Genomic DNA, 130,779 nt, shown 5'->3' with positions numbered 1-130,779 from the left:
ATTTATTCGAAAATGAAGATTCGTTGTGATACTCCTCTGAAAAACCTTGTAGGCCTATATAATTTCACAAAGAGTACAATTCCAAAAGTCGTTCATCCGGCGTATCCTAACTTTAATAAAATTTGATCACAATACTAGAATTAATTCGGTTTCCGCAAACAATAGAAGATCGACCAAAGAACATTTTTACATTCACGAAAACGTAATTCTATATCAGCCAAAACATAATAAAGGTGTAGATACGTATAATAGCGTAAGAATAGTAGACGGACAAGAAGCAATACGTTTCACTAATACGACTACGTTGTATATTGGCATCATCCCGTCAAAAATGATACCAGAAAAATGGCCAGTGAAGGCAAGTAATTACAAACGGTTTTGATTCAACAAAAATTAAGCAAAAGGTATGAGAGAATAAGAAGAACAAAGCTAGAATTGTATTTATTTTTTAGCATAGCTTCCATGAAAGCAATTCAAATCAGTAGTTTTTCTTATTATATATAGGTTGTTCAATTATTGGTGTATTATATTATTTTAAACCTGGAAATGGAAGTAAAACGGTGCTATTGATATTTATCTCAAATAAAATTTGCGATGCCTATACCAGACTGTTAGTTACAATGAGTGTTATTGCTTGACAGATTAGAAATTACTGAGCCCTGTTGCAGCGACAGAGTTCATTTATCTCTGTGTTATATAGTTTTATTACAAATTTTGGTATGATTAATTAAGTGTAATTAGATTTTTCTAATTCCGTTTCAAGTAGGTATGTAATTCCCTAGCATGCAAGAATGTGGAGTAGATATCATTATAACATATTATTTATTATATAAAACATAATATCATATAGCAATGAGTGGCGAACAGAGGGCTCTTGACATATTAGGCCATATCCAGCATGTCAGTAACGTTATTTTACCAAAAGGAAATGCATCAAGTCAAGCACTTACTTGGCGCAAGATTATTATCTTATATAATTTAGGTTAGTTTGAAATAAAACCGTTTTGAACATACACTGTAACACCATGCTCTTCCACAAATTTATATATAATATATATATCAAATGTTCAATGATTTAAACCAGTGTCATACCATCATATTTAGATTTTGAAAATAGTGAAACGACGCTTGATGCAAAACTTGTTTATGACTTGTTGGTAGGGTTTTGGTCAAAAATAGAGAGTGTAATCAAAGGCAACTCCTATGCATTCTTCCGTAGTCACTATAGGCTGCCATATCAAACTCAAATTCATTGCCAGACTCCGCTGCTTCCTTGACTTGTTTGAAAGTCTTTGATCCGAAAGGCAACGGTGTTTGGTTTATTTACCAGATGTTGTATAAACAAGTTGAATATTGTTGTATTCGCACAGTTTACTAGACTTTGCGTAAATAAAATCTTTTGAACGCATCGGTGGTCGGCAATGCTTCAAATTCAGAAATATATTTACTTTATACAACATAGTCGATCATTGATAATTGATTTTTGTAACGTTATCATGTTAATTAACTGTAAAAGTTTGGTTATATTCCATAAGTTTAACTACAGCGTGATGTTGCTTTACCCACACGCACTTTAATTGTGTCAACACCATCGTAATAAGAGTGTTTCAGTTCATAAATTTACTTTATCATTTTCAATATTGGAATATTTGTGTACTAACTTGATTTGATTGTGGGCTTCATAATGCTTGGTCAACCTTTTCGGTAGTATCTAGATAGCTTGTGATAAGGCAGTAAAAATGTTTTTTTTTTTTGTAAAATATGTCAGTATGATATATACGGTATTTTCAAAAAATAAACATATTTATCACTGGTATAAATATGATCACTGATTTTAAAAGCAAAGTATTAAATAATAAGGACAGCATATAGCTTTTCAGGTCAGTTACAAGGTTGTAACGAAAAATCGTAGCATAGATTGTATCAATCTTATAATGCAACTCCAGGTATGCCTAATATAGGAATATTTTAATGCAAGGTTGATCTGAGCATCGGGGCTTCATATTATCGAGCACCGGCTAGCGTAGCCTGATATATATACTACAAAATACCGATAGATATAGCTTTTCATCGTATTCGTTTAAACTGTTTTATATCAAATACAGTTTTCCTGATATTATATATGAAGTAGTTATCGAGCACACTGGTGGCGAGTGTACAGTTATTTGTAAATGACCATTTAAATAATTGAATGATTTCAAGGGGATGCAACACAAAAGGTTTAAAAAATCTGCGAACATACCAACCACTGATGTGTTAATTCGGTACAAACTTTATTCTGTAATAAAATCATTCTGTGTTGACCAAATGCTCCGATTATTGTGATGAACCAGATGGACACCCAAAGCAATTTATATCAAGAAGACGGAGAGAATTCTATGTTGGTGAGTATTCTCGTTATTTTCAAATAGAAAATGCTCAACGACAAGCTGGCTCATATAAAAACGTGTTATTACCAGAGGTTTCAAAAATTACGACTTTTGCCTTTTCACAGGAGCACTTTGTAATTCGCGCCCTCAAAATATGTTCAGTGAAAATTCGGGAAACCCACGAATGAATCCAAATTTTCGCTGCGCTGTAATTTGAAAGTCTGGGTGATAATATTGTCTATTCTAAGAGAAATTAGCAATCTTGTAATTGTTTGTTTGAAAACAACATTGAATGCGTCTACATTCTCATAAATTCCAGGGATCAGAATTCAAAAGAAACAAAATGACAACAAAGGAGGTGACACATGAAAACAGCGATATAGATCTTCGACTTCAAGCACAAGAGCACATGTACCGTCACACACTTACCAGAGAAAAAACAAAAGTTAGTCTGCATGCACTAGAAGAAGTTGGACGTTCAATAACTGCTATATCTCAGCGAAGAAGACAGTATTTCCTAGATTATAAAACTTGTGACAGTATTCGTCAAATCAGGCAATGGTTTGCCTGGGAAACCAAGGTAGGATAACAAATTGTGCTCTCTCCTTACATTTGTATCCTACGGTGGCACTTTAAATAATTATGCTACGTATAGGAATTATCACCATTCTCAACGCAGATTTTACGGTGTGGTGTACAGAAACTGGAAAATAGGGCACCTAACGCTAGGTTCATGTTCGCTAATATCAGTCTTGACGTAACGAAATATGGATGTGACTTCAGAGTTAAGAAGACTTTTTCGGGTACAGAAAGATTCGCCACTTGTTGCCCAGAAAGAAATCTAATATCTGTTAATCCAACGACTAACATACCAGTGATATCATCCTTTTATAAGACGTTTTACCGAGATATTAGAATGTTAACCAACGGCAGAAGTGTAGAACTTCTGTGTTTCGCGTATACGACTTACTGGTTAAATTTCAGTGGAAAATGTTTGTAAATGGCCTCAAGGAAGCCTTACATGACTTGGCTATATAATACCTACTGCGACGCGGGTGTCTAAAAATGTCGTGTCTCACGTGTCCAACTTGTTCTACGTGTCCCACTTGTCCAAAGGTTGTGAAAATTGACGTAGGCTATAGATGAACTATACCTGATTAAATTAAAGTAGTGTAATAACTATTCAAACATTTGATACATGCATTAAGCTATACCGATATCGCTTTTATCGTCGATATCTGTACTGATATCGACACGCCGATATTTCAAAAAGCCGATATTGCCGGTATTTTGATACTGATATTCCGATAATATTTAGCCAAATTATCATCTGGATCGTAAGTAACTGACGGGATAAAATAGTTGTCTGCGAACTATTTTTACTTGGGACGCAAGTGGGACATTTGGACACGACATTTTCGAGACACCGTGCTGCGACACCAAGAGTGATGCATTTTTCGAAATCCCACTGCGTTATTTGAAGTTTATGTCTAAACTCCCAAGCTGTTAGAATGTTCCAATCCACTTGTGCTTACAATTTTACTTCAATATACTATTTTCATGGTATGATATCATCATCATAGAGAAATATCGACACAAACCATGCACCGGAAGCAAAACCGGAGAATGCTGCGACAAGAGGATTGAAAACTTTTCTGAACAAGGTCGACTTTTATGGGACGTTGCTTGCGAGATTTGGAGAATATATCATATATTTTCTATTGGAAAATTACGACATTGAACACGATGAAGTCAATAAAACAAAAGACAAAATGTTAGAGCTTCAGGTATGCTACAAAACTAAAACAAAGGAAACGATGGTTATCAAACGTTATATGATGATGAACGCATACGTTTCTAGATTAATCCAATATACCGTATATACCGCCAATTTCATGTATTCAGGATTTGTGTGCAAGACTGCTAAGTGATAATAACGAGGTTGTACTGGACAGTCCTAACCATACGGAGGTGGAAAATAAATTTCCCGTGATATCGATTTTGCGACAAGTGCACGACACACTTTGCCAGATGACAGATTTGTCCACAGTATGGAGAATGCATGCCAGGTATGTCGGCGATGGTGTCCTTTGTAGCTTATTCAGTTGCATTAAATCAATTATTTTTTATGAATTTTCTTAATTTTTAATCTGTGTCAATGTTGAGTCATATATACACGTCATTATACATTCATATGGACAATATTATTTAATCACTTAATTAGGTTCGCTGGTAAATTCTCGAGTGTTGAGGAACGTCGTTCTCAACTACCATCCGTTCTACAACTCGATGAGAAAAAGGAAACGATTAAGAATTTGGAAAGTCGTATCAGGTAAATGTTCATATTTGTTAATATGAGCTACTGACAAAATACTACTATATGGTAGTTAATTTCTATTCATTACGGCTTCCTCCACCATCAAGCCCGTGCATCTGAAAACACATACCTGGCTAACCAATACCATCCCCGACATAGACTGATAACCGGACGAGAGACCGTGGTTCGCCATATAATTAGGTCGTATTATCGGCTTTCCCAGGAATAAATATGTAAATCCTATCCTAAACAGAAATATTATCCCATTGCTCCCAGCGTAAATCCTATTGAACTAACTTTTTCAATAGATGGCTGTATTATGCTACTTTCGAAGATTCTATAAAACAGTTTGTGAGGAAATATTAGAAATCTATTTCATTTTACCAGAGAGATACAAACGAATAGAAAGTAATTGAGTACTACACAAAAAGTAGCTCAAAACGTAATTGATTTAATTCATACATTTACTTGCAGAATCTCACAATTTTCTGATATTGTTCAATCAATATGCAATAATGTGTTTTTCCTTAAAATACAGAATCAGCAAATACGATATAACTGAAGTAGAACGCGAACTCAGAGAAAGAGAAATTTCATTAGCTTCAACAGAATTTCGGGAAGTTTATAACACATGTACCGACAAGATAGAAGAATTATCCGATGGCGCCGACGAGAAGAAATTAGAGATCAAATCACTGGACACGACAATCAAATAGTAAGGATACAAAAGTTTTATTCTGCCTCAGTATTTTGAAATGAAATATTGATATGTTTATATATATATCTGATATCATACCATTTTTATACGTTACATTGGTATGTGACAAACTTATTAATTAACAAAATAGAAAACATGTTTTCGATCATCATAGGAAAATGACGAATGGAACAAAATAATGCTGTTTTGTTGCGTCATATATTAGTTTTAAAAGAGATAAGTTTTATTTTTAAAAGTACACAACAGATAAAGTTTAAAAAATTTTTTCCAATCATACCCTTTTTTCGAAAACAGTCTTCATGAAAAAACTGATACATACAAGAAGATGGTTCAGCATAAACGCAAAGAAAAGCTTGAGTTCAATATGAGGAAGAGAGAAGAAAAATTGAGGGAACTAAACACTATATTAGCAGAAGTTGCCAGGCTAGAAGTGAGGGTTTTCCTATTTTAACTGTATTGTGAAATTTAGACAATCGCTGCGGCTCATTGTAACATATATATGAATGAAATCTTTGTGCAAATATATCGAAAGTGTGAAACTTATTTCTTGATAATAACAGGAACACAAAAAACGACTTGACTTAAAAGAAGAAATGTGGTTACGAGGAGGTTTTGAGCAGGAACTTGGAGTGATACAAGATTTGAAAAACAAGTTGATAAAGTTTCGAAAGGCTGCGTTGGATTTAGAGAAACAGAAAGAGGATGAAAAAGATTCCTATTATAATGCAAGAAAACTGGTAACCTCCATTGAAGATTTTTCTCCATTGCATTCTTTTATATATACTTTATTTCAACATAAAATCTCAAATTACATTACATAGGTGATGCAACTGGATCATGAATTTGAACGACTGAATCGAGAGTACGAATATGTGAAAAGATTGTCGACGACTTTATTGCCAAGCCAGTGGCGAATAAACATTTTCGACCAACTTTCGACAAATGCTGTAAAGCCAAATAGGGTAAGTCTTGCGTTAGTTGTTACTTAATGCTTGTGCCGCTGTTAGTAGTATGACTAACTCTTTGAGTAGAAATCTTTGGATGTATGCCGAGCAAATATACTGAATCTACCTGTACACATGATTGTTAAAAACGACGTGCAACATCCCAAAGAGGCAAATTGCGTTACAAATAGTCTGAGACATTGCTATTATTCTGACTGACAAAGCCAAACGTCACCATTATCATTATAATGAGGCTGCCTATCCAATCCATATTGCAATTGACTCAATAATTTAATTCCGCAACAGAAGTGCGTATTTAGTATTTCTAGTCAGTACGTACAAGTGAATCAAAACAATTTTAGCCTCCATGATTATTCCAATCAAATTGTTTTTGCGAATCTTTACAGGTTTCTGCCGATAAAGCTTTAACCGAAGATGCATACCAGATGTCCCAACCGAAGGGGGTAGCAATGATCATCAATAATGATGATGAAAAATACTCACCTGTTTCGCCCAGATCAATTACTCTCGCGCAAGACTTTTCTCCCTTGTCTTCTACCAGACCTGTCGATCAACTTGAAGCAACGTCAGAACGGGCGAATACTGTGGTAAAATGCTTGACGTCTCTTTATGCCCAACTCGGGTTTTACATTATGTCACGTTTCCAATTGAGTAACGATGCCATGCATCGCAATATGGCGGCTATGTCTGATCAGTATCACACATTCGCTTGCAACCTCAATTCGTTATTCGTGCTCGTATCTTCTCAATCCGATGAATATGGTCGATTACTCGGTACGGAAGACACAAAAGCAAGAATTTCGACTACATCTTACTTGAAATATTTCAGTCATTCCGGATGCCCGGCACTGGTGGAAAAGCCGAAGGTATTTATTTTCATGCTTCGCGTAACTGAGCACGATCCCAGTCCGCCAATAATAGACCAACATACACAAAAGAATAAAAGGAAGACAAACAATCGTTTCTCCTCTTTCAATTCGGAAGATTCGTCTCAAGATTCATTCCAGCCCGAGCCGATTGATGTGTCCGAATACGGCGATGATATACTGTTAGTCCGTATAATGCATCAGCATGGTGGAGGAGCGAAGGCGGCTCCAACGTTCGGAGGAACTGCAACACCAAATCGGGATAAGTTACCCTGGCATGTTCAAGTTTTAATTAGCACGATTATGGAACAGGCAAGTTACAAAGATTTTCTCAGTGTTCTGGAATATGTGAAAGAAGAGGTTGCTATGGCACCCAAAACAAGAATGTCACCGACACAAGCAAAACCAGAGGTAGAGGAAACAGAAGTTGATATATTTATTGATCACTCTCTGAAGAAAAAAGTGTATCTGATGCCCGGATTATAATTGTATATGATTCTGCTAATGTGGACAAATTTTTCCTTACCACTCTGTATAGCATAGCTTCTATGTTTAACGTTTAAACTAGATTTATGTGTATATAGCTCTCTATAAAAAGATATATATATATATATATACTCGTATAGATTACAGCTAGAGTTTTAGTTTCATCAATAAAACTGTATTTTTTAAAATGTTTTGTCTCTATGTTGATTCTACATCAAAATAAGAGTTACAAAACAAACGACGTTCAAATATACCCAGCTTTCGTTCATTGTCATATTTGCTTATGTTGAAATATCGCGCGTCGTGAGACACCACCATAAAATGAGGGGCTTGTCGCTGGTGCCTTCTTTCTGAGCTCTCGCTGCCACTTTACCTGTTTCACTATCTTTCGAGTATTTTCCAAGACTGGCTTGTTTCGCGGTATCATGGGGTTCTCTAGTTCAGTGCATGCTCTTCAACCGGGTATACGGTATACCCAAATGTATACCAGACCATGAGTTGGGTATACAACTGATAAAGGGTATACGAAGGAATTATAAAATATTCAAGCGGAAACAACAATGCAAACGCGGCGCACATGAAATATAAAATGCCATTTACGCAAAGAACCGACATGAGCACATTGTTACATCACAAATTTTATAGATAGTGCGGTCACGTGTCTGGGTTGGTCATTTCGGCTGCCATGCACTTCGTTTGATTTACGTTGAACAGTATTCCCGTTGACGTCAAGGCCGTCAGTCAAATTTTTAACTTGCGGACCTTAGCCTATTAGATTGCATGATGATATTGCAGTACGATATGTGCTTAAAATTTAATCTTTATTTAAGCCTTAAATAAACATTGGTATTTGTAAGGTATACAAAATTCTTGAAATATTGTAAAAGGTATACCGCGATAAAAGAGGTTGAAGAACACTGCAGTGAGTCTAGTTATCGGTTTAACGTTTCACCAGTTCAGATCTTTAGTTTTATTATTTTATTTTGCTGTGTGTACGACAGCAGCCAAGCCGCTTCGGGTGGGTTTATTTCACCGATGTCAGTAATCATCATGGACGAGGAACAAGAGGAAGTAGCAAACATAAGCATATTAATTATAAGTCGAACCAGAGTTTGAAGGCTCGGCGGTGTGGCGCATCCATGGGGATAATTAAGGAGGCGCAATTCTCACCACTCCATGGCAGCTCCTGCCACGAACGAAGCGCGGCAGCTCTTGCCATGGTTTTATTCCGCCATTCAGTAATCAGTATTAACGATATATTCACAAATTATTGTACCAGATTTAATTTGATCATGCGGAATTATATCTACTTAAACCCTAACCCCAAATCAACCAAAACTGTATCCATAAGAAAAACGTTCCAACTTACCCAATATTTGTCACCATAAGGGACAGCCCTGTCTTTACGACCCACCTGCCGCGGTAACGGCAGCAAAATTTCACCTGCCATTGGTATTCAATTTGCTGCCGCGGTAACGGCAGCTCGTCATTGGTTTGCGGCAGCTAAAAAGTCAGTCGCCATAGGTTTGGCCGTAGCGGCCATGGTATGGAAATACCGCCATGATTTTGCGGCAGCTGCAGACGCCACAGAATACTTAAAACTGCACTTGTAATTAGGTGCGAGAGGGTTGCTGGTCCCGACGCCGTAGAGTGGTTTTACGTAGCGCTGGTCGGTTACGGCTTCCCCCACTATTTAGTCTATGCATCTGAAACAAAAACAGACTAAATAATTGCATACCCGACATGGACTGGTATCCGGACGAGAAGCCATGGTTCGCCATAAGTTGTCTTATCGACTTTTGTCTCTCCCGGATCAATATGTAAATTCTACCTCCTACCTGAAATTTATCAAATATTAATAACTAATATGCAAAATGAATATAACGTTACAATAAATGCGGACCTCACAAAAATTAATTTGGGTTCAAAATTAATGCCGCATATAGTATTATACAATTATCTGTTATGTAACAATCATTTATTAGACAGATGTACCAAATATTCCTCCTACTTTTCATTAATGATGACGTGACCAACATGTGGCGGCATTCGCGTAACTTTGAAATTACCTATTGTTACATAAGTCAGTGAAAAATATAACTCCTAACTAAGAAGTAATATGATAACAGTAGCGGTGCACAACTTGTGGCCTTCGGAGATGAATTGTGCGGTCGCGATTATTTTAGACGCAATCGAAAAATATATACAAGTAGGAAGTAAATAACTATTTCATTTGTCTGAATAAACTTTGCAAGATTCAATACCATGCGCGAGCTAGTGATGATCTTCGGAAAGATAACTCATTCCAAATAACACGCAGAGAAAACCACGCAGCGCTGTTAACAACTTTTTCGGTACTGTGAATATTTCCAGCGAGAGGGAGATATTGACCCTCAGTGGAATGGTCTTGCTTCCGACTGAAGATTAAAACTATTTGAATATATGGCAGTCGTTGTAATTATCCGATTATCATAAAATATTCGACTGTCCCTAGAATTTTTTTAATTTGCTCAATTTTCATCATTTCATAAAATTTTTAGACGCAAGTCAATGAAATATATAGACTATAGAACATAAGAACTTTTCTACAGTGCCTAGTAGATTTTTGGTAAATAAGGAATATAATTCAATAAATGAATGTGATATGAAAATCGTTTTGGCAGGAGCATGGGTAAAGATTTCTAATCGAATGGTTCAAGAATCTAATAATATATAGATTTCCAAATAATCTTTTCTCTTGTATTAGAAGTGTTAAAAGTAAGGACTAATGAATATAGTCAAGTTGCAAAATTGCGTATGTCCCCAATTCATAGGCACATTTCTGCGTAAGTCACAGTGTGTCATTATGACGTCACATGTCGACGTCATACAATTTAATTTAAATCCAGCTACGACTAAAATACTGAACCATGGGAAATTATTGACTCTCAATGTCATAAAAATATCATTTTTTCTGTTTTTCTCAAAACCGTCAAAATTGACTTGCGCAATTTGGTTATTAGCGTGACGATGTGACGCGGCAGCTCTTGCCATGGTTTTATTGCGCCATTCAGTAATCAGTATTAACGATATATTCACAATTAATGTACCAGATTTTATTTGATCATGCGGAATTATATCTACTTAAACCCTAACCCCAAATCCACCAAAACTGTATCCATAAGAAAATCGTTCCAACTTACCCAATATTTGTCACCATAAGAGACAGCCCTGTCTTTACGACCCACCTGCCGCGGTAACGGCAGCAAAATTTCACCTGCCATTGGTTTTCAATTTACTGCCGCGGTAACGGCAGCTCGTCATTGGTTTGCGGCAGCTAAAAAGTCAGTCGCCATAGGTTTGGCCGTAGCGGCCATGGTATGGAAATAACGCCATGGTTTTGCGGCAGCTGCAGACGCCACAGAATACTTAAAACTGCACTTGTAATTAGGTGCGAGAGGATTGCTGGTCCCGACGCCGTAGAGTGGTTTTACGTAAGCGCTGGTCGGTTACGGCTTCCCCCACTAATTATGTCTATGCATCTGAAACAATAACAGACTAAACAATCGCATACCCGATATGAACTGGTATCCGGACGAGAAGCCGTGGTTCGCCATAAGCCGTCTTATCGACTTTTGTCACTCCCGGATCAATATGTAAATTCTACCTCCTACCTGAAATTTATCAAATATTAATAACTAATATGCAAAATGAATATAACGTTACAATAAATGCGGACCTCACAAAAATTAATTTTGGTTCAAAATTAATGCCGCATATAGTATTATACAATTATCTGTTATGTAACAATCATTTATTACACAGATGTACCAAATATTCCTCCTACTTTCATTAATGATGACGTGACCAACATGTGGCGGCATTCGCGTAACTTTGAAATTACCTCTTGTTACATAAATCAGTGAAAAATATAACTCCTAACTAAGAAGTAATATGATAACAGTAGCGGTGCACAACTTGTGGCCTTCGGAGATGAATTGTGCGGTCGCGATTATTTTAGACGCAATCGAAAAATATATACAAGTAGGAAGTAAATAACTATTTCATTTGTCTGAATAAACTTTGCAAGATTCAATACCATGCGCAAGCTAGTGATGATCTTCGGAAAGATAACTCATTCCAAATAACACGCAGAGAAAACCACGCAGCGCTGTTAACAACTTTTTCGGTACTGTGAATATTTCCAGCGAGAGGGAGATATTGACCCTCAGTGGAATGGTCTTGCTTCCGACTGAAGATTAAAACTATTTGAATATATGGCAGTCGTTGTAATTATCCGATTATCATAAAATATTCGACTGTCCCTAGAATTTTTTTAATTTGCTCAATTTTCATCATTTCATAAAATTTTTAGACGCAAGTCAATGAAATATATAGACTATAGAACATAAGAACTTTTCTACAGTGCCTAGTATATTTTTGGTAAATAAGGAATATAATTCAATAAATGAATGTGATATGAGAATCGTTTTGGCAGGAGCATGGGTAAAGATTTCTAATCGAATGGTTCAAGAATCTAATAATATATAGATTTCCAAATAATCTTTTCTCTTGTATTAGAAGTGTTAAAAGTAAGGACTAATGAATATAGTCAAGTTGCAAAATTGCGTATGTCCCCAATTCATAGGCACATTTCTGCGTAAGTCACAGTGTGTCATTATGACGTCACATGTCGACGTCATACAATTTAATTTAAATCCAGCTACGACTAAAATACTGAACCATGGGAAATTATTGACTCTCAATGTCATAAAAATATCATTTTTTCTGTTTTTCTCAAAACCGTCAAAATTGACTTGCGCAATTTGGTTATTAGCGTGACGATGTGACGCGGCAGCTCTTGCCATGGTTTTATTGCGCCATTCAGTAATCAGTATTAACGATATATTCACAATTAATGTACCAGATTTTATTTGATCATGCGGAATTATATCTACTTAAACCCTAACCCCAAATCCACCAAAACTGTATCCATAAGAAAATCGTTCCAACTTACCCAATATTTGTCACCATAAGAGACAGCCCTGTCTTTACGACCCACCTGCCTCGGTAACGGCAGCAAAATTTCACCTGCCATTGGTTTTCAATTTACTGCCGCGGTAACGGCAGCTCGTCATTGGTTTGCGGCAGCTAAAAAGTCAGTCGCCATAGGTTTGGCCGTAGCGGCCATGGTATGGAAATAACGCCATGGTTTTGCGGCAGCTGCAGACGCCACAGAATACTTAAAACTGCACTTGTAATTAGGTGCGAGAGGATTGCTGGTCCCGACGCCGTAGAGTGGTTTTACGTAAGCGCTGGTCGGTTACGGCTTCCCCCACTAATTATGTCTATGCATCTGAAACAATAACAGACTAAACAATCGCATACCCGATATGAACTGGTATCCGGACGAGAAGCCGTGGTTCGCCATAAGCCGTCTTATCGACTTTTGTCACTCCCGGATCAATATGTAAATTCTACCTCCTACCTGAAATTTATCAAATATTAATAACTAATATGCAAAATGAATATAACGTTACAATAAATGCGGACCTCACAAAAATTAATTTTGGTTCAAAATTAATGCCGCATATAGTATTATACAATTATCTGTTATGTAACAATCATTTATTACACAGATGTACCAAATATTCCTCCTACTTTCATTAATGATGACGTGACCAACATGTGGCGGCATTCGCGTAACTTTGAAATTACCTCTTGTTACATAAATCAGTGAAAAATATAACTCCTAACTAAGAAGTAATATGATAACAGTAGCGGTGCACAACTTGTGGCCTTCGGAGATGAATTGTGCGGTCGCGATTATTTTAGACGCAATCGAAAAATATATACAAGTAGGAAGTAAATAACTATTTCATTTGTCTGAATAAACTTTGCAAGATTCAATACCATGCGCAAGCTAGTGATGATCTTCGGAAAGATAACTCATTCCAAATAACACGCAGAGAAAACCACGCAGCGCTGTTAACAACTTTTTCGGTACTGTGAATATTTCCAGCGAGAGGGAGATATTGACCCTCAGTGGAATGGTCTTGCTTCCGACTGAAGATTAAAACTATTTGAATATATGGCAGTCGTTGTAATTATCCGATTATCATAAAATATTCGACTGTCCCTAGAATTTTTTTAATTTGCTCAATTTTCATCATTTCATAAAATTTTTAGACGCAAGTCAATGAAATATATAGACTATAGAACATAAGAACTTTTCTACAGTGCCTAGTATATTTTTGGTAAATAAGGAATATAATTCAATAAATGAATGTGATATGAGAATCGTTTTGGCAGGAGCATGGGTAAAGATTTCTAATCGAGTGGTTCAAGAATCTAATAATATATAGATTTCCAAATAATCTTTTCTCTTGTATTAGAAGTGTTAAAAGTAAGGACTAATGAATATAGTCAAGTTGCAAAATTGCGTATGTCCCCAAGTCATAGGCACATTTCTGCGTAAGTCACAGTGTGTCATTATGACGTCACATGTCGACGTTATACAATTTAATTGAAATCCGGCTACGACTAAAATACTGAACCATGGGAAATTATTGACTCTCAATGGCATAAAAATATCATTTTTTTCTGTTTTTCTCAAAACCGTCAAAATTGACTTGCGCAATTTGGTTATTAGCGTGACGATGTGACGCGGCAGCTCTTGCCATGGTTTTATTGCGCCATTCAGTAATCAGTATTAACGATATATTCACAATTAATGTACCAGATTTTATTTGATCATGCGGAATTATATCTACTTAAACCCTAACCCCAAATCCACCAAAACTGTATCCATAAGAAAATCGTTCCAACTTACCCAATATTTGTCACCATAAGAGACAGCCCTGTCTTTACGACCCACCTGCCGCGGTAACGGCAGCAAAATTTCACCTGCCATTGGTTTTCAATTTACTGCCGCGGTAACGGCAGCTCGTCATTGGTTTGCGGCAGCTAAAAAGTCAGTCGCCATAGGTTTGGCCGTAGCGGCCATGGTATGGAAATAACGCCATGGTTTTGCGGCAGCTGCAGACGCCACAGAATACTTAAAACTGCACTTGTAATTAGGTGCGAGAGGATTGCTGGTCCCGACGCCGTAGAGTGGTTTTACGTAAGCGCTGGTCGGTTACGGCTTCCCCCACTAATTATGTCTATGCATCTGAAACAATAACAGACTAAACAATCGCATACCCGATATGAACTGGTATCCGGACGAGAAGCCGTGGTTCGCCATAAGCCGTCTTATCGACTTTTGTCACTCCCGGATCAATATGTAAATTCTACCTCCTACCTGAAATTTATCAAATATTAATAACTAATATGCAAAATGAATATAACGTTACAATAAATGCGGACCTCACAAAAATTAATTTTGGTTCAAAATTAATGCCGCATATAGTATTATACAATTATCTGTTATGTAACAATCATTTATTACACAGATGTACCAAATATTCCTCCTACTTTCATTAATGATGACGTGACCAACATGTGGCGGCATTCGCGTAACTTTGAAATTACCTCTTGTTACATAAATCAGTGAAAAATATAACTCCTAACTAAGAAGTAATATGATAACAGTAGCGGTGCACAACTTGTGGCCTTCGGAGATGAATTGTGCGGTCGCGATTATTTTAGACGCAATCGAAAAATATATACAAGTAGGAAGTAAATAACTATTTCATTTGTCTGAATAAACTTTGCAAGATTCAATACCATGCGCAAGCTAGTGATGATCTTCGGAAAGATAACTCATTCCAAATAACACGCAGAGAAAACCACGCAGCGCTGTTAACAACTTTTTCGGTACTGTGAATATTTCCAGCGAGAGGGAGATATTGACCCTCAGTGGAATGGTCTTGCTTCCGACTGAAGATTAAAACTATTTGAATATATGGCAGTCGTTGTAATTATCCGATTATCATAAAATATTCGACTGTCCCTAGAATTTTTTTAATTTGCTCAATTTTCATCATTTCATAAAATTTTTAGACGCAAGTCAATGAAATATATAGACTATAGAACATAAGAACTTTTCTACAGTGCCTAGTATATTTTTGGTAAATAAGGAATATAATTCAATAAATGAATGTGATATGAGAATCGTTTTGGCAGGAGCATGGGTAAAGATTTCTAATCGAATGGTTCAAGAATCTAATAATATATAGATTTCCAAATAATCTTTTCTCTTGTATTAGAAGTGTTAAAAGTAAGGACTAATGAATATAGTCAAGTTGCAAAATTGCGTATGTCCCCAATTCATAGGCACATTTCTGCGTAAGTCACAGTGTGTCATTATGACGTCACATGTCGACGTCATACAATTTAATTTAAATCCAGCTACGACTAAAATACTGAACCATGGGAAATTATTGACTCTCAATGTCATAAAAATATCATTTTTTCTGTTTTTCTCAAAACCGTCAAAATTGACTTGCGCAATTTGGTTATTAGCGTGACGATGTGACGCGGCAGCTCTTGCCATGGTTTTATTGCGCCATTCAGTAATCAGTATTAACGATATATTCACAATTAATGTACCAGATTTTATTTGATCATGCGGAATTATATCTACTTAAACCCTAACCCCAAATCCACCAAAACTGTATCCATAAGAAAATCGTTCCAACTTACCCAATATTTGTCACCATAAGAGACAGCCCTGTCTTTACGACCCACCTGCCGCGGTAACGGCAGCAAAATTTCACCTGCCATTGGTTTTCAATTTACTGCCGCGGTAACGGCAGCTCGTCATTGGTTTGCGGCAGCTAAAAAGTCAGTCGCCATAGGTTTGGCCGTAGCGGCCATGGTATGGAAATAACGCCATGGTTTTGCGGCAGCTGCAGACGCCACAGAATACTTAAAACTGCACTTGTAATTAGGTGCGAGAGGATTGCTGGTCCCGACGCCGTAGAGTGGTTTTACGTAAGCGCTGGTCGGTTACGGCTTCCCCCACTAATTATGTCTATGCATCTGAAACAATAACAGACTAAACAATCGCATACCCGATATGAACTGGTATCCGGACGAGAAGCCGTGGTTCGCCATAAGCCGTCTTATCGACTTTTGTCACTCCCGGATCAATATGTAAATTCTACCTCCTACCTGAAATTTATCAAATATTAATAACTAATATGCAAAATGAATATAACGTTACAATAAATGCGGACCTCACAAAAATTAATTTTGGTTCAAAATTAATGCCGCATATAGTATTATACAATTATCTGTTATGTAACAATCATTTATTACACAGATGTACCAAATATTCCTCCTACTTTCATTAATGATGACGTGACCAACATGTGGCGGCATTCGCGTAACTTTGAAATTACCTCTTGTTACATAAATCAGTGAAAAATATAACTCCTAACTAAGAAGTAATATGATAACAGTAGCGGTGCACAACTTGTGGCCTTCGGAGATGAATTGTGCGGTCGCGATTATTTTAGACGCAATCGAAAAATATATACAAGTAGGAAGTAAATAACTATTTCATTTGTCTGAATAAACTTTGCAAGATTCAATACCATGCGCAAGCTAGTGATGATCTTCGGAAAGATAACTCATTCCAAATAACACGCAGAGAAAACCACGCAGCGCTGTTAACAACTTTTTCGGTACTGTGAATATTTCCAGCGAGAGGGAGATATTGACCCTCAGTGGAATGGTCTTGCTTCCGACTGAAGATTAAAACTATTTGAATATATGGCAGTCGTTGTAATTATCCGATTATCATAAAATATTCGACTGTCCCTAGAATTTTTTTAATTTGCTCAATTTTCATCATTTCATAAAATTTTTAGACGCAAGTCAATGAAATATATAGACTATAGAACATAAGAACTTTTCTACAGTGCCTAGTATATTTTTGGTAAATAAGGAATATAATTCAATAAATGAATGTGATATGAGAATCGTTTTGGCAGGAGCATGGGTAAAGATTTCTAATCGAGTGGTTCAAGAATCTAATAATATATAGATTTCCAAATAATCTTTTCTCTTGTATTAGAAGTGTTAAAAGTAAGGACTAATGAATATAGTCAAGTTGCAAAATTGCGTATGTCCCCAAGTCATAGGCACATTTCTGCGTAAGTCACAGTGTGTCATTATGACGTCACATGTCGACGTTATACAATTTAATTGAAATCCGGCTACGACTAAAATACTGAACCATGGGAAATTATTGACTCTCAATGGCATAAAAATATCATTTTTTTCTGTTTTTCTCAAAACCGTCAAAATTGACTTGCGCAATTTGGTTATTAGCGTGACGATGTGACGCGGCAGCTCTTGCCATGGTTTTATTGCGCCATTCAGTAATCAGTATTAACGATATATTCACAATTAATGTACCAGATTTTATTTGATCATGCGGAATTATATCTACTTAAACCCTAACCCCAAATCCACCAAAACTGTATCCATAAGAAAATCGTTCCAACTTACCCAATATTTGTCACCATAAGAGACAGCCCTGTCTTTACGACCCACCTGCCGCGGTAACGGCAGCAAAATTTCACCTGCCATTGGTTTTCAATTTACTGCCGCGGTAACGGCAGCTCGTCATTGGTTTGCGGCAGCTAAAAAGTCAGTCGCCATAGGTTTGGCCGTAGCGGCCATGGTATGGAAATAACGCCATGGTTTTGCGGCAGCTGCAGACGCCACAGAATACTTAAAACTGCACTTGTAATTAGGTGCGAGAGGATTGCTGGTCCCGACGCCGTAGAGTGGTTTTACGTAAGCGCTGGTCGGTTACGGCTTCCCCCACTAATTATGTCTATGCATCTGAAACAATAACAGACTAAATAATCGCATACCCGACATGGACTGGTATCCGGACGAGAAGCCGTGGTTCGCCATAAGCCGTCTTATCGACTTTTGTCTCTCCCGGATCAATATGTAAATTCTACCTCCTACCTGAAATTTATCAAATATTAATAACTAATATGCAAAATGAATATAACGTTACAATAAATGCGGACCTCACAAAAATTAATTTTGGTTCAAAATTAATGCCGCATATAGTATTATACAATTATCTGGTATGTAACAATCATTTATTACACAGATGTACCAAATATTCCTCCTACTTTTCATTAATGATGACGTGACCAACATGTGGCGGCATTCGCGTAACTTTGAAATTACCTATTGTTACATAAATCAGTGAAAAATATAACTCCTAACTAAGAAGTAATATGATAACAGTAGCGGTGCACAACTTGTGGCCTTCGGAGATGAATTGTGCGGTCGCGATTATTTTAGACGCAATCGAAAAATATATACAAGTAGGAAGTAAATAACTATTTCATTTGTCTGAATAAACTTTGCAAGATTCAATACCATGCGCGAGATAGTGATGATCTTCGGAAAGATAACTCATTCCAAATAACACGCAGCGCTGTTAACAACTTTTTCGGTACTGTGAATATTTCCAGCGAGAGGGAGATATTGACCCTCAGTGGAATGGTCTTGCTTCCGACTGAAGATTAAAACTATTTGAATATATGGCAGTCGTTGTGATTATCCGATTATCATAAAATATTCGACTGTCCCTAGAATTTTTTTAATTTGCTCAATTTTCATCATTTCATAAAATTTTTAGACGCAAGTCAATGAAATATATAGACTATAGAACATAAGAACTTTTCTACAGTGCCTAGTAGATTTTTGGTAAATAATGAATATAATTCAATAAATGAATGTGATATGAGAATCGTTTTGGCAGGAGCATGGGTAAAGATTTCTAATGGAGTGGTTCAAGAATCTAATAATATATAGATTTCCAAATAATCTTTTCTCTTGTATTAGAAGTGTTAAAAGTAAGGACTAATGAATATAGTCAAGTTGCAAAATTGCGTATGTCCCCAAGTCATAGGCACATTTCTGCGTAAGTCACAGTGTGTCATTATGACGTCACATGTCGACGTCATACAATTTAATTGAAATCCGGCTACGACTAAAATACTGAACCATGGGAAATTATTGACTCTCAATGGCATAAAAATATCATTTTTTTCTGTTTTTCTCAAAACCGTCAAAATTGACTTGCGCAATTTGGTTATTAGCGTGACGATGTGACGCGGCAGCTCTTGCCATGGTTTTATTGCGCCATTCAGTAATCAGTATTAACGATATATTCACAATTAATGTACCAGATTTTATTTGATCATGCGGAATTATATCTACTTAAACCCTAACCCCAAATCCACCAAAACTGTATCCATAAGAAAATCGTTCCAACTTACCCAATATTTGTCACCATAAGAGACAGCCCTGTCTTTACGACCCACCTGCCGCGGTAACGGCAGCAAAATTTCACCTGCCATTGGTTTTCAATTTACTGCCGCGGTAACGGCAGCTCGTCATTGGTTTGCGGTAGCTAAAAAGTCAGTCGCCATAGGTTTGGCCGTGGCGGCCATGGTATGGAAATAACGCCATGGTTTTGCGGCAGCTGCAGACGCCACAGAATACTTAAAACTGCACTTGTAATTAGGTGCGAGAGGATTGCTGGTCCCGACGCCGTAGAGTGGTTTTACGTAAGCGCTGGTCGGTTACGGCTTCCCCCAGTAATTATGTCTATGCATCTGAAACAATAACAGACTAAATAATCGCATACCCGACATGGACTGGTATCCGGACGAGAAGCCGTGGTTCGCCATAAGCAGTCTTATCGACTTTTGTCTCTCCCGGATCAATATGTAAATTCTACCTCCTACCTGAAATTTATCAAATATTAATAACTAATATGCAAAATGAATATAACGTTACAATAAATGCGGACCTCACAAAAATTAATTTTGGTTCAAAATTAATGCCGCATATAGTATTATACAATTATCAGTTATGTAACAATCATTTATTAGACAGATGTACCAAATATTCCTCCTACTTTTCATTAATGATGACGTGACCAACATGTGGCGGCATTCGCGTAACTTTGAAATTACCTATTGTTACATAAATCAGTGAAAAATATAACTCCTAACTAAGAAGTAATATGATAACAGTAGCGGTGCACAACTTGTGGCCTTCGGAGATGAATTGTGCGGTCGCGATTATTTTAGACGCTATCGAAAAATATATACAAGTAGGAAGTAAAAAACTATTTCATTTGTCTGAATAAACTTCGCAAGATTCAATACCATGCGCGAGATAGTGATGATCTTCGGAAAGATAACTCATTCCAAATAACACACAGAGAAAACCACGCAGCGCTGTTAACAACTTTTTCGGTACTGTGAATATTTCCAGCGAGAGGGAGATATTGACCCTCAGTGGAATGGTCTTGCTTCCGACTGAAGATTAAAACTATTTGAATATATGCCAGTCGTTGTAGTTATCCGATTATCATAAAATATTCGACTGTCCCTAGAATTTTTTTAATTTGCTCAATTTTCATCATTTCATAAAATTTTTAGACGCAAGTCAATGAAATATATAGACTATAGAACATAAGAACTTTTCTACAGTGCCTATAGTAGATTTTTGGTAAATAAGGAATATAATTCAATAGATGAATTCCGCAATAATAATGAATGTTATATGAGAATCGTTTTGGCAGGACAGGAGCATGGGTAAAGATTTCTAATCGAGTGGTTCAAGAATCTAATAATATATAGATTTCCAAATAATCTTTTCTCTTGTATTAGAAGTGTTGAAAGTAAGGACTAATGAATATAGTCAAGTTGCAAAATTGCGTATGTCCCCAAGTCATAGGCACATTTCTGCGTAAGTCACAGCGTGTCATTATGACGTCACATGTCGACGTCATACAATTTAATTTAAATCCGGCTACGACTAAAATACTGAACCATGGGAAATTATTGACTCTCAATGGCATAAAAATATCATTTTTTTCTGTTTTTCTCAAAACCGTCAAAATTGACTTGCGCAATTTGGTTATTAGCGTGACGATATGACAATTGTGTGAGGTTATATAAAATTTGCGAAAACGTCAAAAAATGTTACATAATTTCTATTTTAAAGAGACAGACTCAGTTGCATAATTTAATCAGCAGACTCCATGCTGGTGCTTGAAATTAATTGTTTGAGGCATAAATTATGTGGTCCAAAAATTCTATATTAAGGAAGTTTTCAGCACAATTGTTACACGATTGGAAGTTGAAGACAACATGATGTTCAAATATCAAGCTATTTGGAATGAAATTTGCGATAAATTTACTATAGAGATCAGCGTTGACACGCATTACAGGTTTATGAAAACGTATCACAAAACATTTACCGGATCATCAGCAATTGGTGCCATGCTTCGAGTCTTACGATCTATGTCACATTTCGAGAACGTAACGGCGAAACAGTCTAAGTTGATTCTCAACAAATTATTACAAAGTAAGGTTATCGAAAATGTTAAACAACAGGGTAAAGTTAAAGAATTTTCAACAAAACATTTATACAGGTTTGTAAGAAAATTTTGTACAATAAACTATGTTACATTCCATTATCTACTAGTCAATATGAGGAAAACGCCTATTGTTCACAAAAATCAGTAAGTAAATAATTAATAACGTAGCTAAAACTATGGAAAATGGACTTCAGTGGTACCCAACTGATAATTCCGGAATTCAAAAAAAAAGATCGCACGCCACTATCTTCAAAACCTAATTAATTATTCATTTTACGTGAATTGTGTACTTCGTGAAACTTTAGAATTATTGTTTGGCATGGTGTTCAACGAGGATTCGAAATTTTTACTGTGAATGTCGATATTATATCGGGATACAGTGTTAATTGTTTGCTAATTGTCAGGTCAACGTTCCGTTCATTAAAGCCAATATTATAATACTTAAATGTATGGAAATATAAGACACGTATTTTTTCAGATTCTGCAATATAAAATTCAGCGATCAACCAGAAATTATGAATTTATTAAACACGGTCGTGAAGGTTGGCACTATGATTGATATTATCGATGGGGAAAATAGCAGCCATGAATAAAATAATGAGTTAAATCGGTGTTAGCTAATATTTTTTTTATGCCTTTCTGTTATTTATCGACATTTAATTTACTTTTTTTGAATGTTCATTGTGATGTTGCTATGTAGTTAGAATTTAGATAACACTTTTCTAAGTATTGTTTGATCGCAACGGTGATGTTTAATTGATGAAATATGATTTTTGATAAATCATATTTCCTGTTGTTGTATTTCATATGGGGTAATTATGGTGATGGTAGTGTAGTGCAGTGGTTCCCAAACTGTGGGTCGCGACCCCGAATGTCGCGTGACGATTTTCCGGGGTCGCTTAATTTATGTCAAACATGCGCACACGAGTGAATAGCATTTGAAAGTCGGAATAATAAATTTGTGTTGGTCGGCATGTATCGTAAAAGTGCTTAACATCGGATTTTTCAGCAATAATTCGACCATTTATTGTCCGAACGGCCCAAAATTGCTCGAGAAAACTTTCATGTGGTACTCAACCTTTCGAACTGGTCGAAAGGTACCGGTATTAGAAAATGTAATTGGATGATAGTGTTACAAGCGCCAATAATATTTCTTTTTTCATAGCTATTTTGATCATGTTACATCCGAATGAGTAATTGTTCCGCTGGTACGCGAATCGGATTTTTTGCCAGGATGCGAGAAATTAAGTTGGGTATTATTTTGTATCATGGTAGCCGATTGGTGGTTATCGAATATACCAAGCAACGATTGGCCCTCAAATTAGGCGTTTGATAAGTACTGTATTGATTGCCTGGCGGCGGCTTAGCCGAGTAACTATACTTTAAGTAGCGCTTTGTTCGCGCACGTGTCTAAAATGGGCTACGTGTTTTGTCCACACCGCCCCCGCATGAAAGTAAATATTTTCGTGTTGCAATATTACGTAACTAGATGTTTATACATAATTTCGAAGCGTTCCGAACAGTCAAACATAATAAGTTATAGCATAATAAAACGCCTCTAAAACATGTGATTCCGTACACGTTGTTCCCCCATTTTACTTTCATGCTCTGTTTTACTTTCGAATTAATAATGGAGCAATCTGTAATATGTGAACATTAAACTAAAAATAAAAAGGACACTTTAGGAATATACTACCGCTAAATAATGTTTTAACTTTACATATATTCAGAAGCAATCTTACAATATTTCCGAATTATCGTACGCTTCCATACAATCTACCAAATTTTATCGAGTCCGTCTATGTTTCGCCAAAGAACCATTATACTTCGGATCTAAGAGATTCAACGTCCACTTGCAGTCGATATACAGTTGGTAAATTGTTTACATTGAGGTAATTAAACTGATATACAGTACTATTATTTGTATGTTCTCAACGTTACTAGTTGTGGGGTCGCGAGTATCTGTGGGCTTTGATTTTATGAAAATTTGAGTCGCGAAAAAAAAATTTGGGAACCACTGGTGTAGTGTATGCTCTGTACTTGCATTACGCGATGAGAAATTGGAACGACAGAACTTTAACACTCAGTGCTGTGAAGATATATGTTTGTTTGTTTGATTCCAACACGTGCCCTATTGCCATGAGAAATCAGTTATGATAACCATTAAACTTTAACGGTATACTGAAGTTTTATGAAATACGTGGTATATTCTGAGATACATGCGAACATTCTGAAGAAAGTAAAGTAGCAACAAACAGACAAAAACTATTCAGCCAAGAATTAATCAAAAAATCATGTGCAACACGGAAAACGAAATCTATTTGATGGGTTGCAACAAATGTGTGCCATGCAATACACTGGAAAAACAGGAAGGCATCTAAAATATCAGATCAATCGAAAGACAAAGACCTGGTCGTCGGTGCTGACTTCAACCAACCTGGGCATTCACCCAAAGACTTTAGTGTAATTACTAGGGCTGGGAATGATTAATCGGTTAACCGATTTTAGATGGTTAACGGTTACGATTTATTTTAACCGTTAACTGACATGCCAGGCATGAATCATCTTTATAATGTACAATTTCTTCAAAAATGATTAGTTCATCGCAAATTTATCTCCCGTGGCGTGTAATTGAAAAAACGATAAATTCAGAATCAGTTTTTGGTCAAAATATATTGCTCACGATATTATTGCAAAAGGGTTAATGTCACCCCGTCAATGTCATTCTGTTGTAATTTGAAAATAAGCTAAAATTGTTCAGCGACTTTTGCTTTCTATTTTGGCAGTAGAACGATTAAATAATGTAGATTATGGCTGCCCCACTTAAGCCTAGTTTAATGATATTTTATGAGCAATAGATTGCCTTTGTGATTGTTTTTACAGTTATAGTTTGTTTAATTGATTTGTTCGGATTTCATTGACAAATGATTTCATGTTCAACTTATGATAATTTAAGCCTGGAATAGCAGATAAATTCGGTATGTTATAATTGTAACTCTTTCTGATTTGAAGGCTGCAAGTTATTTAATAGTAATTTGGTTGGACTTGTTAATTAACCATGTTTGATAAATGTGTTCATAAATTTGAGTAGGCTTTCTAAAGGCCGAATTGTGTATGATTATTTATTTATTGCAAATATTTTGTATTGATTTGTTTTTACGTTTGTATTAAGATAACCGTGTCAACTGTATACTTCGAGTTGTGTGATTTTCTGGATTAAAGATACAAACTTGGGGCTTGAAAGACCGCGTTATTACTTATCGATTTTAATAAGATTCGTATGGCGAAGGGATTGGAAATACTCACACGTATCAAACAAATCCCGGGCCGCACATCATTCAAAATTGGCACTTTTCCGCGTGCCGCCTCTGGTTTAGCTTATGAAGCATCATTATTACATTGGGCCACCCAAGCAGGGGTGGGCCTGAAAGAGGGTCATACGGATAGCACGTTGTAGAGGATGACAGATCTAAGCTGTAGAGTTCGCGTTAGTTCTACTGGCTACTCGATCTCTTCATTTAGGTAAAAGCTGACATTATGTGTATATACCAACAAAAAACATTTGGACCTCCTGAAGTATGCGCACCAAGATGGCGCACAACCTGAACTCAGGTTGTGTACTAGGTTATGGTTCAGGTTGTGCAACATCTTGGTGAGCATACTTAAGGAGTACCAAACCCTTTATTCAACAAAATATAACTAATAAAAGACATTGATCTCATTGGCGGCCCGAGTCCTTCTACAAAAACCCGGTCCGACCGCTAAGTGACAGTAGCTGTAATCCCCCGGATTAGAACAACTTAAGCAGGGGTCGGCAACCTACGGCCCGCGGGGCAATATAATCCGGCCCGCGACGCTTCACTGAATTATAGTAGGGATGGGCCGAGATTCGGATCCGGATTCGAGTCGAATCCACGTATTTTTCGGACTCGGATTCGATTTCGAGTCCACGTCATTTTTACCGAGTCTGTAGCCAATTGGTTGTTATGTAACTACAAAACTACACCAAATTGGCCCAATTCGTGAGAAACTCATAAAAACCAAAATTAATTATTCCCGTTATAGCAATTATCAATTTCTCAAAATCCAATTTCAAGATTTAATAGCATTTCGGTGCCATCCCATGTAAAAATAAAATTTATTTCCAGTAATATTCCAATAAGGTAAATTCGAAATATCTTGTTAAAACCAAATTATCCACTTGAGAACAACTTTTTACATCTCATAATTGGAGTAAGTACGTGACCAGGAACACGGTGACTTGGCAATAACAAGTTAATTGCTAGTAATGAACTTCAAGAAAACACTTTTAATAATGTTTGATTATAGTGAACCGAAAGCTAACCAGAAACCGGAATGACGCGTGATTCTTTAATCGTTAATGTAAAAATCTGTTTCTTTATTCTATTTTAATTGCTTGGTAGAAAGCTATATATTCAGCAACGTGTTTTGTTTTAATCAGACTAGATTTTATCAAATTGTGTGTACATTGTATTTCTGTATATATTGTCGGAATTGCAATAAACTCATAAGGTGTTTTCAAACGTCTCCTTTCTACAGCCGAAGGCTATCGACAGATAGACAGTTCGAGTTAACGAGCGCAAGACAAAACTATTGTCAGTCAATGCTGGGGTTATAATACATAAACCAGACCAATCTACAAACAATCTATGTGTAGTGATAACAAATCACTATATTTGGTGACCCCGACGTGATGTGAACACGCAATCTTCTGATTTTAAGCTGTATAAAGATAGATTAAATATAGTTATTCCTGAGATAGTTATACATGAGGTATATTTTTGTTACAGGTATTGATGTAAATGCACGAAGTATTTAATTCTTCGTAAAACACATGTTAGAAAGAAATCATGTTAAAGTATAATATATATGTACAATATGAGCATTGCTATTCGACTAGTCTGCCAGACTAGGGTATAAGTTCGAATTGGATCTATTATTGGGATTTGGTCTGGATTGATAGATTTGAACCCCCTGATCTTGTCTATTGTTTTGCACAAGAGGTTGAGGTGGTTCAACAGGGTTCACTTGTTCCCTGCGAGCAGCCAAGTATTGCCGAAGCCGTTGTATTCTAGGAAGTCCTTCATCTCTCAGTTTTGGGCAAAGTTTCTTGATAAAACAAACGGTCCAAATAGTGGCCCAAATGAGAGATAAATGGAATAAGAGCATATAAATACCTGATAAAATTGACGTCTTAATGAAGGAGAGGGCATGAACAAAAGTGTCTTGCACTTCATGTGAGATAGCATCAGTATCAGATGTGCTATCTGCATTAGGTAGGGTTTGCTCACTTAATATTCGTTCTCGAATAAGGGGAATGTGGCTGATTGATAATAACATATAATTAATATCATCATAACCCTGGTGTCCCCTTGGTAATTCGTTATATGCTTCGTTGTAATCGATAGGATCAAAATTGTCGACAAAAGGCTTGAATGTCGGTCTCAGAAATTTTACATGCATATCCGCATGATTTAAAGTATAATTGACGTAGTTATAGAACCGACCGTCAATTTGAAACGTAAATATACGACCAGGCGTATAATTTTCAAAAAAATGAATACCCACATAAGCGTTAGAATCAGGGAATATTTGTGCAATGATCGTTTCATTGCTATTATTAATAAAGTGCACTAAAGGTCGGGTAGCATATTTACCCTGTAAAAAGAGGTTCCTAAGAACGGTAACGTTAATACTCGTACGTTGGCATTCAATTTCGGTCAATATATCACCCACGGTGATAGCTGCTCTGTTCCCACCTAGTAACTGACTTAGGATCTTACCGGGGTATTGTTTAGACAGGAGTTTAATATTAGTGGTTAGAATGCTTTCAATTTGGCATTCCAAATAATTAATATCTGCTGTCAATTTGTTTATTACCTCGGAAACCCTATCAGTGCTTTCTTGAATGAACCCAATTAGAGGAGAAGATTCTGAAAAATTCTTTACAGTATAATCGTAATTAAAGGCGGGATATTTAAGAGTAAAAAGGGATGAACCATCAAGTGCAATGCATTGTTGCGTTTTGAATAACAAACCATTATTGGTACAAAAAGTATCAGACTTAAAACATCTTTTAACTGACTTGCCACATGAACCCCAGTTATGGATTGATTGCCCAAGTTTTGGAAAATCTAAGCGGTAAATCTGATTAGAAGAATTATAATGTAAAATAAGTTCAGTAACAGTTGTTTGGTATTGAGGGCAATCAATTAAAGGGTGGTGTTTCCAAATTAAAGTTTGACTTCCTAACGTGCATGACCCAGTTAATATGTTGCAGGTGGAAATTGAAGGGAAAGCACCTAACATTACCCCATGAAAAGGATCATACGAAATTTGAATACGAGACAAATGAGCATTGATCACTTGTCCGTGTCTAGAGGATGGCCAACTATAAGTAACTTTTGCCTTGTTTTGAGTGGACCAAGTATCTGGGGAAGTGGGTTCTAAATCTCCAATATTATCAGCTTTTAACGTGTGTACCCAATCTTCACAATATAAAGGGGTGGGTGGTTCTATCATGGTAGAAGTCAGTTTACTCGAATGTGCACCAAAGAAAAAATAATGACTAGACCATTTAGTAGCAGATTTCTGACATACATATAAAGTAATATTTGTATAGCTAGAAGATAATTCATGTACCGTAACAGAGCATTGCTTAATGGTTTGGGGTGTCTCCTTAGTACAATTATTGGGCTTCTGAATAAAGTATTCAGCTTTGGGTCTATTGGGGTGGCATAGGTTTACTGTAACTGTTGGAGTTGGTAAAGCAGATTTAAATGGCAGACTAGACGAATAAACAAAAAGATACATACAGATTGCGAGGCACTTAATAGTAAACATAATCGTCTCTCTGTGGCGGTCTAGTTGTCCTTCCGTGTCGAGTCCTTGATTGTATTGATCCTGAACCTTGTTGATTGCTATTAGTTTCCTCGTTCTGCGTAATAAGTAAAGAGTCGTCAATATCGGTTGATATTGGTACGTTATATCTGTGTATTAGTACGTCAGATTCAAGAGTTGGGGTATTTGAATTAGAAATGTCCTGAGTATCGGGAGTGAAAATTTCTTCATGAGCCGGCTTAACTCTATCAATAGAAACAGTGGTAGGTTTGCCTTTAAAATCAATCTTAAAAAACTTGTCGTATTTTTGTATAACACGAAAAGGTCCTTGATAAGGTGGTACCAGTGGTCTTCTAACTGCGTCAACACGTAGAAAGATGTGACTGCAAGTATTCAATTCTGGTGATAAGAATGTCTTTCTATTTAGAGGTGTTCTCGGTTGGATTGGTTTCAACTTATTGATGAAATTGCTCAAGCGTTTCATAAACGCCTGAGGGTTAGTGTTGATACCCGGTTGGTTGGTCGAGAAAATTTCTCCAGGCAATTTCAATGGTGTTCCATAAAGTAGTTCGGCGCTACTGAATCCTAAGTCCTGTTTAATGGCAGTTCGCATGCCAAGTAGAACTAAACCAAAGTTTTGATACCAATCTGCAGTATTCCGGCAGTGAGTCATCAGTGATGCTTTTAATTGTCGTATTTGTCTTTCAACAGCTGCGTTTGAGGCTGGGTGATAGCTAGTAGTTGAAATGTGTTGAGAACCGAGAAATTGCATTGCTTCTTGCCATAGAACACTTTGAAAGCAACCTCCACGGTCACTGGTGATGATTGCAGGTACGCCATATTTAGAAATCCAGAACAGAAAAAATGTTTTAACTACCGTTTCAGATGTTATGTCTTTGATAGGAATAGCTTCCACCCATCTCGAAAATTTGTCCACAATGAGAAGTATATAATTATATCCGTTAGATGGTGGTAAAGGTCCAGCAATGTCAATGTTGATATGGTAGAATCTTTCGTCTGGAGTTACGATAGTTTGCAAAGGTGAGATCGTGTGCCTTTGAATTTTACATGATTGGCATGGAATACACGCTCGGCACATTTTCCTGATGTCAATGTTCATGTTTGGCCAAATATATCTTGCTTGAATAAGATCTTGAGTTGCTCGAATTCCAGGGTGACTTAATTGATGATTCGTATCGAATATACGTTTTCGAAATTTCTTCGGAATAACTGGGCGTAGTGTTGATAGTTTTGAATCGCATAGTAGATGTAAATCGTCACTAAGTTTCACAAATCGTAATTCCATGCTTTTAGGATCATTGTACAGGTTTTGAATGTCCGGATCCTTACGTTGTTCCAAAGCGATGTCAGACAAGGTTAGAGTTGTAGGCAAGTGTGAGAATGCGGCAATTGTCGCTCTAGACAAAGCATCGGCTACCACATTACTGCTCCCAGCAATATATCTCATGTCATTTGTGTATTGACTTATAAAATCGAGATGACGAACTTGTCGTGGAGATGATCTTTCAGCACTTTTGTGTAGGGCATACGTCAATGGTTTATGGTCAGAGAGGATGAAAAACGAACGTCCTTCCAAATCATATCGAAAATGTTTGACACTCAGATAAGCAGCCAGTAGTTCCCGATCAAAAGTAGAATATTTCCGTTGGGCTGGGTTTAACGATTTTGAGAAAAATCCTAATGGCTCCCATTGATTATTTCTCTTTTGTTGTAATACACTTCCAATCGAATCTCCTGAAGCGTCCACCGCAAGAGATATTTCTGCTTCTGGGTCTGGGTGGTTTAATAATGCAAAATCACTCAATGCATTTTTCGATTTTTCAAAAGCTTCGTCATGTTCTTTGGTCCAAGTAATTTTCTGATACTTGTTCGAGTAATGAGAGCACATTTTATGAAGTGGAGCCAATATGTTAGCACAATGCAGAGGCGTAGCTTAGGGGGGGCAGTGGGGTACATATGCCCCCGGGCGCCAAGGTACAGGGGCGCCAAAATGGGGCTGGCAAAAATTTCACAACAAAGGTAAAAAACGGTCACAAGCAAGATCGCACCGGCGGCAGACATCTAATCTTAGTACATGGCAAACTGCACACTTGGTCAGACCACTTACGACTGCCGACGTCATCACGCACATAGCACGGTCAGATTTCCATCGTAATCACATGGCCACAAAAAAAAATGGCCGGAAAACAAAGCAAAATTTGATTTGGTAACGTTAGGTAACAAAATGCACCGGGTTAATTACGTGGTTCATGTATCGTTAAGTTCTTGCCTGCGCACTCGGATGTAAGTTGATATTAGTTCTGTGCTGGAGACAAATGGAAACGGAATTTGGTTGAATGATGTTAATACATGTTTTGAGTAATACGTGGTTTTGTATTTTGTTGTCAAAGTACCGTACTTTGCGGCAGAGTTACATAAAATATATTATACTTTGCTAAAAGACCTCAATGCCGTTTTCGACAATTCGTCGAGATTGCACAGATTTTGCAAATCTCTACCACACGGACATCAATGGCCACGAATGGCCTTTGGCTCTTCTTGGTTCTATTGTGTCTTTTGGAGACGACGTTTTATTCAATCTGCGAATTTCTCTACAAATTTTGTTAACAATATCAGTTTCAATTGCAAGCTGTGAACGGTCTTTCAGCAGATTGAAACTTATTTTGTCGTATTCGCGTGCATCAACGGGACAGGATCGTCTCCGTGATCTTGCACTTCTAAGTGTTGAAAGAGAAACATTGGAAAAAAACAGATTTTGATGACGTGTTAACCAGTTTACGACAGTGAAATTGAAAAAATGAATTTATTTTAGACTATGTAGATCATCTTTGACAGTAACTGAGTGGGACATATGCTCTATTTTGTATAGCTTTGCTTCTTCTTTAAATAAAATGTTCCATTAAAATTTGAATTTACAAATACATATATTTTTGAATAAATAATAAAATATATAAATACATATAAATTTGAATTCACATATCGTCACGCTAATAACCGAATTGCGTAAGTCATTTTGGGCGGTTTTGAATTTTTCATAAAATAGGTATTTATGTAATGCTGCGCACCTGTCTGTTAACACAGATTTTATTTTAAGAATTCCGAAACCCATAAAAATAGAAATTTTGTATGATATGCAAATTTGTTCAATTGTTCCGTCATAATGAATTATCATTGTTAACGCAGGACTATTGTGACGTCACAAAGGCAAAATAACCTAGGCGAAGGATTTTCGAGTTTTTGCATCTCAGATTCTAGCTTAGCGCTAATAATTTTCAATTTATACTACTGTATAGGAAGGCGTGCACTTGAGATATTTACTGTCTCCAATTCACCTTGGTTGACTTTTATATAAGAGTACATTACTGTTTTATTCTTTGTATTTAACTTTAGTCTTATTTCGGTGATGTGCAGAGCGTGTTATATTGATGAAATATATTTTTTTAAACATAAAAAATAATGTAATTGAAACAGATTAGCTATTTTGGGGATTTGGGATTGTTTGGTTTTCAGGACTGGTACATATAGACAAGTTGCAAAATTGCGTATGTCCTCTAGCCATAGACACATTTTGCCTAAATCACAGTGTGCCATTATGACGTCACATGACTGCGTCATACAAATTAACCTAAATCCGGCTACGATCAAAAAGTTGAACTATGGCAAATTAAAGACTCTCAATGGCATAGCAATATCATTAGGAAGTTTTTTTACGTTTCTCTCAAAACAGCTAAAAATGACTTACGCAATTCGGTTATTAGCGTGACGAAATATAATTTTTTTTTACATATACAATTAAATGCAATAGAAAACATGATTAAACGTGGGGGCCGGGGCGCCAATTTTATATTTTGCCCCGGGCGCAAAATATGCTGGCTACGCCTCTGGCACAATGAGGTAAACATTTTTGGTAGAAAGTGTACATTCCCAAGTAAGCACGTAGCTGTCGTTTGGTTTTCGGACGAGGGTAGTTCCGTAAAGCATTTACCTTCGATTTGATAGGCCGTATTCCTTTATTATTCACATGATATCCAAGAAATGTTAATTCAGGTACTCCAAACAGACATTTGTCGAAATTAATTATTAGACCGTAGTCGTGTAATCTTTGAAAAAGTTGTCTGAGATGCTCTTCGTGTTCTTCCGGTGATTTGGAAAATACCAAAATATCATCGACATAAGCAAAAACATTCGGAATATTGCGGATTACCATGTCGATGAGTCTTTGAAATGTTGAACCTGAATTTTTAGTGCCATATGGAGTCACGTGATATCGAAAGTCTATGATCAATTCTGTTTTCACTAATTTACGACTATGTTTTTACTTTTGCCTCTATAAATCCCACTACATACCTTAACTAGTTAAAATTTAGGATTAGATCTGTAACAATATCCCTCGTGTGCATTACAGGGAGTCCTCGGGTTACGACGGTCGCGACTTACGATGTTTCGAGGTTACAAACGCGCAATCCATAACGCTGTTTCGAGGTTACGAACGCACTCTACGAACATATACAGATATAAAAGATAATACTGTACTGTAATATCTAAGCCTATAAACTGGATCATTGTGATCAAGAAAATCAGTGCTCTGGGCTCATTGGTTTTCGTTATTCACATCATAAATGACGTGACCAATTGCGAACTATTACGATTATGAACGAATAATCACTAAGCTTCAGCCACATGGTACAAGTACAGTACTGTACACAGTTTCAGTGATACTGTACGTCATTTTGCTTGTTTAAGCCGGTTTTTTCGTAATTTGTTTGATCGTTTTTTTACTTTTGCCCTTTGTTATGGACTCAAAGCAAAAAAAGATGTTAAGATACTGTACAGTGTTTGCTTTTATTCACAATTGTTTTCTGTTTTTCTAATAAAGTTCTTATTTGCATAATAAAATATGTGTTATTGCAATATTTTTAGGTTTTTGATTCGCGTAAAAATGAAACATGCTCTGGATCAACCCAATGGGAAATCTCATCAATACCTCTTTTAAATCGAGTTTATTGCTTGCAATCCGTTCGCTAAAAAGGCAATGGAAATCATGGAGAGTTTTTTAACGTTTACTTGAACCACTAAATTGCAAGCAGATGTACCACATTGTATTGACGACGAGTGGCATTTCTCTACCATATGCGCACATGGCATAGTAAATTTACGGCTAGAAATATCTGGAATTATGGGAAAGCATTGTATTCAAGGGCTTTTTATTTTTCATATTGACATGTAAGAATTTCTGAATAGCCGCCCAGAATTGACGCAAGGTGGGCTGGAAATCTAGTTCACAGCCAAGGCGCACATTTACCCACGTTTACGTTTGTATTATGATGGAAAATATATATTTAAAATGATTCAATAGCTATCTGCGGAACCATTAGGCAAAAAAATATGAGCTACGACGTATGTTTGTAGCGCACGATGCTGTAGCATGGTCAAAAACATGTTTTTCTGCTTTTCCATTATGACATCACGGACTCGGCAGATTCGATTCGAGTCCTTGACCTATTACTCGGATTCGTCGAAAATCTGTAATGCCGGACTCGTCACATCCCTAAATTATAGTAACAAATTATAGCTGTGTTGTCGATTATATTCTTTACGCAAAAGAATTTACGTGTAGACTAAATTATATTATAACGTAAGTATATAATTGACAATTACTCGTTTAATGAGCCTATAATTTGAATTATATTTAGACAAATGACAACAAAACGCAGAAAAGTTGATGCTAATTGCAAATGGTTTAATGGCGCAAAAAATATTCAAATGGTCAGTCTGCGCACGCTGCTTAAAATTTAACTTCTGATCTGTGTGATAAAATGTGATTCATCGATCATCAATTCGATTTTTAACATTCTAAAAATATGTGCGCCCGCTAATGACTTGCAATCTTTAATTTTGGCCCGCGAGCGACAAAAGGTTGCCCACCCGTGAACTAAAGCTTCAAGATGAGCATTGAGACTAAAAAAAACACTGCAGGCATTTATACAAAAATATGCACAAAATATATTCATCATGTATTATCAGGTCCTTGACCAATTGTTTTTAAACATTCATCAGCAAATTCAACAAATATAGGTTCCTGCATTAAGTTTGACAAATGTTCCTCTTTGCACCCGCTTTTGTCCATTTCACACAAAATAGTTCTCAAGTGGGGATTTTTCAGCAAATCTTTCAATGCAATTGATGATTTCAAGTTATTTAAATCTTCAATCGATATCTTATCACAGTCATTATCATCATCCAATGAGGTTTTTTGATGTATTTCGGGAGTTTTTGGATATGGATTTTGTTTTGGTTTATTACCTTCACAATTGTTATCTTCCTTGTGTGACTTATAACAATTGACAGAGCAATATTCAGTGTCACATTTTGGACACTTGTATTTCGACACTGCAGCTTGGCATACCTTGCACAGACCTTGTATTTTCATATTGTTATTTAATTTTATTTGTTAGGTTAAGCAACTGAAAAAGAAGCAGATACGATTAAAATGGCAGCACAAACATTATCCATGAAAAATTCGATAACCCAATAGGTGTACAGTTTTCAATGAAAAAAAATATTTTTATACATGATTTGTTAGTGAATTGAACTAAAATATCTGCTTGTAGCACGTGATGCTAATAGGTGTGTTCGATAATAAGGTGTGGGGAGCATAAAGGGAAATTGCCCTCATGGATCAGGGCCTCATCAAATTCCTCATAATATTGGTTTTGTTTCGAATTAAAACCATCATATCGCACACGATTATCCATAGTGACATAAACAGTATATGTTAACTCACTATTCTTGAAAATATGCATGGGCACATTCATTATTTTGCAAAATACATTTCAAGTTGAGCATAATATTAAGTATCAAGTCAGAAAATATGAATGCAAATTATTATTACCAGAAAATCTGTGAGGATTAAGTTTGACATATGCTGCTGCCATTCTATGTAATGGTGTCAATTTTGAGTTATTGGTTGATGGTGATGAAACATTGCGATTGTTTTGCCCATCTTAACCCCATGCCTAATCTTAAGGTTGTAAACTTCGCTGCAATATAGTCTTGGATGAAACAAAATCTGACAGCAAAGAGTTGGAAGAAAAAAAAAAGGCATTAACTACATAAAACATATTAATAAATTAATATGATTTATAGTGGCCCAGCCTGAACAACTGTGCTCTACCTTTGTGATTTCCCACCATGAAGTATCCACTATTAGGAGAAAAATCAATTTCCCGTGGCAATTTTAAATTATTCTTTTTACCAGGGAAATTTGAAAACACTGTATGTGATGGTAGATGTATCAGTTTTAAAGCATTTTCAGCTTCACTAGATGCCATTGCAAGTATTTCAGATGTGGGATTATATTTCAACAAGTCGACAGGATATCTCAAGTTTTTAATGGTTCCAATAGGCTTTGGATTTTCTGTACTGAAGCAAAGTTCATCATACACATTCACAAACCCGCTTCTTGAACCACAGGCAACATACTTTCCATTCGGAGAAGTTGCTAGTGACGTGCCGTTTGTACAACCTTCATCATAGAAGGAATGAAAGCATGAGTGAGACCGTATATCCCACATAGTAACTATTCCTTCATCTCCAAATGCGAAAATGTTCTGGCCTTCTTTAGAAAAAGTCACGTCATTCACATTACCATTAACTTTAATCGTCCTTATCAATTCCTTAGTTGAAGAAGAAACTATGTGCATGTGACCGTATTTTGATATAAAAACTAAATGCTTTCCATCTGGAGATACTAGAAATCTTGTTAATGATCTATCTTCTGTTCCTTTAATGTTTGGTATTTTGATAATTTTACCAGAAATCATGTCATAACTATAAAACCAATGGCAACTTGAAGTCATCAAAATTTCTTCACCTGACGTGAGAAAGTGGGCACATTTAATTGGAAACTGTTCAACAAAAAAACTGTGAATTTTTTGATTGCATTTCCCGTCTACCTGGAACAAATTGAGCCTGCAATCAGATGCTGCAGTCAGAGCTAGCTGGGCACTTTTATGGAACTCACAAGCTTCCAAGGCTTTTTGTGATGGTTGCTGTTTGTTTACATCTGCACATCGGTTTATTTCTAAAACACTTTTGGATAGATGTTGGGATGCCGTGACATAATCATATCTAATAGTCAATAAATCTTCTTCATCTTTCTCCAATTTGCTATTGACAGAATCTAATTTTGACCATTCAGGAGCTTCACCGACAGTTTTTTCATATTCAGTTTTCCGATCACTTTTCAAAAGAGGTCGAAATCGCATATTACCGAGTCCAGGTCTTTTCGACTTTTTATTTTTTGTCTCTGGTTCTTCAGTAAAGTCATCATCATCATTCCATGCAGCAGTTTGGCTTGTTTCACCAGAAGAGCTCTTCAATTTGTCAATATAAAAACCACAAGTGGTTTCTTTTTCATCAGAACCTTCTACAGTTCCACCAAACACAACTTCTTCAAGATAGGCTTCATCGCCATCATCACTATCATCTGAGAAACTGATAATCTTTGTCTCTCCATCTACCATAGTTTTCTTATTAGAATCAAATTGTATATCATCTGTATATTGCCGTTTTAACGACATTTCAAATTGCACACAACCTGGTATTGAACAACAACAATGATATTAAATTCAGTAAAAAGAAACATAAAATGGCCCACGCAAACCTTGAATTGATGAAATAGAGTTTATGATAATCCAAATTGCATAACTGAGTAGCGTATACGACACAAAGCATGATGGTTTCATAACAGCTACGGTACCATATGCAGGTACGGCCTCGTATGGTTATACGAGTACCATATGCTGCTGGTTCATTTTCAATTAACAAATTTGTGATTCTGATTGAGACAATGATCAAATATTTTTGCCTTGCTCACAAATCTGCAAAGGCTAAACTGATAGTTTATTTTGAAAACTCCATAATACAGTAATAAACACAAATTAAAAATGAAGAATTCTGGAGAGCGGACAAAACATTTAAAAAAGTTTTAAACATGAGAAATGTCACGTGCCCGCCCACCAACAGACACACAAAAAAAATTAGACTACAAAAAACAAAGATATGTAACTGTATTAAACTTTTGGGCTGTTATCCTTTAAAACTCTTGAGCTAAAACAGTAATAATGACTACTTCAATCTGATACAGTTTATTCAGTTATCTGTATATGACTTAATTTAAATGTCTTGAAAGTATGGAAATATAAATTCAATTTTCAATCACATGAAACTTAGACTGATATAGCAATATACAGATATATGTTGTTAATTAAAGTAATGTTTATTTTGCTCCATGTCTCAATTATATCTGTATATTGCGATAAACCGAAATCCGAACCTGGTGTCAAATGTAAATCGTGATCAACGAATAATATTATTTCCAACTTTCAGAAGAATTTTACAGTATGATCTATTGATCATCATCTGTAGCCAAACATAGTACCGGTAACGTTACCTACACATATTAATTCTGTAAACTTCCGTTCGTCATTTTTTTGGCCTCCAATACCGGTAATCTTTTTCCGACCATGCAGACATGCACAAGCACGTCACACGTGGTTATATCGAGAGACAAGGTACGGTACCGGTACTAAGAACGGCACAGGAATAGCCTAGTCTTCTACAAAATGATGCCAAGTAAACTCCATTTAAATTCAACTCTGACTTGCAAATTACAGCCTTCTGGCCTTTGGCAGCCTAGCGCAGCAGCGTCTAGTGCCGTAACGGACAACACTAAAAGGCTGAAGGAAGAAACGGATGAAGTGGAGAGAAAACGGAAGTTGAAGTGTTCCCAAAGGTGAAAAATTAAAAAACACTAAAAGGCTGAACACTAAAAGGAAGAAGTGGATGAAATTTCTTCCGACGGGTAGTTAGGTGGCTGAAGTCACTAAAAAGCTGAACACTAAAAAGAAGAGGTGGATGAAATTTCTTCCGACGAATAATGAGGTGGTCGAAGTCACTAAAAAGCTGAACTCTAAAAGGAAGAAGTGGATGAAATTTTTTCCGACGAATAATGAGGTGGTCGAAGTCACTAAAAAGCTGAACTCTAAAAGGAAGAAGTGGATGAAATTTTTTCCGATGAATAATGAGGTGGTTGAAGTCACTAAAAAGCTGAACACTAAAAGGAAGAAGTGGATGAAATTTCTTTCGACGAATAATGAGGTGGTCGAAGTCATTAAAAAGCTGAACACTAAATGGAAGAAGTGGATGAAATTTTTTCCGACGAATAATGAGGTGGTCGAAGTCACTAAAAAGCTGAACACTAAACGGAAGAAGTGGATGAAATTTCTTCCGACGAATAATGAGGTGGTTGAAGTCACTAAAAAGCTGAACACTAAAAGGAAGAAGTGGATGAAATTTTTTCCGACGAATAATGAGGTGGTCGAAGTCACTAAAAAGCTGAACACTAAACGGAAGAAGTGGATGAAATTTCTTCCGACGAATAATGAGGTGGTTGAAGTCACTAAAAAGCTGAACACTAAAAGGAAGAAGTGGATGAAATTTCTTCCGACGAATAATGAGGTGGTTGAAGTCACTAAAAAGCTGAACACTAAAAAGAAGAAGTGAATGAAATTTTTTCCGACGAATAATAAGGTGATTGACGTCACTAAAAAGCTGAACACTAAAAGGAAGAAGTGGATGAAATTTTTTCCGACGAATAATGAGGTGGTCGAAGTCACTAAAAAGCTGAACACTAAAAGGAAGAAGTGGATGAAATTTCTTCCGACGAATAATGAGGTGGTTGAAGTCACTAAAAAGCTGAACACTAAAAAGAAGAAGTGAATGAAATTTCTTCCGACGAATAATGAGGTGGTTGAAGTCACTAAAAAGCTGAACACTAAAAGGAAGAAGTGGACGAAATTTCTTCCGACGAATAATGAGGTGGTTGAAGTCACTGAAAAGATGAACAGTAAAAGAAAGAAGTGAATGAAATTTCTTCCGGCGAATAATAAGGTGGTTAAAGTCACTAAAAAGATGAACACTAAAAGGAAGAAGTGGATGAAATTTCTTCCGACGGATAGTGAGGAATACTTGAAAATTTAATATATTAGGAATTGGGTAATTTAATGTTTGTTCTGTTCGTATTTATAAGACAATGTCCTCGTGGATTCGTTTTTTGTTAATTTTTTATATGTTATGCTCAGTTCGAGCCTGGCGAATTGAAGGCCATGACATTCTCGTTATATTCTTTTTAATTTTGATGTAATGTGCAAACAAATTAATATATATATATATTCATATCTAGCTGTTCTAGATCAACAAATCTTGTAATTTATAATATGTTTGTGGCCCAACTCAAAATGCCTCTGAGGCTTACCAGTGGCCCATGGCCCATTGGTTGAGAACCAGTGGTCTAACAGGACTTCGATTTGACTAATACATCATTATTCAAAGTCTTCGTGCGTGAACTGCTTGCAAAATTTATAAAAACAGATATTAAGTTCAAGGAATGAAATACGGAATCAAAAATAAATTATATTCAATTAAATTATACACAATATCACGGCAATCTATGTACATAGATGTGTGGTCAACTGCGCGATTATTATTAATTTTTGATTCCTATTTTCGTATTTACAAAATACAACGGCGATCCATGGACTTAAAATGTGTGGTAAACTGCCCGATTATAATTAATTCTTGATACATATTTTCGTATTTATAAAATAATAAAATATATATATGCGGACATTGAAGTGCCCGAATATAAAAAAAATCCATTCGTATTTACGTACTCACGAAAAAATTGTCGCAGGTCAGAAATATAATTCATACTTTATCCCGCTTTTTGCAAATAATTTGGATAATGGTTGGTATTTAAAAGTATGGACTTTTACTAGGATGATTTTGTGTTGCGCAAAATGTTCAAATCTATGACCGATAGCACTATTTTAAATGCTTGCCGTATTAATTTAATTCTGATAACGTAACTCATGGTATATAAAAATATATCGCAGTAATCTGCAAATATGAAATGCATGGTAATATAGTCATGTTGTAGATAACAGTTATTCCATTGTTTATTGTATGCAAATTCCTTCATATACTATAGATCAGTAGTCGGCAACCACCGGGCCGCGGCCCATCGCCGGTCCGCGGAAAGGTCACTACCGGTCCGCAGAAAGGTGACATGGAAACGTACAATGCCATTGTTATCTTCATGTGAGGTTGGGTTTTTAAAATGGCAATTACAAAAACGAAAGATCGAAGTGGGTTTAACGTAAGAAATACGTTACGTGAATAGTATCACCTTCGTTTTTGAATGTATTGTCAACATACATTTTCTAACGCATATTATTTATTAGATTAGTTCGTTTGTATAAAGGTGGTCCGCCAAAATTTTGGTCAGGCTTTACCGGTCCGTTACTGAAAAAAGGTTGCCGGCCACTGCTATAGATCATTGATTTTCAACCGGCGAGAGACCTCCGGGTGTTCCGCGGAAAATTGCTTTTTTTTTTTTTTTTTTTTTTTTTTTTTTGCAGTATTATGACGTCATAACTGATATTTAACCGTCCGATGGATTTATATAAATTTCACAAAGCGCGGTTCACAACCGCTTCCAATCTTGCTATCATTTTCTACTACCTATCTTTGCGAAATGAGTTTTTTAAGCATGGCCGGTCTAGGGCTGTGCAAAATATTCGAATAGCGAATACAATATTAAAATATTCGAATGCCATTTTACTATTCGTATGTACAATACCACATAATCTGTACCGCTTTGCTTGGGCACGGAATTCACGCCGGTATATCGATCGCTTGGATTACGCGAGAATTCACCCACGGAATTCACTGTTATTTTGCAAAAAGCGTGCCGACACTAGTCCGTAAATGTAGAAACGTCAACCCAAATAAGATATCTAAAATAAAGTTACCAGCCTCCGCATGCATGACCCGAATAGAAAATCATTTTCGGAAATTAAGAGTTACAAAGACGTTTTCGATACATGGTGAAAACGGCAATTTTTGGTCGTCAGAAAATTCGAGTTGTATAATTGGTACTCCTGTAATATGCGAACCAAGACGTTGGACACCAGAACGTAGTATGTGTACCAGGTTAGGCCAAAATTTTGTTCAAATTTTCCTCATTTTAGTTCTATTACGAGTTCGGGGACTAGCCAGGTGACTCCTATAGTATTCGTACCTGAAGTTATGGCCTGACCCTAACTTGGTACACATACTACGTTCGTGTGTCCGCCATCTTGGTTCACATACCACGGGAGTACCATATAAATAGCATAGATTTGAAAATGGCGAGTCAGAGTTTTGAAAAGCCGGTATAAAAACTTATAACCAGATAAGAAATGACAGGCCATACTTTCTTGTAATGGACTTTCTAATAGCTCGGCGTGTATTTTTAGTGATCCATTTCATCCTTGACCAAATAATGTTTCAAAAATGTGAACATTATACTCGACCATGGATGGAGTCATCATCGGAATTGACTACATTTGTTGCATTTTGAAGCTTTTCTTGCAGTATTAATTAGGGGGTGGCATCATCAAAATCGTCAAGTGGAGGGTTGAATTTGCAAATTCCGTAAATAAAATTATGAATTTCCCGGTAACGATATTAGCTATGATATTGGTCGGGGTATTGATTTGTTGTAAAATAAATGGTGACTTGAGGTGATTAATTATAATTAGCGTCTTCCCTTCTACTAGGTACGAAAAGCACTTGGGCACAAAATTGTTTACAATTTTTTGGTATCAGGTCGCGTATGTAAAATATCGTTCAAGAGTGCTGCCAAACGACAACGTAGAAATGCCTTTATTTCAGATTTTAAATCAACATTCTTTATTCACGCAATCACAGCTTCACAGATTTATCTAATCACAGTATCAAATTGATTTATTTCGAAAATAACACTGAGCCTAAGAAAGTCAATTGTCGTCTTAATAATAAATGTGTGCATCCCGTTGACGATAATGATAATATTATTTGCTTAAAACTGGGACGTTTAATTTGCAAACGGCGATAAGTTAGATCAGAGTCGGCGCAAAAGATAAATATCAGAATACAATTAATTTGGCTTTGAAATCACTCCTTAATGTCATTAAAATCTGTCGCTGATGTGAACTCATAGTTATATCAATAATATGAAATCTCGATCTCCGCCGACCCACGGGAATTAATAGTTGCGCAAAAGAACAAATGGCGGGAATTTAAAAACGTTCAGGGGGACAAAATATCAGCGCATATGACGAAATTAACCAGTAAAAATCGCTTTGTTGCCGATTTTCAACGTTTCTATTAATTTCCAAATCTACCTCCGACGTTCTGGACCCTGCTGCGTATAAAAAATATTCGGTATTGGACTATTCGGTATTTGTTAAGAATATTCGAATTATTTGATTCGAAAAAAATATTCGATTTTGCCCACCCTTTTCTTGGCCGCCATAAGAGTATAAAAACACAAAAAATTGAGAGTCGTCGAGAAAGAGCTGCGTGTTTGTCTCTCTCAATTAAATTCCAGCCAGAATAAAAAATTGAAACTCTTCGAAACAGGCCCAGATATTACATTAAAATACCATTTCTGTTCCTAGCTCATCGGTAGCTCTGAATCGGAATATGTGTAACGTCTTTTCCAGCTGAAGTTGACAAGCTAATATTAATCTCGTTAATTTATTTTTTTCCGAAATGATCGATGTCAGTTAATTGCATAATATAGTTTATTTCCAAAAATCTCATTTGGAGTTCCGTCACAATTTTAGAATAAAAAAATGTGTTCCGCGATACAAAAAAGGTTGAAAATCACTGGTGTACGAGGTTAGGGATCAGGTTGTGCGACATCTTGGTGCGCATACTTCAGTAGTACCAATATTTCAATTTCAACGAAGTTTAAATTAAATTTCAATCAAAATTAAATGTTTTCTAGAAGTCGGTATCTGATCGTTTATCAATTCATGTCAAGGCGTACCATAACTTAGTCGCAGAGAAGGTGTGCTGTTGCATATTTTTAACAAAATTGCAACGAACTTTCGGGTATACGATCCATTTAAATTTGCGTGTGATAGAAACTTAGGTCATTCAGTGGAATACTCAACTGACAGATTGAAGGAAATTAATTACCCACACAGCACGTCAGCATCTCGAGTGATGATCAGGGTGTGTTGCGCTGAACATGAAAATGAATGAAGGCAGATCAATAAAAGTAAATAACGAAAAATTCATTTACATTCCCGTCTGGCAATTGGTGTTATTTGGAGTGTTTGTTTTTATTCGCTAAATGGCTCTCTTTCTTTCGAATCGCGTAAATCAGATTCGAAAAAAATTGCGATTTGAATCGATTCAATTCATAAATCTAAAAGGGGCATGCCTACTCATCAGTCCGCTTTCAGGGTCTTCATCCAATCTCACTTCCGTCGGGATATGTTTTGGCTATTTAACTCTCCCAATGTTCGGTATTTTAGTGACTTCAACCGCCTCAAAATTGATAAGACAAAATATCATCTAACCCTAACGTACTTCTTTCTTATAGTGTTTAGATTTTTAGTGACTTCAGCCACCTCACCACCCGTCGGAAGAAATTCCATCCACTTCTTTCTGTTAGTGTTCAGCTTTTCAGTGACCTCCGCCACCTCATTATCCGTCGGAAGAAATTTCATCCATTTCTTCCTTTTAGTGTTCAGCTTTTTAGTGACTTCAACCACCTCATTAATCGCCGGAAGAAATTTCATCAACTTCTTCCTTTTACTGTTCAGCTTTTTAGTGACTTCAACCACCTCATTATTCGTCGGAAGAAATTTCATCAACTTCTTCCTTTTAGTGTTCAGCTTTTTAGTGACTTCAACCACCTCATTATTCGTCGGAAGAAATTTCATCCACTGCTTCCTTTTAGTGTTCAGCTTTTTAGTGACTTCAACCACCTCATTATTCGCCGGAAGAAATTTCATCAACTTCTTCCTTTTACTGTTCAGCTTTTCAGTGACTTCAACCACCTCATTATTCGTCGGAAGAAATTTCATCAACTTCTTCCTTTTAGTGTTCAGCTTTTTAGTGACTTCAACCACCTCATTATTCGTCGGAAGAAATTTCATCCACTGCTTCCTTTTAGTGTTCAGCTTTTTAGTGACTTCAACCACCTCATTATTCGTCGGAAGAAATTTCATCCACTTCTTCCTTTTAGTGTTCAGCTTTTTAGTGACTTCAACCAGTGACTTCGACCACCTCATTATTCGTCGGAAAAAATTTCATCCACTTCTTCCTTTTAGTGTTCAGCTTTTTAGTGACGTCAATCACCTTATTATTCGTCGGAAAAAATTTCATCCACTTCTTCCTTTTAGTGTTCAGCTTTTTAGTGACTTCAACCACCTCATTATTCGTCGGAAGAAATTTCATCCACTTCTTCTTTTTAGAGTTCAGCTTTTCAGTGACTTCAACCACCTCATTATTCGTCGGAAAAAATTTCATCCACTTCTTCCTTTTAGTGTTCATCTTTTTAGTGACTTCAGCCACCTAACTACCCGTCGGAAGAAATTTCATCCACTTCTTCCTTTTAGTGTTCAGCCTTTTAGTGTTTTTTAATTTTTCACCTTTGGGAACACTTCAACTTCCGTTTTCCCTCCACTTCATCCGTTTCTTCCTTCAGCCTTTTAGTGTTGTCCTGCCGTAACAGACATGCGTGGTTTTCTGGAAGGCAGACTGGCCATATTTTGCAGTAACAAGCTGATAGAACTGATAAGTATGGAGTGGAGTCTCAATATGTGACCGGGTTTTTCCCAACTCATAAAAATCTTGCTCATTCAAATTTCTTTTTGTGGCTTTATAACCCCCCCCCCCTTTCACTCATTCTTTTATTCATGCTTCATTTATTGATGTTACCGTTATTAGTCGATATAAAACTAAATACGGAAACATTCAACTACTGAAAATAATTATGAATACGGGTATAATATAAATTTATACTTCTTGAAAATCAAGTCCATGCTTCCGAAAACAAATAACTAAGGGCCAGTTCACATATGTTCACACTATTGCGTTGACGCATCTTAAAACCTTGTTTATTTAACTTAATCGTGCGTTGCTGCGTTAACGCATTACTGACCTTTATTAACTAGGCGTAAAATGGCCTGATCGATATCCAAGATGGAAGAAGACTCTTCCAGCTCCTCTTGCACTTGGCTATGATCTTGGATGTCACCCTCGTTTTCATATACTACGAGGGTGAGATCTTCTGGCACACTGCTAGATGTTCTAAAATTAAGCAGGGGCCATATGTTACCTCATACTCATTACTTAGTGAGGCATCTTTGTTTTTTACAGGTCAATGATGATTACAGGATGGGAAAAGCAAGTTTTCAGTTTATTGTTGTTTCAAATAAAGGAGTTTTGTTTCTATGAAAGTGTCATTTCATTTTATTGACATATCAGTATGCTTAGTGGGGCTGACGGACAACTCGACTACACGGACAACTCGACTACCTAGAGGCCTGGTGAGTTGTCCGTCTTTTGGCATTTTCTACGGTGGTGTTTTAGGTCTATAGAAATGCGTATTTGATGCCAAAAGACGGACAACTCACCAGGCCTCTAGGTAGTCGAGTTGTCTCTGGTGAGTTGTCCGTGTAGTCGAGTTGTCCGCCTCCCCTTAGTGGAGTGTATGACATGGAATATTTTATGAAGTTTTATTCAGTCTTTGTAAAAATTAAAATAGGGCTTTTGTGGTAAAAAAATACGGTATAGGTGGAGTAAAAATGTTTTCCCTACCTCCTGCTTTCGCAGTACGAGTTTAAAAACTCTAAACTACCCATAAACTCCCATTTTTTTTACATCCAGCCCCTGCCCCACTCCTACTCTCAAACGCCTCTCTTTTCTCTCTCCTGAACCTATCTTTCAACGACCTCCACCTTGTCTTGCATTCTTTCACTGTTGAAACAAGAATACCGGTACTGTTATTTTCGGTTGCATTTGACTTAAAGTGACTGTCCTCTCCAGTCTCCGAAGTGCGAGATAAACTTACCCCCCATTCTGCCATTCCCATTTCCTCGCCAACCTCTATCCACGCTTTTTCCTTCAAAATTTTGTTCCAGTAATCTACCGCCCCAACCGCCCACAAACAATCCTTCTCCCTAACCAACTCTATTAATTTCGCAACTTCCATTTTTCGGTTTTGGGTAATTAATAATTGGTTAGGTTTTCGATAGTTAAATTTATTTCGCAGATGACACGAAATTTCCCCGCCATTGTTACGTAACAAGTGAACCGTAGCACGCTGCGTTAACGCATTCGAAGTATGAACACCCTCAACGCAATTGCGTTGGATTCAGGGTGGCCATATTGGCTTTTTTAACGCCAAATTTGCCATTTTTGGCTTTTTTCAAACACGTTTGGCGTCAGAATTTCTGTTTGGCTTTTTGGCGTTTTTTGGCTTTTTTAAGCCTATTCTAGTGTCTATACAATAGCCTATTACCAGTACCGGTACTAGGCGACTTAACATTTGGATTTTCCCGAGCATCGATTTCCTTGTTTATTACCTTAACGCTTACCCATACCCAATAAGAAATAATTGCAGTTTCTGCAGCCTCTCAGGCCGATAATCAAGCAGGGTTGTAAACATTGCCTTGTTTTTATAGTTTTGCGTATTATTTGTCAGTTTTTAGTTCTGTTTCCAAAAAAAATTTGGATAACTTAATTGTCATTATGCTTTCCGAGGAGCTTCAGTTTAGTTGCAGTAATCAAAATTTAGTCTCACGAACGATGTGATTAACTACGCTAAAATTACTGAATTAGCTATCACCTGCAGGCGGCAAGTGGTTAGATAATTTTTTAATAAAATTGATGGATTCAAAATTTAAAAAATTTGCAATAGTAAAGTACGATATAGGGAGATTTTTTAAGGCATATCACAAGTTTAAGTAAAAACATGTAGATATATCACATACTGAAGCGGCACCCTGTATTATTGAATGGTAATATATTGCTGACCGCTTGATGAATACAGTAATATAATGCTGCCCGCTTGATATTTCTTTTTATTTAGTTCTTTAACTTTTTGACTGTTCCATATAGATGTCAGCTTGACTGTATTGTGTCGAATGTAGATTCTGGTGCTGCCATTCAATTAATCCTTTTTACTTTTAAACCCTTCACCCCGCTGAAGTGGAAATTGCCATGATAGCAACCGGAAATACAATTTTCAATGGAAAAAGACATTTGTGTGGCTCACTAAATTAACTGATAGCTCTACATCAGCATCAGTATTGTGCCAAAGACTTAAAATATGACAAATCATGGGGCTTTTGTACTTAGTAAAATTGTTGGCTTTTTCTGGCTTTTTTTATGTCTCGATTTGGCTTTTTTTGATCGCTGGGATCTGGCAACCCTGGTCGGATTCCGTTCCCAACGCAACGCAAACCTATGCGTCAGTGTGAACGGGCCCTAACTAATCCCATTTCCGACATGGAATGGTAACCGGACGAGAGGCCGTGGTTTGCCATATCGTTAGGCCGTCTTGTCGGCTTTCCATTCCCCAGAATAAATATGTAAACCCTTTCCTATCCTGGGTTATCCTATCTTGCAAATAAAGTGTCTAAGTCTAAGAGCTGAAATTCAATTGTTACATCACCGTTGACTTACTCGCGATTAGCCATTGTTACGGATATAAACAAGGAAGTCGATGCTTGGAATGAATATACACTGGTTGGTAAGGCCTGGGATGACTTGTTTAAAACTATTTTGCTGCCTCTTTCCATTTATTTTAACACTTGTATCTGCGGTGTCAGACAAATCGGATAACGTTACAATAATCGTTCTTCACGATTTTCGTGACATCAACTTTCGAAAGCTATTAGACGCGACTGAGAGTTTAGTCAATGTGAAGTTTTCCACCAAACTCAACCTGCACTGTGAAGACATTTTCTTAGACAACCATAATGACGTAACCGGTCGGCATTTGTTCAACGTGGGGGAATGGCTACGTAAGAATAGAAAAGTGGAGGCGGTTGTAGGACCGACAGATTCAGATGGAGTTCTATTATTTCACCCACATGCCGTTCTGCTTCGAGCCCCACATTTCGCCCCAGTGGCAACCGATCCAATATTTGAATCAACTGACAGATTTCCATTCTTAATCAGGATGCAGCATGATTATCGACATCAGGTAAGTTCTTTGGTTTGCTATTTATATATCCATTATATTCCCCTTTTCTTCTTCTCAGGGTTTCCATTGGACAAGCATAGGCATAAGAGATTAGGGCTTGGCGAAAGCTTGTTAAGTTGCATTTACCTAACTGAATAATATCCATTTGATGCGATGTCTCGACCAGGATACATCTGCAAAAATTATGTGGTAATTTTTTACGCGCAAATAATATACTAATGCCTTTATTGTTTTACCATTCCTAATGCCATCCACTGTATGGCGGCTGGCAACGGTCTTTTTTCATCTGCATGACAACTAGATTTGAGGTACCATTTTGTAAAAGAAATATATTACTACTTATGGATTTTTCTAACTTACCTGAAAACTGCTTGTCTGCCTGGCAAGTGTATGCAAAAAAAACCACACCGCGCAATTTTTTATTTCATTCATATTCTAAAATATCTCAACCTCTGAGATGATGAACGTAAAACTAAGATTGCACAACGCGCGGCATCGAGCTGTGGTACATTTGACCAAAATTCCCGTAAAAGTCAAACATTAAATACTTCGTACTCGCTTGCAAACAGTTCGTCAACAATAACGGCCTGCATAGGTGAATCAGAAATGTTGGTCGATGAATATCGGTTAGTTTATTTTCTTTTGGCGCGAAAGTATATATCACCAGAAGAGAGAAATACAAGAAAAAATATAATTTCTATGCTTGGTTAAATGGACGGATTGGCCAGTAAATCGCCGACGATCAAAATGAAATGTAAATTACCGAAGCATAGAAGGCACGCAGCTTACAGCGATTTTCGTTGACAGAGGCCATCGTTCAAATTGATTAACAGCTCATCTCCGAGAAAGAAAGTTGGCAAATTAATCCCGGTGCTTTCGTAAGGTTCTCTGAAAGCACTTGACATGGCGATCGAAAGCAATGAAATTTCTGTCTTAATTTATAATTTCATATTTAGATAATCCATACTGATAGTTTGATCACAGCGTAAATAAGATGGTCAGGAGCCTCGGTGACCTGTAAATATTCACTCTACTGTATTTCTATAAAAATCTATATATTGTTATTTTTTAACATTGTTTTGTGGAAATAAAATCTCTCTCTCCCTCTCTCTTAGTAAATATACCAATTGACGCAAGACTTGAAGCAGTTCGCATGATTAGGATACATAATAAATTCACAGCTCCAGGCGGATGGACAGATATATGAGAAGCCGCAATCCAATAAAATATAATACTCCTTAATGTCACGTCTTTTGATAGCCCGGAATCTATATCGACGAGACACAATGAAAACGTATCGAACGCGCCACTCTCAGCCCCTTTGTCCACAAACAAGACACGTGCATAAATCACTTCTTTATATTCTTGGCAAAGAACGGCGGTTTTCTTAAATAAATAAAACAAAATTGATTAACATAAGTCAAAGCATATAACAACAACAAAAGGCATATTTCTCACCAAACGTTTTCCGATCCGGGAGGCTAATAGAATTACAATATATACCAGATAAATAAACAGTCCACAATACAGACAAATATCTGCGACTTTACACGACGAATACGTGATGCAAATGACCGAAAGGAAAACGCTAGACCAGACAATAGATAATAATACTAATTTACGCTACAAATAAAGGGTAATAATGAGTCTACAATGATTGGATGCAAGGCAGAGCACGATGCACTGCATACAGTGGCAAAATATACGACAAACGTACGTTTACAACGTAACATACCCCCACCCGAATATATGACCCAGGGAATATATTCTAAAAAATTAAACGTTGTAAATGAAACAATAATTCGATCGACTATTTTTGGTCTTCTAGAAATCGACATAGTTTAGTAATGGGTCGTCTGACAACATTTGTGCCGGTTCTCACCAACACTGAGCGGACGAGTCCATGTTTGTCTGGGAAGGTATTTATAACCCTTCCAACAGTCCATCGACCGCGAGGAATCGATTCATCAACTAGCAGAACCATATCGTCGACTTTGAAGTTATCACGTCCTTTCGTCCATTTCGACCTTTGTGTTATTGTTGGCAGGTACTCTTTTATCCATCGACGCCAGAATTCATCAGCCAGATATTGTACCTGGCGCCATCGCTGTCGAACGTAGCAATCACGCTTCGTGAATACACCTGGTGATACATTTGGTGACGAACCAACAAGTAGTAGATGGTTGGGCGTCAACGGTTCATCAGCTGAGTGGTCCATTATCACTGGAGTTATCGGTCTGGAATTCAGTATCGATTCCACTTCAACTAGTAGTGTCTCCAACTTCTCATGAGTAATCGATTGACCTGTCAACAATACAGATAGAATTCGTTTAGTTGATTTAATCATTCTTTCAAAAACGCCACCCATATGACTGGCGTATGGAGGATTAAAGTTAAATTCTACGTCACGTTGACGCAGATAGTTTGCAATACTTTGCTCGTTCCATTTGCTAATTGATTCTTTCAATTCGCGACAAGCACCTACAAAATTGCTTCCATTGTCGCAATATATGTGAACAGGACGACCTCTGCGCCCAGTAAAGCGTCTCAATGCGTCAATAAAGTCGTCAGTTGATAAACTACTAGCTAGTTCGATATACACGGCCCGAATCGATAGACAAGTGAAGAGACAACCATACACTTTAACTTGACTCCGTCCTTGCTTAACAGTCATTGGGCCAAAGAAGTCAACTCCAACATACGAAAATGCACGGACGTTATCATATAACCGAGCAGCGGGTAGGTCAGACATTATCTGCTCGCCAACATGGGCGTTCCGCTTTCGACAAAATATGCATTTTCCTATGACTTTACGAACTGCAGCGCCACCCTTCAATACCCAATATGTTTGTCTCAACGTCGTCCAAGTGTGACTCATTCCAGAATGTCCAACTTCAATATGACACTTGATTATCAGCAACGAAGTTAAATGATGTTCATTCGGTAGAATGGCAGGATGTTTCGATTCGTACGGTATTGACGCATTGTCTAAACGACCTCCCACACGCATTACGCCGTAGCTGTCCATAACGGGAGAAAGTTTACGAAGTGCGCGGGAGCAGTTAGACTTGTTCCAAATCACAATCCCGCAACCCAGCATCTCCATAACCTTCGGAAACATCTGCCACTGCACGTATTTCACAAGTTGCGTCTCCGAAAACCTGAGCTTAACGTCAAAGAGCCAACATTGGGGTTGTTTGCCGTCTTAGATACCCGCATGAGCAGAAACAACTTGTATCGCATAAGCCAAGCTGTGGCTCTGCGCAAGCGAGTCCAACTAGAGTATCTTTGAATTAAACGATCGGTAGCCGAAACAGTTTCAGAATTTTCGTTTAAGCAGTCAGTTAAGTTAATTTGCACGGGAATATGCTCGGAAGGTTGAAATTCCAGTGGCGGATCCGGCATACTAACAGGGTCAATAGGCCAATCCCTTTCATCCAACCATAAAAAATCCGGACCACGCAGCCAGCGATCCCGATTAAGAAATTTATCTACAGAAACTCCTCTCGAACCATCATCGGCTGGATTTAATTTAGTTGGAACGTAGCGCCAATTTGAAATATCACAATTCTGCTCGATCGTAGTTAGTCGGTTAGCAACAAACGTTGTAAACCGTTTCGAAGAGTTACGAATACTCTGTAGTATGGCAGTTGAATCCGCCCAAAAGACGCACTGTCTTAGTGAAAGGTCTAGCTCTTTTCTGATTATTGCTCCCAATCTCACGGCTAAAACCGCCGCAGTTAACTCCAAACGAGGCACTGATACGGGTTTAATTGGAGCTAGTCTAGATTTACCCATCAGGAAAGCGCAATGAACTCTAGAATGTTCGTCAATCAGACGCAGATATGCAACGGCGCTGTATCCGTTATTCGATGCGTCTGCAAAAATATGTACGTCACTTCGACTGACGCGTCCAAAGTCAAGCGGTTCAAGACAGCGACAAATTTTCAGGTTTTCCAATAGATGAATTTGGTTCAACCAATTGGCCCAGCTATTTGCATCACGTTCACATACAGGGTCGTCCCAGCCGATCTTCTTACGGCATAGATCCTGTAGCAGCAACTTAGCAGTCAACGTGACAGGAGCCCAAAATCCAAGGGGATCAAATAACGAGCTTAACGCGGACAAAATACCTCGCCGAGTAAACTCTCGATCGGGAATATCAATCTTGCACCCGAATTCATCGCTCAATGCGTTCCAATACACGCCTAGAATGCGATTAGACACACCGTCGTCCAAGACACGACTTCGCAGTTGCTTACAACGCTCGCTTTCCGGCAAACTATTCAAGACAACCTTACTATTGGACATCCATTTCGTAAGTTTAAACCCTCCTTTACTCAACAAAGAACGTAGCTGCATCACCGTCGAAACAGCATCGTTATCATTTTTGCAACTGGACAAACAGTCATCAACATAGAAGTCTCGTTTAACAATTTCTAAAATCTTGGAATCGTATTCCGCGCCGAAGTCTTTCGCTGTTTGCAACAGACAAAATGCAGCACAACTAGGTGATGACGAAGCACCAAACAAATGCACAGTCATTTCATGTTCGACTGGCTGTGTAGATAAATCTCCATCGACCCACCACAAAAATCTTAGAAAGGCCCGATCCTCCGGTTTCACTCTAATCTGATGGAACATTGATTCAATATCAGCGATAATCGCGATGTTTTTCCTTCGAAATCGGGTTAGTACACCAACCAAACTATTAACAAGGTCTGGGCCACTCATAAGCGCATCATTCAACGACAAACCCTCGGACTTGGACGCGCAATCAAAGACGATTCTAAGTTTGTCTGGTTTCTTTGGGTTTATCACAGGATGATGTGGCAATAACCATTTTGTTGGATAGATGTTCGGCGACCTAGGACTGTCAGCTATACGAGCGTATCCTTTATCAACATATTCATTCATTGTCTGAATATATTTTTGGCGCAATGGGTCATCTTTTAAAAGACGTCGCTTTAACTGACGAAGGCGATTCTCCGCCACTTTCTGATTACATGGTAACTCGCGATGATTGATTTTCCACAATAAAGGTAGTTCGTAATGTCCATCAACAAATTTGAGTTTGTCTTCCATGCAACTACGCGCTATTCTATCTTCGCGGGAAGTTTTAGTGTCACAAATACTGGGGACGTCAGCAAAATCCGTACGCCAAAGTCGCTCAATCTGCGACGCCAAAGGATTTGTATCAACAAAATTAATGGAAGTGTTTTCATAGACGGTCAGAGACGGACCCATAAGAGACCAACCCAGAGGGGTTTTCACCGCAATCGGCTGTTGACTCCGACCCTTTCTAAATTCCTCCCACACAAACACTTCGGGAACATCCGCTCCTATCAGCAAAGTCACTTCACCGTCGTGTATTCGAGGAAAGTCGATATCAGACAAATAGGATAGCTTACGCAAAGAACTGCGCGAGGGTAGCTTATTGGGCTTTATGGGCAAGTTTGATGGAACGGATACTTACAATCGTGAATGGGGCAACTTTCATTCTGGGTGCACTGTCTAAACATATGCCCTCGTCTTAAGCATTTGAAGCACAACTGATTCCGTCTAGCCACGTTATATCGTTCGTACCATGAAAGGACTTTAAATTTCTTACAGTTGAATAATTCGTGAGAGAAATTATGGCAGATTGATCGACAACTAGTTTCCGGCATATGTGAGGTACGGCAGGGTAATACCGAAACCTTAATAAATTTTCTGACATACGTTCACCAATTTTTGTGTTGCTGTTTCAGCTGATTACAAAACGGCAATGCGGCAGGGAGTAAATTGCTAGGCCGGGTGGGTCTTCGTGCTAAGCGTTAGGTATACGCTCGCCACCGCACCTATGATTACTCTGGGTGGGTTCGCATCACATGCGGGGATGGTTATGTGCGAGAGGATTGCTGGACTCCTCGCCGCTGTAGGCTTCCTCTACCATCAAGTCCATGCATCCGAAAAACAAAAAACCAACTGAATCCATACCAGACATGGGATGGTACCGTAACCATACGAGAGGCCGTGAGCCGTCTTATCGGCTTTCCTCTCCCCCAGAGATAAAAATGTAAATCCTATCCTATTTTAGTTGTCTACGAAGCTTAATAAGATATTGTTAGCGGATATCCCCGAAGAAAAAAAATAAAATCAATTTGAGTAAGTTTATAGTCATTCAAGGCTGTCAAAATTGAATGAATGACCTCAGCTTAGATTGGGCTAGCCAAGAACACTATTCAACAACCCTACTAACAACATTTACTTATGTCTACCGACCATCTCAGCTAGCCATGCTATTTTTGGTTATCACCAATTGTTACCTATACAAGCAATAGTGACGCGGGCCACAGACTATGATGTAGCGGGCCCATGTGTCCTACAGGCCTGGATTTGGACCACCCTGCTCCGAAATATGTTATGTATCGGATTGAATTCATTAAGTGATAATATCATAATTATGTAATTAGGTGTTTATGACCATGTTATGATTTTTGTTGTTAATATGCCAAGCCAACTAACTTTAGGCGCGGCGGTGTGGCTCAACGGGCTAAGCGTTAGAAATACGCTCGCCACCGCACCTCTAATTACTCTGCGTGGGTTCGCAGGTTCGAATCCCATGCAGGGATGGTTATGTGCGAGAGGATTGCTGGACTCCTCGCCGTCGTTGGGTGGTTCACGTAACCGCTGGTCGGTTACGGCTTCCTCCACCACCAAGTCCATGCTTCCGAAAAACAAACAATACAGTAAAAACTAATCCCATACCCGACTTGGAATGGTAACCGGACGAGAGGCCGTGGTTCGCCATATGGATAAGCCGTCTTATCGGCTTTCCTCTCCCCCGGGATAAATATGTAAATCCTATCCTAATCCTATCCTAGTACCAGCAATGAAGACACCAGCTAGCATTGATTATACCACTATCAAATAATAGAGTTTACAATATTTATCTTTGTGAACTGATAATGTGATATTTGAAAAAATTGACTCCCCATGTCAACAGACGTAGGTAAATTCTGTGAAAAACGATTCATAGTCTTGCAGAAACTTTAAAATTACAAAGTAATATATTTGGTATCAGTATACGATTTTCAAGCACAAGTGCACAAGCATACAGCAGATGTTTCTATTTCTTCAAAGTCCCAAGTTAACTGAACTTCTAGCATTTTGACAGATAAATGACAAGCATTGTTCTGGTATGGACTCTTCTGGTGTTGCTCTTTCATTCACTAACAAAGGTTCTCCATTTCCATTGCTATCAAGAATAGATGCTGTCGCTGAGTACAAATTAGATGGAGTTAAATGCAGATCAGTGAAACCAGAGTGCATGCCACTATTGTCTGTATGAGTGTCTGATAAGTTGTTTCTTTTACATCTATCGTTATCATCAGTTTGCCTCCACACAGAATCATTATTTAGAAGGTGAGATTTGTATGATTTCCATGACTGTTGTTGCTGTGGCATTTTCGAGGAACTCTGTTCTGGTTGCAATGTTGAGTAATTTTGTCTACTCTCATATGCTTTCAATATTTGTTTGCGGCCAAGTGGATATCGGGAATAACTGCCAGTGGTATTTTTTACTGGTGAACTTTCCCATGCAGATATGTTTGCATGGTGGGGCATATTTGAGTCAATCTGTGAAGCGGTTACAGAAGAATGACTGTAGAAATCTTGTACCTGATTGCAATATGTTGGTGATAATTCATTAGGTAGTGAGTTTGAGAAATTATTTGATTGACCATAATTTTGGGGGACAGGTACAGAAGAAAATGGCACACTACCTATTTCATAGAGCTGTGATTGTGGTCTTTCAACAGAACCATGACTTGGCATAGCAGTACTGTTACCATGTGATTCATAGTTAATTAAAACGGAGTTCTCTACTATTTGGGCAATGGGGGGAACAACATTGCAATCCGAAGTATTCTGCATTGCTTGTGATACCTCATCCTTGTCATGTTTGTCAGAGATATGCTTTTTCAACTTGTTTTTGGATGAATATTGCCTATTACAGTGAGGACAACAATTGGGCTCTGCAGAAATTCTTTCTTTCAAAGTAATTGTAGTATTTTGCATATTTCCAAGATTTTGACAACTTTTTGTTTGCTTAATACTCACAGGAAGTTCACTCCCAGGATGCTGTCTTTGAATGTGTAATTTTCTTTTTGTGCTGGACTTATATACTTTATCACAATATGGACATTTGAATTCTAGCACTGATTTGAGTATCGGATATGATAACTCTTTGATTGAATTTGTATTTATGTCCGGATGTTTTTTAATCATGTGATTGATGAACATTCCTCGTCGTTGGAAGCCAATAGAGCATTTCAAACATTTAAAAACATATTTATCAAGGTTAATTTGGTCCACTGGTTTCCTTCTTTCTGATGTGCTGTGGAAGGTTATCATGTGATCATGCAGTTTGTCTTTACGCTTGAATGTGCTTCCACAATAATGGCATAAAAAGTTTCGAGCAGAGGAATGTACAACTTGGTGGACATTCAACTTTTCTCTATTTTTGAATACTTTACCACAAATTAAACAAGAGTGGATTTCAGGAATTTTAACAACTGTTTTACGAACTATTCGTTTGGAGAGTGAACGATTTGGGAAACTGGAAAAGTTGACAACATCTCGTCTTCTATCTCTAGCTTTCCTCCAAGCTCTTTTTTTGGGAGGAACGGACCTGACATCTCTTTCAGAATTCAAATAAACTTGCATTCGAACAGAAGTTTTTGTTTTCCTCATGGTTGATGAAGATGTAGAGGCTGCTTTTGAAGAATTAATGCAGCCGGATGTTGATGTCAACAAAGGTACTGACAGAAATTTTGCATATGTTGGAGAATACCAAACTTTCAATTCTTCATCTGGTAAAACTTGACGAGTCGTGGTAAAGTATATAAAGTCTTCCTCTTGATGAGCACATAAATTCTGCTCAGTGTATGATTTTGCAGGTTGAACGAACATCATCCAATTGCACATGTTTTCATCTGACATATCATAGTAAATGTAAGAAGCATCAACATTCTCCAATCTCTTACATTTGTTAATGTCTAATTTTATGATGAAACCAGAACCATCCATTTCATTTCTGGTAACAAGGGGTGCTTCCAACGGCCCAAATTGGGAAAGTAGTGATAACGAACATTTCGCAAATACACTACAGTGTTCGCCAACTTTTTTGATTGCCAATATATCTGGTAAAGATGATCTAGCCTTGCTCTTACTAGTTTTATTGTAGATTCTTATAACTTTTTGCCCGGACATCTCAGGGTCAAAGAGCTGATCTTTTTCCACCATCCTTATGATACAGTGTACGAAATATATTTTATAACTGCATAACAAAACAATTCCCAGTCAAAAAGCTTACTCACAAAATAACTATATCCAGATATCTGTGGTCACAGTTCGGTTTACATATAAAAATACATACAATACAAAAATGCTTTCTAGAGAATATTTACGTATTTTTCTCGACATTTGAACCCTGAAAATTTCAAAAACACATTTCTATAGACCAAAAATGCGAAAAGACGGACAACTCACCAGGCCTCTCTGTAGTCGAGTTGTCCGCCTCCCTCGTACCGGTACGGTACAGAGACATTTTGCTGCACACCGCTGTTCGCTAGCTTTCGGTCCACTGGACTCCAAGCGACGGACGAGACGAGGCTGCGTTCGTCTGCAGTACGGACATAATAGTCCTAACAGGATGCTGCATATTCTGATATAAGGTACCGCATTGCTTTTCAGAATAATAGAGCAATGCTCAAATATAGGGACACGGAAGCAACAACGAAACATTTTACCCACAACCAGAAAGGATGTATACCTAAAATAGGAACCGACAAACGTTCTCACCCTCGGGCCAAAATCTACATATATGTTCAGCGGAGTTTACAGCATTTTTGCTCACAATTACATTGTTAAGTCGGGATATCGTTTAAAAAGTTTTCGACAGTACGGTATTCGGGCAAAACTTTCCCGGATTGGCGGGCTTTGATTCCGACAACCACAGTCGTCGATCGTATCGCATATTGATGCGCCTGTGGTCGCATACAGTGGTGGGATTCAGCCGGTTCGCACCGGTTCTATAACACCGTCTCACGGAATTTTATGAGATCAGCAAACCGGTTAGCATCTCTGGTTACTCTCAATGTTCTGTTTGTAACAGAACCGGCTGAGCAATATGACTTTTGTAAAAGAACCAGCTGACAAAAATTTGAATTCCACCACTGGTCGCATACTACAATTATCAAAAAGTGTCGATTACAAATAAAACACGAACAGATTTGGCGGATTCCTGCTTTGAGGGTCCAGTGGCTTCCAGTCGTCGTTGGCAGTGGTTTTCCGTAAACTCTTATGCAGTGGTGGGTTTCAAGGGGTTCGTGCGGGTTCTCATCATGATAATCAGCAAACCCGATCTTGCTTTTTAGAGCTATAAATTTGTTTTGTGAAATGAAGGAATATGTTGTTAGTGAATTTAATACAAAATTTTAAGTTCAGTCACGGACTGCTTTTATCCTTTGAGGATGGAAAGCCACGATTCGTAGTTTACCGGTTACAGAAAAATTGATATGCTTAACTTGGAATGAACAATCTGGGTAGGTTCGGGTTAATTAATAACAATATGGATATAGGATTTATTCATCCCTGATAAGGGACAGCTTAGTCATATTGCGAACCTCTCTTCTCGTGTAGTTACGACGACAGGGAATTCCAGAAATCCAGTCTTACATAATTATCCCCCAATGATTTCAAACTTGCGAACCCATACATGATAACCAAAGATGCGATGACAAGCGTGTATTTCACAGTCAGGTCGATGCGTCGTCCTGAGCCCAATCATACGCTCGTGGTGATTTGTATCAAGAACAAACGGTGTATATTTCATTTAGATATTTGCCTTGCTCGGTGTTATGAAAAAACTTAATTGGCGAACCACTGCTATCATATCGAGTGATGGAGATTATGAGAGACGTGCAGCGGAACGGTTCAGCGAAACAGCAGAGAAATCCGGAATGAATGTGAGTTGTGACTAAAACTTTTGACAGGTTCTTATAATATACCTATATATATATATACAGTATATATATTGTTCAGAGTACGTAGGAAAAATACGGATCTCAAACGGTTTTTGAAAATTTTTATGTATATAATTACATCACTGCTTATGTGTCGGATCTATGAAGCTGCTTAATATTATGTGTGATAAGGCCAAGAGAGAGCATGATTACACTTTTGCATTTGAGTGCAAAGACATGTAGCCTATTATCGACTTTTGGCAAACTAAAAATCAAAAAAACCTAAAATTTTATAAACTTAAAAATATTTCAATTGACTGTTCATCATCTTGGACACTCCGTCAGAACGTTCTTTGATATATCGGTGATTTGCATGGTCCAGACTTAGAGTAAATATTTCAATATGTTCTCTCGTTTGTTACTGGCTAACCGTAGATTGTTTTATAGATATTATATAGCTGTAGTTGCATAGCATATCGACAAGTTTGCCCAGGGCCAAACTGCCACGTAAATTGATCAAGTATATAGGATAAGTTGCAACGAAGAAAAGTTTCGCAATTATGTCTGATAATTTCCGGTAGCTGCGTTGAACTGGAAGCATTGGCTGTTTATATAAAGTATCAGTACATACGAGACTAAAGATATCGATTTGTAGAATTAAATAGATCTAAACGGTATTAGTTCGTTTCCTCAAAATTTACGCTTACAAACGACGTAGCTTGAAAGTTAACAGTTAGTCAGAAGTACGCAGGTTAGAGTTTGTTAAATGCAATTGCAATTACCACTTTGTTGTGTATTTATTGTCTTCATTCAAACAATGATAATGAAACAATATTTGGAAGTTGGTATAATAAGAGCATTGAATACCATTTGTTAAATTATTGATTGGATTTTCGTGACACCGGTCATAGCTGCGACCATGGGCGGTACGATACCTAAATAGATGTGTATTAAAGAAACAACACGTTGAACAGCCAAGAAATGCTTGATTTGGAAATCAAGAATGGAATTTCACGAGAAAGATATGAACTTGTATCTCGCTCCCCTTACCCGTATTTGTTGGTGTTTAAGTAGCTTCAAATATTATTGTTTATTATATATATTATGTATTATATATTGTTTATTCATATTATCGTTTGTACTGACGCATGTTATAGATATTGGCCGGTCGGTAAAGGAATAATTTCTTTAGTATCCACACTATAGCAAAGTATCATCGCGGAGTCGTCAGGTGTATTTGCATTAACTTGTCATATATTAGTAAGAAAGCCCTCATCTATTTATAAGTGTTAAAATTTCTTGATTCATTTTTGTGAAATGCTGAGAAAGCAGATTCGTTCCTTTTATTATACTCATACGAACACGGACGTATATAGTTATTCCTTATGGAAGTCAGTTTTCTCGTGCCAACTAACAATAAGAGTTTTGTTATCCCTTATGGCGGTGATGTAAGTCAGTAGGTCATTTTTCTTATGCCAACGAAGAACCAACAATGTGAGTTTTTTGTTTTCTTTCAATATGGAAGTGATGCATGCAAGTCAGCAGGTCAGTTTTCTTATGCCAACAAACAATAAGAGTTTAGTTATCCCTTATGGCGGTAATGTAAGTCAGTAGGTCATTTTTTATGCCAGCGAGCAATATGAGTTAGGGGTGTCCGCATATAAGTACGTATAAGTGAAGGTGCAGCTTACCACTACAGTAAAAATATCAATTACTAACTTTTTAGAAAAACTGGCAAGGAAAAATCTTGCACTATTTTCGAGTGATAAAGATCCATGCGTTCATTACAAGCATACACTTTCCAATCTGTGTATGAACTTTTTCAAGCTCGGCATTAAAATTTAATGAAATTGCGCTGGGTTAAGACGTCGGACCAACTTATCTCTTCTTTAGAAAGCGTCGCCTTAGTAAAAGTTTGTTTTCAGTTTTTATCACAGAGGTTTTGGTTCGTTCGAGGAAGTACGGATAGTCTAATTTGTCACTTGAACCTTTTTCGTGGAAATTCGTAATCTTTATTATTTGGAGACTGCATGTTGGAAAGGGACAAAGGGGGATTTTACGTAAAAAGCGTGTGCTGATGACTAGTTCCATTGTTTTTGATTTTTCCGGTATTCCACTGGTGACTGATTTCACAGCGACTTAAGATCCCACAATCGCGGCCATAACAAGAAAACAACTATAGTATCGTTATCTGAGTCATAAAAAAGCACTGCAATATAGGCCATGTGAAGCTAATAAAGTACAATGTATAGCCTAGCCATAAGGTTTCGTGGACTTCCCCTCGACTGTTGCAAAGATGAACTATATAGGTTGTCGCTTTCGACTTATTTGATGGGGCTTTCATGTTATTTTTAGTCTGGGCTCGCGACGTTTCTTACAAGTTCCCGTTGACGGGTAATGCTGTAAGTTAACATTGCATAGGAATATGGTCTTATAAAATACATAGTGGAAACTAGTTTTATCATTAAGACTTATGACGAATGAGGCCGTCAAGATTGTCTTCGCAAGACGTAGTTATGTAGGGTGACCATACGTCCTCCTTTTGGAGGATTTGTCCTCTTTTTTCGTTAAAAAATTTGCGTCCTGCGAGGACGCTCTGAATTGTCAAAATGTCCTCCTTTTTCACTGGATTTAATCTTAAAAATTCTCTTATATTATCAACAGTTGTATTGTTAAGAAAATTTCAGAGTCAATAGAGGCTTGTAAGTATTATTATACATATACCAAGCAATGCATTGCGATGTGATAGCATGCACACGGGTTTACTTTAATTAAATGCTTACTTGATATGCTTACTCGTTCATGACGTAAAATCGTTTTGTTCTGCAATTAGGTTTTAGGTCATTTCACCTCGTATTTCGCAATCTATGAAAGGTACGTTTTTGGCAGAAAATTACGCCAGTAGGCCCAGTTTTACGATATTTAAATAATAACCTAGCGATGTTGACGATGAATAAAGGACTGCCAAATACTTATGGTCTAAGGACAAACAAATTGTAGTTGTTATTTTTAATAAAGACGAAAATGCATCATTTTATTGTCGTCACTTTGTCTATTGTCACTTCTATGTTCAATACTAGAAAATTTAGTAGATATATTATAATGTATATCTCATGCACAGATGAAATGTGGTTCTACCAAACAATGTGTCCTCCTTTTAGGGTCTGGAAATATGGTCACCCTATAGTTATGTATATTCGGTAGTTTTGTTCAGACGATGCCCTGTATGTCGAGCAGCAGCATGCTAGTTAGAGGAGTACGTATTCCCGGGCAAAGTTATGATTTGACCAAATTAGTCATCCTGGTGGTAGTAGCCATATCCCTTCTTAACGCCATAGACGCGACAAGCCGAGACGAGTTAAACTGAAAATAATTCGTGAATATTCCTCATTAGGCATTGATGCAAAAATATTAAACCTTGTAGGGGTATAGGGTGTAAAAATAAGACACTTCCCAATAAATTCTTTTTCAAGGGTCGAGTGGATTTTAAATGACTAGCGTCCATCGCTAAACTGTATTAATTGTCGGATTGACTTGCAATGATAGTAGATGACAGAACTGCATCTCTCCTTATCAATGATCGCATTACTTTTACAAACTTTGTGTTCCTTACGTGTGCTTCTCTGTGAACTCTTAGTGTATGAGACATTGAATATAGTAACGTATATTCAAATGTAATGATTCTAAAATGTATTGGTACTGTCCGCCCTGATAAACTATTTGATATTAATTATTGATGTCTGATATACCAAACGATTTATGAGATGTTTTTTTCCGATTGGTTAACGATGTTACCGAAGACAGTTGGATTGGAAGTTCAAATATATACCATTTTAAAATGAAATTTTAGATTCATCACTGTTTGAATAAAATTACGGGCAACGCAATCCGAGAATGTTGCATTCAACAGCTGTAATGCAACATTTAGTTTTAATTGAAGATATTTTAGTCCCGACTTTTTTTTTATAAGTTAGATTGTAATAAAGAACAAAAAATCAAATACAGTATTGAATTGCACCCAATTTCGTTGGATTGCATTTCCTTTACGCATCGATTCTGAGTTTTTTTATATAGGTTCCCTAATGCAAGGCATGATTACAAGACTAAATTAATTGAGAACGGTGACCGTACATTTGAACCCATGTGTATATCCGCGGGTTCAATCTATATGCGGGTGCTAAAACCCAGGGATTGGGGTTAGTATGGGTTTCAATATCCGTAAAACAAAAGAAAAATTTCATAGGTGCAATAGTATGCAGGTGCAATTTTTGTGGGGTCAAATGTAATGAGACCATTGAAAACACTCGCAAATCCAGAAGATGATTTATGACAATCTTTCCCTGCATAAAGGGCGATGCTTACCAGAAATCAATCGGTAGTTTACGAACTTAATGGAGTAAATCTTCATTTTCTGGTTTAGCGTATCCAACACATTCATAACTTTCAGTAACTTTTTCAGCATACATTATTATTCAAACATCAGTCTCAAGTTCAACAGCGACGATGTATCGCTTGATAAATATTTACTCTGGGGATTCGTTTTGTATTGGTTTGATGTTCCCGTACGTTCTGTGCCTCCGGGCATTACGCTGTCAATGCCCGAGGCAATATTTAGGACGATAGTTAACGTTACGCAGACCATGGTACAAGCGCCGGCATTTCCTCGAAGGACATGTCGAGACTGTAGGTTGATGTTTTAGAATAGTTCATCAGAGTGAAGTTTGTAAGATAAGGCGCAGGATATTATTAAAATGAGTGTGTGAATGAGCTTATTTATGCGGCACGTCGTATATATTTAGGTCGCATATCCTAAGGTAGAAGACTAATTTACCTATTATTGGATTGTTGTTACCAAGGAGTTCGTTGCATTTTTTTCTAGGTTTCAGGTTAGAGTCTTCGTTTAGTCTATTGTAGGGTGGGCGTTCATGATGTTCAGTTAGGTATAGACTGTCATGATAAATCATGGGTCGACATTAAGATTCCGTGAATATATCCAATATACTCATGTATTATAGTCCACAAACATGGTAATTGTTGATCGAGCTGTGCCTTGCCCACTTCAGAAACTTCCCCAATATCTTTTCCAAGAGTTAAATTTCCAAAATAAATTATTTAAAGCTTTGGAGTAACTAATTAAATTTCGTTAATAATGCCCTGCGAAGTGTGATATCCCGTTTTACAATGCTTCCTCAGAAGTGTAAGAACAACATGGCTGCAAACATGTATTGTGTAAATGGCCTACAAATAAGAATAAGTTGAAATTGGAATTGAAAATATCTCTTATCTCAATTGCCTATTCGACAGACAAATTATAATACTACTTACAGATATCTGTGAAAATATTCTGCATATATCGGGAGGATTAACTGCCGAAACCGGAAGCATTCTCTATATACCGCTTTGGAAGTATCAGGGATAATCTCATTTCTATGTGTGTTTATCCTTACGCATACGTGTTTGTGAAATTATGTCACTGCTGACGACATTGACTGGAATGGTTTGCTTTACTTCCAAACAAAGCGTATGGCTATCTATATATCGCGAAAATGTACAAATGGCTAGCAATGACCGAAAGAGAAATGTAAAGAATTGTTCAATTTAGTGATTTGCTTTCAATTCGGCATACTAAATAGCATTCCTGGTGTCTTTAAAATCAATGAAACGCACAACGAAATTTCTCAAACGAAATGTAAACAGTGGAAGTGAACAGCACAGAATTAGTTCAGGACATAAAGCACAAACGCGGGCGCGTGGCTTGTAGCGGTTCAAGTCAATATGATCTCGACGACGAATAAGTAGTAGTAGTACTAGTGAATTCTACACAACCGAAGTATCAGTCTAGAAATTTTTTTGCCCAGAGCTTAAAGCTAGAGAATACACTGGCAATAACGTAATAATTTGCGGGCGATCTGACTTATTAGGGCTTTCGTATTTTCAAATGACATCGTATCATTATTGAATATAATCTGATGCAGCCACGTAAAAATTAAATATTATTAGTAGTTTGGGACTCAGAACACGTGACTAACGTTACAACAGATATTTGATAAAATACACATCAGAGACACTTTGTTGCGTAACTGTTGCAATTTAGCCTTTTGTCGTCATAATAGCTTTTCGCCATAATCTTGATTGCAATTACGTAGGCTTTTAGGTCTCATGACAGGAATATAGGAGATCGATTGACGAGATTTGACGCGGATGCTACCAAGTGCTGAAACTAGGGTGGTAATAAATCTTTATTTACTATTTTCAGCTGTAGAATTGATTTCATTGCACCCGGAAACGTAATATGATTCTAGTTTAGTATAACTATTCACCACAAGATATGATTTCGGAACTTCTTGTTGGATCTAGTCGAATATGGGTAGCTATTTTGGCGTTATACACGTGTGCCATGGTTTATGGTCTGATGTCTCTGAATGGCGACACCAGTTCACGTGCAGAACAAGTCTCAACAGGACTAGAAAACGTCAAAATGGAATCTGTAAAGGACCGACTGCTATATGATTATGATCCTTTTCTATCGTCATCTGAGAACGTGGATCCAGAATTATCCATTAAAGCATTAGAACACTTACCTAGTGATTTTCCATTATCTGGCGGTTTAGCTAAACCCAAGCCTTTTTTAAAAGCGGGCAATGCAAAAAAGAATGCCACAGTAGTTATAGGCATTCCCAGTATCAAGAGACAAGGCAATGATTATTTAATATCAACTATCGAGTCATTATTGAGGCATTTGACTCCAGAACAAAAAAAGGAAACAGTTTTTATGATATTTCTTGGAGAAAGCGATACTTCCTATCTCGACGATAGAGTGCAAGAATTACAAAAGAGATTTCCAGATGAATCCATGAGCGGCAGTTTGGAGGTAATATTTGCTGGATTTTTTGCTTCAATAAATAAACAACAAAGCCTGTATTGCTACCTGTATTGCTGTTTTATGTAAGCTTTTGATTTACCGATGGTACCATTCCGCGTGTACATGTAGTACAATATGCGGCGACTTTGAAACCCAATTCAATTTTAACGTGAAATCTTTCACATTAGTGTTCATAGATTTTTGTAGGAATCGCCATGATGGTATTAAGTCATAGCGATTACCAGAAAGACTGTTATTAGAAAATTGACGAATTGCATAATTTTTTTTACAAGACAAGATACTGACTTCGTCTTTTGTTGGAATAGCAAAAGGGGATGGAAATTTGTTCCCATACATTGTTTTGCGTTTGTCACGTTCCTACTTTGATCCAATAATTTCAATTTTTCCAGATAATCAGCCCCCCAAAAAGTTTGTATCCAGACTGGAGTAAAACTGTACGCTCCAGTTTTGGGGACACATTAGAAAGAACAAAGTGGAGGTCAAAACAAAACTTGGATCAAATTTTTTTAATGATGTATATTTATCACTTAAATCCAAAATACTATTTAATGATGGAAGATGACGTCATGGCATCTAGAGAGTACATGACTAAGTTATTGAAAGTAAGTTTTCGATTATGTTGTCACATTGTCATATTTGCAATTTTATGAACTCGGGTTAAGAATTTTAGGAACTAAAATGCAGTGCTTGAGATATAATAGTGCATCTACCATCAATTTTATTTTTAATATCTGCAAGTGCAACAGAAGTTGTTGATTTTTATCCATAATTCAGTGGTCATCAACCTTTTTTCTTTCTTGGCCCACTTTCGTTGCACAAAAAATTTTGTGGCCCATTTTACTTTCTCATGAATGAAAACAACTATAAGAAAAACAATAATATCTTTTCGCAAAGATGTTCGTTTCCACTTTTAATAATTTTCAATGATTACCTTTTACAAATTGCCATTTAGTGGCGAACAGCATTATCATTTATTTCTTAATTAATACAATCAAATTTAACTAACTTCTAGCAATTTTTAATTTGTGGCCCACCTGAAAATGTTTCTGTGGCCCACTGGTTGAAAATGGTGACCTAGCCGGCACTTTTACAAAACAAGCCATCCCGACGCACTTAGGAACCTAGTGGATTTTGTAAGGACAAAATCCTATCGGTTCGTTCGCTAAAAATTTATGATGAATAAGTTTCTGACGGACTGGGTCTAGTACTTGAGTTTGTTGTCTGCGATATCAGCATATTATGTAATATAATTATGGAGATGCAAAAATTTTTACGTTTTTTATCATTTGCAGGCAATAGAATCTAAGAAAAACAGACCGTGGATATATCTATCATTTTGCGGGCTGGGTGCCATTGGAAAACTTTTTCGACGGAGAACATTACCACTGTACGCTTCCTTCATTCACTCTTTCTGGAACGCCAAACCTCTCGATTGGCTTCAGGTTGATTTTGCGAGGTCGCGAATATGCAGTTATGACGAAACTGAAAAAACTTGTTTTAAAAGATTGAAAAGCGTAACACCGGAGGCTCAGCCCTCCTTATTTCAACATATTGGAAAGTAAGTGTAATTATTTGTTTTATTCGTATATGTACAATCGATCGTCGTTTCGTTGAGTATGAGCTCAATTGTGAATATCCCATTCCAACAGATATTAAAGCATTGCTTTTGTATAATATTATTCTTCCTTATCTGTCTGAATTATATTTTCTTCTACATGTGAAATGACTGGTGCGGTTTTCGGACTAATTTGTATTTTTTGCAGCTGTGCAGTGTTGTACGATACGTAATATGTAATCACTATTAGCTTTCATCGTAAATTCTCCATCAATTTGGCGATTATGTATCCACTATAATGTAAGCGCAGCCACCCACAAGGTGTGAAAAAAACAGAGCCGCTTGTGTTAGATTTCATGAGTCTACACCGATTTATTATACCATTGGGCTATATCGTAGGCTCGGGTACATCTAAATTTGTCTGATCTCGGACTGAAATCTTCCAGCAACGTTCTGATCTGACTAGACTGTATCTAAGATCCTTTATTTCTCGCCCATTTTCCAGTATTTTTGTAACAGACGCATTCGCACGCTGTTCGTAAGCCAACAGCTTTTTTTCTGCTGCGACCACACACCCGTACTAAAAGCAATAGACAATAGACATAGAACGATTTAAAAACCCGCCTTGGGAGTTATTACGTGTCTAGACGGCATTTATCGCCCACATGGTGAAGACGAAATTGCACATTCTCATTTCATACAGAGCCATGGATAGGCATTGCGAATATGTGTTAGAGTTAGAGCTTAATAATTATCCATATACTGACGGCAATTTTCCAATTGCCTTCTAATCATTAGGGATGGCGGAATCGAGTCCGGATTCGATTATAGAATCGATTCTTCGCAAGATCGAGTAGGATCGATTCCGATGCATTGGAATCAATTCTCGAGGTTGAAACTGGGATTGCAAACAATGTGTAACGTTTTGTGGCAATTCCTTCACATATATGTATAAACTGCTTCACTGCTATGTTGAGTTGCTACGACGCCGAAAACTTCACTACACTATCTCGTATATATATATATTTCGCTAGAAGACTTTGTCGCCTATTTATTTTTGAAATCTCTGTGGGTTCTGAGGAATTGTTTTTTTTTGTGCGATTTTGTCTCCTGTGACAGATTGGATACCCATACTACTTAGTTTCGGCCTTTTTGTCCTTGAATTTGAATTTGAACATCGTTCTCTTGTTTGATTTCATATGGTATTTCTTAGGTGGGTATGTTTTTTTGGTAAGATATGTCGAGGAATCGAGAATCGGAATCGGAAATTTAGAAATCGGAAAAGAATCGAAAACTTGTAAGTACTCATACTTGGCATCCTTACTAATCATCCCCATTTTTTGCAGAGTTTCTTCATTACCAGGGAAAATTCAAAAACTCAGAGATGGGAGATTTCGGCAATGATGAGGCAATTTTCAGTGCCGTTTCACTACTCAATCGAAAGATGTTGACCAGAAGAGTCAGAATGCGCGTATTGCCTGAACAATACACAAACACTGTAAAACTTTTACGAATTATGCCCACCGGGTCCATTTTGTTACGAATATGTTTAAAGTCTTATATGGATGTGGCATTAAATCCAAATTGAAAAAATCACAGTCAGAATAAGAGTACATGTTTTTTGGGGGTAGGGGGGGGGGGGGTATTTTAAATGCCTTTTTCGAAACTATTTTTTTTTTATATATAGATATACACACAAGGTTATTATTTACTGCAATGTTTAATATATTTCAATGCCAAAGATGAACAAGCGTGTTCGGAATCTCATTCTCATGTGAGCCAAGCATGTTGTTTTTGTTTGACAGCATGCTAAATAATCTTACCCGTAAACTTAAATATATTCGGTAAATCTACCGCCATGTTAAAATAAATTTTGGTATTTGTAAATGTCTCTTCAATATATATGTATATATAGTCGAATTTTCCATGTGCTTTTCGTGCAGGGACTGTAGTGTCACTTCAAAGTGATTGTAGCGAAAATACAGTCACAAAACTGATTAGCACTGCATGGAATTCATGCTTTGTTCAGTAAAACCTCAGAATGAACCATCGTTGTAAAAAAGGCAATCACTCCGAAATTTTGTCAATTTGACATTGTCTTTAAAAATATCAAGATCACATCCCAACTTAAATTTTGTTAATAAGCAATTAGCAAGCAGTTAGTGTCATTTATTTGGAGGCTTTAAATTTCCGTTTGAAGCGTCACCAGACTATAAACGTGAGTTCTCGTTGGTGTCGGGCTAGCTAAGTTTCATTGCACAAATTACGATCACAACGACTTCCGCACAGAAAGTCACAAAGTTATTTTTGGCCAGCACATTGCGCTTAATGATCACGAATGTCCTTGCATGTTACATGCTAACGTTGCACCAATCGAATGATATTGTCTAGAAACACTATGCTTCAAACCAGGGCTTCCCAAACTTTTGAGCTCGCGGCCCCTTTTGATATATTAAAATTTTTCGCGGCCCTTGATTAAGTTAATAATCCCTAACAGTTCAAAATATGCATTTTTGATATTTTATTGACATAGCTAATTCCCAGTTTTTAGTAGGCCTACTCAATAACAAAAACCAGCACATATTTACTCAGATTAAGGTTACTCAATTATTCAATGTAATGAGTGTGAATGCTTTTTGCTTCATAGCAAGTCCAGCCGTGGCGCAATGTTTGTTTATGCAGGCCTAAAAGATGAATTACAATGTCTGGCCACCGATGGGCTGGTCCTTATCCGAAAGTGTTCACTCTTGTTGATCAAACTTAGCATAAGGCATCTGTGCGCTGCAAATTATCAGGGTAAAGTTCATGGCGCACCTACACAAAAAATATGCTGCTTCAAAATAAAACACAATTAGTCATCGTTAATATGTACTCTATGCCTTTTGAAGCTAATCAAGGTTAACTTTTCTTTATTACCTCTGCCTAGTTTTTCTTTAAAATGCTAAAAAAAATAACTCATGTCCGATAAACTCGGTTCAGCAAATGAATAAACTACAGCCTACGAAATTGCAGCATGTATGGTTTACTTCTTCTGTTACATTGCAATAGATCCCTAACACGGTATGAAGATGTATTAACTCGGAATCGTAAAATGTTTGTTTTACACAGTTTTTAATATTTGTGTTTCGAATCAAGAGACTGAAAAAGTACAATAAATATAGTACTTCGTGCAAATTTGGTGTTCTTTTTGCGGCCCCTAGAATTCGTTTCGCGGCCCCTAGTTTGGGAAGCCCTGCTTCAAACCATGTGCGCGCCGTTTATCCCAGTGTCCCCATTGTATATCGTCAATCTCAGCCTTGAAAGTTTATATTTCTCAATAGAGAGCGATTTCAAAATGTGTTTGGGAATTACTATGGTGTAAATTTCAACTCGCACTTTACCTACGTAAATATGGCTCTTAGACTCTGACATATAATTTCTGAAAATACCATTAATGGCCGTCTTTGATCCTACATGCTCCAGTTGCCAAGAACACAACATTTTCTACAGCAGGGGTGTGCAACCTTTTTTTTCAGGAGGGCCAAATATACATGTAACTGGGTGAAGCCGCGGGAAGCACCTATAAACTCTACCTACGAAAGTCTCTGAATACGAAAAATTTGTAATTTTCATCGTGTATTTCTTTGTTCTTTCTTCATACCATGTGTACCTTAATAAAGAATTTTCTTCTTGCGGAGGGGTTTCCGTAATAGGAACGAAATTAATCTGTTCCAAGACCCTTCGTAAGTAGAAAATTCCGTAAGTACGGACGCTCTTCACCTGAAAATGCATTAATTCGCTCCAAGCCCCCACAAAACTCGGACATAATATTTGACTGGGCTAAGATCGTGGAGAGTGGGGGTACGGCGTGCGAGTATAGTTCTATTTAGTTTTGACTGTTACGCGTATCATCGTCTTCTCAATTGAAACTGAGGGAGACTTATTGTACGTATCCACGGGAAACGCCATTATGTTCGGTCATTATCAAAATGAAAGAATGAAAACAATTAATTACAACACAATTTGCTTCTAGATTTATTGCCGAGGCCGCACAAACTATCTCGACAAAATTGAAATATTTGATAATAAATGATAAAATATTTTCAATCAAAAGCATCCACGACGTGTAATAAGCACTTCAAGTCAGCGCTAAGCAATAATTTTACAAAAATAATTCTCGTAACGTTGGATTTTTCGTATCCAGAGTCTTTCGTAGGTAGCGTTTCTACTGTATATGCAAGCACAAAAATTGATTCTTTTTGTTATTGATCTTAAGGCAGGGGTCGGCAACCTACGGCCCGCGGGCCGGATCCCGCCGGCGGAATAATATAATCCGGCCCGCGACGCATTACTGAATTATAGTAACAAAACAGCCGTTTTTGACGATTATATTCTCTACGTAACAGAATTTATTGTGTGAGACGCGTGTAGAATAAATTATATTATAATCTAACAGGTATAAAATTGACAATTACTCGTTTAATGAGCCTATAATATAATTATAATTAGACAAATGGCAACAAAACGAATGAAAGTTGATGCTGAGTGCAAAGGGATCAATTGCGCCGAAAATATTCACATGAAATTTTTTGAGATGCGCAATGAGGAAAAAAATCTATATTCTATTCTAGAAAAGTATCACTGCTTCATTTTTATAATAAAAAGTATCATTCGTTCGGTTTTCAACTATCTAACAATATATGAGCGAATTCAGTGAGAAAGACACGCTTTTATAACATTGTGTATTTTTCAACAAGATCTGTCTAGCTACTTTCACTGATATTACAGTGGGTATAGGCCTACTACTACTACTACTACCGGTAGGCCTATAGGGTTTACGACGCAAGGAGATTGAAATTGCTCGCACGTTTCAAATTAATTAAACTAAAAGCTCGTTTCTCGGGCATATCCTTCAAAATTGGCTCTTCTCCGCGAGCCGCACAATTTTTCTTTGCGGGTCGCATTTGGCCCGCGGGCCGCAGTTTGCACCCTCCTGTGCTACAGTATTACTCATCAGCAAATAACATTTGATTGGCGTATGCAATCTGATTAAATGCAGCCGTAATTATGGGTACGTCATAACTCTTGTATAGGTATGTACACTTACACAAGCTACTGAAGAAAATCATCCATCTTTTTCACGTATACAATCAGGTACTCCGTCAGATATGTGGCGAGCAAACCAGTAGAACTCAAATAATAGATTGCCTCGGTGTTGTCAAACGATCAGGTCAAAGAGTTATATCTTTGATTTGTGGCCAGAAGTTTGCTAGTCAAATGCTTGATGTCGCCGGGGAACTGAAAATGACAGGATCAGGATGGGCATGGATATTGTGGAGCGATATAATAGATGATATACCAATGCAAGATGATATACCTCCACACGAAGGTATGAAAAATTTCGCTTCATCAATGTGACGTCGTCACATCGTCGAAGCTTCCATATTAGTATATTTTTTCAAAAATTCTTGTGAAATGGATAGTACTCACTGGAATATATTGTAGAGAACCACCGATACCCTGACGGCTTGAGATTCATTGATAAAGGACGACGGTAATTCTAAACCTATATATTCAAAATTTTTACAACCGTGTGAAGTCGAATACTTCTTCCCATACGAACAGCCAATCTTTACAAAAACCTTTTTAATGAAAGTAAACTATTTGATGCTATGAAAGCATAGAAAAAAACTTTCCTTATAATTGACAATTGACATCGATTATTTCTAGAAACAAGCGTGAGATGGAAGACTAATACTCCCACATACCTCCTTGACATACCGGGATTACTCGCCATAAAAACATACTATTCGCGTGGACTTCTTTTTGATGATTTTATATCTGAGTATTTGAAACACAATTCAACGAAAGGCATTGAATTTCCAACAATAAAACGGCTAAAATACGTAGATTCAATATTGGCTGCGGTTAATGGTATCATTTCAATGGAAAATACCCCTGACGGTAAGTATTAAAGTATATGTCTGACAGCCTGTGTCGGACAAAGAATTGCCCAATTAATTAAACAAGAGCAAACTTCCGCCTTAGCTCTAAATCCGTGCGGTTTGCAAATAATTGTTGACAGGGTTCCGCGATGAGCCAGCCCATAATAGCATATCATGGGTTCCATAAGAATGAAAAGAACTGCTCTAGATGCCCTTACTTACTAAGGCTGTGAACGGAATGATGTCTAGTTGGGCATACCCACATTTTGCCATTTCTAATTGGTTCTAGTCCGATAGCTAATCCAGCTTGTATGTATAAGCTGATTTATCGTAAACACTAAACAGTATATAAATGAAGTTGTCAGACTGGTTTATTTCGTCTTCAGTAGTTTGTAACCACTGGTTGCTTGCTAAGAGATGATTACAGAGACAAATTTCTAATGAAATATTATACATAATACTTATATATGTGTATATTTAGATGATCGTATTTCATTGTTGCATCACGTCACGTCTGCAAATATAAATTCATCCGGAGTAACTGATAATATTATTTTGGATCCACAAAATCGAATTTCACGACATTCCGTTAGGTTTGACGTTATGAATTGTAAAGATAATGGAAAGTGGTTGAAAATAGGTAATTGTAGACTTTATTGATGTCTTTTTGTTGCATTTTTTGTTGTGGTTGACAATTAGAAAAACTCAACACCATACGAGTGGAAGAGAAAAAAAAATGTCCCAATTTATCCTGTTTAGGCTATTCATAATTCAAATTTAACTGAAATATTTTTGAGCTACTTGTAGAAAAAAAATTGTCGTGAATAGAGGTAAGTTAAAATTTTCGATTGTACGTTACTATATTAGTATATTTGATGGTCATTTATGACCCAGTCAAAATCTTAGTTAACATCACTCCGGACGACGTTGATTGAGAAGATCTTTTGAGCAAAAATTTCTTAAAGCGAAATATATTATGTATATTTTTCAACGTATGATAGGGGTTATTATACAAATGGCAATCGGAACTATTGTCATCCTATTTCTAGCTGTTTTCATGCATTTTTATTGTTTTTTGTGGATAATTTACAAGATTAAGAATTTTAATTTACAGTACGTTTTGTTGGCCATCGGTCATTGTCGTTTACATTAATATTATGGTTAAGCTTGCGTTAGAACTCATGGATACTACAGAATTGCTGTTTTTCTTGAATCTAGGAGAATGGACAGACAATAATGGTGCATTGGAATCGTTGAGTCGGAATTTTACACTGGATATGGATCTGGATGAATTGCTTTTACCTGGAGGCGAAATGGAGATCAGTTCATATTTAGCCCAGCTGCAGTTTCAAGTGTTTGAAGTTGTCACAATTGATTCTCCGCCTTTTGTCTATATAAACAAGACTAAGGTAACAGTAACACAAGACCAATGTTTTTTATTGTCGTTGTATAGATTGACCTAATGATTATCTCCAGGGATTTCGTATTTCACGTATTCTGGAAGGTCCGAGTGAACTTTTTGAATATTTGTGTTCATTTTTGTACGAAACATAAGAGTTGGGAGGATTTATTTCTATAAGTTGCCAGTTGGTCAGTATAAAAATGCAGTTGTCGTATACTGCATCTAGTTTGTCTGCAACTAAGATTCTATCTTGTATATAACAATCAGATTATTAACCAAATTAAACCGAACTTCTACCACCAAAGACGATTTTAATCATCGATATATCGAATCAAAAAGTTTCAAAACTCTTTACAGCACGAATAAACCGATATACTGGCGTAGAAAAGCAATAATTCCACGTGAAATCATATTGACTTGGCTTAAAATTATAACATCTTCTCCAGGGTGTACTTAGGCTTAAGTAAGGCTTTGATGAGCGTACTTTTATTACCCTAATTAATTTCGATTCTTGCATCATAATTCAAAATTAATTTAGTGATTGAAATTAATTCAGTAAAATCTAACTCATACTTATCTGACTCGTACACCTCCACCGTTTGAAGTTTTCTTAGCAGATTTGATTTTTTTCTCCGACGATTTATGTACGGAAATGCCACATGGTAAAAAATGAAATTTTTGTCATCTTGCATTGGTATGTCATCTATTATATACATCGTTCCGCAGTGTCCATGCCCATCCTGATCTTTTATAAATAACTTTCATTTTTTCATTATGAAGGTTAGTCGAACATTTGAAGTTGGAGACAGTTATGTTCAATACTCTGGATTTTGCATCGATCTTTTTGATGCTCTGAGCAAGGAACTTGGATTCCAGTACAATATCAGAAATCTTGGAAAAACGGGAGAGTTTGGATCGAGAAATCCGGTAAATAGACTCAAATGTATTACACTGAACAATCTTCAACTTCCCCCTACCTAGACAGATAAATTGTGATATCAAAGTTTTTATATGTACATTTGTGTGTGTGTGTGTGTGTTTTTAAATTGAATCTGAGTACAATAACTGTGTGGATAAATGACGTTTCCAAACAATATTCTATCAGTATATTAAAGCATAACCCAGTGGTTCCCAACCTTTTTGAACACATTCCTCCCTTGGACTACTACGCAAAACTACTCTGACTCTGTACTCTGGCTTTTGTACATACATGCATGCTACATGCAAATACAAAGTACAATTTCTTTCCGAGAACATTCAATTTCCTGCTTGGGGAGGAACTTCTCCCCGATTGGGAAATTTGGCATAACCAGTCCGTGTTGTGAACCAGTGCTTCTCAATCGGGGTTACGCTAAACACTTATTGGGGTTCCGTGAGTTGTGGGAGTTCTGTAGGGTTCCGTGAAGGTTCCTCTTTGAGCGGACTGTGTTAATTCTCATTCGGATGTTTGCATAAATATTTCATTGAGCAACATGCGGCCGATTTGAAGGTTGATGAGAGGAAATCAATAGCAGAATTTCTGCGTTGAATTTTTTGTATTTATCTTCTGTGCTTTTCTTTTTTACTGTAAGAATGTCTGTCATAGACTTTCATACATTTATGGGACAACTTCACGACAAACTGAACCTACGAGCCTTGTCTGTTCATTCCTTTGGCATATATTACCAATTGAAATTAGAAATTGACTACTAGAAATTAGCGTTCAACTTTCTGACCATAGTGCTAAAGACGATTTTGATTGAGTATGAGTATATAATTAGCTCACTGGGATGTTATTACACATTCGAAATAAACATTTTGTTTCCCATTCGATTGTGTCGAGCATAACATATCATAATACAACCAAACACTCCCATAACTGCCATACACCCTGTTTCTAACACCAGCATAATTTACTTTGTAGAGATTACTAGATATAATTCTCATCTGTAGTGAATTTTTATTATCTTGATTTCAAGCTATAAATCAATTTAAATTCGTAGGTGAGTGGACATTGGAACGGATTAATCGGTGAACTGGTATCCAGCAAAGCTGACATAGCTGTCGCACCTCTGACTATCACTGAAAATAGAGCAACAGTGGTTGATCTAACAAGCGCGTTCATGGAGGTTAGAATGTTAAAACTTTGTATTTCCTACTGTATTTATTTATGCTAAATTAGTGATCACTTAGTGGTCACTATAGAGCTTTTTGACTAGACAGTGAAGCGGGTATTGAAGTCTTGCTTAAATTATATCAGAACATTTTGACAAGATTTCCATGACCATTCCAATACATTTTAACGGTGTGAATCCTGCCTTTAAAAGTCATTTTCAAAGTAGTTGGATTCGTTATAAAATGTTCAGAAATTTTAGCGTGCCACATGTCTAATATAACATTTAACTCAGTTTCGCATTTTGCAAAATATGGCGCATCGTCGAAGTGATATGAACTCCTTCGAACTTGATAAGTAAATGGTAACAATACATGCCTAACATTATTTTACGACGTTTCGATTTAAAAGTAATTCATTTTCAGACGAAGCTAAAGTTTGCCATTAATCGTGATGCAATTATGCATGGAACAGATTCATTCGTCTATGGACGCTTCTCGTTTTTGCATCCTTTCAGCACGGAACTATGGGTAGCTCTGATGATAAGCGTGATATTGATGGGTATTTACCTCACCGTGATTTCTCGACTGAGCCCCTACGGGGCACACGGACACTACTTCCAGAGCGAACGAGGAGCGGAATCGAGCGTTCGAATGGCCAGACGAAGAAGTAGCGCCTTTCTTCCGTCGAGTACAAATTTCCGTCGAAGTTCTTTGGGTATTTCTGTAGACAAGCGGAAAAATTACGGAGCTCAAAATTTAAATGTGAGTGGTAATGATTTGAATGACAATAATGATAAAGAAGTGTTAAAAAATACGGCGTTATATGATGGAAATAACGTTTTATACAATAAGGCACATAAATATATACATTTTCTGCTTAACTGTCTACTTTTTGACGAATGTGGCGTGAGCGATGACAATCTTTCGAAAAGCGCGTCTTATTTTGGGTGGCAAATAAATAGCGCTTTTATTTTATAATGGTAACTATAGTGAAATATGCCATAGTTTAATTTTATTTTTAAGATAATTTCTGAATCATTTATCACGATAGGCTTTGTGTAATTTGACGATCTGACAGTGTCTTCCACTATAAATTCATGCTGACTAAATATATAATATATGCTTCTGTTATATAAAATACAAACCAGCAATTTTATTATCGTACAACATGTTATATTTCAGCATGGTAGAAAAAGTGCTGAAATACATAGACAAGGTAAGTACTAACGTTTTTCTTTGTATCAATAATGTTTCAATATTTGATGTCATTAATGGAAAAAGTTGCTCATACATCATCTAAATACATGCAGGAGTTTGACTGTTTGTTTATTATTCAAAACTACTTTGAACAATAATATGCCCCCAAAATGATTTTTTGAAATCCATCTAGAATTAATTTACGACCTTCTCAACTTTTCTTCGATGAAGTATGAGTAGACGTCCTGGGATTTGTCTTCAAAATATTTCATAAAATATTTACACCGAGAGCACTTTCATACAAGACTACATTGTATTATTTTATTTTCTCTTCAGCAAACGTATATCAGTCTCGTACCAGGTCTCTAACTACCCGACAAGTCATCCATGATTTATAGAAAAGACAAACAACATCGAGTTGTAAAACAATTACAAATAGCTAAATTTATTCTAGCGCTTACTTTCACTTTAATTATAGAATTTTTTGGAATTTGAATTAAACTGAACTATCAGTATTTTTTATTTATTGTTGTACTTAGGCTACATGTGATACTAATGTTTTATTCCCATCTTCAAATATTAAATGTTTTTCATAAACTATACACTATACAGTGGAGTCAGATTCAGATGAAGAAGAAGAAGAACAAGTGAGGCAAGATGCTCGCCGATTTATGTCTATCAATAACGCATTATACTTTGCCTGTGCTGGCCTTCTTTGGCAGAGTCCCGAATGTGTGCCTCGCGCGCTTTCGGCAAGAATCGCTGCTGGAATTTGGTACATGGTTGGCGTTATTATTGTTGCTTCATACACGGCAAATATGGTCGCTTTTGTTTCACAGACCAGGTGAGTAGGTACCAGATAAGGAGGGTTTTCTAGGGTCATGATCAATAAATGTGACGTAGGAATTAACTGATTGGAACCTGTTACAAACAGAACTACTTTTTACTAAAGAGCAGGGTCGCGGAGTGTTGATAGTCTTAGAAAGTGTCAATAACATCCTGGTATACCAATCTGACCTTGTCAGTAGTTCCGGAATTTCTGTGTTTTTAGAGAACCCCTGGTCGTTCTATTCAAGTGTGTATGCTGCAACTCGATGTTAATTTCGTTAGATCATTATTAGTTCGCTTTCCAGGTTGAGAATTATCTCTACAGCAAAAAAATTATGAGATCTAGAATTTGAATTCGAAGTGACACACAGCAGTCAGTTTACCTAAAATGGTCATATCATTACTCTAAGCGTTTTTTGCTTTAGTACCACAAGTCGTCTTAGTACTGTTGAAGATCTACTAAATCAAAGAATGATTTTACCTGCCACAGTCGCTTCAAGTTCCGTCGACAGTTTGTTGATGACATCAAACCTCGATGTAGCAGAAAGACTGCATAAGGATATTTTGCGCAACCCAAGTAAGAAGTATTGATAACGTTCAAGTTTTATTGAATCAAAAATATATTGTAGACAGCAATCCTCGTCATTTCTTCATAAAATACGCTTCAAACAATGTCACGCGCACCCACTCAAAATTTAGGAAACTTACCCTAGAAAAAAGTTTGGACGAGCGACAACTGAGGAGATACTATAAGTGCTCATTGCTTAACCTCATAAGTACCAGCAAAAACGTATTGAGGAAAAACTTGAAGCATCTCCATAAAACGATTTCGGTAAGAAGGTACACCACAAGTAAACCATCATGACTATCGCGACTACAACGCAATTGCGTAAATCATATCGAAGCACCAAGCGAAGCCGAACTGTTGATCGAAAATCTGATTCCTATAGTTATTTTCTAGAAATTTCGTTGCAACCTAACGTAGCCTCAGTGTTGAATTTGACCAATCGTGGAGATGTAGCTTTCATATGGGAAGGAGTGTCTCTGGATTATTTCGCGTCTAAAGATGATTGTCACCTAACTACAATTCCATTAGGATTTGGCAAAGCATCTTACGCCTTTGCTCTCAAGAGAGGATCCGCTTTTACTGGTACTATAAAATGTTTTTCGTGTATACTATGATTATGGTCCTTTCGTATAGGAAGACCTTGGCAGTATTTAATTTTTCATTATCGTAAATTGAAAATGCCGTATGCCAAATATAAATATTTCTACGGGAATCAACCCGTTTCAGTATTTTATACATAGAAAAATAATAAAAAATCACTCTATGTGATTTAGTGAGACAAGATTGAGGCATTGAATTTTTCATGATTAGATGTGAAATTACTGCATAAATACTTCCTAGCGCCCTTTTTTTTTCAAGAAAAAAAATATTCAGGGCTTTGAGATTCAAACCTTCTTTCGCAGAGGCTTTTAATCGCCAGATTTTAAAATTTCGTCAGACTGGATTTCTGGAAGAATTGTATGACAAGCATTTTAAGGAAACATGTATGGGTATGAAACATTATTTGAATTGTTTAGCTTATTTATTCAACGTTTACCTGTATTTTGTTCACGTATTTGTAAGGAATTGTACTTAGCGAAGAATATTTTATTCATACTGGAGCATTCGTATATCCAATATCTGATTTTATAAACACATGTGCATTCTTAGTAGTGCATAGGTATTTGGAGTCGGTGTTAAGCATGTTGTTAATGGAGTCGAATCCGGAGTCGTATTTCAAACTCCCGGGAATCGGAATTACAAACTTTCGAAGAAAACTTGTATACTCCGACCCACTGCATCTAGTCAACGATTTGAAGCTTTAAACCATGCTCATAGTACTGTGTGAATTTCGACTGCAACCCACGCAGTGACTATAAAAGGCGAGAAAACAAACAATGTATGTTTTTTTTTTTGCTTTGCATAGAAATTAAACAATGTTCGGGCTCACGCAAATCAGCCGGCTTTTATAATAGTAGAGCGTGAAAAGCGCTTTGCGAACGTCACGCGAGGAACGATTAGGTCTACCATACATATCTTTCAGGATCATCGACGGAAAGAGAGACGTCTGAAGCCTATGATCGACTTACGTATTCCAGTCTGTCCGGTGTTTTTCTTATGATATCGGTTGGTGCAGCAATCAGTGTGTTGATGATTGCGATTGAATGGATTGTTTCATCTTTTTCTGAAATCGATCGGACAGATTTGAAAAAACCTTCCGACTTGTCATCGGCCTTAAAAATTAAACTTCAAAGATTGAAAGTTGATTTTAACAGTAATTGGCTCCCGTTCAGAAACATACGAGAACATTGGTCTAAATTCAGGTATGTAAATTTACTAACTGCACAGAAGGTTTTATACTTGTAATGAAAATCTCCTACTAGAAGGACTACAATATACTGTGAAGATAATATAATTTTTCCCTAGTCTCCTCAATAGTATAGCAAACATCATGTGCAACAATTTTTAAACTCCGTGATCTTCCGTGAAAACCTCAGAGGAAAGTATTTTATGAAAGTCTGCATTTTAAACAAGTGCACGATTGTTGTATTTATATCTTGAGCTTTTCCTTTTGTAATGATTCTTTGATTAATTATATAAATGGGCCATTCCAAGCAAAAGTTGAATTCCATCAATTTTTAAAAAGTGTAGTAAAAGTAATTTTTTTTTATTTTTGATATCAAAAGACATTCGAATTTTATTGGACTGCATTCATTTCATCGAACAATTTAAAATTTCACCCAGGTTTTTTCGATGGTTTTTAAAAAATGGCCCTAAATGTAGAAATTTTGGTATAATTGACATATTTTGTGATGATTCCTGACACAAAGTGTTTGATTGTGTGGTACAGTTATTTCATATGGAATTGACGCACTGGACTTAAGTTAATAAAGTTTAAATGTTTGCAGTGCTGTAGAACATTTCTTCACCCATTTAACGATTTATCACCAGAATTTTAAGAGATAATAGACGCCGCTATTCCGAAGTGGAAAAATGTCCTGAAGTGTCACGTCCTGTAGTGTCACATACAATATGCACATTATTGGCATGGATTTACAGTGTTACATTAAGTAACTTGAGAAACACATAGTGGGGTAGTTCAGCTACTGCACCAGAAAATATTATGGGCTCCCACTGTACCATCGCAAAAATTTCCAGCACAACACATCGTACTGTTAGTGCATGGTGGATTTGCCGTCCTGTAGTGTCATGCTATATTTTACTATATTTTTTTTATCTACTAAGTAAGGTTGGGTGTAACTTTTGTGCAATTTTTTACATATTCAATAAAGCAACTGATTGGACAATGAAACAAAACATGTAGCTGAAAATGTTAAAATATATTGAATCTAACAACATGCAAAATTTCTGGAATTGTCCCGTAGTGTCACTTGGAATAGCCCATATATATCGCAAGTTTTGTTATTATTTCAGACCAACCAAAGAGACTGACATTCCGACCAAAATAGGTTTTCCTTCTGAGCAATGGAAAAGATTTTCATCCAGTGTTGGTTCCGAAAAACTTCATCCCGGTGAATCTATATCCGATCCAGAATTATAAATACATTGAAAATATGACTGGTTCTCATTCTGTTTATATTTGAGCATTGTTCTCTTTTTTTTATGAAGAATACAAATTTGTGAGTGTTTTTGAGTAAAATAAATCAACACAATATTATAAATTTCTATTGCAGAAATTTGTGGATTAGTTTACGTTTATCGATACATTTCGTGCCTCATATGATGATTTGTTCATAAGTCATAACGGTTTAAAATCAAATGCTTTTGCGTAATATTTGAAACCTAAATGCCTCCAACATTTTACAACAATAGTCAGCGTCGCCCACTAAAAGATCAGGCAAAAATGAATACGATATGTACAAAGTCAAATTTCCTCATTTGTATACTTTTAACATTTATTCGAAAATTAAATAATTAGCATAATATGACTTTGGAATAAGCCCAAATAATACAATCTTTGAAACCGTCTGTAATCAAGCAACAGATTCGCGGTCATTGTCTTCTATAACCTTTCCCGGCAATGGAAGATTTGAATCTGAAGATCCTAACGCTGCCCCATTGTTGTTATATACATATGGCGAAATACCGTTTGTCTTGTCATATCTTTGCTCATCTTTTTCTGCAAGAATTGAGTATCCGCCACCATCAGGATCTGATGAGACGTCCTTGCCCTAATAAAATGGTACGATAGAGCTTTTAAATTAAAGTGATTATCTATAGTTAGGCAGGTACTTAGATTCCGCTGATGTCTTCTCAGTAGGGCTGGGCATATTGAAACGAATAGTACATTATTGCAATAGGTTTAGACGAAAATTTTAAATTGGAGCCATCTTGCTTCGAGGTTAATCCTTTATTTTCTATGAAGCCATATTTTTTTTAATGCAATTCTAACATGGATCTTTTTTTCCACTGAGTTATCGATTAAATGTGTTGCTCTTGTGTGTGGCAACTCGCGGAACTGAATGATTGATTCTGAATGATGTTTTCAGTAATTTATGTATCTGGAGAACCCATTACAATAAGAAAATCACATACAATTAAATTTGAGTATTCAAGATTCGATTCTAAAAAAATAATGGATTCGATTCTGAAATCATCAGGTATTTGAAAATGCCCAGCCCTAGTCCTAAGCAACAGTGGCTTTCCATACGCACCAAAACCTATATCGTTGTCATGTACTCACATTAAGGGATATATTTCCAATATGTTCTAGATTTGGTAAAATACTATGGTATTTTAAATTGACAATTATTGATTTAAATGTAATATTATATATATATGACATGAGAATAGCTCAATTTCCAGCCGAACAACATTAACATATATATTATATATATATATCATACACAGATAGACACGACAATTGATATTTTAAAGCCGGAGAAAGAAAGGGCTAAGCATATCGAAAAATACGGAGATCTCCAGTGATTATCAAATCGCGATATGTAGCATACTGCAATGTCAAATAATTTTCACCTTAATCGTCCAAAATTTCTGCCTAATGTCGCTCCATCTCACAATATCTTGTAATGACTTTTGTCGATGAAGTGAATTTGCATCATTTAAAGGCATTGAAGACATCGACGGTGAAACTCCTCGATTCTGGGAAAAGTTTAAAATTATTTTAGTTCCGTGGTTAGAGATAGATGCCTAATTGTGAAATATCGGAGTTCTTACATTGCACAAGAGTCGAACTAACCCGATTCAAATTTAAGTTTGAGAAAAGTGAGCCTCTAACCTAAGTAATGAATGTTTTCCCGACCCTTGACCCCTGGAAAAATTATTTCATACTTTACCATTGTGAAAATTTTGAGGCTGAGTATGAGCTGGTTTTGCGTGTTATCGCATACAAAGTCGCAGACTACTTTTTATTACTGCAACTAAACCAAAACTCCCCGAATGACAAAATAACCATCGAGATATTTGATCTATTCATAAATTTTGGATACACGATTAAAAATTTACAAATGGCTAGCGAAACCACGAAAACGTGATAATGCTTACTGTCGCCCTGAAAACCTGTCTGAGTGAAAATAGTAATTGAGTAACTGCTACAGTTTCAGTTGTTATGTTAGACATCCCCCTGATTAGCCAATGTTACAAAACTTCACAAAGCAGATGTATATATATAAATAAACTGATTTGTACTTTCTTGAAATCAAAAATATAAAACGTCTTCAGTCAAACTTTTCAATTAAAAAAAACTCACTCCTGGTTTTCTTTTCTTTAATCTCCATGTTTGATTGATATGAGCATCCGGGGATCTTGAGTCAGGTAAACTTTCAATATCATCCATTTCGGTGTTTAAGTTTGTACTCGGATCACAGACACGTCCTACAAAAACAGATAATTTTAATCTAGGAATAACAAAGATGAAACGCAATCCGGCATTTGTTATATGAATTTGAGTATCAAAAGCGTCTAGGACCCTTTGATAACAGTGAAACTCGGTACCTGAATGACTACACAGGGTATTCATAACGTCCTGTTACAGTCGACATTTTGTTATGGAGTCAGTTCGCAATATACCTTAACCAGGTTTGTTTTATCTTAATCAGTGTATATTTAAGCTTTTTATTTCATTTATTACACCTTTATACTACCCTTAGTTGCAAGAAGCACATACCAGTTCTTTTATCTAGTTTAATACAGAGTTTTATATAAATCCTATTTTGTTATTTTGAGATGCATAACATTAAGTTATCATCTAGAAGTTCAAACCTTTGTGCTTGTAGCATAATTTTGCATATTGATATAAAGTTGTCATCAAATTTAAAGGTGCAGGAGAAAGCGTAGTTTTCTTCATATTACGAATAAGTTTTGAGCGACCAAACTTCCATTCTGTATCAGACTGAGCCTAAATAAAAAACGAATACGATAAGTTGGATTTAGAAGTTTGAAGCGATGTACTCGGTAATCACGATCGTCTTTGGAGACAGTCCAAGTATCTAGCACGGAAGTTATCGTCAAATTTTTCTTGTTATGCAATAATTTCATCAAAATAGCCTCATTGCAGACAGCGTTTTTGATGATAATACTCCTGATTTTAAGATTCGCGCAAATTTAAACAGTACATCGATTTGATGATATCGTTACCAAAACCTTTCTTATTGGAAACGATGTTGACCTACGGATCGTTTTGTCTTTTTGTTGCTGTTGTTGATCATCATGTTAGTATTTCTTTTCTCTTTCTTGTGAAAAAATCGCTTTACTCATTACCTACGAGACCAATTGCCTCGAAATTTTCAGTAGTTAAAAAACTGATATTTTTCTCAAGAAGGCTATTTTATTCATTTCAAAAATTTTGATGCCTCTATGGAATTCGTTTCTTGTGTGCAATGTCGCCGTTAAAATTAAAAATTGCGCTCCTTGTGGCTCAAATCTGCTACTCAGCTGTGATACGGTACCGGTAGGCTACTGTGACAGATTGCTTCCTGTACATATATTTAGGCACCGCTACCTTGTTATATTGAGCATACGTTCAGGTTAACGTCTTCTGTAACTATACTCGAATGAAATATAGGTGTGCTTGTACCAAAAAGTGCAGACAGGAAACTCGGCTAAACGAGTATTTATTTGCGAACGCGGTCGAGTATTCGACAAAGCAATACTCTTTGTTTTAACCACAACAATGTACATTTGGCATATTATATTTTACATCAAATCTAATTGTATTAAATAATTCGATATATGAATATGACATACCTCAATTCTTTGATATGTATCAGACATCATGGCAATGAGTAGATTAATAAGAACAATCAACATTATGATGTTGTAAAGACCAAATACGAATTGCACAAGGTAAATTGTAAAAACAGGATTTCTGCAACGAACAAGAATATTACATTTACTAGTAATCTGTCAGTGAAAAATGTGCAAATGTCAAGTTTGGGCAATCGAACGAAATTTATATACCATGGTTAATATAGCCAACCATATTTACGTCAGCAACAAAAGAAAAATTCAAAAACAAATTAAGAAACTCAAAGCTGTTATGAAACGCCGTGATGCTAGAAAAAGAGACATCATATTGCCATTTCTAGTCGAACCTAATTTCACCCCCCACCACTCGCCACAAAGCATTTTGCTATCGTTTTTACATTTCCCCAGACCCTCAGAATTGTATTTTTTTATTTATTTTTCTGCTGTTATATACCCTGTGTAACTTAAAAACAACTCTCCTGTCACATTGAAAGTTTATTTAAAATTTTGAATATCTAATTTTTAGTTTTGCAATCTTACCTGCTAACAGGCGGCAGGACATCGGGCTCGATAAGACCAAACAAAGCAAAAAATATAAGTTGAAAAGAATATTGTGGATACTGGATGTGTTGAGGATCATAAGTAAGTCCGTTATCTGCAAAATGATATCAGTGAATTTAAAGCATTCCCTATAACAATAGAGTAAATGCCTACAAAAACAAGGGCTAATAACCTGACAGAGCTATTTTCATCATATGATTGAGTCGTCGTATCTGCGTTTTTGTCCATGACATAAATATGAAAATTGCCATTGGGACCTCCAGAAGTATGGGCACCAAGATGGCGCACAACCTGAACATAGTATGTGTACCAGGTTAGGGTTCAGGTCGTGCGCCATCTTGGTGCACATACTTCGGGAGCGCCAATTGTATTTTACATATGAAGCTGATGACGAAACTTATGTGGCTGATGTGAGAAGTATAGCGTTATCATTGACTTCAATTTAGTTATGGATGTCGTTTAACGCTAACGGTATTTCGCGTTATGGGAAAAGAGTATAATATTGCAAAATATTTATATAATAGTACATAAATGTAACATTTTGTCTGAAAAATGTTTTGCACTGTTCTCATTGGTTGATATGATAATATTTCAATGTATTTAAGAGAGCAGCTTTGAAATCGTGTATTATATTCAAAATCCAGAATTACAATTGATTTTGATTTAACACAGAAATAACACTGCACTATCCTGTAGTATTGCATTAGAGATTAGACAGGATGAAATGTTGTTGTTTGATGCTATAAAACGTCAGCCTCGCATATTTATAGAGAAAATCTTAGAATATATAAAAATATTTTGATTCACGTGGCCCTGTTGTACTAAATATTGCTATCTTTAAATTTGTTTGATTGTACCGAAAAAGCGTCAGAATTCATACTTACCGACAATCGGTATGGTTTCGTTTGGACAATAACTCCCCGTGTTACCTTCGCATTGATAAACTGGCTGATACACTGCTGCAAGCCACATTGTAAATGCAATCTAAACACACACAGTTTACGTTATAGAATTATATTAATGTGGAATACTGTACTGTGAAATTTGGGTGACAGAAGCAGGGCGGCACCGACATGATATAAAATATTTCCATCGGTAACTAATACAGAACAATTTCTGAAATTTGTATTTTCTTACTTCGTTTCTTACTCTTTTACCACACTTGGACCATTTGTCTCAGTATCATGGTAGATATATATTGTTGGACAAATGGCTAAAGTAAGCTTATGGTATGGGTGGGATTCATGCTGTTTTGGGCCAGGATAGATATTCAATTAAAGTGAGCTTCATACAAGCTAAGTACATCCACCATTTATTGAGTAATGACATATCAATGCTTTTTAATCTGAACATACCAAAAAATTTAGTTGACAATAATATATGTTACATACCATGAACATCAGAACAATGACTCCGAACTTGAATAAATCTTTCAATAAACCTTCTATTATGATTGACCATGGTCCGAAGAGGTAGTGAAAACTGAATGAAAACACGATACATTAAAAGATAAAACTAGTTCACAAATTCTGAAAAGTATTGAAAATAGAGTTGTCATTGTCATCAATTTGACTAAAACCAGCCCAACGCATTTTTCCAAACACGCCAAATTAGGAAAAAAAAACTACCTCAAGAATTCAAGAAACTGCACAAAGGATAAAGTCATTGCAGCAGATAAGAACATATTTCTTGCATATATAATCTCTTGCCTTTGTCTATCGTCATTAAATGCAAATCCAACAAGATGTACAACAACAGATATCGCGCAGAGACTCAGAATTAATGTTCTGACCTGAAAATGAAGACAACACATTTTAGAAATTTGCTCCTTCCGATTTAGACTTAAAAACACAATTATAGTTTATACTATTAACAATTCAAATAAAAAATGACAAAATCAATTCTTGTTTCTGAGTTTTAGAATTTCTACTATAGCGCAGAGATAACAAAATTTTGACTCTTTTACAGCTAAAAATGTCAACTCATGCTTGAGAACGCGAAAGTTTTGGTAAAATTGCAATTTCGACTCTAAAGTTGGGAAAAGTAAGACTTCAGGACACTTATACAGAATAATGCTATACTTTAATATCTAAGAATATTCAAAACTAAATTGAAACCAATGTGGTGAAACAAAATTTTATTTCTTGAATCACTACTTTATGACTGAAATGTTTAGTCAGTTAATTCTTACCCAACCAATTCCAGTTCGATCTGTAGGACTGGTTAATTCATTGACCAATACTCCAGATACCCAAACTAAAAGCAACCATTCGTACCATGGCGGAATCAAGTCCAGTCGTTTCGCGCTGTATATTGGATCGAGTGGAACTGCACATGTAATGATAAATAATAGTACCTGAAATAGAAATACAAGCTGTTGATAAACCCCAAAAAATGATTTACCACGTTCAAAGGGAAACAACCACTGTCTATAGTTTTATGTATGAATCTGTTGTTCGCGTTTGTGCAATCTCTCGTTTGCAACGTGTCAGTAAGCAATATTTTATAAAAGCAATACCTCCCTCCAGATGTAAAATTTCGCGCCGTAAATAAAGGATATCAAATTTAATATCATTTTTGTGTCATGTTGTTTTATAATGCAGCAAATCAGAACCTTGTGGATACTTTTACTAGGATATTTAAAAAATCAGATATCAGATGCAATAATTCATTCAATCATCATTAATTTTCAAGTCTATTCAAAAAGGCCATGCACCTGACGTGTTGATCGCTCGACGAACTGTTCAATGTTCTTTATGTTTAAATACCCGCTTTGAACTGTATCTTTGCACGTTGTTCTATAGACTGGGGAAATTAATCATCCTTCAAGACCGTTTTCAATGTTTACACCTAATTTTTCTATTAACGTTCAAAGGTAAGGCACTCTTAATGGCTATGTGCTAAGATATTACAATATACAATAATAACAATCAGTGCCCCAAGCTTGTGACTGACTAACTGGTGTGAAAGTTCAAATCAAGGCGAGCACGCAATTTTTTATGCATTCAGGCAATTACGTGACACAAATTAACAAGAACAATGGTCTCGCCTTGTTGGCGCAAACCTTACATACATGTTCGCAGAGGTCGTTTGCTTAAGATTGAATATCAAAAATATGCCCAATATCTCAACGTAAAAATGAATTAGTTCACCAATGAACTGATATACTGTGAATATACCATTTGCTTTATTGCAAAAACAGTTTTACTAATCATAACTGGTAAAAATGCTAAACTATCGGTCGATAAGCTGTAATTAGCCGTGTCACGATAACAGGGTGGACAACTGTGAAATTAAACATAGCTTTGACTATGCGTTCTATTTGTTATTAGAGAGTTTAGTGCCTTTACAATTGTTTACAAACACACTGTACATAGCGTTGTTGATAAAAAAATTGTGACCTGTAATTTTGTGAAACTGCAAACACCATTGAACTTTTGTGCCAAAACGACACCATAAATGTGACCAGGTTTTGAATGTACTGCTAGTTATTTAAGAATGGATGGAACCAAATTATCTACTTAACAGCAAAAGCTAAATCATGTATTAAAATTTAATTCAATTTAAATTGATTTGCAACTCATTTGAAATATCTTATACGACCAAAAATAGCATAATTTTAGATGAAATTTCAAACGTGCTTCACTACACACAACAAACGGAAGTGCGCGTAATGATCGTCTATTGATACTGAGACATAAAACTCTGATTCACAGACGAGTGATCTTCGGTCGTTTGGTTCTTTTCTCCCGACATCATCAACGAAGGTAAAACTGTCCAAGTGTCCCGGTATACTGAAATAGGCCATGGCTGTAAAATTCTGTTCCGTAATGGCAGTGTGTATTGTTGCTCAGTTTTTGTCAACTGCTGCCAGTTCAACAACAACAGCGCCTCAAAATTGCAATAATGTGGGACCTTGTAGAACAGGTAAACGAGGGCCTATAGGTCCCCGTGGATTACCTGGTGTTGCTGGAAATTGCTCTTGCAATCAAAGCGATCAGATCGAGTTACAGAAACGGTTGGAAACAATCGAAGGTAATTAAAAACTGACAAAAGTATATTTTACTCAATTTATACGCCGGTAATTTCAGAAAAATGGGGAACCAGGATACCATTCCAGCGTGTGGACAGAGGTTCACGGAATGGATAGAGGTTGAGTCAATTCTCGCGAGTCTCAATTATATGTCAGCGAAAACAGTCAACGTTATCGCCAATCCCAAATTATTGAGACGGTAGTTACAAATATAATGGTTAAAAACAACAAATTGTACACAGCTTGAACACTTGTAGGTCTGAGCAATAATAGCTCTACTTTTGATAGCTTAAAATCATTTATTCAATCTATTATACTTTATGAATTTCAGACCATGTTTTCAGAATTCGACGCAGTTCACCAGGTATAGATTTTGTTCTAATAATTTGTTATTTCAATTACATGACAAATAAAGCATATTTCGTATGTTGTTAAGGTAAAATGGTTCTACGAATAATACCTTCGATATTAAATACATAATTATGTAGAATTCTCCGCTTCAGCCCGCTCAGGTTTCAGATATTTGGTACTCGTTGTTTCAGCCGCCGCAAATAGTCGCAAGAGAATCTTTCAAGTCAAATTTGTCTTTCATACCAGTTCCTTAGTATTAATATGACATCTATTATTCATTTATACCAAATTTACAATCAAATATGTAGTTATCGTATTATCATACCCCATACCCACACATTTTCTTTACTTAGAAAACAATTAACATTTTGAAAAAATAAAATAAAATTTGGTCTGCGGCGCGAATCATTAAATTGTTTCTTACGAATGCTTATATTTAACACTCATTATATTGTCTAACATTGCAGATACATACTGTCTGCTCGGAATGAAGGACGGTACGATTCCAGACAACGCTATTTCTGTGTCGTCTCGCGAGAATAGTAAGGATCACGGCAGGCTTGATCAACTGGTTGATGGCTGGCACCCTTCGTCAAGTGAGAATTCGTATTGAATCAAAATTCTAAATTTATTGAATATTAAAATAACTTTATACTATGCCATCTATAACCTAAAGATCACGCGTCACGGACCGGCAGAGAATGGATCATGGCTGATCTGGGAAAAGTGAAAACAGTAACAGGAGTGGTTACTCAGGGTCGACACAACAGTAACAACTGGGTATTAACCTTTAAAGTGGAGCACAGCGTTGACGGGAGAAAATTCTACGACATCTTGAAAGAAGATAGAAGTGAATTGGTCAGGGTAGATCTATTTTTTCATTGAATATATTACTTGAAATTTTTAGATGGCGTCATACCAACGCCCTTCGCGATAAAAAGATCTATTACTTTACGTTCGCGCTGTACAATGAGTTGAATAAGTAGCTAAACAAACTTCCGCAACCTTTCTTACATTGTCGAACTTTTTACTTGAAATGAAATTATAAAAAGCGCGTCTGCTAAGAATAACAGATATATATTGATAATATGATGTCGAAATCACTCACATTCAAAATTTTAGTTATGTTCTTGATATGTGTCAGCTGAACAAATCATTTTAGCTGACAAAACAATGCCCGACTGGAAAACTATTAAAGTGACATATTACTAAAGCATTTTGTGACAATGCTTCACATTTTCATTTTAGATATTTGACGGAAACAAGGACAGAAGTACAAAAGTCATTAACCGATTTCCTAATCCAGTTCAAGCACGTTTCGTTCGGATTTATCCATTGACTTTTGTAGGCTATGCATTCATCAGATTTGATGTCATTGATTGCTAGTTCACTTCCTAGCTGGAAAGCAGTAATTATTCCAGAACAAGATTTCCCACTATATACATTATGTTTTTATGTGACTAAACTTGCTGGTAAAAGTAAATACTGAAGAGAACAAGCAGTAAACAAATATAAAAACCGAAGTTCATGAGATGGAAGCTTAAGTCAAAGTATTTCCTTCCAGCCCTGAGCAGTTTTGACGAGGCTTGATTCCTTAACTTGTACTCTTAATAGAATGACTCAGACTCCTACTCAAATAACCTACTTACTCCAGTGATTGACTCGACTTTGCCCTCCTCGACTCGATACTCTGCTAACCCGTGAATCAGCTTGACTTCTATACTACTTGAGTGTAGTAAACTGAACATATTCTATCTAAATTTCGGTCCTTTGCTCATCTGTCTAATTTTAAGTTGGGTTATGTTGACAATAACTTAGCAAAATTATTCTAAGAGAGTGAAAACATAACTTTTCCAATATCCAGACACCTTATGTCAATTCAACTAAGATCACTTCGTTTATTTTCCGTCGATCTATAGCGCGTTCTTATAAGCAAAGTCATCTTATGTTTATGTTTAGATGTAAAAACAAAATCTAACATGTTTGCTTCTATTTGAACGATTCACATTTTAGTTCGTTATATCCAAGATTAGCATTATCTTTTGTTAATGAAAATTGGCAATATCCTCACAAGATAGCAAGGGTTATATAGAATACTATACTGTATTTTTCACGTGCATTCCACTGTTATTTCATGCTAGATATAAATATGTATTTACTATACTCACCAGATAAATATGGCTAACGAGATACACAATAAACTTTATAATTGGAACTTTGTTCAATCCTACATCAATAGGAAGAGAGAAAAATATCCAAACTGGTGGACAAAGTAGAAAACTGAAGCAAAGTAGTATCAGGCGACCATCCGACCATTTTAGATTTCCGACCTGAAATGGTGCGACAACACGGTTAAGTAGTTGAGCGAACCAGAAATTCAATTTCCAGAAATTCAATTTAAAGATATTTGATATTTCAAAAATAGATTTCATGACAGTATGACGACTTTAAAAGTTACAACGTTGTTAATGTCGGCTATATTTGTTCACACATTCCTAAAGATAAGATACAAATCAAAATTACACAGCAGAATACTAGCTATATCGGCGTGCAATATCATATGGAGGATAATAATTGAGGAATATTTACTGATAAATATTTAACATATAGATATTTATTATATGAGATTCATAATAGTATATATATTTGATGGTTTTATTATTGCAGAACGAGGTTTTGATCAAAATAATTGACAATATTTCATGGAGACTTACCTTCAAAAATTAATCTTGATATGATATGATGATCTTGATATTTCCTCTATATTATTCAAATGATATAAAATAGAAGAATACCCACCCACACGTCTGAGAGATATTTTTGTACTGCTGGATCTGCAATCACATTCTTCTGTTCACAGTCAATTAAAACATCAAGAAATGGAACGCCTTTGTTGTCTGTTGCTTTCAAAATATCGTTTGCGCCTTTTGGTGCACTAAAAATTATGATAAACAGTACTAAATGATATTGAAAAAAGTAAATGAAATTGTCTTTAAACCTTTAGCTCGCCTCTGAAGGAGCATAAAAAATAGGAATGAGTATGGGAAGTGTGCAGTCTTAACTCTTGATAAGAGTTGAAAAAGGAAAGTAAAGACAAAGAGTAAATCTCTAATTCGGATTGTAATTTTGAATTCCAAAAACTGAACTCAACTGTCAGGATGACCACGTTATATTACTCACCATAAAAGAAGCAAAAACTGCATTATACAAAAAAATAAATTAGGAACAATATACCTGCATATACCCAAAAGTTCTACAGCTAACGATTCACTGAATCTGGCACATTCCTGCAATCCTTTGGCTTCTTCTTTGACCCTGTTACTTAGAAGCATGAAAGCACGAGAAAGTTTGGCTGCAGTTTCAAGTGGTGCTGGCGAAACGAGAACAAACTCTTGCAATATTTCCATCTTTTTTCCTGATGAATTCCCAGCGGTAGCCGGAACTCTTTCTATTGACACTTGTGGCAGTAAGTGTGCCGGTACTCTTCCCGCGCGACCTCGAGGAGTTGCAGGCCTACTGTCAGATGAGACAACCGGCATCGGAATTGAACCCCCTTGAGCGGCCATATAAGTCGGAGCATTTGACTCAGGGGCACTTGGTGAACTTGCCACCGCAATTCTCATCAAATCAACCACAAATGTTCGATCCTCCAGTAAAGTATGAGTATTGTGATTTTGCTTCAAAAGATAGCTGACAACGGCCTGAAATTTTGTGTTATGCATTAAGGTTCTTTACAGTGAGTATTAAATAAATATACTTTGAATGAATATTACGAACGTAATGTCCTGCTGCAGCAGCGTGTTGAATTGGAATTTTTCCATTATTTGTTTCGGCAGTAGTAGAAGCGCCTCCTTCAGTCAGCAATTTCACCATCTCAAGATAACCAGATTTGGCGGCAAGATGTAACGGCGTCCAGTTATTCTAAAGTGCAGAAAAGGAGAGTGCATATTATGCTGAATGTACTACACTATATAATCTATATTCTTTTAATCAGTTATTAAATTACTTTAGTGATGGTTCGTTCCTGGATATAGTAAGCCTAGCACTCATCACAGTATTTACATACTTTATCTGATGTGTCAATTTTTGCTCCTTGTCCCAAAAGAAGTGACACCATTTCAAGATGTCCATTACAAGCAGCATAATGGAGGCTAGTAAACCCTTGTGCGTCTTTTGCTCCGAGTTGATCCAGATCCTTACTGAGGAGAAGACCAACAACTGCAGTATGACCACATTGGGCCGACAAATGCAGTGGCGTCATATTCTATGATAAAATCAATAACATTGATCGTTAGAATGTTAAAAGAATCTTACATTGAGTACAAAGATAATGAATCAGAAATATATCTATAATATACGACTTTCGTATAGCATACCTTCGCCGATATGGACAATAGGAAAGGCTGGGTAATAACCTCATTCTCCACTCTCAACTATTACAAATTATTCGTGATACCAAATTCTCTTAAAAGCCATTAAATTTTTAGCTAAAACAATTCCTTCTGGGACATTTTCTTCGATTTTTGTTCCTTGGCCACAACAAGAACAAGGATAAACCCCAACACTTTATCAGAAAGAAAGATTATCTTACTGTTTGTTCAATAATTACTAGGGCTGGGCATTTTCGAATACCTTGTGATTTCAGAATCGAATCGAATAATTTTTTCGAATCGAATCGAATCTCGAATACTTGAAAATATAAAATTGTAAGCGACTTTATCATAGTAATTGGTCCTTTCAACAAATGAATTACTGAAGACATAGAATAAATCACTCAGATAGATTACTGAGCGTTCACACAGAATAACAAACACGTTTTATCAATAACTCACTACAGAAAATAGTCATATGTTAGAATTTCGTTGAAAAAATATGACTTCAATGAAAAAAAAATTGGGGAATTCCCCTCGACCATTAGCGGAAAGATAAAAACAAGATGGCGGCGATTCGAAATTCCAGTCTGAACCGATTCGAATAATTTACTATTCGATTCGAATATTCGATTCGAAATGCCCAGCCCTAATAATTACACAGAACTGTTCTTTCTTACAGTTTGTGAAGTAGCTAGCCCGCTTTACATTTGATGCATATGCATGCTTTCAGTCTACAAACCTGTACGGCAGTGCCGGCAGAAACATTCACACCAGGGCAGTTGAGAATCATTCGAACAAGATTAACGTGGCCAGATTGCGATGCAAGGTGAAGAGGAGTGAATCCGTACTAAATAAAATGATTGTACAATATAAAAAAAAGATTTTCCTAATCAAAATATTTTATAGTAATAAGGAATAAAATATATTGTGAATACAAGGCAGCGAGAGACATCCGGCACAAAATGAATCTAGAGCTTTGAAAATGACATGAAGGATAAAAAAATTCGATACGATTTTATTCGACCAAACTCTTCACGACAGGTAATAATGGACGGATGTTCAATATTCCTTCCTGCAGCTCAACGCCTTTATTTGAATCCGTTTTTGTATGCTTTGTTCGTTTTATTTACACTAATTACACTCACCTCTTGAGATGTATCCTTAACATTATCTTGTCGATTTGCTGAAGCTTCACTTGCAACGGTTGCACTTATAAATATGAGCATTTCTCTGGCAAACTCTTCCTAAAAAATTTAAATCCAGGATTTCAACATGTAGATAATGTGGCTATTTAATGAAATTATTAATTGTTGGTAGCTGAAGTTTACTAGCGAAGGAATGAATACCTTTGGAAAGTATACACTCTACTGTGTTACAACATAATTATGCTACTTATAGTGTATATCATATAGTAATTGGAGCATTCACACTTTATAACTTACCAAGAAAGAGATAAAATAAATAGATTTAAAAAAATACATATTTTACGATTATTCATATGTAGACACCATTGCAAGGTGTTGTTAGTCAGTTATAAAAACGAACCTTTCCAAATTGTGTGGCAACATGCAGCGCGTTGAAACCTGTTTTACTGCTCGTCATTCTCCACAACTGATCCTTGTTATTTTTGATGGAATCGATTACGTGCGTATGTCCATACTTAGCTAGTAGATGAAGAGCATTCATTCCTTCCTGTAAATAATAATGATATAGTAAACTTCATTTTAATAAAATAAAAGAACAATTGAAACCAAAACTTACTGCATCTTCGTCCATCACTCTCGCACCAGAATAGATCAACTTTTTCACAACATCAGCATGTCCTCCTTTGGCCGCCAACAGTAAAGCAGTTTGAGACGTCTGTACAAACATAAATATAAAGAATTTCTACAGACTAATTTAGCTCCCAATAATGATGTATTAAGCCACTTCCATTGATTTGATTTAAAACAATTACCATAAATGTCTTTTGGTCATGTCTATATTATATAACAAGTTGATAAATATTCCATATCGTTGAGGTAGTCAAATTTGACCACATTGATGAGTTCCAGACGTCTACTTTCTGCATATATAGTACTTTAAGTAACGATGCCTTTGGGTTTGATATAATATAAAGGACGTCCATAACGTCTCTTTATAATCAAATGATAGTTTTCTTGAATTGTAAAAAGATTTTATGGCCGACCTGTATATAATATATTCATTTTGAATTGTATGTTTGTTCATTGTCTGACATGTATACTTGAGGTACTTTTATTTAATCTTTGTTTATGAGACACTGTTATAATAATCTAACCTTATTACGGAATTTTGTCACGTTGTCCGCATCAAATTTAAGTAGTTCAACAATGACAGCTACACTGCCCTTGGAGGCTGCAATATGAGCACAGGTTGAACCAGCTTTATTGGTCATCGTTACCAATTCAGGTTGATGCATAAGAAATTGTTCTACAACTTTAGAATGATCATTCTCCGCAGCCAGATGAAGAGGTGTCTGCCCTTTCTGTGATAAAATTGTTATTTCAGGTTTTTCTATATCAAAACAATGAATATTATATATATCTGGATGTGGTTTGCGTCACAAGGATGCCTGAACCCAATGAAATTAAAAATATTGTTGGTAACAAGGAAGCAATATGCCATTATACAAAATTTAACCTAATATAATATGTCGAATGAGATTTTGTAGTTTTTAAAGATCTCAATGAGAACGTGACCACTCAGCTGTAAAAGAAATATAGCTGACGTCATCAACATGCCAAACTATGAAGTCATGAAATTCCCAATAAGCTCTAAAGGTAATTTATTAAATACATGCATGAATGACTATAATGTTTGATCGACGATGGTGCGTGAAATCTATTTCACAGTATGATTAAATAATGGTGCCAGAAGACTGAGATTGGTATGATTTACCTATATGTCATTTCATTCGTTTTAACAAATTCATAATTATTAGATCTACTTTCGTTGCCAGTATCTCAATTCAAAAATATGTCGAATATTAATCAATACGATACAAGAAATAGCATTGAAGACAAGAAAATCGCGTTCAAAACCGACCAGCCCATAGGTGCGTTGTGAAATCGTATATAATATCAACTGAAAAACACACCTATCCTTACTTTCGTTTCATCAAACCATGATTAAATAAACTATGTGGTTTCCACATCTTGGGTAAACATTTATTTAGGAAACCTTCGACGATGAAATAGTAATGTTTGTTTTTTTCTTCTATCTCAAATACGCAGAAGCTTTATGAAGTTTATTAGTTCAGTTAGATTCCTGTCTAAGACCATTTTGTTTGCGAACTTTACCTCAAAGAAGTTTCTACTTGAATTGTAAAATTGGCAAATTAAGCTGGATGTGCTTTAAGGGGTTGAATATTTGTTCAAATTCGTTAAAATTGGCTACAACCAAAAATTTATACTGGGTGACCGAAAAAAACAAAACCCATAAATACCGTGTTTTTTAGTTTGTGTATGATTATATAGTTTTGGTAATCTAGGACGCATTGAACAAACGTTATCTTCTCCCTGGGATAAGTTTCAAATTACCTGGGTTGGTATTTGTGGGGTAATCACAAACAGAGAAATGTTTTGGTCATAAAATAAATAGTAAAATATAGTATTCATTCATATTTAGCTGCAAAAACTTGGTTAGCGACTGAGAATGAACAAAAAGAAAAAAGAATCATTTTATCCAAATACATATCACTGCCAAGCAAAATAACGATTATATATATCTACAAAGTAGTCAGGGTAATATAAATTGAAATAAGCTTCCTAATAGTCTTCCTAGAACTAAAATTAAATAATCTGATCGTCAACTCCACGTAAGTAAACGCGCCCACGCTGAACAGTCATTAATTATAATGAAAACGTGGAATAGCGGACGGAAAACGACGGAAAATTACTCAACATTTAATTCATTGAATTTTCTAACAGTGTATGTCATCGATGCTTTTATCCGCCCACATCGTCAATCATATTATAAAATAATATTTACCGGAGAATCATACAAATACTTAACTTTCTTACGAGTCAATTGCGAAGTCTCATAAGCCAAGGACGGGCTTATCCAATATTAATGAATTCAACGGAAAACATGATATCAATCAAAATATCTCCTTGAATGGATACGTTTAATATATAAAGATAACCAATATTTACATTATGCCGAAAGTGAATTACAAAATCAAATTTTCAATTGGATCGAATCTTTGTGATCTTTTTATTTGAGATTTGTAATTGTATTCTACATGAATATTTCAAAAGCTTGCTTACGTTATCAACCATCTGCACATTTGCACCGGCGTTGAGTAGAGATTCACAAACATCATATTGACCGTTTTCTGCAGCTTTATGCAAAGGAGTTTTCTTGTCCTAAAAATTAGAGTTATTTGTTATAAACCTGTGATTCTTGGATAAACCTAGACCTCAGTATTCATTCACATATTTAAATATAGAATAAATTGCAAATAGTGCATTTTTTACAGCGTTGGTATCTTATCGTGCGCGTAAAATTAATAATACCATCAATTAATGATTCGCATAACATGAGTGTATATAACTAAGACACTTCGAGAATTACTCGAGTAATTCGAGTTTATTCGAGTTTATAACTTACCACAGCGGTGCTAACTATTTTTCTGAACAAGATATTGGAAAAGAAAATGCTAATATATATATAAGAAACTGATATCTTAATTGATACAATACTGACCAAACTTCTGGCATCAATCGACGCATCGTGCATTTCAATCAAAATTTTCACTAAATCATTATATCCATTCTGTGCTGCAAGGTGCAAAGGTGTTAAACCCAATTTGGTCTTCGCGTTGACAAATGCTTTGTATTTCAATAACATCACCGCTATTTCAAGCCGGCCATTTTCCGCTGCCAAGTGGAGTGCTGCCTTGCCATTCTGAGAAAACGGACAACTCATTTGGTTGGATTACTGATTAGTGTGTTGATTGGAATTGTTTTTTTGTGGAATACAAAGGCAATTTAGTGCTTTTCCACGCCATGCTGAATAGGATGGAAACCATGTTTTAAATAATCATTTCTGATGTCACTCAAAAAATATTGTTAATTGCTTGTCGCGATTTATTTTTAAATTTTCCTTGATACATTTTGATGAACGTGATCAAAACCGATGAAACGATAAACTTCGTGTGTTAATAACATGCGAAAATAAACAAGAGAGCAACGCTCAAATATATACAGATGTAAACAAGGACCAAATGACTAATGTAGATCCTAAAATCTGTGATTCCCCGTTTAACAACTGTAGCAATCCACACATACACCAGTATGACTTTGGCTGAAAACAAGGTTCTCCAGAAAAATATACTTGCTAGTTTGACTAGATTCCATTTGATGCGCAACATACGCAAAGCAAGCTGAATTATATGTCGGGCCCAAATAGACAATAAATATAATAGCATTCGTGTGAAGGAAATCTGTCTAAAAAATTGAAATCGATTGTTCCAGTAGTTGCAGAGGAAATGGATTTTACAAAACAACGTCAAGACCAACAACCCCAACAAGAACAACGATTTCGTGAAACGACCCATTACTCCTCTTCGTGTCATACTGCAAACTCATTTAAATTACTGAAAACATTATAAAATGCTAGATATTAGAACTGAATTCTACCTCATCAAACACATCCACTCTGGCTTGTTGCTTTAATAGCGCGTAAACACAATTATCATGTCCTTCTTCACTCGCAAACAATAACGGAGACCATCCGTTCTGAAATACAAAAATATTCTGACATTGCATAACATTGCGCCAATGATTCACGTTTGTGGACTATAATTTATTAAGGTTTCCGGATAAATAAGGATTTTTTTTCAATGAACGATCTAGCTATCAATGCGTGATATTAAAATTGTTTTCCACGCAATATATATCGTCCCTGTAACAGATCGTACGCACTGCTAAAGATATTTTTATCTAGAACAAAACGAGTACCGGTAGTATACTTATATTGTATACAATAATGATAGCAAAGAGGCATACTCTAGAATTCGAACTGCATGGGTAATTCAAAGATGTTTCATTACTGTAGGAAAAACGCGATTACTTTGGAGTAGACTGGTGAATGGTTTAAAAAAGTCAAATATAAAACCCAGAAAAATACATTCACTGATATCGTATATATGGTAACTGTGATAACATGACATTTCTTTCAAGCATACCTTTGCTTGTTTGTTTATAGTTGTTGGCATATTTGCTGGTCCGATCCTGTCGATAAATATTTTGAGAATTCCTTCGTTTCCCGATCTTGCTGCGTAATGTAATGGAGTTTCCTGAGCAAACATAAAGATGTACTCGTTATATAGGAGATGCGTCAGACTTTATTTACGTTAGTACATACATAATTTAGGTATTTTAAAAAGTGCTGGTGAACTTTATTATCGGACACAAAATGGACCCATGGAGATGATATGATGTATTAAATGTTCATTATTTAATAATGAAAGAGCAGAAGACTATTGCTTTTAATATATATATTTTTAATTTCCGTTGAATCCTATGAAATCCCGATCTATCACCCAACAATTTTGCTGATTTTTATAATTCATGAACACACCATATGATATTCCCTAAATTTTTTTGAAATTGCGGCAGCCATATCAATCATTTGACCGTCGTGTGCATATATTTGCGCATTGCTCTCTTCTTATATTTATGGTTTGATACATTTTTCCAACCTGTGTTAATTTGGTGCAATAATTCAAATCTCCGCCATGTTGTAACAGAAGAGACATGATATTTTCTTCCTCTGAGTTAAAATGAGATCTCTCTGACGTCAATTCCGCAGCTAGATGAACTGAAGTTTCGCCTTCCTGTAAATAAAATAATTGTAAGTTTATCGTATATAAGAAAATGCAAAATGCATCAAAAACATTTCAAGCAGTATTCTTTTCGGTTTTACTCTTAATCGAACAGAACTAACAACTAAAATTTTCCGAATTGTTTGATTTCCTCTCTGATTATTCTATACAATTTTAAAAGCAGTATTTTTATTATACATTCAATATATTTAGTCTCACCTTATTTTCCATGTTGATGCATATGGCAACGTCCAATTTGCTCTGTTGTTCAAGAAATTTTATGGCTTCTTTCACGATATGCCAACGACAATGTCGTACAGCAACATGGAGAGGGTTTTCATCCATCTGTACGACAAAAGTTTTTTGACAAATTGAATATGACTTGGAATTTGAAGCAAAAGCAAACACTGGTGCGAATGCTTAAATTAAAACCAACAACGCCTATTCCCAATTACACAATATTTGCCACAACTGCTTCATGCTAGGCACATCTACATTGAACGTTGTTTCATCACCTTGGATTGTAGCATGATGCTTCCACTCTCTTCTAGTAACAGTTTGAACGTATCGACATGTCCATTTCTTGCAGCCATATGAACCGCTGTTTCTCCGTCCTCGCGAGGGCAGTTAGGTTCAGCGCCAGATTTCAACAGCATCTCAGCAACTTTATCTCCTGTGATGAAAGAAACCAGACAACAATATTATAGCTTTCTTATATATTCAAAAAATATTTGGAGTATTTTGGTCAACCTTACCTCCTTTAATTTTCGACGCAAGATGTAGGGGTGTTTCTTGCAACTTTCCGCCGGCGACTTGTACAGGGGCACCATACCCGAGTAGCATCTGTACAACAAGTGGGCGACAATGTTGCACAGCAACATGCAAGGCTGTGAAATTGTCCTGTTAATAGTAGCAATAATTAAAATATGAATATTGAAGTATATACATATATATAGTGTTTGACATTGATAATTATTGACAATATACTGATGGACAGAAATTGGAGCATTTTCAAGCCAACCTAATATTGCATATATGTAGCCCTGATTTAGAACAAAAAATTATATCTATCTATTTTCATGAATCAAACAAAAAGAAAACATATTTTCCAAAAACGTGGTCTAACTGAGATAGCGTGAGAAGAACGACAAAGGGAACATGCGACTATCTGCTTCAATCAAAAACTAGTAACATAGTAAAGTTTAAGTACTTTTGTTCTTGCTTCCACATGCGCTCCTTTAGTCAACAAGGCTTTGACGACGACTGTATGACCATTCTTCGCAGCGGCATGAAGACAAACAGCACCTGAAATGTAACGTTTTAATTGAGTTGGAATGGAATAACTTATTTTAAGATAGAATAAAAGGCAAACATAAAAAAGGTGCGACATGAGCTATCCACGGATTAATGGCATTTCTATTAGAAAATTGAATGGAAATACATTGTCCCCCTTTACAATTTGAACCCACTCCTTTCACAGAGACTACTGAGGAAAGAGCCGAAAAATAACGTTCAAATTGTAGCAAAGAAATTTCGGTGTTTTAGCATGAAAGATGCAATAGTTTGTCATCAATAAATGGAAATATTAGATGAAAAAGTAATTCAAACCTGATTTATTTGGCATGTGAAGAGGCACACCTTTTTTCAAAAACGCAATTGCTGTGTCAGGGTGACCGCACTGAGCTGCAATATGCATTAATGTGCTTCCGTCCTAAATAAGTTAAAATGGTTGTTAAAATGGTCATAAACAAGTTAAAATTGCGGTATGTATTGACAAATGCTTGATTTTAAAATATATATAAAATGTCATTTAAAAACTGCGGTACTTTCTAACGAAGCATTCAGCATATCAATGAGAGAACTGGGCGAATAACAAGAAAGCGAGCAGCGAAAGTGTATACAGTATATGACATGGCTCAAATGTTTTAACTGAATAGCCTCTAGGTAAATTACATAATAATGAACACGCTAAACATATATATATATATATTCACATTTTGAACGGCAAGTAGTCTCCTGGCTCGATAATATACTATTTTGGGTGCTCCTGAAATATTTGCAAGATGTCGCATAACCTGAACCCTGACCTGGTACATATACTATGTTCAGGTTGTACGACATCTTGGTGGACATACTTTGTTTAGGAGGTCCCCATTTTGACCGTGCTTAGCGACTGTGAGAATATTACAATGATCGTTTTTATGAAATTTTGTTTGTAATACGGTAACTATTAATAGTAGATGATAAAATTGGGTGAGATTAAAGAAGATATAATTCTAGATCGTCAAACATTGTTAAATTTCAATTTGAGTTGTACACAATCGTCATGCGAAGGGCTTGGCTTATACCCAGAACTCAAATCTCAATTCTATGTCAGCAAGGTAATATTCACAATCTATCAACGTTCACTAGCTATATTTCAAATATAATATTTCAAGTTGCATAATGTTACTTTACCTTTGTTCTTGCTAGAACTGAGCTCTTAAACTTGTCAGTGAGAACATCAACTACTCCCGTATGACCTTGAAACATATTGTGTATTCATGTAAATGATTACGTGGACAAATAGATACCGCCCAAGTCAATACACAATTGAACTCGAAATCACGTCAATATACAACTGACTTATCGCATTAATAAGAAATCAGGGCGCACTTACTCGTTATTCAAGTTTAAATATAATTAGATGGTTGGATAATTTTGGTGTAAAGTCACGATTCTCTACATTTTATTACCTTGTTCAGCAGCAACGTGTAACGGAGATCTATCTATGTGATCATAAACGTTAGGATCTGCTTTCATTGTGTACAAATATTTAACGATTGCTTCATCCCCCATGTATGCTGCAATATGCAAAGATGTTTTGCCATCGGCCTAAAACGTGAAAAATGTAATGTAAGGATACTAAATGATCATGTTTGAAGATACCTTGATATAAAAATGGAAGTCATCAACAATATAATGATCGTAATATAAAACGGGATAAAAGTGGATGGCTATCTCCTATGGGTCAAAGTCTCTGGCAACATTTCTGGGTACTTTTACCAATAATATTTTCACTTTGATCATGTTAGGTACGCCGATTTATCAGCAGCCTATATAAATGAAAATGATATATATATAAGAAATTAACTATTTCGTCAGCAGAAATGAGAAAATTAATATGTTACGCAGTAGGTCGGAAATCGGTAGACACCATATGTGCCTACCTGGGTTTAGAAGTTTAACGTTATGAAAGCCTTATAATGTAATTCGGACCTACAAAATGTATTGGTGCGAAAAAGTATCATTTAACAGATTTAACAGTAATCGCTATGAAATATTTATCTTACATTCTTATTATTAACGGGCGTGTTGTAGTCAGCGAACATTCGAACCATTTCCAAATCTCGTCTCCTGCAAGCAAGATGAAGGGCAATATCGAGACTTCCTGTCTTTTCATACTTTAGTTGTTGCTCTGAGTGTGACGTTAGTAAATCTTTACAAGCTCCTTGGTTGCCAGATTCAATTGATAAAAACAGAGGTATGTTTCCGTCCTGAACACATCAATTGTAATAAGTGGTGTACGCTTCTCTTCAAATCTAAATGATTCTACCGAATACAACTTCAAGAAACTATATAAAACATACTGCGATTGTTTAATTTAAAAATTTTATATAAAGTTTTGAATTATTTATAATTTCTTCAAACATTGATGAATATATATATATATCGTCACGCTAATAACCGAATTGCGTATGTCATTTTTAGCAGTTTTGAGAGATACGTAAAAAACTTCCTAATGATATTGTTATGCCATTGAGAGTCAATAATTTGCCATGGTTCAATTTTTTGATCGTAGCCGGATTAGGGTTAATTTGTATGACGCAGTTAAGTGACGTCATAATGGCGCACTGTGACTTGGGCAGAAATGTGTCTATGACTTGGGGACATACGGAATTTTGCAACTTTACTATATGCACCAGTCCTGAAAACTAAACATTTCAAAAACGAATGTAATTCTCAGTATCTACAATGTCTAATCCCCAAAATAGCTAATCAGTTTCAATTACATTATATTTTATATTAAAAAATATATATTTCATCAATATAATACGTTCTGCACACCCACCGAAATAAGACTAAGATTAAATATAAAGAAAACAGCAATGCACCCAATATAAGAGCCAATCAGGATGAATTGGACTCGGACAGTGAATATCGCAAGTGCACGCCTTCCTATACTGTAGTATAAATTCAAATTAATACGCGCTAAGCTAGAATCCGAGATGCAAAAATTCGAAAATACTTCGCCGAGGGTATTCTGCCTCTGTGACGTCACAATAGTCCTGCGGTAACAATGATAATTCATTATGACGGAACAATTGCACAAATGTGCATAATCATACAAACATGCATCATACTAAATCTAAAATAAATGTTGAACCTAAATCAATGCTTCCCTAAGCATCGACTTCATTTCGGTAACAATGATGAATCACCAAAATGGTAACTGCGATGTAAAAATTGAAATTTGTGCAGTCTCTCAGACAGATTTCCAAGAATTGGAATGAGAAATTTATTTAGTTACGTTTCCAAAATTTACCTAATGATATCTATTTGTCTTCTGAGGAAATTTGGTGTTGTTGCAGAAAACAAAAACAACTCTCGAACATCTCTGATAGACCAAGTGACTAGGACAATATTATCTAGCAGCACTTTTCAAGAGCAGGAGATTATATATTGATTTCAAATGACAGTTATGAACATGCAAACTAGTTTGTATACGTCATCTCGCAAAACACTATCAAAACAAGCATCAAATTTTTGTAATATTAAGGTAAAAATTGTTTTTGGTGTCAAGGTTTGGGGATGCATCCATTCACGTACAGAAAACAAAACGCTTTTCAATAAGTGATGAAGGCCTACAAACCTTATCTGGAAGAAGTCTCATACTTGCTGGTGTAGTTTTCAGTAGCAACTGCATAATACTCCTTGAGTCACTGCCCGAACGAGAACAAGCCATATGTAAGGGAAGCTGTTCTTTTTCCTAAGGTGATAAGATTTTATGAAATGAATCTGATATTTATGAATCTTTATGAAAACAAATCAATTATATTGCAATATCAAAATATATCAAAATTCACTTACTCCACCCTTTACGGTGCAATCAGTTCGCTTCTTGAGCAATACGTTTACGACATCTTCTTTTGCAGAAGCCGCCGCAAAATGTAGGGCATTTCGTCCATCCTGGAACATTAATTTTAGTATATAATTTTAAACTTATTAACTTTTAAACTTACTAACTTGCAAAAGCAACCGCTGCCGCAAGATCAATAGCGTTGATTAATGCCAGAATTGTTAGTCTCTGATAACAGTCCTCAGCTGTACCAATTTTATTACATACCCTCGCCCTATCGTTGACGTTTATTCCAAGTTCAATCAGCCTTTCAACAATGATTAATTTGTTGTCACGAGCTGCCAGCATGAAGGGATTTATTCCAGTGTCCTGTAAACGTGCATATATGTATATTTAATAAAAGCTCTAAAAACATGGTCTTTCTTTCAACTGAACACAAAATGAGTTTTTGAGTTTGAATTATGGGTTTCAATTGAAAATTGTCGTTGATTCATCAACGAAGCCGTTTTAACTGAGAACAAAGTGAAAACATTAATATAGTATTTTCAAGCACGCCCGAACGCACTGCACTGTTGATATACACACCCACATCATGGGTCATCATTTTATGTTTATATGAATTTTTTGATCATATCTTACTAGATACGCAACCATGGAGTACGATAAAAATCATTTTCATATGTTTGGAAGTCAAAAGCGATATTATTTTCGCTCCGCGCAGATATCAAAAACGTAACCGGAAAATAAGTACCTCGAGTTTTTCCCTGATTTTTTTTTTCTTTAAATTCTAAATAACCAGATTTATAATTTCCTATATATTTGATATTATATGTAATTAAGCACATTGTGTCAAGAAAACATAGTATACCGGTATATATTATTATAGCTACATGGAGTTGAATAGCGGTGTTTATTCATTACTTATCAGTTAAGTCAATTACTTACGTCGTCGACAACAAACAATTCCGGATCTCCTTTTTGACAATATCTTATAAGCATTTCTACTTGAGCCCACTCTCCTTTCAAAGCATGATAAAGAATTTTACTCATACCATCACCCACTGTTGAACCACTTGCAATCGACAATGTGTCGTTTGGAATTTGTTTCGATGGTGGATCAGTACCTATATGAGCAATAGAGGCCGAAGATGGCGATGATTTAAATGGATTTGTCTTCGAATTTGACGATTCTTTTGAAGTAGACGCAGTCCAAGTAGATGATGTTGATTGGCGTCGATTAATGCGCGCTGAAGACTTTTTACGATGAAGCTTTCCCTCGTTTTTACTCCCAACATCTCTGCCTACTTTCACCGGTGGTTTAGTTGGAGGAGACTTTTGTTCGACACTTATATCTTTGATACTTTCGATTTCGTCTGTTTGTGATTTTATATCGTCGTCTTCATCTGATTCTTCCTGAAGTGTTTCCCATCTAAAACTTTTTGGAATATCCTCACTGCCGTTCTCGTGTTCACTGTTTCTTTCCGAGTTCGATTTATCCGGAGATGAATCGGAATTTGTTTTGGAAGTTTCTCTTTTTCCAGACATCGTATTGCCCAAACAGATACTTAGATATAATAATCGAAAAACATAATGCGCCGCAACATAGCATTTTAATTAAGATAACCAGCTCTTAATAAATCTATATGTTTGTCCTCGTTGAAAACAATTACTTAAATTAATTTAGTAATCTGGTAGCAACCAAATAGCCACTCGCTGGATAATTTGTTTGCCATTTCTATTTCATATTTTACTTTACAAAATATACTGGCGCGAAATCATGCAAGACTTGATCTTTGAGTGTACAATTTGAGATATCCGTATCGACGAATGAATCTCCGAATGATGGTTATGGCATCCTATAATCATTTCAAAATATTCCATTACACTGTTCGTCTTATTCCTATACCTACATCGACAAATAATCAAGCGTTGTATAAAGATTTTCGTGCTTATGCTGAAACTGAAAATACGCGACTAGACATTGCCAAGATTGATTATTTGAGGAAAATCTGCTCCCATCAATGATTAATTGAATTTACAAAATTTTTCAATCAGATTTCAGTTATGGTTTGGTCTTATCAGCAACCATATGGCGTATATTAGGAAGTAAATGTTTGTGTCCAGATAAAGAATATTATATAAAGCTTTTTTATATCGAAATTTACTCAGTACCGTCCTTTATTGACAAGACATTTCCTCTACATATATGAACGTAGAAAATTTCATCTGTCCATTCGAATTTCTGTTTTTGTCTTTTTTACTATTAAATGACGAAAACGAAAGCAACAAAAAAATTTGATTTCACAAGTAGTTCAGGTTTCAAACATTCATTTATATTGCGTGCTTTTAGCATTGGTAATTTTATATGATTCTGATGTGCAAAAATTCTGGGAGAAATTTGTATGGTATAGTTAATAATGTTTCTTATAATAACTTTTAGTCCGAATTTACCTAGCCCTAGGAATAATATAATCAACTAACAATTAAGAGGAAACAGAGATTCTCATTTCGTCTTATCTGCGCCTCGTTTGTCGAACTGTCAAATTTATCCTATGTGCAAGTACATACCAGCAGAATATCTCACATGTCTCAAACGTATAAGAACGCGCTAATGAGAATGATATATAATACGAAACAGATATCGCTATCTATAAGTATTTTCACTATTAATTCTACCTAACTTCGCTTTCGGAATATGTCCTTGTCAAACCATGAAAAACAAAGAATGCTCTCTGGCGTATTGAGACTTACAAAACGTTAGTACATAATCGTTAATTTTCTGGTTGATACGCATCATTATTATTACATTGTATGTGCATAGACAGCGTCATACTACCTTTGAAATATGTCCCAAATATATTTGATCTGACAAGTTGTAAATTTTATTATCCCCATGGAATGAATGGATTTTCTTTTTTAAAGATTTTATGCAGACTTATAAGTGGAGGCAGTTAAATATCTCACATTCTATGCCACCGACATTTCGGTATATTCTGTGCAATAAAAGGAACTGTGTAATGACGAGTATTGATTAAACAGGTGTTGAATGGAAGTTGACCTTATTCCCATCTGTGGAAAATCTAAAATTTGAGTTTCACGCCTTACCCCTATATTCAACTTCTTCGGTACTTTAACAAAGTAGTACTAGTATAAATGTAAAAGGACGCTTTCGATATTTGCGCCAGACAATATGGAAACGAACTTCAACAGGGTATAAAATGATAGCCGAATATAAAGCGTTTTCCACCAGGGAAACCTGCGGCAAAGACAATGCCCAGTTAGTGAAATAAATTGTGATATCTTTCCCCACCATGACCCGGTTAACTAAAAGCCATATCAATTACCAGGTAACATGCTATTAGATTTTGAAAACATTTACACACAATTGATTCCAACAAATTTTTCAAAAAATGAAACTTCCTCATTAAACTCGCAACAAATATTAGTTATTTCAAAAACCTAATTTATATCTTGATCTCGTCTTGTAAACATTCACTCTCTCTACATCAGATGTTTTACCGATTCGCACTTTACTCCTACGAAACGAAAGTCAGTTTTCTCAAAGGAGGTATTAATCATACTCTTCGTTACATGGGACATTAAATGTTAGTTTAACGTGATGCAGGACCAACGCGTCGATAACCACGACATAACGTGATTCCCTGGTATGCAAACATTGGAATATATGTACAGCCCTAGACGTACATTGGACTAACGGAAGAGAAGATATTTACTCGTAGATTTGGGTTAATGGGAGATAAATATTCGGATTGGAAAGGTGTAAATTGACTTTGCGTCATGAAATGTAAAAAAAAATGCAGCTGATAGTCTTTTTTATCACTTTCAGAAAACTAACAAGGCTGGAGATTCGAAGTGCCCAGGTTTGATATTGGTTACTTTGTGATTTCTGAAAGCCTAGACAACTTCCTGAAATAAATCACAGTTTGACCTTTTTTACTAATACCTTCTCGGGTTATGTTTACAATAAGTATTGGGCAACTCAATATTTCAATGTAAAATATGACATGGCATACAATTATTAACAGCGCCTGCCAGAATTATATAACAGCAGTGCAATTTATCGACGCGTGAAATACTGTACTTTTCAAATAAACGCGTTTAAACAGAGTTGATCGCCTGCTAACGTTCTAAATGGATCCAATATAGGCTACGTGCAATACAAAAACGCTTGTGGTAATCTGCAATGGGGCACATTATGACACATATTCACCAGAATAATGTTTTTTTGTACTTCGAACACGTTATAATTTCTTGCTGGCATGCCATGGTTTTAAATAGCGTTCAAATATGTATTGCTATCGGGATCTTCTAATGTGGTGTGACGCATATCAACTTTGGCGTCCGGTTCAGACCAGTCATCGCTCGAACACGAGTTCTGTGACCGACGATTTCATGAGTGTATTTAAAAAGTGGAACGCATTAAATCTGTGAACTTTTCTGCCGCTGTTCTGGGTTCAATATGAGAATTATCGAGGTGTACTTTTCCACAATATTCTTAATAAAACAGATGATCAACCGACCATATCATTAGCTAATAGGGCATGTGATCGCGCCATAATAGACTATAGACTTGGGGAAGCTTCATCACGAGTTCTTGTTTATTTTGCTCGGAAAAATGTAGATTTGCAAAAACGTATTTTGCGCATTTCGTAGGGATTCATTTAAAAATATTTCATATGAAATAAATGTGAGATCGGTGCTTTGGTGCGCATTTCAACAAAAAACACAAATGATACAAAAAAAGTCATGTGGGAACCATGTATTCAAAACAGGTAGTTTTTTAAAAGTAAAAGGGGAACGAATCCTCACATTAAAGAAAAATATTATATAATATAAACAATGAGAAAAATTATAGTAATCTGAGAGACTTACATCTATAACTATTTTAGTTTAAAATAAATTGTACAAATAAAAAAAAAATTCTAACAATAACAACAATGTGAATAGAACTTGAGCAAAACGATCGGTGACCAGTCTGTTCCATTCCGAACAAAAGAAATATTTTTCACTTTGATGTGAAGTCAATATTCAATAATGTTAACTGATCATTCATCAATACAATCGTATATAGTCTAATTCAGGGTGGTCCAAGGTTGTCGGCTTCGCGGGCCACAAAATTATTTTTGCATTGTTCGCGGGCCACAATAGTGCCAAGAATAGGTGAACAGTGCAATACAAAACAAACACTTTTATTGTGCAAACACATAGTTATCAGACATAGCCATCCCAGGCTAATAGAATCCGCATTCGATTTTTAGTTTTCTATGATGCCTATATTGTTAGCATATATTCCCGACCAAAAAGATAGAGAGTCAGATAATAATTTAGACTGCCAAGCACATCATTCAACTTCGCTAGTTGCCTCAGCTAGCCATAAGACTAGTCAATTCAGTGACATTATTGATGTAACAATATGTCAAAAGATTTTTCTGATTAATTTTATTACGAAACAACACGAAATGCGATTTTTTGATTACTCTCCGAATGTGATGCGGCCACAGATAAAAAAGCGGCGGGCCACATGTGGCGCGCGGGCATGGGTTTGGACCATCCTGGTCTAATTTGAGCCAACAGAATTGGAAATTTTCTTCGAGCATATTCCGAAGATGTTCGATGAGTTGGCGGCGGCGAGTTGCTACTCGGTTACTTTGTGGTGTGTGATTACATAAACTAACCTTTTAAAATGGTAAATACCGTGGACTAATGTAAACATTATATTGGAGTTTCATCAAAGAAAAGAAAACATAAAACAAATGCCGGTATAAATTCATCATTTCAAACGCCGACTTGGTGGCGCTTAGTTGCTTACAGAAGCTACATTAAATTTGGGTTAACCAACTTAAATTAAGACTTAAAACGTCGTTTTAGAGTGTTATCAATAAATATCGCATTCTTTGCGTTTAATTCACCTTACTTTTAACGGCATATAAATTTTTGAAGTGGTTTGTAAAATATCTTGATGAAAACACATTGATGAATTCAGATCGAAATTTATGACAATGCACACTTATATATCATTGGTCCGTTGTCTTGTATTGAACGTTCTAACATTCAATACAAAATAATTATTTTTGTATAATTTCAATTCTTTTTCTCATTAGAGGGAGGTGGTTTGTTTGTCAGGCAATAAACTGAAATTAAACTATACTACTATATTTGTATCAAAAGCGTAGAAAAAAGTTGTGTTTTCATTGTTGTTTTTGTTGAGAATAAAATGGTTTTTCTGTTTGCACTGAAAATATCTTTTTCGAATATTCAGTAGTTAAAATCGAAAATCGGATAAATAGATCGGAGTTTTAAACGGGTTTACTTTTTTTAGATTAAACCTGGTTCCGAATAATATTTATTCGAATACGTAAGGTGGCGTCAAAGATGAAGTAATCTAGTGATAATAAACAGAATAGCATTCATCACAGAACAGAGTATGTGTATATATATACAAAGTTGATAGATTTTGATAATATTTTGAACCTTTTTGCTTCATGATTTATACACAGAAATTCACGCGCGGCTACCAAAGGGCTCACAACTCGTTTTCAACTATACAAAGAATATATTTATAAATATCACGCTCACCTGCCCTTGATTTTTTGCCTCGTTCAAACATTGAGTCCATGATCGTAATTCCAATTCTGACTTTAATTTTGATGCAACTATCGACCAGTCAAAAATCTGGCTGGATATTCTCTTCAATCCATGGTTAGTTGTAGGTGCTGGAGTTGTCTTGGTGTCGTCTTGTCCTTCGGGTTTAGTCGGCGGGTCGGCCGGATTTTTCTTCGATCCATTTCCAGCAGACATTATAAACTATACATTATTATAAAGAAGTATCTGTCAATTGAGTTAATACGTACAATTTGTTGCCATATCATTCTACAATTACCAGTTGAAGTAGCATATATATCAGAAGTATGTACAAAGTCAAATAGCGAAGATGAAACGCTCCGACAATTAAAACAATAGTTTACTGTTACTTTCTCAGCAATATTAGCTTGGCATTAGGAAGATTTAAAACTAAAAAAATATAGATTTCGACCAGACGTAGAAGAAACTTTGCCTGGTATGTTGGTGACCTTTCTACCATAAAATAACTGGTTAATGGTTACTGTTCATTGCATTGCAGGACATTCATTCTCCAACGAGTGCAATCAAGAGTCGATTGGCGCACCGGAAAAATATTCGAAATTTGAAGTAAAATACAAGTATCCATGTATTTTTATTCATATAAATGTGCTTTAGTTGCTTGCTGCTACTGTATTACGAACTTTGAAAACTGAAGAATTTGTGAGATTGCATTTTCAAAGTAAACCTAGATTCATTCGGTACTGAGATTCGCACTTCGCATGAACCCGTTTCTTGTAATGTCGTGATAATTAGCGAATAAGCTTGTTGTATAGAGCAGCGGTCCCGAAAGGGGGCGCCGCGGCGCACTAGATTTGATAGGTGCGGCCCGAAAATTACCAAAATTGTGTTAAACATAGTTAAATATAATTAAATATTTGAAAAGATGTGTTCAGAGATTTTTTGAAACGAGGGAACCTGTTGTTAGTGATTTCGATACAAAAGAAAACCTTTTTCTAAAATTTTAAATTCCTCACCTGACTAGAGCCCAATCCCCGAAGGATTCATTCACCGCTTATTATCTTTCCACTATTTTTGGCCTATTTACTGTTATTGATTTGTGTTTATTAGGGGACCGAACTAAACTTGTTTCAGTGACATAAAACCTTTTCTTGAAAGTTGTTTTTGTTTGGTATTGAGTAAATTTATCGGTCCAATTCGTAGGAGACACGTTCAAACATAATTCTTAGAATACGTGTAACGTGTCGTTGTCAAAAATAATTTTCTAACCCTAAACTTCAACACACACGATTATTAGAAATAGAATACAAGCCATTATTTAAACAAAGTTATCGGATGAAGTGGCCTCAGCACGAATATTGCGTTATAATTTACATGCCAATTATTTCCATCGTGAATGTATGTTTGTCATGTTTGACCGATTTAAAGACGGTGTAATTTTTTCACACAGATTGCTTAATTCTATTTCATTAACAGTGATCTCTGCAGTAGTCTTTGTAATCGAAATGTCTACCCATTAACAATCTACAACGAACCTGTTAGTCCTCAACCTGCTCTCATTTCCGTCATAAATATGTTTGGTATCTTGTTACAATCCGCCTCACGGCCGCCCTACATTTCCTAAATATGAAGTTTCATGAACTGCCGGGATTCATAAAGTCGGTTGTGGCGTAGCATTGTTGTTTTTATCTTTGTTTGCCCACTGGATAAGTTGTCAGGTCCCCCGTATTGTTCTCGTCTGGAATATCTTTTATAGTCGCACCAGCAAACTACTTCAATTCATCTGAACATATATTTGTACACATACTTCATAGTGTAATATTAAGTCATTTAAAGTATGGAAAATTTAATTTAGTACGAAGAACTTTGTACAGTGAAAAGTTTTCGATGATTTTACTTGAATTTTTCAGTAATTCACAACTTATTACTACGATATAACTAAACTTAAATGGATTTTTGAATGGTTTATCGGTCGTGTACCAATGGTAATCCACATAAAAATCTTTTTGACTATAAATAATACGAAGCTTAGTATTTGACTTAAAATTCCAACGTGATACATTGACCGGGAGAGCTATTGCTGCTTCGCTTGTCGTCAGATTGAGATGTTAGTTTGGATTTTCGGTTGAATCAAAAATTGGGAAAGAAATAGTAAATTAAATGCTATCGGCTCACAGATCTGCTTAAGGACTTTACTTTGTGCTTGCAATGTGCTTGATTTTTTCTTGAAAATTAGCATCGCACATTTCAGCGGTATAGTGCTGTGGGGTGATGCACAACTAACCTTCTTCATCTTATGCCAGTCTGGGTAGGGATACGAATAATTAACGAAAAATATGGTTTTGTATTACCTTTACAATTTATTACCTTTTATCACAAAATCTCGATTAAAGAAACTTTAATTTGTCAGTTATGCATGCACAGAACATTATAATGGCCTAAAGCCGACCCGGATATATTGTTCTGAATCGTTTCTAGTTTTATTAGTCATAAGGCCGTAAAGTGCGTTTAAACAGATTTCAATTAAAAGATCTAGAATACAGATTTAGTGCTGAATTATCAATCAATAACGTTTATTTTGATTTCCACGTCGCCTTGCTCGATTCAAAAGGCATTTCATATCATATCGGAAGGAATTATCAAAATAAACCATGTATATTACAGAAGGTGTTTAATTAATATTAATATAGAAGTTAGGAGAATTGCCCTGCCGGCTTTGTGATTTTCAAATAGTCGTATTGATGAAATGCTACTTTGTGAAATATGATATCTTATGAATCATACACAATTTGTGACCCGTGAAGGCTCGCAATCCAAATATCAATGACGATAAACGCATCTTACAAAATTCAATAATAACAAGGTTTATCTCCAGACACGGTTCCAAAGGATATATATTGGTAGGAGAGAAAGAGAGACAATAAATACATGACGTAAAATGGGTATGTATTGTAGACTCGGGCACAGTCACCCTCGCGGTGCTCGATATTGGTTATCCTTATAAATATACTTGACTATAAAATAAATCCGTTTCATCCTCTGTTTTTTTGTTACCACTAGACAGGGAATTCCTAAATTTATTCATTATACTCGTATATGTAACACGGCGTTTTTTTTTAATTATACCACAAACGTTCAAATTTAAAAATAAGTCCGTGAAAGTTGAAGCATGAATTACAGGCATCACTGACATATACGCTCGAATCACAGTGAATCAAATATGATATATATATCAAGATTTTATAGTTTTGGAAATGAAAGTCAATGGCTAAATCTGACTTTCAAGTAACTGTATGTTGATACTTTTTCTAGCTTGGACGACATACTGCTCCGTACTTGGTTTTGCTTGGGTAAAGATTTATTCACTACTCGTACATATTTAACAGATAAACAGAATAAAAACACAGTAATTTAACTCATAATGATGTCCGTTGTTGATATACATTGGGCTCTTTGGAAAGCGTATGTATTCAAATGTCCCTCCAAGCTTACAATAGCGAATTGTTAAGTACGGTATACATACAACGGCAACCCTCTTTAGATTTTAAAGTGATGAAGTGAAAAAAAAATTGACAAATACGTAGAAAAGACATAGGACTAGTTCTCGTTACTGAAGCCCACGGTCATTGATCTTTACAGAACTCCATAAAACTGTTGAAAGTTCATTATAGTTTGCACATAACTTCCTTATTAGCTGTTCGCTCGTGATGTCCTTCATATTAGAACTCATTATCGTCACTTCGGTAATCGTTTCCGCTTTTAAGCGTATTCATCAAGCTGACACTGTGGCCTGTTAGATAGTTTAGATTGTAATGACTTTAACAATATTTGTTTGTCGTTGAACAATGAAAACCTCGCCATCCTCGCCATATTCGACCTGTAATAAAATATTCGCAAGTTCCATTTAGAAAATGCTGCTTTTGTCAATTAGTACAATGAACAAAATACAAAAGGGTAAATACAATTCAACATTTTAGGAGCAAAAACTTCACACTATATATTTCAATTTATGCATTCTAAATAATCTCAAATATTTACTTTATTTACATTATTATTGTGATTCAAGTTATGATCTGACGAATTCAAAACGTTGTTGTTTGTGTGCTTGTTCATGCTTGCAGGAATATCAGACATAGCTCTACGAGAATAACGAGCTTCTTGGTCCAAGAAAAATTCATCATCAGTATCATCACCCATTTCAAGCTTAGAAAAAAAAAATTATATGATTATGATACATAAAGCGCCAACAATATGTTCAATATATCAATCATTGATCATCAGCGATCCGAAAACCGTTGAATTGCAAAGAAAAAATAGTTACAAATCAATTGAACGAATTGACTAGGCATAACACGAGGTGTTTTTAAAAAGATGGATGATCTTGGTGATTTAGATCAAGTTTTGATAATATTTGGTCTGGTACAATCCATAAACAAAAAAGTTTCGCGATAATTCTGATTTTTCGATAATGCACTATCACCCACATTAAGAATCGCTGCTATACACCACGCGATTTTTGAGATCCGAATTTAAGTTCATATAGTATGTCACCAATCTCACTTAATTTGTTATTGTTATTTTTATCCAACACTCACAGCAATGGTGTACTGCTTTCACATTAGTTGACATATTATATACTGTATGAATAAATACTGGTACTAAAATTATTCTTGTATATCTCTATTAATTAAAATATTATAAGACGATTTGTTGGATACATTAAAATTCTGTATTATTAATACAAAGTGTTTGGCGTACTTGCAGCAGCATTGCACTGTTTCGTCTCTGTCGCCATTTTGGATCGTTTTCATTTGTTGCAACTGATTTATCAAAATTGGGCTTCTCTTGAAAACTGTATTTTCTACTGGAGCTTTCGTTGTTTAGCTACAAATTGGATAAAAAGGGGATAACCCACTTAATGGCATGACATGAAACTAACCAAACCAACATTGAAAATCGACGTTCTTGTTATATTCGCAGCGTCAACACATAGGATTTCTTAACATTCTTTCCGAATTAGAGTGTAATTGTCCTGACATGGTTCAATGATAAATACGGCAAACGTCATTGCACGACCGTTATTTTGTTAGTGAAACTTTCCAAAGTAAGACCGCAGAATTCGCACCAGTCATATCATACCTAACGCTTGCGCAGGAAGTTGAAGTGAAACTTAAAACGCTTTACTTGGGGGAATTTTCAGAAAATATTTCACTTGTACAATCATCGTCCATAGATATAAAGATAAACAAGCGATTAACGACAAAATTGAACATTTGTAACAAAAAAGAAAAATTTTATATTCGAAATCCCAAGTCTGCGTCTCCCTTCCTTATACGATGTTTCAAATTTGAGATTACAACAGTTCTTTAACAGGTATAATTTGGCTCAGTGCATCATTGAGATCACATTCCTTTTTTTCATGCGTGATTTTCATTACAATTATCGAATCCCGCCTACCAATCTTGGCACCATAGAGAAAGCATCTCTTCGTTAAGCCATTTGTATAGTCTACCTTTCGACGCCCTATGTACCAAAACATATTTGAGAAGTAGATTATACTAAATCATGTTTATAGTTATGTTGTAATTAAGAAACCTTACTTCGGAAGACTGTTGTTGAACCACAATATTTCTGGTCGCTAGTGGGCTGGGCTCGGTTGTGCGATTCCTCGTGATTTGTGTAATCGGGCTATCTTTTGTTGCCATAGTTGTTTGTGTCATTTGAGATGACTGAAACTGAAAATCAAGATTGATCAGTGCTATAATATATATATATATATATATATATATATACATATTTACTTTATTCAAAGCATTACAATTAATATAGATACTACTTTTTATGGTTAAAATCCAATTGAAAATGTCTACCATAATTCATAGTCTAAACACACCTGTCCATTGGCAACTGTGTCTATTCTTGAGTTATCTCTGTTTGTGTCCGATCGCGATTGGAAGCCATTATCGTTGAGTTTTCCTTTAATTCCCTTCTTAGCTGATCTATATGATTCATAAATGGAAGTAAATTTTAATTAGATGAGATAGCAAATTTTGGCCTCTCTGCAAAGAGAAGTTGAATTGAATTAAAATTGTGGAAAAACGTCGCTTTAAAATTGTAAAAATGTGCTGTAAGGCTGTTTGTTATTAGACGCAGAGAAGCCCATGATTCAATATCCGCTTCAACTTATCGCTGAAAAAGGTCTATCATGTCATTACCTGAAGCTATCAGAGAAGGAGCCATGCAGCATAGTTGAGCTGATGAATTGGACTCTTTTGCAGCGGAATATATAGAGAAACAAGTTGTGGTATCCACGTCTGAAAACTGGGTTCATGGCGCCATAAATAATAAAATTCACGCAAGAGTTTGTCAATGCCAACCAGCCAAATATCTACAAAGATTAAGTTGACAAAATTTAATATTTTGGTGAAAAAGGGTATCCAGTCAAAATCTGGAATCTTCAATTTAAAATCTATTTGATAACATAAATATCAATTTGCAGATTTCATATATAACCAGTCAAATTCGATTTGTCACATACCGCGATCTTTTATTGTTTGGAAAATGTAATGACTCCTTTGTTATGTTATTTGGTAGAGTTTTCGTTATTGTTATATCTTTGCTTTAATTGCAAATGGGTATAAAACATAAAGTTACAAATAGCAAACACTCTCAATTAAATAAGAAATGACAAAGAACGATAGGAATATAAAAATAAGCAATCGACACTTTTGCAATATTAAGCATTACTCAGCTTGTTCCGGCTTGGCTAGGGCCGTAATGAGTTTAAAATTATTAAACTATTATTGTGTTCATAACATTATCCTACGTTATCAATTTTCAGAGAATGCCGATGAAGGCCATACAATCTCTTTGCCACTCACAAGTCACTCACAAAATAGAGCAATGTCAGCATTGTCAACTTAAACGGTTCTTATATAGATTGAAAATTCTTTAGTGATACCTTTTTTGCATGTTTTGGCGTTCCGGTAGGGTTAATGAGAACGCAGGCACCAAAAGGCACCCAACAACAACAGAACAAAAGAACAGTAGTCAAAAGCGTTTTCAATAAACTTCTTTCTTTTCTCATGGATCGTCGATGTTGCTCATTGTTTTGGGATATTCCACTTCCAACGCTAAGGCTTCGAACCCACCTCCCGCTGCCTCTTACAGTTCTGCATCAAATCAAAAGATACATTGAGAAATGAAATGACGTAGTTCGAAAACGTTTTTTTTTTTCAAAAATTATTTTTACCGGATTTAAATCAGAAAATCTAATTTATCGCCAGAATCAAGCATGACTTCAAGTCACTGGAATCATTTCATAAAATATGCAACAAATTTGAGCGCCATGAAGCTGTTGGATTAGATTACGTAGAGAAAACAAATTCACGACTAGATGCGGTCTCGAACAACACCATTTATTTATATATATTGGAAAAGCATCAGATCAAAATTGTTTTCAAGTTTAAACATCGCAATTGAATTTATATAGAAATATAAGTGGGCGTAATACTCTGGGGATTATATATTGTAGACTTGTCTGGGAGCCAGAATTAATTTAATCAATCTCCAAAACTCCACGAAATTTATATGAACCGAGATGACCAAACGTCTTCGTCGAGGTAAATGATAATTTTAATATTAGGGAATGCTTGCATTACGATGTATTAATAAATAAATGGATTGATAGTCCACGACACACCAGACGCACAGTATCGATACCACGGTATCAATGTATTATATGTAAAACGTTGGCTTACTCCCTGTCGATGGTGCCTTATAAAATCTTATATGTAGTATTTTACAAAAGCCGTGCAATTAAAAGACAGAAACATGCATCAACTCACGCAAATAATCGGAAGTAGCAGAAAGCAATAATACAAAGCGGCATAAAGATAGCTACAAATGTTATAAAATATGTATAGGAAGGTGCAATTGAATCGTCCCAGGAACAGATCATCATTTTCCCGTCGTATCTAAATACAAACCAATTCATGCATTTTTCATAGCAAATTTCCGTCAATGTCAAGAAAATGGTATTGAAGTTTTTCACCAATTATGAACAATAGAAGGGGCATGGTATATATATATTATTATATCTAAATCGATCGATATTTCGTTTATGACAATTCGAGGGGCTCAATAAGAATGGTCGCTCTAAAAATTCTAAGTAAACAAAATTGGAAACTAAATATATTCGATTTGCAAATCAGTGTTTCTGCCAAATTTGTCATTTTCACTGAAAGTTCAGGTTTATTTTAAATTTACAAAGTAAAATCAGGCGTTTATTAAGAAGTTGTCAAAAAATTAATTCTTTAGAATATTTGAAAAATAAATCTTAACAACTTTGGAATACCAAATATTTATATATAGTCAACATTTCAATCAAAAATTTCATGTAAAATTCGTCACTTATCAATAAAGTCAGCTTATATTGGAAAATTTCTGATTTTATCTCTTTTCCACCTAATACAAATTGCAATTTGTAAAATACTATTTTTCAGTTTCTAATTTTTTTAGTCTCGAATTTATGATACCCATCAAGTCAAATTAAACATAATCTCACTTTAATCCTCCCCATCCTAAGACAGTTGGTGATACAAGAAGTGCAGACCACAACCAAGTAAATGCTACCATGAAATAAACACGTCTCCTTGGAAACATTTTTGGATAAGTATTTGGTCTGACAACAGCCCAGTATCTGAAACGACAATTTATTTTTAATAGTAATGTATCTTACCAACCTTGTAATTTTTTTTATCCCTGTATTACAATAATATAATTCAATATCATGTGGTCTTTAGATGAATATCTCAACTTATGAAATAAACTAAACTAAGTCGGGAAATTTTTACTGTTATATATATGGCAATAAATAATGTTTTGGCGAAATCGATAAAATACGTCATCTTATTGTAAATTAGTATCAACTATTTCATGATTAAAATGAAAAGTTGACGACTTTTATTTGGCGTTTTCAATGACTGGAGTGCGAAATATAATATTGCGTTGAACATGATTATTCGGCTGAATTAAGCCATTGTATGTTCTTGGTAACGGATCGACATCCTGCGGTTTTTATTTCCCGATTCTTCAATACCTAATACATTCAAATTTATCAGTGACGAAATAAGAGGTAACGCGTCCGTATAGTCTTACCTGTTCACTGCTATAAACATTAAATTACATAATGAACAAGTGCATGTTGATGTCACAAGAAATCCAATTACGCTGCAAAACACGTGTTCCAACGCATTAGATTTCGCTATTACATTTGCTATCACCGTCGGGACAATGACAGCGGATACCTGAAATAAATAAAGGTGGAAATTAGCAACACATGAATTTTCTCTGACCAGTTAGGGATGGGAGTTACTTATTCATTCCAAGGGAGTGGAAAGTTGATAAGGCGGTTTAATCATATGGCGAACCATGGCTTCTCGTCCGGTTACCAGTTTTAGCCAGTTATTGTGTTTCCAGATGCATGGATGTGGTGGTGGAGCGGTTACGTGTACCATCCTCCATCCATCCACCAACCAGCAAATATTCTCCACAATACGGTGCAGGATTTATTCATGATAAATATGATTTTTGAGCAGACTCAAATAGGGATGTTTGCCAGATCTTTCACCCATCGATATTAGATATATATCGACATATACTTGATAATTTCAGTTATCTCGTGGTAAGCTCAAGGCGCTTGCAACTCAAATTTACCGCGATTTTCATTTACTCAAAGTTCTCCTGGCAAATTATTATTCAGAAAAAGTTATAAATATTTGGAAACATGTCATCAAATCAATATTGCAATTTTAAATATATCGCACTTTTTCAAATTTATAGTTGATTTGAGGAAAATATGCTTCTTTTATATGGCCAGAAATCTATATGAAGTCGTGTGGGATGTATTTTTATTAGCATAAGCCTCTAAATTAATAATTCTCGATAATTATGAATATTTTACTTACAATTAGATCAGCAATGGCGAGATTGATGATAAAAATATTTCCATGAGCATGAACCCTTTTTTCTAGTGCGATGGAGAACATAACGATCAAGTTTCCAATCGTTCCAAGGACGGTGATGATTGTCAAGTATATAACTTCCAAGTACTAAATATTATAGCAAAAAGTCAGTCACAAGTCATTAAAAAAGACACATATATATTAATTACAGCTGGTTTTGCATTTGCGTTATAAAAAAGCTTCCTGATGGTTGGCGATGATCTTGTTATGTGTGTGCATCTGCACTTTCATCTGCCCTGCAATATTGTAAACAATGCAGGGTGAAGGTTAAAATAAAGGACCATGTTCATTGCTCAGACTGCAGGTGTTGGCAAGGTTTTCGAACCAGGGGCCAAAAATTTTGCCTACATAGACTGGTAAGCATTACGTGTGACGTAAAAAGTTACATTTTATGAACGATATTTACAGTGTTACAAAAGCAACAGTGGAAAACAATAAGCCTCGTGCCAAAACTAAATTTAACCGCAAGCTTAACAAATTGCTTGAGTTATTTTTAGCTAAATCTAAGGTGACTTTAAGCTAAAGGAATTTATGGTTTTTTTTCGGGAGGCAGGTGGGTGTCAATCTGTATGACTTTGTGAAAATCAATTTATAACTAAGTGTTAAGTAAAATTTACACCATATAAATTGGCAGATGGTTCTATAATATTCAAACATGTAAAAAGTACGCGTTGTGCTATATCAATTGCATTCAAAATAAAAATAAAAGAATCCCAACGACAAATTATTTGGTTAAAACACCCAAAATCGGAATCGATTTACAATTTTCGATTAACTATAACTGCTTGGAACATGGTTAATAAACAATTTCCAAGTATGGTCCATATCATGTCAACTTATCGGTGTTTAGCATCAAAACACAAAAGCCAGTAATCATTACACGGTTGCTTTGCATACTTCCCATATCCATTTTATTTGGTAAACGCTCAATGATTCATTTCCAACGCTATGAATATCATACAATTGGGTTCAAATGAGTTCAGTATATCGATATTGAACAATTAGGACATTGGTTCAACTTGTATATATCAGCGTGTCTTCCCTGTTCATAACGAAAATTACCTTCAGCAAGAAATTTGGTTTTTCTAATCGCTAACACAGCGTGCCTTATCCAATATGTTTTCGTCAACAATTTCAACTATAATAATTTCTGATTCAATTTCGCATGAACAGAAGTACCAATTTGCATACAAGTTCAAAGTCGGTTCAGATAAATGGTATTGTAATCAATAATAACATCAAAACTCACGTATAACTTACTTGTAAAGCTCCAAAGTCTGGCCAATAATCCGGTTCTGTACTTTCTGGAGGTAATGACGTAGAAATATTACTTCGCATTGTTTCATTAATGAGGTCTGTAGCTGATGTCATTATTCCTAGATTTGTTTTTCAGTATACCAATTATACTGTACGGTACTCAATAGAAACAAATGCCCGATAAAAAGCTAACGATACAGTCGAAACTTTTAGGTTTACTTTAAGTTTGTTTATGTCAAATTTTAGGTTCTGAACATTTAAAAGTTTGAAATGTTATTGCTTGGCTTAGCCTATAGCGAGGAAAATGATCTGTGGTATTTCACGTATACGCTATCCTTGAATAAGCAACTCGATTATAGTCATTGAAAACAAATATAAATGTTGGATTCACTAGCTATATAACAACCAACACCAGTGGTTTAACCATATTCGAACCGCGGAACACTGTATAGATCATGGATTTTCCGTGGAACACCAAACAAATATTCCCGATTTCTTGGGAAATATCCGAATAACCAATAATCTCGATCAGTTTTAGCGTATTACTCGAGTTATGAATAACGTTGATAAACTGCCTTAAAATAGCTAAGGGGATATTTCTCGTGGTGTCATCTTTCGAAAAAAAATTGAAAAAAATGTTTCTAAATTAAACCTCAAAACGAAAGTCTGCTCTTTCAGAGGTAGAATGGTTGATGGACGTTTCTGTTTACTTTGGCATTGATTTGTTTATTACGTATTGATGACCAAGCAGCAATACGTTAAAATTGAAATTCAGGCAGCCGTACAGACTTATTGGCTTGGTTATATGCGCCATTTATCATTTTTTATTAGTGCCTCTAAAATTTAGACATGAATAAAATCCCTCTCTCACACGTGGAAAATTCTCCTTGTACTTTCACCATTGACTAATTTTATTGCGTCTTCAAGAGTATTCTATAAGCTGGCCTTTGCAAACTGTTTTGAATTTTCAAAATCAACATTTTGTTCTTGAATACCTAAGCAGCTGCCATAAAAAATACTGAACCTATTACATTGATGTATCTTAGTTTTTCGTAATCGTTTTTTTTATTTCTGTACTTCAATTGAAAGTTTTCACGCGTGACTTAGCTTTAAGCTATTTTATTTATTTATAATAAGACAAAATGACTGCTTCATTCAAACCTAAATTCTCAAAACACAGTAGAATTTGACTGGTGACGACTGACAACACGAAAACGAGTCAATGTTCACGATCGTGCTTGAAAATGGGGTCTGGGCGACTGATTAAATTTCAATTGTTACGCTTCCGTTAACATTTCGCTGTTTAGTCATTGTTTCGGGAATAAGCTAGGAAGTCCGTTCTTAGGGAAATGTTTATTATACGCAACAAAATCTTCTTAAAAACTCAATACGTCGTGGATTTGGATTTCTTTATGTTTTCATAAAATATTGAAAAAATGGGGACAATTTGACGTGGAACACCTGAAGATCTTTCACAGGACATCAGTGATTCGCGGAACAACGGTTGGAAATCGAGAGTAAATGCCGTTACGACTGGACGACTCGTAAATATACTCACTTATATAAGTTACGCAACAAACATTAATCACGACTGCACCAAACACAACCTACATAGTTTAATCTAAATCTCCATGTCGAGTTGTTAAAATCTCGTTAGCCAAATAGCAACTGTTGTGATAACAAATCGTTATCAACAACTTTCGGATATAGAAACTTAAAGATAAATCGCGTCACTTTCGTTAACGTTCCTCACTCAAATTCACCTTCACGGGTTATTTGTGGGACGTCGTCGATGTGATGCGATTACGTTAGTAACTATATATTTACAACAGTTTGCTTCAGGCCATTTCAGAAGTCCCTCGATAATGTCAGCGACAAAGAGTGATTTCTCCCATGAAACACGAGAATCATTTATTCGCTCCATTACGTTTGTATTCACATATACATTTCGGAAAAGAAAAATGCATTAGCCACAATTTCCGCACCAAACCTCAATAAGGCGACTCATCTACTGAAAAGCATCCATTGGGTATCGACAATAGCGGCAGAATTTGTACGCGCTTTTTCAATTTCGCGGGATAGGGGAAAGTGCCTTACACGTTCGTTTTTTAAGATGATATGACACTAGGCTTCACGCAAGTTGCCAGTTAAAATTACCTAAATTTAGTCTTACCGCATCGACATGACCAACCCGCTCATAACCTGAGATCTATAATATGTATGCGATACCAGCCCTGGCCATGCACTTGGAACTAAACTAGGCTTCGACAGACGTTCTCTGCTCACAGCTTAAACCTCAATGATGTTGAAAACGAACTTCGCACTTCTGTTCTGTTGCTGATTATCCAAGGATATGAGCGAAGTATACATTTCCATTTTTACAAGACGATAAAGAAGACTAAACTAAAATTCTGAAGTACAGTATATTATGACGCTATGAGCTTAATAGATTTGCGTCACCTATTTGGTGAATCAATCCTCGTTGTAGGGCGGAGAGCTGTTCTTTTTATAGTATGGTCGGAATTATTTATAGCAAGAATGAAAAATGAAAGCGAAGAATGCTGGTATTCAATTTCACAGGATTTCAAAAACATAATCAAATCGTGAATTTAGAAATATCCCAATTTTTGATGTTTAGCGATACCAATTGGATATCAACAAAATTTGAAATTTCAATTTAGAATCGCTAGAATCCAATACCGCAATATATTCATGGCGTTCTTTTTCTAATTCGCAAGTTTAACATACTTGATATACGTCATAATGTTTTTGAATCATTTGGTTAGTTATGAGGCTATGATTTTGAGTGATCGCGAAAAAACGTACCTATATATGATACCGATATTACTAAACGAGCTATTTTGTTAAACAATTTTCTGAATTCGCGCTTTCAATCATCTATACTCCAAGCAAGGCTCTACCTAGACTAATATACTTCTGATCACGTGGGGTTACTATTATTGAAAGTGTCGAACCTTTCAGACTTTATACAGCCTAACAAAATTGTCTCACTCTCTATTAGATGGCAGACACGGATTGATTTAATGGACTAACGTTTTGACATTTCTGATTTTTTTCTCTTATTGCACTTCAAAAACATATCTACGGGGCATGCTACGCACACTTCCGGTTTTCATGTTGCTACTATCACTTGGTTCGTTAGCTATTGTAAAAATCAAAACGTGCTACCGGAAAATGAATACATCATATCGAGGAAGTTTCGTTTCGGAAATTGCGTAAATGGGAATGATTCTTTGGGCCCAAGTACCGTATGAAAATGCAATGTGTGATGACATATCCTAAAGGTCGACATTTTTAGGTATGGATGAGAGGACGGAATTTGGAGACACATTCACCCACCATAAGTTTATGATAAGTCTAACCAGCTATGATTATCTCTGATAAATAATATTGAATTTTTGAAACTTTCTGTTGGTAAAATTTTATCTCGATTTTTGAGAAATTTGTCTCGCTCTTCGTCGATGAGTTATCCGTGAACTACACCCATAAGTTCAATATTGATTACTAATTATAGTACATTACGTCATACTGGAAAAAATTATGATGTAATCCAATTTTAGTTTATCGCAATTATAATTTCGTTTTGAATTTGTCTGGTAGTTTGGTTACTGGTTATTGACAATTAGCAGACTGAACTTTTAGGCTTATGTTACAAAAATAATATATATATTTATCCGTTAAAAATAGGATAACTGTTCAAACTTTAAAATATATGTCTGTTATTTTTAAATCTTACACGTTGTATTTCCGATTTTGTTCAAAAAATACAGCTTTCTACACTGCCTCATACTTAATTATAGCGATTCCAAATAACATTTTATCTTTACATCTATATACTGTACACGTTTTGAAAATTAGCAAATTAAGCATTTCAGTAAGCTTAATTAACTCCAATACAAAATGTCCAAACAGACCATTTTCGTCCATAAAAATACCCTAAAAGTTAAGTGGACTTGATAATTACCTACCTATTCACATTTTCTGAGATTCAGGTAACACTAACACAAATTACTGGCTTGGAAACGTTATGTGTTAATACATACATTTGTCCTCCCATACTATTGCGTAGTTTGCAAATATGTTACTCGAAATCTACAATAAAAGCAATACACACTCGGACTGTTTCTAAATCACTAGCAGTGCCCATGGAATCCGTTTTGTAATGTTGAAAATCTACCCGAATATATTAAACGTTTCAGAATGAAACAAGTCTGCGCTCCCAAATGTTGAAGCTTACAATTGTGAACCATGAACGCGGCTCACTCCAGTCAATAATGCGACAATCCTAAATCTTTCAAATCATGACTTAAACCAATGACGCGTTTAAGGACGCCCAAACTAACGTGATGTGATTATTCATCTCC

General features: G+C 36.0%; 10 protein-coding genes and 1 long non-coding RNA gene across 15 annotated transcripts; 4 read left to right on the top strand and 7 right to left on the bottom strand.

Moving 5' to 3' along the window:
• Positions 1-2,109: 2,109 nt before the first annotated feature.
• On the top strand, positions 2,110-7,958 carry LOC120346786 (uncharacterized). The gene is made up of 10 exons (XM_039416609.2): positions 2,110-2,384; positions 2,689-2,949; positions 3,953-4,156; positions 4,275-4,438; positions 4,594-4,701; positions 5,225-5,401; positions 5,699-5,834; positions 5,965-6,141; positions 6,226-6,366; positions 6,756-7,958. Exons 1-10 carry the CDS (start codon positions 2,325-2,327, stop codon positions 7,719-7,721), a joined length of 2,394 nt encoding a protein of 797 aa, XP_039272543.2. The 5' UTR covers positions 2,110-2,324; the 3' UTR covers positions 7,722-7,958.
• A 27,014-nt stretch (positions 7,959-34,972) lies between these two features.
• Positions 34,973-35,392, bottom strand: LOC120346810 (zinc finger HIT domain-containing protein 3-like). Its single transcript, XM_039416645.2, has one exon. The coding sequence runs from the start codon at positions 35,390-35,392 to the stop codon at positions 34,973-34,975; it is 420 nt and encodes a 139-aa protein (XP_039272579.2).
• Positions 35,393-35,426: 34 nt separating this feature from the next.
• On the bottom strand, positions 35,427-38,685 carry LOC120346793 (U3 small nucleolar RNA-associated protein 18 homolog). The gene has a single exon (XM_039416617.2). It carries the CDS (start codon positions 37,542-37,544, stop codon positions 36,093-36,095), a length of 1,452 nt encoding a protein of 483 aa, XP_039272551.2. The 5' UTR covers positions 37,545-38,685; the 3' UTR covers positions 35,427-36,092.
• A 7,077-nt stretch (positions 38,686-45,762) lies between these two features.
• LOC120346814 (uncharacterized) lies at positions 45,763-47,130 on the bottom strand. Its single transcript, XR_005570033.2, has 3 exons — positions 46,922-47,130; positions 46,669-46,827; positions 45,763-46,158 (listed from the first exon to the last, which is right to left on the bottom strand). It is a non-coding gene; the product is annotated as an uncharacterized LOC120346814 (long non-coding RNA).
• A 1,202-nt stretch (positions 47,131-48,332) lies between these two features.
• LOC120346784 (glutamate [NMDA] receptor subunit 1-like) lies at positions 48,333-83,686 on the top strand. Its single transcript, XM_039416605.2, has 16 exons — positions 48,333-49,060; positions 59,944-60,072; positions 73,641-73,875; positions 74,217-74,450; positions 74,913-75,071; positions 75,650-75,840; positions 76,614-76,760; positions 77,816-77,941; positions 78,351-78,689; positions 79,110-79,143; positions 79,737-79,968; positions 80,378-80,529; positions 80,914-81,102; positions 81,423-81,509; positions 82,043-82,322; positions 83,434-83,686. The coding sequence occupies exons 1-16, from the start codon at positions 48,578-48,580 to the stop codon at positions 83,558-83,560; spliced, it is 3,144 nt and encodes a 1,047-aa protein (XP_039272539.2). The 5' UTR covers positions 48,333-48,577; the 3' UTR covers positions 83,561-83,686.
• Positions 50,312-52,192, bottom strand: LOC144411652 (uncharacterized). Its single transcript, XM_078115418.1, has 2 exons — positions 50,519-52,192; positions 50,312-50,446 (listed from the first exon to the last, which is right to left on the bottom strand). Exon 1 carries the CDS (start codon positions 52,179-52,181, stop codon positions 50,871-50,873), a length of 1,311 nt encoding a protein of 436 aa, XP_077971544.1. The 5' UTR covers positions 52,182-52,192; the 3' UTR covers positions 50,312-50,446; positions 50,519-50,870.
• On the bottom strand, positions 55,997-58,884 carry LOC120346789 (PR domain zinc finger protein 10-like). The gene is made up of 2 exons (XM_039416612.2): positions 58,595-58,884; positions 55,997-58,382 (listed from the first exon to the last, which is right to left on the bottom strand). The coding sequence occupies exon 2, from the start codon at positions 58,346-58,348 to the stop codon at positions 56,180-56,182; it is 2,169 nt and encodes a 722-aa protein (XP_039272546.2). The 5' UTR covers positions 58,349-58,382; positions 58,595-58,884; the 3' UTR covers positions 55,997-56,179.
• Positions 66,304-71,681, top strand: LOC120346800 (alpha-1,3-mannosyl-glycoprotein 4-beta-N-acetylglucosaminyltransferase A-like). 2 transcript variants are annotated; one of them, XM_039416629.2, is made up of 4 exons: positions 66,305-66,940; positions 67,342-67,554; positions 68,245-68,510; positions 69,854-71,681. In XM_039416629.2, exons 1-4 carry the CDS (start codon positions 66,398-66,400, stop codon positions 69,909-69,911), a joined length of 1,080 nt encoding a protein of 359 aa, XP_039272563.2. In that variant the 5' UTR covers positions 66,305-66,397; the 3' UTR covers positions 69,912-71,681. The 2 variants fall into 2 exon arrangements, with proteins under 2 accessions (XP_039272564.2, XP_039272563.2); XM_039416630.2 differs by lacking the exon at positions 67,342-67,554 and having other exon boundaries at positions 66,304-66,940.
• LOC120346782 (uncharacterized) lies at positions 83,679-115,357 on the bottom strand. Of its 2 annotated transcripts, none has more exons than XM_039416602.2 (37): positions 109,458-111,993; positions 108,780-108,881; positions 108,524-108,622; positions 108,306-108,422; positions 106,726-106,929; positions 106,129-106,267; positions 105,851-105,915; positions 105,002-105,104; positions 104,604-104,698; positions 104,149-104,293; positions 103,909-104,066; positions 103,613-103,738; positions 103,271-103,405; positions 102,755-102,865; positions 102,207-102,305; positions 101,272-101,472; positions 100,833-100,931; positions 98,843-99,049; positions 98,305-98,403; positions 98,089-98,235; positions 97,689-97,787; positions 97,283-97,390; positions 96,237-96,434; positions 95,948-96,091; positions 95,405-95,871; positions 94,970-95,105; positions 94,339-94,500; positions 89,978-90,142; positions 89,415-89,578; positions 89,178-89,268; positions 88,671-88,770; positions 87,766-87,880; positions 87,226-87,346; positions 86,242-86,377; positions 85,730-85,854; positions 84,997-85,122; positions 83,679-84,191 (listed from the first exon to the last, which is right to left on the bottom strand). In XM_039416602.2, exons 1-37 carry the CDS (start codon positions 110,055-110,057, stop codon positions 83,994-83,996), a joined length of 5,706 nt encoding a protein of 1,901 aa, XP_039272536.2. In that variant the 5' UTR covers positions 110,058-111,993; the 3' UTR covers positions 83,679-83,993. The 2 variants fall into 2 exon arrangements, with proteins under 2 accessions (XP_039272536.2, XP_039272537.2); XM_039416603.2 differs by lacking the exon at positions 109,458-111,993 and adding an exon at positions 115,110-115,357 and having other exon boundaries at positions 83,681-84,191.
• LOC120346805 (lactadherin-like) lies at positions 91,541-94,348 on the top strand. Of its 2 annotated transcripts, none has more exons than XM_039416637.2 (5): positions 91,541-91,821; positions 92,151-92,183; positions 92,638-92,766; positions 92,847-93,034; positions 93,419-94,348. In XM_039416637.2, the coding sequence occupies exons 1-5, from the start codon at positions 91,593-91,595 to the stop codon at positions 93,554-93,556; spliced, it is 717 nt and encodes a 238-aa protein (XP_039272571.2). In that variant the 5' UTR covers positions 91,541-91,592; the 3' UTR covers positions 93,557-94,348. The 2 variants fall into 2 exon arrangements, with proteins under 2 accessions (XP_039272571.2, XP_039272572.2); XM_039416638.2 differs by having other exon boundaries at positions 92,847-93,028; positions 93,419-94,347.
• A 1,870-nt stretch (positions 115,358-117,227) lies between the features above and the next one.
• On the bottom strand, positions 117,228-126,681 carry LOC120346630 (melatonin receptor type 1C-like). 2 transcript variants are annotated; one of them, XM_039416392.2, is made up of 12 exons: positions 126,398-126,681; positions 125,081-125,224; positions 124,272-124,420; positions 123,679-123,813; positions 122,960-123,088; positions 122,074-122,284; positions 121,328-121,500; positions 121,006-121,111; positions 120,713-120,847; positions 119,871-119,996; positions 119,160-119,315; positions 117,235-118,989 (listed from the first exon to the last, which is right to left on the bottom strand). In XM_039416392.2, the coding sequence occupies exons 1-12, from the start codon at positions 126,506-126,508 to the stop codon at positions 118,915-118,917; spliced, it is 1,650 nt and encodes a 549-aa protein (XP_039272326.1). In that variant the 5' UTR covers positions 126,509-126,681; the 3' UTR covers positions 117,235-118,914. The 2 variants fall into 2 exon arrangements, with proteins under 2 accessions (XP_039272327.1, XP_039272326.1); XM_039416393.2 differs by lacking the exon at positions 119,871-119,996 and having other exon boundaries at positions 117,228-118,989.
• Positions 126,682-130,779: the final 4,098 nt, after the last annotated feature.

Source organism: Styela clava, chromosome 8 (assembly GCF_964204865.1).
Source record: "Styela clava chromosome 8, kaStyClav1.hap1.2, whole genome shotgun sequence".
Lineage (NCBI taxonomy): Eukaryota > Metazoa > Chordata > Ascidiacea > Stolidobranchia > Styelidae > Styela > Styela clava.
This window is presented reverse-complemented; position numbering and strand designations above follow the sequence as displayed.

Coding starts and splice junctions, on each gene's coding strand:
- LOC120346786 (XM_039416609.2), top strand. CDS start 2,325: ATGAACCAGATGGACACCCAAAGCAATTTATATCAAGAAGACGGAGAG. Junction 5,402..5,698: donor CTGGACACGACAATCAAATA/GTAAGGATACAA, acceptor TTTCGAAAACAG/TCTTCATGAAAAAACTGATA. Junction 6,142..6,225: donor ATTATAATGCAAGAAAACTG/GTAACCTCCATT, acceptor TACATTACATAG/GTGATGCAACTGGATCATGA.
- LOC120346810 (XM_039416645.2), bottom strand. CDS start 35,392: ATGAAAATACAAGGTCTGTGCAAGGTATGCCAAGCTGCAGTGTCGAAA.
- LOC120346793 (XM_039416617.2), bottom strand. CDS start 37,544: ATGTCGTTAAAACGGCAATATACAGATGATATACAATTTGATTCTAAT.
- LOC120346784 (XM_039416605.2), top strand. CDS start 48,578: ATGCTTGGAATGAATATACACTGGTTGGTAAGGCCTGGGATGACTTGT. Junction 80,530..80,913: donor GGATATTTTGCGCAACCCAA/GTAAGAAGTATT, acceptor GTTATTTTCTAG/AAATTTCGTTGCAACCTAAC. Junction 82,323..83,433: donor GAACATTGGTCTAAATTCAG/GTATGTAAATTT, acceptor TTATTATTTCAG/ACCAACCAAAGAGACTGACA.
- LOC144411652 (XM_078115418.1), bottom strand. CDS start 52,181: ATGTTTCCGAAGGTTATGGAGATGCTGGGTTGCGGGATTGTGATTTGG.
- LOC120346789 (XM_039416612.2), bottom strand. CDS start 58,348: ATGGTGGAAAAAGATCAGCTCTTTGACCCTGAGATGTCCGGGCAAAAA.
- LOC120346800 (XM_039416629.2), top strand. CDS start 66,398: ATGATTTCGGAACTTCTTGTTGGATCTAGTCGAATATGGGTAGCTATT. Junction 66,941..67,341: donor CCATGAGCGGCAGTTTGGAG/GTAATATTTGCT, acceptor CAATTTTTCCAG/ATAATCAGCCCCCCAAAAAG. Junction 67,555..68,244: donor ACATGACTAAGTTATTGAAA/GTAAGTTTTCGA, acceptor TATCATTTGCAG/GCAATAGAATCTAAGAAAAA.
- LOC120346805 (XM_039416637.2), top strand. CDS start 91,593: ATGGCTGTAAAATTCTGTTCCGTAATGGCAGTGTGTATTGTTGCTCAG. Junction 92,767..92,846: donor TGGCTGGCACCCTTCGTCAA/GTGAGAATTCGT, acceptor TATAACCTAAAG/ATCACGCGTCACGGACCGGC. Junction 93,035..93,418: donor ATAGAAGTGAATTGGTCAGG/GTAGATCTATTT, acceptor TTTTCATTTTAG/ATATTTGACGGAAACAAGGA.
- LOC120346782 (XM_039416602.2), bottom strand. CDS start 110,057: ATGTCTGGAAAAAGAGAAACTTCCAAAACAAATTCCGATTCATCTCCG. Junction 98,236..98,304: donor GAGTGATGGACGAAGATGCA/GTAAGTTTTGGT, acceptor TATTATTTACAG/GAAGGAATGAATGCTCTTCA. Junction 95,106..95,404: donor GAACTTTTGGGTATATGCAG/GTATATTGTTCC, acceptor CATAATTTTTAG/TGCACCAAAAGGCGCAAACG.
- LOC120346630 (XM_039416392.2), bottom strand. CDS start 126,508: ATGACATCAGCTACAGACCTCATTAATGAAACAATGCGAAGTAATATT. Junction 124,421..125,080: donor TCGCCATTGCTGATCTAATT/GTAAGTAAAATA, acceptor TATTTATTTCAG/GTATCCGCTGTCATTGTCCC. Junction 122,285..122,959: donor TGCTACTTCCGATTATTTGC/GTGAGTTGATGC, acceptor GATTTGATGCAG/AACTGTAAGAGGCAGCGGGA.